Source organism: Ascaphus truei, chromosome 12, assembly GCF_040206685.1.
Source record: "Ascaphus truei isolate aAscTru1 chromosome 12, aAscTru1.hap1, whole genome shotgun sequence".
Classification (NCBI taxonomy): Eukaryota; Metazoa; Chordata; class Amphibia; order Anura; family Ascaphidae; genus Ascaphus; species Ascaphus truei.
The window spans coordinates 43832314-43976492 of record NC_134494.1 but is presented as its reverse complement, the minus strand read 5'-3'; positions in this window follow the sequence as shown (position 1 = coordinate 43976492).

Here is a 144179-nt window from a genome sequence, read left to right as displayed (position 1 = left end):
ACAGTTTTGTGAAGTGTTAATGTACCTTATCCTGCAGAGTATGACTTAACAGCAAGCTCGGCTGGATTCTCTGCAGATATGTAAATGCACATTAGCAGCTGAATATCAGATTATGGAAATGCTTAGAAGAAAATAAAGGCTTGGGGGAAAAAAAAGAGACTCTTGTCGCTAAATCAGTTTTGCTTTGCAGCTATCACTTCTTGACAACCGGTTGAGTGTAAAAATATAAATTAAATCTGAAAAGTTGGACAAGATGTAATTATTGAAATGATTTGTGTCGGGATAAGGGGATTTAGAAGCCATATTCCAAAGAGAGAGCCCATGTTCTGGTTTACCGAAAGGTGTCAGAGCGGGTCAGACTTGAGTCGGAAATGTTTTATGTATGAGTCCCACTGTCTGGCCACAATATATATATAGTAATATTTTATTCTAACAAGTGACCTTCATGGTTCCTTTGTCCCCCGACCACATAACTGATTATGAAATACTCCCAACGCTCTGGCATGTTGTCCCACATTTAAAGACACATAGCAAAATAGAGACAGATCCCAGAAAAGCAACTAGGATACCAGGAGGAGAAGCATCCAAGTAAAGACTGAGGGACCTCAGCACTCTGAAAGAGAGATGGGTGGGGTTGGGGGGGGGGGGGGCATGATGGAGGGCTTCACATACCAGAAGGGTATACACAAGATATAAGGGGAAGTATTACCCAGCCCTAGTACAATTGGTCACCCGATGACTGCAGAGGGGAAGAGGAAAGTGAGGACTTAGTCCTCACAATCAATAAAAGGAATATGCGAGGAGGCGCATGCGCGATGGTGAGGGGAATAGCTGCCTAATCTAGTAGCTCCTACCCCCGCCAAAGCAAAATTCAAATAACGGCAATACAAACACACAGTGCATACTTCAATTTCGCTGATACCGACGTCGGAACCCACAGAGATGGCCCCGCCATCCACAAAAAAGAAGAATACGGGGGATCTCAGGCGATATCTAAGCCGATCCACATCCAGAGACGGGAGAGCAGAAATGGCGCCCGGCTCAGCACCAGGATCGGGGTCGGACCATGAGGAGGACCGGGAGGAGACGCCGGAACAGCGGCCCGTACGGCGCTGTGACTTTGACCGGCTATACAACGACATGAAGTCGTTGTTTAGAGCCGAGATACAAGAACTCCGGCAGGAGGTACAGGGCCTGGGAACAAGAACTGGGGCCCTGGAGGACAAAATGGTGGCGGTCTCCTCAGCGGCCAAAAAATCTGAAAAGCGATCCTCCCATTTGCAACACCAAATTACAGAGCTGGCCGAGCGCCAGGAGGACGCAGAGAATCGGGACCGACGGAGTAACATCCGTGTCCGCGGCATACCCGAGGACATAGGGGAAATAGAAGAGTTCCTCACAAGATGGATGGCGACGCTGCTCCCCGACACCCCAGTTTCTGAACTAATGATGGATAGATGCCACAGAGCTTTAAGGAGCAAGCCGCTGGCAAATGCACAACCGAGGGATGTGATTGCTCGGCTGCATTACTTCCGCACCAGGCAGGCAATTTTCACAAAAGCCCGTGGGGAAGAAGCCTGTAAGTTTGAGGGGGTCTCCCTACAACTCTTTCAAGACCTGTCCCCTCTGACCCTGGCCAGACGCCTGAAACTACAACCGATCACCCGCCTCCTCAGAGACAGAGCGATCCGATATAGGTGGACCTTTCCGTTTGGACTGCTAGTCATCAGGAACGGAAAGGCCACCTCAATGAAAAACCCAGAGGAGGGGGATGAATTCCTACGCAGGCTGGGAGTAACAGCGGGAGAAGCCAGGAGCCCACGGAAAGAGGCAGAACCGGACAATGAGTGGCAACAGGCCGGCACATCCCGAAAGACCCGAGCTACCACAGAACAGGAGAAGGAGTGAATAAAGTGCTGTCAAAATGAACTGTATACTAGGAATCTGTTTGTTTGCCTACAAGTTATGGCACGAAGTTTGGTTTAACAAGGCCGCTAGCACCTAGGAGCACCGAGCAGCAGACGGGGACTTCCTAATGCCACAGCACCACCTACTCAATAGAGGACATGTACCCGCTGCCCCAAGGTTTCAAACCAAGCCTGGGGGAAAAAAAAACAAAAAAAAAAACAAGAAACCTACCTGATACTGGCTGCCCCGCAACCCGGAAGAGGCGCGTGGCACGCACAAAAGGAAGATGGCGGCATCGTAACTCATGGCGGGAGGAAATCTGCATGGCCGGAAGAAGAAGAGCCCAGCGCGGGAAGACGTCCGCTCCCATCGACATCCGGCGGCTAAAGACCAAAGACCGGAAGGACGTCACCGGATATGGCCGCGCAGCCATCTTGGTAGAGGCGACCGGTTGGGGAAATGAAGAGCCACGTCACACAGAAGCGCCAAAACCGCAGCAAGACCCGGAAAAGCTGTTATCCTGGACAAATTGCAGGGTCACAAGACCCACACATAGCCCGGGTAGGCAGCAACAGCACACCAGGGGAGGTAGGGAGAGGGAGAATACCCAGCGATGGTAGGGCAGGCAAGGTAGGCCCCAATAGTCCCACACAGAGGCCACAGAGCAGCCACAGGGGTGCATGATCACAGGGACACACACACCAGAAGGAAGAGTCCCAGCAATAGAACGCGTAGAGGGAGGGGAGTACACTACCCACTGGCCCATGTAGGTAACAAGTAATAGAGAGACCCCACAGAGGGCTGGAACATAGAAGTAGGAAGAGGGCCCCATACAGATAAGTTACACTCTCAACAACGCTGCCTGCGGTCCTAGGGATGCTGAACGGTAGTATTGGCTACAAAGATTTGCCATTAACTATGTTTTAAAAACGGCGGGGGGGGGGGTGAATGCCCCTTTGCCGTCGGCATGAGTCTCCTCATGGATACTTGGGGGTTAGACCCCAAGGGATCCATGAAAGACCCCGGTGGGCCGGTGATAATGGGTCAAGCTCAGCCTGACATGGTCAGAGGTGGGCCCACCCGAACCGGAACCCCACGAGGGGCAGTTCAGGCGCCCAGGGGGACTCGGTCCCCTGATGTCGCCGAAAGTTATCTAGGTTTATTTGTTGTCTCCCCCATGTCCCCAATGTGTGTACCCCAATGTTTCTCCCCTATGCAGACGAGCAATATACAAAGCAGTCCACTGAACCATACGTTGAAGCACAACATGACCCGGATAGAAAGAGGTAACGCAGCATTCCACACTGAAAACATCAATGGGTAAGGATTTCACCATCTTATCGCACAACATAAAAGGTTTTAATAGCCCCTTAAAAAGGAAAATAGCATTTACTGACTACCGACGCCAAGACCCCGACATAATACTACTCCAAGAGACCCACTTCTCAAAGACTAGTTCCCCTAAATATCTGGACACCAGATATAGAACATGGCTTTCTGCTTCAGCCAATGTAAAAAAGAGAGGGGTTGCAACCTTGTTACACAACCGCCTGGCGTTTAACATAACTCTAACAAAAAAAGACAAGAACGGGCGTTTCTTAATAATAGTAGGCGAGGTGGGTGGACAACCCCTCACAATAGCCAATGTCTACGCTCCCAACGAAGGGGCCGATACCTTCTTTACAAAATTCTTTACAACTCTACAAAGAGTGGCACAAGGCGGGGTAATACTAGGTGGGGATTTCAACCTCACTCTAGATCCGAAAGCCGACAGGTGCACGCCCAGAATACCGAAACACACACACAGCAGAGCAATCTGGACCCAAGGTCTCAAGTCAAACAGACTGGTAGATATCTGGCGGGAACAACACCCGGGAGAGAAGGAGTACACATTCTATTCACATCCACATGACAGATACAGCAGGATAGACTACCTCTTTGTGTCCAACAGAATGGTCTCGCAGATCTCCCACACGGGCATCCATGATATTTCATGGTCAGATCATGCACCCATCGAGCTGCGGTGCACAGATTTCAGATTAGACAGACCAGGAGCGACATGGAAGCTAAACGAATCTCTGCTAAAAATCCCCGAAATTGAAACGGCAATAAGAGATAAAATCAGGGTCTATTTTGAGGAGAATGTCGGTAGTGTGACATCTCAATCCATCCTATGGGAGGCCCATAAGGCGACCCTCCGCGGAGAGCTCATAGGGATAGCAAGTAGGCGGAAAAAAGCAAGGGAAAATAAAATTAAGATCCTTCAATCAGAGTTAACAGCCCTCTCTGCCCTACACAAAAATAACAAACAAGCGCAGACCTTACAAGCCTGGCGCGACACTAAAACAAAACTAAATTTATTGATGTCCTCCCGAGCGGAGAAAGAGCTGACCTGGTCTAGGCGACGATACTATGAGAAAGCGAACAAGCCAGATACCCCACTTGCCAATAAACTCAAAAATTGTAACCGTAATTTCCATATTCAAGCCATTCGAACCAAGAAAGGTGACCTTACTTCTGATCCCAAACAAATTGTAGAGGCATTTAAAAATTACTATGAGACCCTATATGATGGGGCGAAGGTCTCCCATTGTGAGAACACTCATAGGCAGCTGAGGACATTTCTAACTGAGGCAAAACTACCCAGCCTGAGCAGATTGGAAAGGGAGGCATTACAGGTAGACTTCTCAGGTGAGGAAATATCAGAGGTAATAAAAGCACTAAAGCCGTCCAAGGCCCCAGGCCCGGATGGCTTCTCTAACCTGTACTATAAAAAATTTAGGAAAACATTAGTACCTCACCTGGCCCGACTATTCAACTCATTCTTAGATGGTGCCCCTATCCCTGGCCAAATGCTCCAAGCGTCTATAACAGTGATCCCCAAACCAGGAAAGGACCCAGCGGATTGCAAAAGCTACCGGCCTATATCTCTCATCAATTCAGACACCAAAATCTTCTCCAAATTGTTAGCTAACCGTCTGAATTTAGTCATGCCGAAGCTGGTCCACCCAGATCAAGTAGGGTTCATATGCGGGAGGCAAGCTACAGACAATACCAGACGGATAATAGATTTAATTGATTTGGCACATAGAAAACACATCCCGTCTATGGCATTGAGTCTGGATGCTGAAAAGGCCTTCGACCGCATTGATTGGCCCTATCTCACAGAGACGCTGGGGATGTTCGGCATAGGGGGGAGAATATTGGGAGCTATTCTGGCTCTCTACAGGGAACCGACGGCGAAGGTCAGACACCAGGGCTTCCCGTCGGATGACTTTCCTATAAAGAGCGGCACCAGGCAGGGATGCCCCCTGTCCCCACTCATTTTTGCACTATGCATAGAACCCCTAGCGGCACACATCCGCAACTCCCCCGATATAACAGGTATACAGATTAATGATCAGTCACACAAAGTGGCCCTGTATGCAGATGACATTATACTAATGTTATCCAAACCCCTTACCTCTCTGCCAAATGTCTTCAGTTTGCTAGATAATTTTAATAAGATTTCGGGATTCAAAATCAATCAGACAAAATCAGAAGCACTAAATATCAACCTGCCAAAGGTCACAGAAAAATTGATTGAACTGAATTTTAATTTCAAATGGCAAGCCTCCTCCATAAAATATCTAGGTATCTATATAACCAAAAACTACGACGCCCTTTACAAAGCCAACTACCCCAGGCTAATTAGGACTCTGAAGGAGGATCTACGGATCTGGTCAGGCCACACAATTTCGTGGATCGGCAGGATCCAATGCCTTAAGATGAATCTCCTCCCTCGAATCTTGTATTTGTTTCAGACCCTTCCGATACAAGTGATCAGAGACGACATCCTCCGTTTACAGTCCTCTATGGTGAAATTCGTCTGGGGTAATAAAAAACCACGTATAAAAAATAGCATCCTTACAAGGCCAACAGTTAGAGGAGGGTTGGGGGTACCTTGCTTGATATCGTACTTCAAAGCGGCACAATTATCCCAAATTACGCAGTGGCACATGCAACCTAGCCTACGGAGATGGGTCGAGTTGGAAAAGGCTTGCTGTGACCCCGTAGAGATACAGGATCTAATTTGGCTACCCAAAAAAATGCAACAGTCCTTAAGTGAACCGCTGGCCGCAGTGAAATGCTCTTTGGCTATTTGGGAGAACACCAAACACAAGTGTGCCCTGACAACCCAGAACACACTTATGACCCCGATTACGGGGAACCCTGATTTCGCTCCGGGTATGTTACGCAAGAACCTTGCGGTCTGGAAAGCAAAAGGTATTACTAGGCTACTACACCTGGAGAGACACCAAGCCATCAAAACATTTGAACAAATCCGATCAGAAACAGAGATGCCCAATTCCGAATTTTTTAGATACCTCCAGGTGCGAGCATTTTATATGAAAATTCCCAAACGCCCCAAGCGCACAAATTTTGAGCAGCTGTGTTCCAGAGGCACGGACACATCGGGACTCACTTCTCGGTTATACAGAGAGGTGGTCTGCCCTGGACAGGACGTTGACACTAAACTGAACTATAGAATTAAGTGGGAAACAGACTTAGGGGAGACGCTAGAAGACAAAGACTGGTCCACAATAGTACTGGCAGCAGCGAAAAGCTCTATATGCACCACCTTAAAGGAGAATGCATATAAAGTCCTAATGAGGTGGTATCTCACCCCAACACGATTAGCAAAGTTCGTCAAAGGCTACCCACAATTGTGCCCAAAACAATGTGGGGAACAGGCGGACTTGCTTCACATGCTGTGGAGTTGCCCAAAAGTGGCTCCTCTATGGGAGGAAATCCAGGATTGGCTAACGAGTATTCTCGAACGACCGGTCCCCCTGGACCCTTGGCTGTTCCTGCTGGGCAGGCGCACTCGGGGAATAGGCAGACCGGCGCAAAAACTGATTGCACACTTTGCAACAGCCATGAGGTGCGAACTCGCAGCTTTGTGGAAGCTCCCAGACTTACCCACAATTTCAAAAATTCGGAACAGAATATGGTATATTTGCCGGATGGAACAGTTGACGAGTCTGGTCAACGACACCGGCATAAATTTCTTGAAAATTTGGACCAAGTGGCTGGACCACTCGGACATCCCGGGGGTAGATGCCACCACCATCATGCCATAATATAAATAGATGCATTCTCCTATGAGGAACCAGTACAGACGGCGCGTAAAAGGGGAACAGGTAGGGCAGACGATAAGTGGAACGCCCACGGGTACAAGCTGCTCCTCTGAGTATAGCCAAGAATAGATTCGGTGAACACAGAGAAGACAATGAGCTTGCCCCCTCACCCCCTCCCCCCCCCCTTTCTGTGTCCGTCTGGTTTGTCAGGTTCGTGAGTGAGTCTACCCAGTATGTCTATGTTAAAACGGAGGACGGCGGAAAAAAGAAAAATTGGGTTATGGTACAATAAAGAAAGATAGCGGGTTGGTAGACACTGTATGCAATGTACTGTAATCCAATAATAAAAACCTTTTTGTGGAAAAAAAAAAGGAATATGCATGGAACCCCAACCCGTACCCCCTGCCCGAGGTCCCTATCCTCCAATTACCCAAATCACAGAGATTTAGGGATTCTGGACCAGAAAATTAAATGTTCATGGAAAAGAGCTGATCTTTTATCAGCGAGACGCAATTGAAATCTAAGGGGGATATTGTAGCTGTGAGTTTGTCCTTGAGAAACCGCGCAGATTGACAAGGTCATAAATCGCACATTTTTTTTTACAACTAGCCATATTCTGTAACAGAAATCGCGCCTCTTACATTGGGTCTATTACATGGCGTCTCTTACATGGCGCCTCTTACATGGCGTCTCTTACATCGCGCCTCTTACAAGGCGTCTCTTACATGGCGCCTCTTACATGGCGTCTCTTACATGGCGCCTCTTACATGGCGCCTCTTACATGGCGCCTCTTACATGGCGCCTCTTACATGGCGCCTCTTACATGGCGCCTCTTACATGGCGCCTCTTACACCGCGCCTCTTACACCGCGCCTCTTACACCGCGCCTCTTACACCGCGCCTCCTACACGGCGCCTCCTACACGGCGCCTCTTACACGGCGCCTCTTAGACGGCGCCTCTTAGACGGCGCCTCTTAGACGGCGCCTCTTACACGGCGTCTCTTACACGGCGTCTCTTACACGGCGCCTCTTACACGGCGCCTCTTACACGGCGCCTCTTACACGGCGCCTCTTACACGGCGTCTATTACACGGCGTCTCTTACACCGCGCCTCCTACACGGCGCCTCCTACACGGCGCCTCTTACACGGCGCCTCTTAGACGGCGCCTCTTAGACGGCGCCTCTTAGACGGCGCCTCTTACACGGCGTCTCTTACACGGCGTCTCTTACACGGCGCCTCTTACACGGCGCCTCTTACACGGCGCCTCTTACACGGCGCCTCTTACACGGCGTCTATTACACGGCGTCTCTTACACGGCGTCTCTTACACGGCGTCTCTTACATGGCGCCGCCTCTTACAAGGCGTCTCTTATATGGCGTCTCTTACATGGCGCCTCTTACATGGCGTCTCTTACATGGCGTCTCTTACATGGTGCATCTCTTACACGGCGCCTCTTACACGGCGTCTCTTACAAGGCGTCTCTTACATTGCGCCTCTTACACGGCGTCTATTACACGGCGTCTCTTACATGGCGGCGCCTCTTACATGGCGTCTCTTACATGGCGTCTCTTACATGGCGTCTCTTACACGGCGTCTCTTACACGGCGCCTCTTACACGGCGTCTCTTACACGGCGTCTCTTACACGGCGCCTCTTACAGGGCGCCTCTTACACGGCGCCTCTTACACGGCGCCTCTTACACGGCGCCTCTTACACGGCGCCTCTTACACGGCGTCTCTTACACGGCGCCTCTTACACGGCGCCTCTTACACGGCGCCTCTTACACGGCGCCTCTTACACGGCGTCTCTTACACGGCGTCTCTTACACGGCGTCTCTTACACGGCGCCTCTTACACGGCGCCTCTTACACGGCGCCTCTTACACGGCGTCTCTTACACGGCGTCTCTTACAATTTACACTGTAAGCGTTTAAATAGCCATTCCGCGCAAATTAACAGCAGTGCAACCAACAGCACCAACAAGGGGGAGAAACAAAATTATACATTTCAACATTTGGAAAAAAATGCTTTCAAGAAGTAGCAGGTGTCTCCATGTTCCTGTGCAGGACAGGTCTATTAAGGCCATTCTCCATCCACTGCAGAGGTAACTGAGAATTTTCACATATACTGGTCGTGCCGTGACGTGGCTGCATACTGGTCATGCCGTGACGTGGCTGCATACTGGTCATGCCGTGACGTGGCTGCATACTGGTCATGCCGTGACGTGGCTGCATACTGGTCGTGACGTGACTGCATACTGGTCATGCCGTGACGTGGCTGCATACTGGTCATGCCATGATGTGGCTGCAGGCTTATAACGCTTTGGCCAAAGGGTTTCACTAAATGACCCCTATTCGTGAGAATACTGACATTGAAGTGTTTAACTATGTATTTTGTCACATTGGATGTAGAATTGGGTATCTTTGTCTTTTCAATAAATATTGCCTACAAGAATTGGAGTTTTTATTCCATTTCTCTAAACACGTGTTTAACAATAATTCTCCTAAAATAACATTCATATTGAGTCCTAAATTCTGTCAAAAAAATCAACATGACAATCAAACGGAAATAGATCATTTAAGTCAGCGGTGCACAAACTCCCCGCCCTTGCGCCCCCCTACCTGCTCCCTCCTCAGTCGCGCCCCCCTCGCGTCTAATGATGCGTCAAATTATGCTGCGGGGTCATGTGACGTCACATCATGTGACCCGCAGCGTCATCTGACGTCATATCTCCATGGCATCGGGCGCCATTTGATGCCACGTTGTCATAGAGACGCGTGACCAGAGTCGGGTAATTAAGTTTACAGGGGCCTCCCACTCTCAGTGCGGGGCCTTTGTAAATTCTGTGCCCCCCAGAAAAGTCTCGGGGCCCCACTGGGGAGCGCGCCCCCCAGTTTGCGCACAGCTGATTTAAGTAATCAGTTATTTCCAACCCTATGGCCCCAAAATAGGACATTACATTTAAAAAACAACCGCTTCCATCACCAATAACATTAAAGAATAACTTGTTAACAATATGAACGGAAATAGCAATACAGTATATTTTTTGTTTAAGTTTAAACTGAGCCTGCAACCTGCTAATGATGTCCAAAGGTGCAAAGGTGGGCTTTAGCTTCGCCTCGCTAATCTTCTACCTGCAACATATACAGGAATAACACATATTTACAGTATATATATATACTGTATATATATTTACTATATATATATACACACATACATTTTAAGTTATGGTGGGTGAAAAAGGTGACAAAAAACCTCCACCGTGCCGCCTTTTTCACCCATGCTCAATATTTGGACAAATATTGTAGGTAAATATGTTTTGAAAACATACTAAAAACTACATTATGTATTTCCCAAAAAAGCAAAAAAAAAATCAGCAAAGTACATGATGAGTTATCCAGTAGAGTAGAAGGGCAGACATTAGAATAAAATAGTTAATTAGCCTTATTAATTAAGTAAATGCATGTGTATTGATGCAATCCCGCATCTATTGCGGCGATCTCTCTAACCTTGAGCTGGCGAGAAAATGTCTGTGAGTTAGTTGAAGCGGTTTTGCCTTTTTCAGTTAACGGAGCTGCTAGAATTCCAGCGGCTTTGCAAACATTGCAAGTTTGAGACTTTTTTGTCACATCGCTCCGATTTAGAGAATTGGAATTATACCGCTTCTGGCACGGTTTGGTCATGCGAGAAGCTCTTTCAGAATGCGGGAGCCTGCATATCCGCGGGGAAAGGGCTCTCGCGGATATCTCCTTCTCACAGCTGCTAGTGAAACTGACCCCAAATCTGTGGGGTTCAGAGAAAACAACAAAAGACAGGGGAGCCCAATGCTACATCCAATTGACAAAACATACGTTAATAAGTATAAAGTTAAATACTTCAATAATAATATTTTCTTGGTTATTTAGTTAAACATTTTGGCCAAAGCGTCATAAGCCTGCATACCACGGCAAGCTATAACCAAATATGCAGGTCCTAACACTACACTGTGAACCCTTCCCGTTACCTCTGTATGAGGGGGGACAACCATAGTAGGTCCTGTCCATACAGCAAAATGAGAGAACCTCCCAAGTTAAAGAGAAAACCAGTGATACAGTAACTGACATTATAACTGACTGAGCTTTAATACATTGAAGGGTGCCAATAGCTGTATGGGTCAAAGAAAAAGTAAAATACTTCAGAGGTTATAATACCTTTTAATCGAATGTTTCACCTGATGAAGGGACCTCTGCAGTCTTAAAAGCTTAGGCACAAGAAAAACTTGTACGATTATTGTGTGTCCCCATTAACAGGCATCGCAGGCCAGAAAGTATCTTACTAAAAATAAAAACAAGGATTTTCATGGACCTAAAAAAAAATTGTGATTATTTCCTCAGAAACGCTTAATAATTCATTAATGCGTGTCACGGAGCATTCTCTGCCACCTAGGCATTAGGATCTGCTGGAATCAATATAGACATGTAAATTCTACAATATTCGCCTCAAGGATAAATCTGGAAGGCTGCTAATTATAGCTGGTTCAGGAGATGTTAAGAGGGTGAGTGCTTCCAAAGTAGGGTCTACAGCTCGCAGCACTATTCCACTTGTTTAAAGCCGTGTATATTGGGAGTGGGTAATTCAAACTGATCTAATTCAGTGGGCTTTCAAACTACTGAGGTTAAAGTGTCATTATATCCCCTTTGATGTCACTATACACGAGTTTTTTTGCATGAATTCTGTCCCAGATGCATTCGCTTACAAATTCTGAAGGACAAATTCTGAAATAACCAAAGAGCTTCTAGCTATTACCTAACTTCTACCCCTGTGTTACCAGCACTTGGAAGAAATATACAATGCAGTCACAATGCCTGGCTGCTACTTTATAATGATACAAAATAACCGCTATATACATGTACTTGACAAGTTCAATTTGTTTGTATTTTACGCTCATGCTTTGTAAGTTCACTGTATACTTTGTCCACGGCTGACCATTTCACAAGCACTGTATCTTATAACTAAAAATAATCTGCACATAAAAACATGTCTTTATTAAGGTAGTCGCCTTTTTATGAGCCCGGTATTTATTTATTTATTATCCAACAGAGTCACAGAAAAAGAGGCTTACAGCAGATACTAATTATAATACATTGCTAACTTTTTTAACAATATATTCATTATGTGGTAGAATCCCAATAAATAACTATGTATTATGAGGCAGTATATACATTCCTGTAAATTATATACATACCGTGCACATCTCATAGCAACTGTAAAGGTCAGCTAGTTATGAAGGGGCCTTTTTCATTTTACGCAATCGTATAAAATACTAATTTATTTTTGCCTTAGTTTGTAGTCAATTTGATTTCCGTGATTTTTTTTTGTGGTTGTAAACAGCAGTGTTACGTACGTGGCTACTTTTGGATAGATATTAGCAGGGTAGGGATTCTACAGACTGGTGAGCAGGCCACGCTGCTGGTTTGCTTGATATATAACGCCAAAAAAAGAGAAAAATAGTTAACCAAAGCGATAAAAATATTTAGTTGCAAAAATGTATCATACAATCAGACAATCATATAAATAACAAATAATACAAATAACACATAAAGGGAAGAATTACTTCAGACATAAAAGTAGCATTTAGGAAAAGGAGTCCCCGCTCAGAAAAGCTCACAATCTAATTGGTAGGTAGAAAGAACATACAGAGATGGTAGGGGGGTGTAATGGTAAGTGCGTCTACAAGGGGCCATGGTTTACGTATGAGGTGTATAGTATATATATATATATGCATAAATCTTTAAAGCGATCTATGTGCATGGAAATCACATGCTTTTACATTAGTGACAAAACTTCCTCAAACTTTCCCTATATTGTCTAAATCAGGGGCGGCCAACTCCAGTCCTCAAGAGCCACCAACAGGTCAGGTTTTAAGGAAATCCCAGCTTCAGCACAGGTTGCTCAATCAGTGGCGTCATCTTTGGCTGAATCCTCTGTGCTGAAGCCAGGATATTTTTAAAACCTGACGTGTTGGTGGCCCTTGAGGACTGGAGTTTGCCACTCCTGGTCTGAATGCTGTCACCTGACCTCTGTGCCCACCCCCCCCCTTTCCTGAGACATAACTTGTTTCTCCTCTGAGTAAAGATACTTGCCCAGTGGCCCCCACATTCCTGCTGGGGCCAGGCTCACTCCGGCGGCCTCTACAGCTACATCATCATCGGGAAATAAGGAGGCGACTATCTATTGGTGACCCTTGGATATATTTGTAGGTTTTTTCTGGAACAAAAAAAACCTAGAAATATCTCAGGAGCTGGGGGTCCCCGGAGGTTAGAGGTTTGCAGACTCCCCTGGTTCAAGTACTGTACTTAAATAAATAAATAAAAATTCAGTTTGGTTTAGATCAGAGGTTTAAAACCTAAAGGACGCCTAACAGTGCGGGGTTTAAGGCTATCCTTGAGACGTGGTCTGCCTTGGAGGGGCTCAAGGGCTTACAACACTTTGGCCAAATAGTTAAACTAAAAGACCATTTTATTCGAAAGATATCTATATATATATATATATATATATATTTAGGCACTGTACTGTGTATTTGTGTCTTTGGATGTAGCACAGGGCTCTGTCTGTGTTTCATGTTCTGTCTCTGGTTTTAAATATCCTCTCATTAGCACAGCACCACCTCGTTGCTCCTTAAGGACTGGACTTGGGAACATCTGGTTTAGATGACATCAAATACATGTTTCCCACCAGCCCAAGTTGTGTTAATGCCCTCCTTCCCCCCGCCCCCCCACCATTGAATGGGCTAACATAGAAGAAAAGAGCTGGGGGTTTTGAGTCCTTTGTGGCAGGGTTGCAATGTGTCACCATGCCCTGCGCATGCGCAAAACACGATTCCGTCCCTTTACATTAATCATTGTAACACACTGAGGGAAAAAAACAACCAAAAAAAAAAATACGTTTTTGTGTTAAACACAGTTCAACAGTCTGTGTTTAGCCCTCTCGAGGAATAAAGTCAGAGATGGAAAAAAAAACCCCAGAAGAAAGGAAATGACAAATGTTCAAATTATGCAGAATTTGCCTTTTGGAAATCCCGTTCCCCATTGCGCTTGGTGGAATTTTATAGAGGTATAAATCACAAAGAAATAAGAAGCCAGTAATGAGATAGAAGTATATTTGAAATATGGATGCAAATCCTTACCACCTGCGGATCAGAAATAGTCTGCAGAGAGTGTCCTGGGAGCTGGGCTGCCATTAACATCTTGTAAGCACTAAATCTGCGGGGAGAGAGCAGTGGAATTATATGTATGTGAAATGCCAAAGCCCTCCCCGATTTATCCCCCAGCAGAATGTCCTGGCCACATCTACATAAATATTTTAACAGGGATTTAATTTTCATTTTCGTCCTCTTGTAAATCTTTCCCGGCTGGAAACCACGCGGTGATGTTCAGCCCGCTGCCATTTTTTCGGGGGGATTTGCACGAATTCCTTACCTGGCCGTGTGATTCGTGCTCAGAAACGGAGCAGCCTGCGGCCCTGGGTTCAGCTGGCGGCCTTATCATCTTGTAGCACTTGAATTAATGAATATTCTGTCCTTCAGCCTCTCAGAGAACTGTTAAACACTGGATGGCTGCTAATGGTGAAGGGCTTTTATGAATAAACCTGGAATTCATTTATTTGCACTAAAATTTTCAGAGCCCTGCAACTTGTCTGTAGAGAACAGTCACCCAGTGCATACAACTTCCCAGGATGGTTTGTTTGCTTTGCTCTTATCATTTGTGATGTACACTTTACCTTGACTACGCTGTATGTAAATTCTAATCAGAACTTACACAACGAAAATCTAATAAGAATTGACACAATTATAGCCGCTTTGGTTTTACTCTTTCATATATGATTTGTATATCCAATATATTGCAATAAAATGTTGTTTTTCTTGAATGTTATGCTACGGCTGATTAAGCTTAATTTAACATGTTATTAAGATTTATTCGTACATTTTTTTTATATGTATGTGATTAATATTATTATATTAATTTTTGGAATAAGCCAGGACATTTTCCAAAACGACAGAAAGTTACAATTTATATACCAACAAAGCCTGAGGTAGAAAGAACCCAGATCCTTCATGTCAACCTGTCTTTAGGTTTAACTTTTTGTTTACGGTTCATATTGAAGTTGATTAATAAGAGTATTTATAAAATAGTAATAAAAATGTTGACATTAAAAACAAAAGAAGCTGCAGAGTCCTGCGAGTTTGACCGGATATTTTTTTTTTTTTTTTTTTTTTATAACTTGTATTTTATTATACATAAATGCATGATATACATAAAAAAAAAGACATCAGGTGCATATTTAGCATATCATATACAATAACAAAAGCATAATAAACTCACGTAGTTTTTCGAGCCCTACTTAACCACGTGAGTGGGAATCGTCATGTGTAAGGTACTGGGGTAAATAATAATACAGTATATAAACAAAACAAAAAAAAAAGAGGGGGGGGGGAGGAGGTAAAGGAGGGGGTGGGGGGGAAGGTGTATCTAAGGACAAGAATATATCTGGGGAACACCAGGACAGCGTGAGGATTATGTATCAACTAGTGAGGCCTTTCTGTATAATAAGTGATTGGGCGTAAGAAGTATGAGGTTCTAGGTGTGGGGTTGGTTCTCATGCCCCCAAAGGAGAACGTATTTATTACTATTATAGCCAAATTGTGTTACGCTCTACCCCAGGGATGTCTGTTTGGGCAAGCCAGGGGGCCCAAACTTTTAGATATTTTAGCAAATGCATCAGTCGTTTATATAACACATCTCTCTTCCGTTTCATAATTGTACGCAGCCAGCGCCGAGCACGCAGCCAGCGCCGAGCACGCAGCCAGCGCCGAGCAGGCAGCCAGTGCCGAGCACACAGCTCTGGGTGTCAGTGACACCTGTGCATTCCAAACCCAGCTCAGTGGTTCCTACAGACTTAACACAAGGCTGTTGCTAAGCAACCCAAACCCAGCTTCCAATAATAACAGAAACATTATCATCATCTGATGTTCCCCCACAACCCAAACAAGGGAGCAACAACGTGTTAACATGTAATATACTCTTTGTCCCCCAGACTGGAGCCCCTCACATGTAATACTCTCTGTCCCCCAGACTGGAGCCCCACACATGTAATACTCTCTGTCCCCCAGACTGGAGTCCCTCACATGTAATACTCTCTGTCCCCCAGACTGGAGCCCCTCACATGTAATACTCTCTGTCCCCCAGACTGGAGCCCCTCACATGTAATACTCTCTGTCCCCCAGACTGGAGCCCCTCACATGTAATACTCTCTGTCCCCCAGACTGGAGCCCCTCACATGTAATATTCTCTGTCCCCCAGACTGGAGCCCCTCACATGTAATACTCTCTGTCCCCACAGACTGGGGCCCCTCACCTGTAATACTCTCTGTCCCCACAGACTGGAGCCCCTCACATGTAATACTCTCTGTCCCCCAGACTGGAGCCCCTCACATGTAATATTCTCTGTCCCCCCAGGCTGGGGCCCCTCACATGTAATACTCTCTGTCCCCACAGACTGGGGCCCCTCACATGTATTACTCTCTGTTCCCCAGACTGGAGCCCCTCACATGTAATACTCTCTGTCCCCCAGACTGGAGCCCCTCACATGTAATATTCTCTGTCCCCCCAGGCTGGGGCCCCTCACATGTAATACTCTCTGTCCCCACAGACTGGGGCCCCTCACATGTAATACTCTCTGTTCCCCAGACTGGAGCCCCTCACATGTAATACTCTCTGTCCCCCAGACTGGAGCCCCTCACATGTAATACTCTCTGTCCCCACAGACTGGAGCCCCTCACATGTAATACTCTCTGTCCCCCAGACTGGAGCCCCTCACATGTAATATTCTCTGTCCCCCCAGGCTGGGGCCCCTCACATGTAATACTCTCTGTCCCCACAGACTGGGGCCCCTCACATGTAATACTCTCTGTCCCCACAGACTGGGGCCCCTCACATGTAATACTCTCTGTCCCCACAGACTGGGGCCCCTCACATGTAATACTCTCTGTCCCCACAGACTGGGGCCCCTCACATGTAATACTCTCTGTCCCCACAGACTGGGGCCCCTCACATGTAATACTCTCTGTCCCCCCAGACTGGGGCCCCTCACATGTAATATTCTCTGTCCCCACAGACTGGGGCCCCTCACATGTAATACTCTCTGTCCCCACAGACTGGGGCCCCTCACATGTAATACTCTCTGTCCCCACAGACTGGGGCCCCTCACATGTAATACTCTCTGTCCCCACAGACTGGGGCCCCTCACATGTAATACTCTCTGTCCCCCCAGACTGGGGCCCCTCACATGTAATACTCTCTGTCCCCACAGACTGGGGCCCCTCACATGTAATATTCTCTGTCCCCACAGACTGGGGCCCCTCACATGTAATACTCTCTGTCCCCACAGACTGGGGCCCCTCACATGTAATACTCTCTGTCCCCACAAACTGGGGCCCCTCACATGTAATACTCTCTGTCCCCCCAGACTGGGGCCCCTCACATGTAATACTCTCTGTCCCCCCAGACTGGGGCCCCTCACATGTAATACTCTCTGTCCCCACAGACTGGGGCCCCTCACATGTAATATTATCTGTCCCCACAGACTGGGGCCCCTCACATGTAATACTCTCTGTCCCCACAGACTGGGGCCCCTCACATGTAATGCTCTCTGTCCCCCCAGACTGAAGTTCTTCACATGTAATACTCTCTGCCCCCCCCCCCCCAGACTGGAGTCCCTCACATGTAATACTCTCTGCCCCCCCCCCAGACTGAAGCCCCTCACATGTAATACACTATGTCCCGCAGACTGAAGCCCCTCACATGTAATACTCTCTGCCCCCCCCCCAGACTGAAGCCCCTCACATGTAATACACTCTGTCCCGTAGACTAAAGCCCCTCACATGTAATACTCTCTGTGCCCCCAGACTGGAGTCCCTCACATGTAATACTCCCTGTCCCCCAGACTGAAGCCCCTCACCTGTAATACTCTCTGTCCCCACAGACTGGGGCCCCTCACATGTAATACTCTCTGTTCCCCCAGACTGGGGCCCCTCACAAGTAATACTCTCTGTCCACCCAGACTGGAGCCCCTCACATGTAATACTCTCTGTCCCCCCAGACTGGAGCCCCTCACATGTAATACTCTCTGTCCCCCCAGACTGGAGTCCCTCACATGTAATACTCTCTGTCCCCCCTGACTGGAGCCCCTCACATGTAATACACTCTGTCCCCCCAGTCTGGAGTCCCTCACCTGTAATACTCTCTGTCCCCACAGACTGGAGCCCCTCACATGTAATACTCTCTGTCCCCACAGACTGGAGCAACTCACCTGTAATACTCTCTGTCCGCCCAGACTGGAGTCCCTCACCTGTAATACTCTCTGTCCCCACAGACTGGAGCCCCTCACCTGTAATACTCTCTATCCCCCCAGACTGGAGTCCCTCACATGTAATACTCTCTGTCCCCACAGACTGGAGCAACTCACCTGTAATACTCTCTGTCCCCCCTGACTGGAGCCCCTCACCTGTAATACACTCTGTCCCCCCAGTCTGGAGTCCCTCACTTGTAATACTCTCTGTCCCCCCTGACTGGAGTCCCTCACCTGTAATACTCTCTGTCCCCACAGACTGGAGCAACTCACCTGTAATACTCTCTGTCCGCCCAGACTGGAGTCCCTCACCTGTAATACTCTCTGTCCCCACAGACTGGAGTCCCTCACATGTAATACTCTCTGTCTCCTGAGGCTGAAGCCCCTCACATGTATTACTCTCTGCCCCCCTTGACTGGAGCCCCTCACCTGTAATACTCTCTGTCCCCACAGACTGGAGCCACTCACCTGTAATACTCTCTGTCCCCCCAGACTGGAGTCCCTCACCTGTAATACTCTCTGTCCCCACAGACTGGAGCCCCTCACCTGTAATACTCTCTGTCCCCCCAGACTGGAGTCCTTCACTTGTAATACTCTCTGTCTCCCCAGGCTGAAGCCCCTCACATGTATTACTCTCTGCCCCCCTTGACTGGAGCCCCTCACCTGTAATACTCTCTGTCCCCACAGACTGGAGCCCCTCACCTGTAATACTCTCTGTCCCCCCAGACTGGAGACCCTCACATGTAATACTCTCTGTCCCCCCAGACTAGAGCCCCTCACATGTAATACTCTCTGCCCCCCCCCCCCCCCAGACTGGAGTCCCTCACATGTAATACTCTCTGTGCCCCCAGACTGGAGTCCCTCACATGTAATACTCTCTGTGCCCCCAGACTGAAGCCCCTCACATGTAATACTCTCTGTCTCCCCAGACAGGAGTCCCTCACCTGTAATACTCTCTGTCCCCCCAGAGTGGAGCCCCTCACATGTAATACTCTCTGTCCCCCCAGACTAGAGCCCCTCACATGTAATACTCTCTGTCCCCCCTGACAGGAGCCCCTCACCTGTAATACACTCTGTCCCCCCAGTCTGGAGTCCCTCACCTGTAATACTCTCTGTCCCCACAGACTGGAGCCACTCACCTGTAATACTCTCTGTCCCCCCAGACTGGAGCCCCTCACATGTAATACTCTCTGTCCCCCCAGACTGGAGCCCCTCACATGTAATACTCTCTGTCCCCACAGACTGGAGTCCCTCACATGTAATACTCTCTGTCCCCCCAGTCTGGAGTCCCTCACCTGTAATACTCTCTGTCCCCACAGACTGGAGCCACTCACTTGTAATACTCTCTGTCCCCCCTGACTGGAGTCCCTCGCCTGTAATACTCTCTGTCCCCACAGACTGGAGCCACTCACCTGTAATACTCTCTGTCCGCCCAGACTGGAGTCCCTCACCTGTAATACTCTCTGTCTCCCCAGGCTGAAGCCCCTCACATGTATTACTCTCTGTCCCCCCAGACTGGAGTCCCTCACCTGTAATACTCTCTGTCTCCCCAGGCTGAAGCCCCTCACATGTATTACTCTCTGTCCCCCCTTGACTGGAGCCCCTCACCTGTAATACTCTCTGTCCCCACAGACTGGAGCCACTCACCTGTAATACTCTCTGTCCCCCCAGACTGGAGTCCCTCACCTGTAATACTCTCTGTCCCCACAGACTGGAGCCCCTCACCTGTAATACTCTCTGTCCCCCCAGACTGGAGTCCCTCACCTGTAATACTCTCTGTCTCCCCAGGCTGAAGCCCCTCACATGTATTACTCTCTGCCCCCCTTGACTGGAGCCCCTCACCTGTAATACTCTCTGTCCCCACAGACTGGAGCCCCTCACCTGTAATACTCTCTGTCCCCACAGACTGGGGCCCCTCACATGTAATACTCTCTGTCCCCCCAGACTGGAGTCCCTCACATGTAATACTCTCTGTCCCCCCAGACTGGAGACCCTCACATGTTATACTCTCTGCCCCCCCCCCCCCCCCAGACTGGAGTCCCTCACATGTAATACTCTCTGTCTCCCCAGACTGGAGTCCCTCACTTGTAATACTCTCTGTACCCCCAGACTGGAGTCCCTCACCTGTAATACTCTCTGTCCCCACAGACTGGAGCCCCTCACCTGTAATACTCTCTGTCCCCCCAGACTGGAGTCCCTCACTTGTAATACTCTCTGTCTCCCCAGGCTGAAGCCCCTCACATGTATTACTCTCTGCCCCCTTTGACTGGAGCCCCTCACCTGTAATACTCTCTGTCCCCACAGACTGGAGCCCCTCACCTGTAATACTCTCTGTCCCCCCAGACTGGAGACCCTCACATGTTATACTCTCTGCCCCCCCCCCCCAGACTGGAGTCCCTCACATGTAATACTCTCTGTCTCCCCAGACTGGAGTCCCTCACTTGTAATACTCTCTGTGCCCCCAGACTGGAGTCCCTCACCTGTAATACTCTCTGTGCCCCCAGACTGGAGTCCCTCACATGTAATACTCTCTGTGCTCCCAGACTGAAGCCCCTCACATGTAATACTCTCTGTCCCCACAGACTGGAGCCACTCACCTGTAATACTCTCTGTCCCCCCAGACTGGAGCCCCTCACATGTAATACTCTCTGTCCCCCCAGACTGGAGCCCCTCACATGTAATACTCTCTGTCCACCCAGACTGGAGCCCCTCACATGTAATACTCTCTGTCCCCCCAGACTGGAGTCCCTCACATGTAATACTCTCTGTCCCCCCTGACTGGAGCCCCTCACCTGTAATACACTCTGTCCCCCCAGTCTGGAGTCCCTCACCTGTAATACTCTCTGTCCCCACAGACTGGAGCCACTCACTTATAATACTCTCTGTCCCCCCTGACTGGAGTCCCTCACCTGTAATACTCTCTGTCCCCCCAGACTGGAGTCCCTCACATGTAATACTCTCTGTCCCCACAGACTGGAGTCCCTCACCTGTAATACTCTCTGTCCCCACAGACTGGAGCCCCTCACCTGTAATACTCTCTGTCCCCCCAGACTGGAGTCCCTCACCTGTAATACTCTCTGTCTCCCCAGGCTGAAGCCCCTCACATGTATTACTCTCTGCCCCCCTTGACTGGAGCCCCTCACCTGTAATACTCTCTGTCCCCACAGACTGGAGCCACTCACCAGTAATACTCTCTGTCCCCCAGACTGGAGTCCCTCACCTGTAATACTCTCTGTCCCCACAGACTGGAGCCCCTCACCTGTAATACTCTCTGTCCCCCCAGACTGGAGTCCCTCACCTGTAATACTCTCTGTCTCCCCAGGCTGAAGCCCCTCACATGTATTACTCTCTGCCCCCCTTGACTGGAGCCCCTCACCTGTAATACTCTCTGTCCCCACAGACTGGAGCCACTCACCTGTAATACTCTCTGTCCCCCAGACTGGAGCCCCTCACCTGTAATACTCTCTGTCCCCACAGACTGGAGCCCCTCACCTGTAATACTCTCTGTCCCCACAGACTGGGGCCCCTCACATGTAATACTCTCTGTCCCCCCAGACTGGAGTCCCTCACATGTAATACTCTCTGTCCCCCCAGACTGGAGACCCTCACATGTTATACTCTCTGCCCCCCCCCCCCAGACTGGAGTCCCTCACATGTAATACTCTCTGTCTCCCCAGACTGGAGTCCCTCACTTGTAATACTCTCTGTGCCCCCAGACTGGAGTCCCTCACCTGTAATACTCTCTGTGCCCCCAGACTGGAGTCCCTCACATGTAATACTCTCTGTCCCCACAGACTGAAGCCCCTCACATGTAATACTCTCTGTCTCCCCAGACTGGAGTCCCTCACCTGTAATACTCTCTGTCCCCCCAGAGTGGAGCCCCTCACATGTAATACTCTCTGTCCCCCCTGACAGGAGCCCCTCACCTGTAATACACTCTGTCCCCCCAGTCTGGAGTCCCTCACCTGTAATACTCTCTGTCCCCACAGACTGGAGCCACTCACCTGTAATACTCTCTGTCCCCCCTGACCTGAGTCCCTCACATGTAATACTCTCTGTCCCCACAGACTGGAGCCCCTCACCTGTAATACTCTCTGTCCCCACAGACTGGAGCCCCTCACCTGTAATGCTCTCTGTCCCCCCAGACTGGAGTCCCTCACCTGTAATACTCTCTGTCCCCACAGACTGGAGCCCCTCACCTGTAATACTCTCTGTCCCCCCAGACTGGATTCCCTCACCTGTAATACTCTCTGTCCCCACAGACTGGAGCCCCTCACCTGTAATACTCTCTGTCCCCACAGACTGGAGTCCCTCACCTGTAATACTCTCTGTCTCCCCAGGCTGAAGCCCCTCACATGTATTACTCTCTGCCCCCCTTGACTGGAGCCCCTCACCTGTAATACTCTCTGTCCCCTCAGACTGGGACCCCTCACCTGTAATACTCTCTGTCCCCTCAGACTGGGACCCCTCACCTGTAATACTCTCTGTCCCCTCAGACTGGGGCCCCTCACCTGTAATACTCCGCAGGCAGAGTGAGGGCGGACAGAATGTTTTCCATTGAAAAATTAATCAAAATATTTAATTGTGCCAGTGCTATCTGTCCTAAAAAAAGCAGCAGTCAGGCCACGAAACACTGGGGTATCCTTCCCTCAGCAGTCAGGCCACGAAACACTGGGATATCCTTCCCTCAGCAGTCAGGCCACAAAACACTGGGATATCTTTCCCTCAGCAGTCAGGCCACGAAACACTGGGATACCCTTCCCTCAGCAGTCAGGCCACGAAACACTGGGGACATCTTTCCCTCAGCAGTCAGGCCACGAAACACTGGGATATCCTTCCCTCAGCAGTCAGGCCACGAAACACTGGGATATCTTTCCCTCAGCAGTCAGGCCACGAAACACTGGGATATCCTTCCCTCAGCAGTCAGGCCACGAAACACTGGGGACATCTTTCCCTCAGCAGTCAGGCCACGAAACACTGGGAAACACTTCCCTCAGCAGTCAGGCCACTAAACACTGAGATATCCTTCCCTCAGCAGTCAGGCCACGAAATACTGGGATATCCTTCCCTCAGAAGTCAGGCCACGAAACACAGGGCTATCTTTCCCTCAGCAGTCAGGCCACGAAACACTGGGATATCCTTCCCTCAGCAGTCAGGCCACGAAACACTGGGATATCTTTCCCTCAGCAGTCAGGCCACGAAACACTGGGATATCCTTCCCTCAGCAATCAGGCCACGAAACACTGGGGTATCCTTCCCTCAGCAGTCAGGCCACGAAACACTGGGCTATCCTTCCCTCAGCAGCCAGGCTATGAAACACTGGGATATCCTTCCCTCAGCAGTCAGGCCACGAAACACTGGGATATCCTTCCCTCAGCAGTCAGGCCACGAAACACTGGGGTATCCTTCCCTCAGCAGTCAGGCCACGAAACACTGGGATATCCTTCCCTCAGCAGCCAGGCCATGAAACACTGGGATATCCTTCCCTCAGCAGTCAGGCCACGAAACACTGGGGTATCCTTCCCTCAGCATTCCGGCCACGAAACACTGGGATATCCTTCCCTCAGCAGTCCGGCCACGAAACACTGGGATATCCTTCCCTCAGCAGCAAGGCCACGAAAAACTGGGATATCATTCCCTCAGCAGTCAGGCCACGAAACACTGGGACATCCTTCCCTCAGCAGTCAGGCCACGAAACACTGGGATATCCTTCCCTCAGCAGTCAGGCCACGAAACACTGGGATATCCTTCCCTCAGCAGCAAGGCCACGAAAAACTGGGATATCTTTCCCTCAGCAGTTAGGCCACGAAACACTGGGATATCCTTCCCTCAGCAGTCAGGCCACGAAACACTGGGATATCCTTCCTTCAGCAGTCAGGCCATGAAACACTGGGATATCCTTCCCTCAGCAGTCAGGCCACGAAACACTGGGATATCCTTCCCTCAGCAGTCAGGCCACGAAACACTGGGGTATCCTTCCCTCAGCAGTCAGGCCACGAAACACTGGGATATCCTTCCCTCAGCAGTCAGGCCACGAAACACTGGGATATCCTTCCCTCAGAAGTCAGGCCACGAAACACTGGGATATCCTTTTCTCAGCAGCAAGGCCACGAAAAACTGGGATATCATTCCCTCAGCAGTCAGGCCACGAAACACTGGGACATCATTCCCTCAGCAGTCAGGCCATGAAAAACTGGGAAATCCTTCCCTCAGCAGCCAGGCCACGAAACACTGGGACATCCTCCCGTCAGCAGTCAGGCCACGAAACACTGAGATATCTTTCCCTCAGCAGTCAGGCCACGAAACACTGGGACATCCTTCCCTCAGCAGTCAGGCCACGAAACACTGGGATATCCTTCCCTCAGCAGTCGGGCCACGAAACACTGGGACATCCTTCCCTCAGCAGTCAGGCCACGAAACACTGGGATATCTTTCCCTCAGCAGTCAGGCCACGCAACACTGAGATATCCTTCCCTCCGCAGTCACGCCACGAAACACTGGGATATCTTTCCCTCAGCAGCCAGACCACGAAACACTGAGATATCCTTCCCTCAGCAGTCAGGCCACGAAACACAGGGATATCCTCCCCTCAGCAGTCAGGCCACGAAACACAGGGACATCCTTCCCTCAGCAGTCAGGCCACGAAAAACAGGGACATCCTTCCCTCAGCAGTCAGGCCACGAAAAACAGGGATATCCTTCCCTCAGGAGTCAGGCCACGAAACGCTGGGACATCCTGCCCTCAGCAGTCAGGCCACGAAACACTGGAGTATCCTTCCCTCAGCAGTCAGGCCACGAAACACTGGGATATCCTCCCCTCAGCAGTCAGGCCACGAAACACTGGGATATCCTTCCCTCAGCAGTCAGGCCACGAAACACTGGGATATCCTTCCCTCAGCAGTCAGGCCATGAAACACTGAGATATCCTTCCCTCAGCAGTCAGGCCACGAAACACTGGGACATCCTTCCCTCAGCAGTCAGGCCATGAAACACTGAGATATCCTTCCCTCAGCAGTCAGGCCGCGAAACACTGGGACATCTTTCCCTCAGCAGTCAGGCCACGAAACACTGGGATATCTTTCCCTCAGCAGTCAGGCCACGAAACACTGAGATATCCTTCCCTCAGCATTCAGGCAACAAAACACTGAGATATCCTTCCTCCGCAGTCACGCCACGAAACACTGGGATATCTTTCCCTCAGCAGCCAGGCCACGAAACACTGGGATATCCTTCCCTCAGCAGTCAGGCCACGAAACACTGGGATATCATTCCATCAGCAGTCAGGCCACGAAACACTGAGATATCCTTCCCTCCGCAGTCACGCCACGAAACACTGGGATATCTTTCCCTCAGCAGCCAGGCCACGAAACACTGAGATATCCTTCCCTCAGCAGGCAGGCCACGAAACACAGGGATATCCTCCCCTCAGCAGTCAGGCCACAAAACACAGGGACATCCTTCCCTCAGCAGTCAGGCCACGAAACACAGGGATATCCTTCCCTCAGCAGTCAGGCCACGAAACCTTGGGACATCCTGCCCTCAGCAGTCAGGCCACGAAACACTGGAGTATCCTTCCCTCAGCAGTCAGGCCACGAATCACTGGGATATACTCCCCTCAGCAGTCAGGCCACGAAACACTGGGATATCCTTCCCTCAGCAGTCAGGCCACTAAACACTGGGATATCATTCCCTCAGCAGTCAGGCCACGAAACACTAGGATATCCTTCCCTCAGCAGTCAGGCCACGAAACACTGGGATATCCTTCCTTCAGCAGTCAGGCCACGAAACACTGGGAAATCCTTCCCTCAGCAGTCAGGCCGCGAAAGACTGGGATATCCTTCCCTCAGCAGTCAGGCCACGAAACACTGGGATATCCTTCCCTCAGCAGTCAGGCCACGAAACACTGGGATATCTTTCCCTCAGCAGTCAGGCCACGAAACACTGGGATATCCTCCCCTCAGCAGTCAGGCCACGAAACACTGGGATATCCTTCCCTCAGCAGCCAGGCCACAAAACACTGGGATATCCTTCACTCAGCAGTCAGGCCATGAAACACTGAGATATCCTTCCCTCAGCAGTCAGGCCGCGAAACACTGGGATATCTTTCCCTCAGCAGTCAGGCCACGAAACACTGAGTTATCCTTCCCTCCGCAGTCACGCCACGAAACACTGGGATATCTTTCCCTCAGCAGCCAGGCCACGAAACACTGGGATATCCTTCCCTCAGCAGTCAGGCCACGAAACACTGGGATATCTTTCCATCAGCAGTCAGGCCACGAAACACTGAGATATCCTTCCCTCCGCAGTCACGCCACGAAACACTGGGATATCCTTTCCTCAGCAGTCAGGCAACGATACACTGAGATATCCTTCCCTCAGCAGTCAGGCCACGAAACACTGAGATATCCTTCCCTCAGCAGTCAGGCAACGAAACACTGAGATATCCTTCCCTTAGCAGTCAGGCCACGAAACGCTGGGACATCCTGCCCTCAGCAGTCAGGCCACGAAACACTGGAGTATCCTTCCCTCAGCAGTCAGGCCACGTAACACTGGGATATCCTTCCCTCAGCAGTCAGGCCACGAAACACTGGGATATCTTTACCTCAGCAGTCAGGCCTCGAAACACTGAGATATCCTTCCCTCCGCAGTCACGCCACGAAACACTGGGATATCTTTCCCTCAGCAGCCAGGCCACGAAACACTGAGATATCCTTCCCTCAGCAGTCAGGCCACGAAACACAGGGATATCCTCCCCTCAGCAGTCAGGCCACAAAACACAGGGACATCCTTCCCTCAGCAGTCAGGCCACGAAACACAGGGACATCCTGCCCTCAGCAGTCAGGCCACGAAACACTGGAGTATCCTTCCCTCAGCAGTCAGGCCACGTAACACTGGGATATCCTTCCCTCAGCAGTCAGGCCACGAAACACTGGGATATCTTTCCCTCAGCAGTCAGGCCTCGAAACACTGAGATATCCTTCCCTCCGCAGTCACGCCACGAAACACTGGGATATCTTTCCCTCAGCAGCCAGGCCACGAAACACTGAGATATCCTTCCCTCAGCAGTCAGGCCACGAAACACAGGGATATCCTCCCCTCAGCAGTCAGGCCACAATACACAGGGACATCCTTCCCTCAGCAGTCAGGCCACGAAACACAGGGATATCCTTCCCTCAGCAGTCAGGCCACGAAACGCTGGGACATCCTGCCCTCAGCAGTCAGGCCACGAAACACTGGAGTATCCTTCCCTCAGCAGTCAGGCCACGAAACACTGGGATATCCTCCCCTCAGCAGTCAGGCCACGAAACACTGGGATATCCTTCCCTCAGCAGTCAGGCCACTAAACACTGGGATATCCTTCCCTCAGCAGTCAGGCCACTAAACACTGGGATATCCTTCCCTCAGTAGTCAGGCCACGAAACACTGGGATATCCTTCCCTCAGCAGTCAGGCCACGAAAAACTGGGATATCCTTCCTTCAGCAGTCAGGCCACGAAACACTGGGAAATCCTTCCCTCAGCAGTCAGGCCGCGAAACACTGGGATATCCTTCCCTCAGCAGTCAGGCCACGAAACACTGGGATATCCTTCCCTCAGCAGTCAGGCCACGAAACACTGGGATATCTTTCCCTCAGCAGTCAGGCCACTAAACACTGGGATATCCTTCCCTCAGCAGTCAGGCCACGAAACACTGGGATATCTTTCCCTCAGCAGCCAGGCCACGAAACACTGAGATATCCTTCCCTCAACAGTCAGGCCACGAAACACTGGGATATTCTTCCCTCAGCAGTCAGGCCACGAAACACTGGGGACATCTTTCCCTCAGCAGTCAGGCCACGAAACACTGGGATATCCTACCCTCAGCAGCCAGGCCACGAAACACTGGGGTATCCTTCCCTCAGCAGTCAGGCCACGAAACACTGGGAAATACTTCCCTCAGCAGTCAGGCCACGAAACACTGGGATATCCTTCCCTCAGTAGTCAGGCCACAAAACACTGGGATATGCTTCCCTCAGCAGTCAGGCCATGAAACACAGTGATAACCTTCCCTCAGCAGTCAGGCCACGAAACACTGGGATATATTTCCCTCAGCAGTCAGGCCACGAAACACTTGGATATCCTTCCCTCAGCAGTCAGGCCACGAAACACTGGGATATCCTTCCCTCAGCAGTCAGGCCACGAAACACTGGGATATCCTTCCCTCAGCAGTCAGGCCACGAAATACTGGGATATCTTTCCCTCAGCAGTCAGGCCACGAAACACTGGGATATCCTTCCCTCAGCAGCCAGGCCACGAAACACTTGGGTATACTTCCCTCAGCAGTCAGGCCACAAAACACTGGGATATCCTTCCCTCAGCAGTCAGGCCACGAAACACAGGGATATCCTTCCCTCAGCAGTCAGGCCACTAAACACTGAGATATGCTTCCCTCAGCAGTCAGGCCACGAAACACTGGGATATATTTCCCTCAGCAGTCAGGCCACGAAACACTGGGATATCCTTCCCTCAGCAGTCAGGCCATGAAACACTGGGATATCCTTCCCTCGGCAGTCAGGCCACGAAACACTGGGATATCATTCCCTCTGCAGTCAGGCCACGAAACACTGGGACATCATTCCCTCAGCAGTCAGGCCACGAAACACTGGGAAACCTTCCCTCAGCAGCCAGGACACGAAACACTGGGACATACTCCCATCAGCAGTCAGGCCACGAAACACTGAGATATCTTTCCCTCAGCAGTCAGGCCACGAAACACTGGGATATTCTTCCCTCAGCAGCCAGGCCACGAAACACTGGGGTATCCTTCCCTCAGCAGTCAGGCCACGAAACACTGGGACATCATTCCCTCAGCAGCCAGGCCACGAAACACTGGGAAATCCTTCCCTCAGCAGCCAGGCCATGAAACACTGAGATATCCTTCCCTCAGCAGTCAGGCCACGAAACACTGGGATATCTTTCCCTCAGGAGTCAGGCCACGAAACACTGGGAAATACTTCCCTCAGCAGTCAGGCCACGAAACACTGGGATATCCTTCCCTCAGCAGTCAGGCCACGAAACACTGGTATATCTTTCCCTCAGCAGTCAGGTCACGAAACACTGGGATATCCTTCCCTCAGCAGTCAGTCCACTAAACACTGAGGTATCCTTTCCTCAGCAGCAAAGCCACGAAAAACTGGGATATCATTCCCTCAGCAGTCAGGCCACGAAACACTGGGACATCATTCCCTCAGCAGTCAGGCCACGAAACACTGGAAAATCCTTCCCTCAGCAGCCAGGCCACGAAACACTGGGACATCCTCCTGTCAGCAGTCAGGCCACGAAACACTGAGATATCCTTCCCTCAGCAGCAAAGCCACGAAACTCTGGGATATCATTCCCTCAGCAGTCATGCCACGAAACACTGGGACATCATTCCCTCAGCAGTCACGCCACGAAACACTGGGAAATACTTCCCTCAGCAGCCAGGCCACGAAACACTGAGATATCCTTCCCTCAGCAGTCAGGCCACGAAACACAGGGATATCCTCCCCTCAGCAGTCAGGCCACAAAACACAGGGACATCCTTCCCTCAGCTGTCAGGCCACGAAACACAGGGATATCCTTCTCTCAGCAGTCAGGCCATGAAACGCTGGGACATCCTGCCCTCAGCAGTCAGGCCACGAAACACTGGAGTATCCTACCCTCAGCAGTCAGGCCACGAAACACTGGGATATCCTCCCCTCAGCAGTCAGGCCACGAAACACTGGGATATCCTTCCCTCAGCAGTGAGGCCACAAAACACTGGGATATCCTTCCCCAGCAGTCAGGCCACGAAACACTGGGATATCCTTCCCTCAGCAGTCAGGCCACGAAACACTGGGATATCCTTCCCTCAGCAGTCAGGCCACGAAACACTGGGATATTTTTCCCTCAGCAGTCAGGCCACGAAACACTGGGATATCTTTCCCTCAGCAGTCAGGCCACGAAACACTGGGATATCTTTCCCTCAGCAGCCAGGCCACGAAACACTGAGATATCCTTCCCTCAACAGTCAGGCCACGAAACACTGGGATATTCTTCCCTCAGCAGTCAGGCCACGAAACACTAGGGACATCTTTCCCTCAGCAGTCAGGCCACGAAACACTGGGATATCCTACCCTCAGCAGCCAGGCCACGAAACACTGGGGTATCCTTCCCTCAGCAGTCAGGCCACGAAACACTGGGAAATACTTCCCTCAGCAGTCAGGCCACGAAACACTGGGATATCCTTCCCTCAGTAGTCAGGCCACGAAACACTGGGATAGGCTTCCCTCAGCAGTCAGGCCACGAAACACAGGGATATCCTTCCCTCAGCAGTCAGGCCACTAAACACTGAGATATCCTTCCCTCAGCAGTCAGGCCACGAAACACTGGGATATATTTCCCTCAGCAGTCAGGCCACGAAACACTGGGATATCCTTCCCTCAGCAGTCAGGCCACGAAACACTGGGATATCTTTCCCTCAGCAGTCAGGCCACGAAACACTGGGATATCCTTCCCTCAGCAGCCAGGCCACGAAACACTTGGGTATACTTCCCTCAGCAGTCAGGCCACGAAACACTGGGATATCCTTCCCTCAGCAGTCAGGCCACGAAACACAGGGATATCCTTCCCTCAGCAGTCAGGCCACTAAACACTGAGATATGCTTCCCTCAGCAGTCAGGCCACGAAACACTGGGATATATTTCCCTCAGCAGTCAGGCCACGAAACACTGGGATATCCTTCCCTCAGCAGTCAGGCCATGAAACACTGGGATATCTTTCCCTCAGCAGTCAGGCCACGAAACACTGGGATATCTTTCCCTCAGCAGTCAGGTCACGAAACACTGGGATATCCTTCTCTCAGCAGTCAGGCCATGAAACACTGGGATATCCTTCCCTCAGCAGTCAGGCCACGAAACACTGGGATATCATTCCCTCTGCAGTCAGGCCACGAAACACTGGGACATCATTCCCTCAGCAGTCAGGCCACGAAACACTGGGAAACCTTCCCTCAGCAGCCAGGACACGAAACACTGGGACATACTCCCATCAGCAGTCAGGCCACGAAACACTGAGATATCTTTCCCTCAGCAGTCAGGCCACGAAACACTGGGATATCCTTCCCTCAGCAGCCAGGTCACGAAACACTGGGGTATCCTTCCCTCAGCAGTCAGGCCACGAAACACTGGGACATCATTCCCTCAGCAGTCAGGCCACGAAACACTGGGAAATCCTTCCCTCAGCAGCCAGGCCACGAAACACTGAGATATCCTTCCCTCCGTAGTCACGCCACGAAACACTGGGAAATACTTCCCTCAGCAGTCAGGCCTCGAAACACTGGGATATCCTTCCCTCAGCAGCCAGGCCACGAAACACTGGGACATCATTCCCTCAGCAGTCAGGCCACGAAACACTGGGACATCATTCCCTCAGCAGTCAGGCCACGAAACACTGGGATATCCTTCCCTCAGCAGTCAGGCCACGAAACACTGGGATATCCTTCCCTCAGCAGTCAGGCCACGAAAAACTGGGGACATCTTTCCCTCAGCAGTCAGGCCACTAAACACTGAGATATGCTTCCCTGAGCAGCCAGGCCACGAAACACTGAGGTATACTTCCCTCAGCAGTCAGGCCACGAAAACACTGGGATATCCTTCCCTCAGCAGTCAGGCCACGAAACACAGGGATATCCTTCCCTCAGCTGTCAGGCCACGAAACACTGGGATATCTTTCCCTCAGCAGTCAGGCCACGAAACACTGGGATATCTTTCCCTCAGCAGTCAGGTCACGAAACACTGAGATGTCCTTCCCTCAGCAGTCAGGCCACGAAACACTGGGATATCCTTCCCTCAGCAGTCAGGCCACGAAACACCAGGAAATACTTCCCTCAGCAGTAAGGCCACGAAACACTGGGATATCCTTCCCTCAGCAGTCAGGCCACGAAACACTGGGATATCCTTCCCTCAGCAGTCAGGCCACGAAACACTGGGATATCCTTCCCTCAGCAGTCAGGCCACGAAACACTGGGATATCCTTCCCTCAGCAGTCAGGCCACGAAACACTGGGGACATCTTTCCCTCAGCAGTCAGGCCACTAAACACTGAGATATGCTTCCCTGAGCAGCCAGGCCACGAAACACTGAGGTATACTTCCCTCAGCAGTCAGGCCACGAAAACACTGGGATATCCTTCCCTCAGCAGTCAGGCCACGAAACACAGGGATATCCTTCCCTCAGCTGTCAGGCCACGAAACACTGGGATATCTTTCCCTCAGCAGTCAGGCCACGAAACACTGGGATATCTTTCCCTCAGCAGTCAGGTCACGAAACACTGGGATGTCCTTCCCTCAGCAGTCAGGCCACGAAACACTGGGATATCCTTCCCTCAGCAGTCAGGCCACGAAACACTGGGATATTATTCGCTCAGCAGTAAGGCCACGAAACACTGGGACATCATACCCTCAGCAGTCAGGCCACGAAACACTGGGAAACCTTCCCTCAGCAGCCAGGCCACGAAACACTGGGACATACTCTCGTCTGCAGTCAGGCCACGATACACTGAGATATCTTTCCCTCAGCAGTCAGGCCACGAAACACTGGGATATCCTTCCCTCAGCAGCCAGGCCACGAAACACTGGGGTATCCTTCCCTCAGCAGTCAGGCCACGAAACACTGGGACATCATTCCATCAGCAGTCAGGCCACGAAACACTGGGAAATCCTTCCCTCAGCAGCCAGGCCACGAAACACTGGGATATCCTTCCCTCAGCAGTCAGGCCACGAAACACTGGGGTATCCTTCCCTCAGCAGTCAGGCCACGAAACACTGGGACATCATTCCATCAGCAGTCAGGCCACGAAACACTGGGAAATCCTTCCCTCAGCAGCCAGGCCACGAAACACTGGGACATCCTCCCGTCAGCAGTCAGGCCACGAAACACTGAGATATATTTACCTCAGCAGTCAGGCCACGAAACACTGGGATATCCTTCCCTCAGCAGCCAGGCCACGAAACACTGGGGTATCCTTCCCTCAGCAGTCAGGCCACGAAACACTGGGAAATACTTCCCTCAGCAGTTAGGCAACGAAACACTGAGATATCCTTCCCTACGCAGTCACGCCACGAAACACTGGGGACATCTTTCCCTCAGCAGCCAGGCCACGAAACACTGAGATATCCTTCCCTCAGCAGCCAGGCCACGAAACACTGGGATATCTTTCACTCAGCAGTCGGGACACGAAACACTGGGAAATACTTCCCTCAGCAGTCAGGCCACGAAACACTGGGATATCCTTCCCTCAGCAGTCAGGCCACGAAACACTGGGATATTTTTCCCTCAGCAGTCAGGTCACGAAACACTGGGATATCCTTCCCTCAGCAGTCAGGCCACGAAACACTGGGACATCATTCCCTCAGCAGTCAGGCCACGAAACACTGGGATATCTTTCCCTCAGCAGTCAGGCCACGAGACACTGGGATATCTTTCCCTCAGCAGTCAGGTCACGAAACACTGGGATATCCTTCCCTCAGCAGTCAGGCCACGAAACACTGGGATATCCTTCCCTCAGCAGTCAGGCCACGAAACACAGGGATATCATTCGCTCAGCAGTCAGGCCACGAAACACTGGGACATCATACCCTCAGCAGTCAGGCCACGAAACACTGGGAAACCTTGCCTCAGCAGCCAGGCCACGAAACACTGGGACATACTCCCGTCTGCAGTCAGGCCACGAAACACTGAGATATCTTTCCCTCAGCAGTCAGGCCACGAAACACTGGGATATCCTTCCCTCAGCAGCCAGGCCACGAAACACTGGGGTATCCTTCCCTCAGCAGTCAGGCCACGAAACACTGGGACATCATTCCATCAGCAGTCAGGCCACGAAACACTGGGAAATCCTTCCATCAGCAGTCAGGCCACGAAACACTGGGAAATCCTTCCCTCAGCAGCCAGGCCACGAAACACTGGGATATCCTTCCCTCAGCAGTCAGGCCACGAAACACTGGGGTATCCTTCCCTCAGCAGTCAGGCCACGAAACACTGGGACATCATTCCATCAGCAGTCAGGCCACGAAACACTGGGAAATCCTTCCCTCAGCAGCCAGGCCACGAAACACTGGGACATCCTCCCGTCAGCATTCAGGCCACGAAACACTGAGATATATTTACCTCAGCAGTCAGGCCACGAAACACTGGGATATCCTTCCCTCAGCAGCCAGGCCACGAAACACTGGGGTATCCTTCCCTCAGCAGTCAGGCCACGAAACACTGGGAAATACTTCCCTCAGCAGTTAGGCAACGAAACACTGAGATATCCTTCCCTCCGCAGTCACGCCACGAAACACTGGGGACATCTTTCCCTCAGCAGCCAGGCCACGAAACACTGAGATATCCTTCCCTCAGCAGCCAGGCCACGAAACACTGGGATATCTTTCACTCAGCAGTCGGGACACGAAACACTGGGAAATACTTCCCTCAGCAGTCAGGCCACGAAACACTGGGATATCCTTCCCTCAGCAGTCAGGCCACGAAACAATGGGATATTTTTCCCTCAGCAGTCAGGTCACGAAACACTGGGATATCCTTCCCTCAGCAGTCAGGCCACTAAACACTGGGACATCATTCCCTCAGCAGTCAGGCCACGAAACACTGGGAAATCCTTCCCTCAGCAGCCAGGCCACGAAACACTAGGACATCCTCCCGTCAGCAGTCAGGCCACGAAACACTGAGATATCTTTCCCTCCGCAGTCACGCCACGAAACAATGGGATATCCTTCCCTCAGTAGTCAGGCCATGAAACACTGGGACATCCTTTCCTCAGCAGTCAGGCCACGAAACACCGGGATATCCTTCCCTCAGCAGTCAGGCCATGAAACACTGGTATATCCTTCCCTTAGCAGTCAGGCCACGAAACACTGGGATATCCTTCCCTCAGCAGTCAGGCCACGAAACACTGGGGTATCCTTCCCTCAGCAGTCAGGCCACGAAACACCGGGATATCCTTCCCTCAGCAGTCAGGCCATGAAACACTGGGATATCCTTCCCTTAGCAGTCAGGCCACGAAACACTGGGATATCCTTCCCTCAGCAGTCAGGCCATGAAACACTGGGGTATCCTTCCCTCAGCAGTCAGGCCACGAAACACTGGGATATCCTTCCCTCAGCAACCAGGCCACGAAACACTGGGATATCCTTCCCTCAGCAGTCAGGCCACGAAACACTGGGATATCCTTCCCTCAGTAGTCAGGCCACGAAACACTGGGATATCCTTCCCTCAGCAGCAAGGCCACGAAAAACTGGGATATCATTCCCTCAGCAGTCAGGCCACGAAACACTGGGACATCATTCCCTCAGCAGTCAGGCCACGAAACACTGGGAAATCCTTTCCTCAGCAGCCAGGCCACGAAACACTGGGACATCCTCCCGTCAACAGTCAGGCCACGAAACACTGAGATATCTTTCCCTCAGCAGTCAGGGAACGAAACACTGGGACATCCTTCCCTCAGCAGTCAGGCCATGAAACACTGGGATATCCTTCCCTCAGCAGTCGGGCCACGAAACACTGGGACATCCTTCCCTCAGCAGTCAGGCAACGAAACACTGGGATATCTTTCCCTCAGCAGTCAGGCCACGAAACACTGAGATATCCTTCCCTCCGCAGTCATGCCACGAAACACTGGGATATCTTTCCCTCAGCAGCCAGGCCACGAAACACTGAGATATCCTTCCCTCAGCAGCCAGGCCACGAAACACAGGGATATCCTCCCCTCAGCAGTCAGGCCACGAAACACAGGGACATCCTTCCCTCAGCAGTCAGGCCATGAAAAACAGGGATATCCTTACCTCAGCAGTCAGGCCACGAAACGCTGGGACATCCTGCCCTCAGCAGTCAGGCCACGAAACACTGGAGTATCCTTCCCTCAGCAGTCAGGCCACGAAACACTGGGATATCCTCCCCTCAGCAGTCAGGCCACGAAAAACTGGGATATCCTTCCCTCAGCAGTCAGGCCACGAAACACTGGGATATCCTTTTCTCAGCAGTCAGGCCATGAAACACTGAGATATCCTTCCCTCAGCAGTCAGGCCACGAAACACTGGGGACATCTTTCCCTCAGCAGTCAGGCCACTAAACACTGAGATATGCTTCCCTCAGCAGTCAGGCCAAGAAACACTGGGACATCATTCCATCAGCAGTCAGGCCACGAAACACTGGGAAATCCTTCCATCAGCAGTCAGGCCACGAAACACTGGGAAATCCTTCCCTCAGCAGCCAGGCCACGAAACACTGGGATATCCTTCCCTCAGCAGTCAGGCCACGAAACACTGGGGTATCCTTCCCTCAGCAGTCAGGCCACGAAACACTGGGACATCATTCCATCAGCAGTCAGGCCACGAAACACTGGGAAATCCTTCCCTCAGCAGCCAGGCCACGAAACACTGGGACATCCTCCCGTCAGCAGTCAGGCCACGAAACACTGAGATATATTTACCTCAGCAGTCAGGCCACGAAACACTGGGATATCCTTCCCTCAGCAGCCAGGCCACGAAACACTGGGGTATCCTTCCCTCAGCAGTCAGGCCACGAAACACTGGGATATCCTTCCCTCAGCAGCCAGGCCACGAAACACTGGGATATCTTTCACTCAGCAGTCGGGACACGAAACACTGGGAAATACTTCCCTCAGCAGTCAGGCCACGAAACACTGGGATATCCTTCCCTCAGCAGTCAGGCCACGAAACAATGGGATATTTTTCCCTCAGCAGTCAGGTCACGAAACACTGAGATATCTTTCCCTCCGCAGTCACGCCACGAAACAATGGGATATCCTTCCCTCAGTAGTCAGGCCATGAAACACTGGGACATCCTTTCCTCAGCAGTCAGGCCACGAAACACCGGTATATCCTTCCCTCAGCAGTCAGGCCATGAAACACTGGGATATCCTTCCCTTAGCAGTCAGGCCACGAAACACTGGGATATCCTTCCCTCAGCAGTCAGGCCACGAAACACTGGGGTATCCTTCCCTCAGCAGTCAGGCCACGAAACACCAGGATATCCTTCCCTTAGCAGTCAGGCCACGAAACACTGGGATATCCTTCCCTCAGCAGTCAGGCCACGAAACACTGGGGTATCCTTCCCTCAGCAGTCAGGCCACGAAACACTGGGATATCCTTCCCTCAGCAACCAGGCCACGAAACACTGGGATATCCTTCCCTCAGCAGTCAGGCCACGAAACACTGGGATATCCTTCCCTCAGTAGTCAGGCCACTAAACACTGGGACATCATTCCCTCAGCAACCAGGCCACGAAACACTGGGATATCCTTCCCTCAGCAGTCAGGCCACGAAACACTGGGACATCATTCCCTCAGCAGTCAGGCCACGAAACACTGGGAAATCCTTTCCTCAGCAGCCAGGCCACGAAACACTGGGATATCCTTCCCTCAGCAGCAAGGCCACGAAAAACTGGGATATCATTCCCTCAGCAGTCAGGCCACGAAACACTGGGACATCATTCCCTCAGCAGTCAGGCCACGAAACACTGGGAAATCCTTTCCTCAGCAGCCAGGCCACGAAACACTGGGACATCCTCCCGTCAACAGTCAGGCCACGAAACACTGAGATATCTTTCCCTCAGCAGTCAGGGAACGAAACACTGGGACATCCTTCCCTCAGCAGTCAGGCCATGAAACACTGGGATATCCTTCCCTCAGCAGTCGGGCCACGAAACACTGGGACATCCTTCCCTCAGCAGTCAGGCAACGAAACACTGGGATATCTTTCCCTCAGCAGTCAGGCCACGAAACACTGAGATATCCTTCCCTCCGCAGTCATGCCACGAAACACTGGGATATCTTTCCCTCAGCAGCCAGGCCACGAAACACTGAGATATCCTTCCCTCAGCAGCCAGGCCACGAAACACAGGGATATCCTCCCCTCAGCAGTCAGGCCACGAAACACAGGGACATCCTTCCCTCAGCAGTCAGGCCATGAAAAACAGGGATATCCTTACCTCAGCAGTCAGGCCACGAAACGCTGGGACATCCTGCCCTCAGCAGTCAGGCCACGAAACACTGGAGTATCCTTCCCTCAGCAGTCAGGCCACGAAACACTGGGATATCCTCCCCTCAGCAGTCAGGCCACGAAAAACTGGGATATCCTTCCCTCAGCAGTCAGGCCACGAAACACTGGGATATCCTTTTCTCAGCAGTCAGGCCATGAAACACTGAGATATCCTTCCCTCAGCAGTCAGGCCACGAAACACTGGGGACATCTTTCCCTCAGCAGTCAGGCCACTAAACACTGAGATATGCTTCCCTCAGCAGTCAGGCCAAGAAACACTGGGACATCATTCCATCAGCAGTCAGGCCACGAAACACTGGGAAATCCTTCCATCAGCAGTCAGGCCACGAAACACTGGGAAATCCTTCCCTCAGCAGCCAGGCCACGAAACACTGGGATATCCTTCCCTCAGCAGTCAGGCCACGAAACACTGGGGTATCCTTCCCTCAGCAGTCAGGCCACGAAACACTGGGACATCATTCCATCAGCAGTCAGGCCACGAAACACTGGGAAATCCTTCCCTCAGCAGCCAGGCCACGAAACACTGGGACATCCTCCCGTCAGCAGTCAGGCCACGAAACACTGAGATATATTTACCTCAGCAGTCAGGCCACGAAACACTGGGATATCCTTCCCTCAGCAGCCAGGCCACGAAACACTGGGGTATCCTTCCCTCAGCAGTCAGGCCACGAAACACTGGGATATCCTTCCCTCAGCAGCCAGGCCACGAAACACTGGGATATCTTTCACTCAGCAGTCGGGACACGAAACACTGGGAAATACTTCCCTCAGCAGTCAGGCCACGAAACACTGGGATATCCTTCCCTCAGCAGTCAGGCCACGAAACAATGGGATATTTTTCCCTCAGCAGTCAGGTCACGAAACACTGAGATATCTTTCCCTCCGCAGTCACGCCACGAAACAATGGGATATCCTTCCCTCAGTAGTCAGGCCATGAAACACTGGGACATCCTTTCCTCAGCAGTCAGGCCACGAAACACCGGTATATCCTTCCCTCAGCAGTCAGGCCATGAAACACTGGGATATCCTTCCCTTAGCAGTCAGGCCACGAAACACTGGGATATCCTTCCCTCAGCAGTCAGGCCACGAAACACTGGGGTATCCTTCCCTCAGCAGTCAGGCCACGAAACACCAGGATATCCTTCCCTTAGCAGTCAGGCCACGAAACACTGGGATATCCTTCCCTCAGCAGTCAGGCCACGAAACACTGGGGTATCCTTCCCTCAGCAGTCAGGCCACGAAACACTGGGATATCCTTCCCTCAGCAACCAGGCCACGAAACACTGGGATATCCTTCCCTCAGCAGTCAGGCCACGAAACACTGGGATATCCTTCCCTCAGTAGTCAGGCCACTAAACACTGGGACATCATTCCCTCAGCAACCAGGCCACGAAACACTGGGATATCCTTCCCTCAGCAGTCAGGCCACGAAACACTGGGACATCATTCCCTCAGCAGTCAGGCCACGAAACACTGGGAAATCCTTTCCTCAGCAGCCAGGCCACGAAACACTGGGACATCCTCCCGTCAGCAGTCAGGCCACGAAACACTGAGATATCTTTCCCTCAGCAGTCAGGGCACGAAACACTGGGACATCCTTCCCTCAGCAGTCAGGCCATGAAACACTGGGATATCCTTCCCTCAGCAGTCGGGCCACGAAACACTGGGACATCCTTCCCTCAGCAGTCAGGCAACGAAACACTGGGATATCTTTCCCTCAGCAGTCAGGCCACGAAACACTGAGATATCCTTCCCTCCGCAGTCATGCCACGAAACACTGGGATATCTTTCCCTCAGCAGCCAGGCCACGAAACACTGAGATATCCTTCCCTCAGCAGCCAGGCCACGAAACACAGGGATATCCTCCCCTCAGCAGTCAGGCCACGAAACACAGGGACATCCTTCCCTCAGCAGTCAGGCCACGAAAAACAGGGATATCCTTACCTCAGCAGTCAGGCCACGAAACGCTGGGACATCCTGCCCTCAGCAGTCAGGCCACGAAACACTGGAGTATCCTTCCCTCAGCAGTCAGGCCACGAAACACTGGGATATCCTCCCCTCAGCAGTCAGGCCACGAAAAACTGGGATATCCTTCCCTCAGCAGTCAGGCCACGAAACACTGGGATATCCTTTTCTCAGCAGTCAGGCCATGAAACACTGAGATATCCTTCCCTCAGCAGTCAGGCCACGAAACACTGGGATATCCTTCCCTCAGCAGCCAGGCCACAAAACACTGGGGTATTCTTCCCTCAGCAGTCAGGCAACGAAACACTGGGATATCCTTCCCTCAGCAGTCAGGCCACGAAACACTGGGACATCCATCCCTCAGCAGTCAGGCCACGAAACACAGGGATATCCTTCCCTCAGCAGTCAGGCCACTAAACACTGAGATATGCTTCCCTCAGCAGTCAGGCCACGAAACACTGGGATATATATCCCTCAGCAGTCAGGCCACGAAACACTGGGATATCCTTCCCTCAGCAGTCAGGCCACAAAACACTGGGATATCTTTCCCTCAAAAGTCAGGACACGAAACACTGGGATATCTTTCCCTCAGCAGTCAGGTCACGAAACACTGGGATATCCTTCCCTCAGCAGTCAGGCCACGAAACACTGGGATATCCTTCCCTCAGCAGTCAGACCACGAAACACTGGGATATCATTCCCTCAGCAGTCAGGCCACGAAACACTGGGAAACATTCCCTCAGCAGCCAGGCCACGAAACACTGGGACATACTCCCGTCAGCAGTCAGGCCACAAAACACTGAGATATCTTTCCAGCAAACAGGCCACAAAACACTGGGATATCCTTCCCTCAGCAGCCAGGCCACGAAACACTGGGGTATCCTTCCCTCAGCAGTCAGGCCACGAAACACTGGGAAATCCGTCCCTCAGCAGCCAGGCCACGAAACACTGGGACATCCTCCCGTCAGCAGTCAGGCCACGAAACACTGAGATATCTTTCCCTCAGCAGTCAGGCCACGAAACACTGGGATATCCTTCCCTCAGCAGCCAGGCCACGAAACACTTGGGTATCCTTCCCTCAGCAGTCAGGCCACGAAACACTGGGAAATACTTCCCTCAGCAGTCAGGCAACGAAACACTGAGATATCCTTCCCTCCGCAGTCACGCCACAAAACACTGGGAAATACTTCCCTCAGCAGTCAGGCCACGAAACACTGGGATATCCTTCCCTCAGCAGTGAGGCCACGAAACACTGGGATATCTTTCCCTCAGCAGTCAGGCCACGAAACACTGGGATATCCTTCCCTCAGCAGCCAGGCCACGAAACACTTGGGTATCCTTCCCTCAGCAGTCAGGCCACGAAACACTGGGAAATACTTCCCTCAGCAGTCAGGCAACGAAACACTTAGATATCCTTCCCTCCGCAGTCACGCCACGAAACACTGGGAAATACTTCCCTCAGCAGTCAGGCCACGAAACACTGGGATATCCTTCCCTCAGCAGTCAGGCCACGAAACACTGGTATATCTTTCCCTCAGCAGTCAGGCCACGAAACACTGGGAAATACTTCCCTCAGCAGTCAGGCCACGAAACACTGGGATATCTTTCCCTCAGCAGTCAGGCCACGAAACACTGAGATATCTTTCCCTCAGCAGTCAGGCCACGAAACACTGGGAAATACTTCCCTCAGCAGTCAGGCCACGAAACACTGGGATATCTTTCCCTCAGCAGTCAGGTCACGAAACACTGGGATATCCTTCACTCAGCAGTCAGGCCACTAAACACTGAGATATCCTTCCCTCAGCAGCAAAGCCACGAAAAACTGGGATATCATTCCCTCAGCAGTCAGGCCACGAAACACTGGGATATCCTTCCCTCAGCAGTCAGGCCACGAAACACTGGGATATCTTTCCCTCAGCAGTCAGGTCACGAAACACTGGGATATCCTTCCCTCAGCAGTCAGGCCACTAAACACTGAGATATCCTTCCCTCAGTAGTCAGGCCACTAAACACTGGGACATCATTCCCTCAGCAACCAGGCCACGAAACACTGGGATATCCTTCCCTCAGCAGTCAGGCCACGAAACACTGGGACATCATTCCCTCAGCAGTCAGGCCACGAAACACTGGGAAATCCTTTCCTCAGCAGCCAGGCCACGAAACACTGGGACATCCTCCCGTCAGCAGTCAGGCCACGAAACACTGAGATATCTTTCCCTCAGCAGTCAGGGCACGAAACACTGGGACATCCTTCCCTCAGCAGTCAGGCCATGAAACACTGGGATATCCTTCCCTCAGCAGTCGGGCCACGAAACACTGGGACATCCTTCCCTCAGCAGTCAGGCAACGAAACACTGGGATATCTTTCCCTCAGCAGTCAGGCCACAAAACACTGAGATATCCTTCCCTCCGCAGTCATGCCACGAAACACTGGGATATCTTTCCCTCAGCAGCCAGGCCACGAAACACTGAGATATCCTTCCCTCAGCAGCCAGGCCACGAAACACAGGGATATCCTCCCCTCAGCAGTCAGGCCACGAAACACAGGGACATCCTTCCCTCAGCAGTCAGGCCACGAAAAACAGGGATATCCTTACCTCAGCAGTCAGGCCACGAAACGCTGGGACATCCTGCCCTCAGCAGTCAGGCCACGAAACACTGGAGTATCCTTCCCTCAGCAGTCAGGCCACGAAACACTGGGATATCCTCCCCTCAGCAGTCAGGCCACGAAAAACTGGGATATCCTTCCCTCAGCAGTCAGGCCACGAAACACTGGGATATCCTTTTCTCAGCAGTCAGGCCATGAAACACTGAGATATCCTTCCCTCAGCAGTCAGGCCACGAAACACTGGGATATCCTTCCCTCAGCAGCCAGGCCACAAAACACTGGGGTATTCTTCCCTCAGCAGTCAGGCAACGAAACACTGGGATATCCTTCCCTCAGCAGTCAGGCCACGAAACACTGAGATATCTTTCCCTCAGCAGTCAGGCCACGAAACGCTGGGATATCCTTCCCTCAGCAGCCAGGCCACGAAACACTTGGGTATCCTTCCCTCAGCAGTCAGGCCACGAAACACTGGGAAATACTTCCCTCAGCAGTCAGGCAACGAAACACTGAGATATCCTTCCCTCCGCAGTCACGCCACGAAACACTGGGAAATACTTCCCTCAGCAGTCAGGCCACGAAACACTGGGATATCCTTCCCTCAGCAGTGAGGCCACGAAACACTGGGATATCTTTCCCTCAGCAGTCAGGCCACGAAACACTGGGATATCCTTCCCTCAGCAGCCAGGCCACGAAACACTTGGGTATCCTTCCCTCAGCAGTCATGCCACGAAACACTGGGAAATACTTCCCTCAGCAGTCAGGCAACGAAACACTGAGATATCCTTCCCTCCGCAGTCACGCCACGAAACACTGGGAAATACTTCCCTCAGCAGTCAGGCCACGAAACACTGGGATATCCTTCCCTCAGCAGTCAGGCCACGAAACACTGGTATATCTTTCCCTCAGCAGTCAGGCCACGAAACACTGGGAAATACTTCCCTCAGCAGTCAGGCCACGAAACACTGGGATATCTTTCCCTCAGCAGTCAGGCCACGAAACACTGAGATATCTTTCCCTCAGCAGTCAGGCCACGAAACACTGGGACATACTCCCGTCAGCAGTCAGGCCACAAAACACTGAGATATCTTTCCAGCAAACAGGCCACAAAACACTGGGATATCCTTCCCTCAGCAGCCAGGCCACGAAACACTGGGGTATCCTTCCCTCAGCAGTCAGGCCACGAAACACTGGGAAATCCGTCCCTCAGCAGCCAGGCCACGAAACACTGGGACATCCTCCCGTCAGCAGTCAGGCCACGAAACACTGAGATATCTTTCCCTCAGCAGTCAGGCCACGAAACGCTGGGATATCCTTCCCTCAGCAGCCAGGCCACGAAACACTTGGGTATCCTTCCCTCAGCAGTCAGGCCACGAAACACTGGGAAATACTTCCCTCAGCAGTCAGGCAACGAAACACTGAGATATCCTTCCCTCCGCAGTCACGCCACGAAACACTGGGATATCCTTTTCTCAGCAGTCAGGCCATGAAACACTGAGATATCCTTCCCTCAGCAGTCAGGCCACGAAACACTGGGATATCCTTCCCTCAGCAGCCAGGCCACAAAACACTGGGGTATTCTTCCCTCAGCAGTCAGGCAACGAAACACTGGGATATCCTTCCCTCAGCAGTCAGGCCACGAAACACTGGGACATCCATCCCTCAGCAGTCAGGCCACGAAACACAGGGATATCCTTTCCTCAGCAGTCAGGCCACTAAACACTGAGATATGCTTCCCTCAGCAGTCAGGCCACGAAACACTGGGATATATATCCCTCAGCAGTCAGGCCACGAAACACTGGGATATCCTTCCCTCAGCAGTCAGGCCACAAAACACTGGGATATCTTTCCCTCAAAAGTCAGGACACGAAACACTGGGATATCTTTCCCTCAGCAGTCAGGTCACGAAACACTGGGATATCCTTCCCTCAGCAGTCAGGCCACGAAACACTGGGATATCCTTCCCTCAGCAGTCAGACCACGAAACACTGGGATATCATTCCCTCAGCAGTTAGGCCACGAAACACTGGGAAACATTCCCTCAGCAGCCAGGCCACGAAACACTGGGACATACTCCCGTCAGCAGTCAGGCCACAAAACACTGAGATATCTTTCCAGCAAACAGGCCACAAAACACTGGGATATCCTTCCCTCAGCAGCCAGGCCACGAAACACTGGGGTATCCTTCCCTCAGCAGTCAGGCCACGAAACACTGGGAAATCCGTCCCTCAGCAGCCAGGCCACGAAACACTGGGACATCCTCCCGTCAGCAGTCAGGCCACGAAACACTGAGATATCTTTCCCTCAGCAGTCAGGCCACGAAACGCTGGGATATCCTTCCCTCAGCAGCCAGGCCACGAAACACTTGGGTATCCTTCCCTCAGCAGTCAGGCCACGAAACACTGGGAAATACTTCCCTCAGCAGTCAGGCAACGAAACACTGAGATATCCTTCCCTCCGCAGTCACGCCACGAAACACTGGGAAATACTTCCCTCAGCAGTCAGGCCACGAAACACTGGGATATCCTTCCCTCAGCAGTGAGGCCACGAAACACTGGGATATCTTTCCCTCAGCAGTCAGGCCACGAAACACTGGGATATCCTTCCCTCAGCAGCCAGGCCACGAAACACTTGGGTATCCTTCCCTCAGCAGTCAGGCCACGAAACACTGGGAAATACTTCCCTCAGCAGTCAGGCAACGAAACACTGAGATATCCTTCCCTCCGCAGTCACGCCACGAAACACTGGGAAATACTTCCCTCAGCAGTCAGGCCACGAAACACTGGGATATCCTTCCCTCAGCAGTCAGGCCACGAAACACTGGTATATCTTTCCCTCAGCAGTCAGGCCACGAAACACTGGGAAATACTTCCCTCAGCAGTCAGGCCACGAAACACTGGGATATCTTTCCCTCAGCAGTCAGGCCACGAAACACTGAGATATCTTTCCCTCAGCAGTCAGGCCACGAAACACTGGGACATACTCCCGTCAGCAGTCAGGCCACAAAACACTGAGATATCTTTCCAGCAAACAGGCCACAAAACACTGGGATATCCTTCCCTCAGCAGCCAGGCCACGAAACACTGGGGTATCCTTCCCTCAGCAGTCAGGCCACGAAACACTGGGAAATCCGTCCCTCAGCAGCCAGGCCACGAAACACTGGGACATCCTCCCGTCAGCAGTCAGGCCACGAAACACTGAGATATCTTTCCCTCAGCAGTCAGGCCACGAAACGCTGGGATATCCTTCCCTCAGCAGCCAGGCCACGAAACACTTGGGTATCCTTCCCTCAGCAGTCAGGCCACGAAACACTGGGAAATACTTCCCTCAGCAGTCAGGCAACGAAACACTGAGATATCCTTCCCTCCGCAGTCACGCCACGAAACACTGGGAAATACTTCCCTCAGCAGTCAGGCCACGAAACACTGGGATATCCTTCCCTCAGCAGTGAGGCCACGAAACACTGGGATATCTTTCCCTCAGCAGTCAGGCCACGAAACACTGGGATATCCTTCCCTCAGCAGCCAGGCCACGAAACACTTGGGTATCCTTCCCTCAGCAGTCAGGCCACGAAACACTGGGAAATACTTCCCTCAGCAGTCAGGCAACGAAACACTGAGATATCCTTCCCTCCGCAGTCACGCCACGAAACACTGGGAAATACTTCCCTCAGCAGTCAGGCCACGAAACACTGGGATATCCTTCCCTCAGCAGTCAGGCCACGAAACACTGGTATATCTTTCCCTCAGCAGTCAGGCCACGAAACACTGGGAAATACTTCCCTCAGCAGTCAGGCCACGAAACACTGGGATATCTTTCCCTCAGCAGTCAGGCCACGAAACACTGAGATATCTTTCCCTCAGCAGTCAGGCCACGAAACACTGGGAAATACTTCCCTCAGCAGTCAGGCCACGAAACACTGGGATATCTTTCCCTCAGCAGTCAGGTCACGAAACACTGGGATATCCTTCACTCAGCAGTCAGGCCACTAAACACTGAGATATCCTTCCCTCAGCAGCAAAGCCACGAAAAACTGGGATATCATTCCCTCAGCAGTCAGGCCACGAAACACTGGGATATCCTTCCCTCAGCAGTCAGGCCACGAAACACTGGGATATCTTTCCCTCAGCAGTCAGGTCACGAAACACTGGGATATCCTTCCCTCAGCAGTCAGGCCACTAAACACTGAGATATCATTCCCTCAGCAGTCAGGCCACGAAACACTGGGATATCCTTCCCTCAGCAGTCAGGCCACGAAACACCGGGAAATACTTCCCTCAGCAGTCAGGCCACGAAACACTGGGACATCATTCCCTCATCAGTCAGGCCACGAAACACTGGGAAATCCTTCCCTCAGCAGCCAGGCCACGAAACACTGGGACATCATCCCGTCAGCAGTCAGGCCACGAAACACTGAGATATACTTCCCTCAGCAGTCAGGCCACAAAACACTGGGATATCCTTCCCTCAGCAGTCATGCCACGAAACACTGGGACATCATTCCTTCAGCAGTCAGGCCACGAAACACTGGGATATCCTTCCCTCAGCAGTCAGGCCACGAAACACTGGGATATCCTTCACTCAGCAGTCAGGCCACGAAACACTGGGGACATCTTTCCCTCAGCAGTCAGGCCACAAAACACTGGGACATCATTCCCTCAGCAGTCAGGCCACGAAACACTGGGATATCCTTCCCTCAGCAGTCAGGCCACGAAACACTGGGATATCCTTCCCTCAGCAGTCAGGCCACGAAACACTGGGGACATCTTTCCCTCAGCAGTCAGGCCACTAAACACTGAGATATGCTTCCCTCAGCAGCCAGGCCACGAAACACTGGGGTATACTTCCCTCAGCAGTCAGGCCACGAAACACTGGGATATCCTTCCCTCAGCAGTCAGGCCACGAAACACAGGGATATCCTTCCCTCAGCAGTCAGGCCACGAAACACTGGGATATCTTTCCCTCAGCAGTCAGGCCACGAATCACTGGGATATCTTTCCCTCAGCAGTCAGGTCACGAAACACTGGGATATCCTTCCCTCAGCAGTCAGGCCACGAAACACTGGGATATCCTTCCCTCAGCAGTCAGGCCACGAAACACTGGGATATCATTCCCTCAGCAGTCAGGCCACGAAACACTGGGACATCATACCCTCAGCAGTCAGGCCACGAAACACTGGGAAACCTTCCCTCAGCAGCCAGGCCACGAAACACTGGGACATACTCCTGTCTGCAGTCAGGCCACGAAACACTGAGATATCTTTCCCTCAGCAGTCAGGCCACGAAACACTGGGATATCCTTCCCTCAGCAGCCAGGCCACGAAACACTGGGAAATACTTCCCTCAGCAGTCAGGCCACGAAACACTGGGAAATACTTCCCTCAGCAGTCAGGCCACGAAACACTGGGAAATACTTCCCTCAGCAGTCAGGCCACGAAACACTGGGACATCCTTCCCTCAGCAGTCAGGCCACAAAACACTGGGATATCTTTCCCTCAAAAGTCAGGACACGAAACACTGGGATATCTTTCCCTCAGCAGTCAGGTCACGAAACACTGGGATATCCTTCCCTCAGCAGTCAGGCCACGAAACACTGGGATATCCTTCCCTCAGCAGTCAGACCACGAAACACTGGGATATCATTCCCTCAGCAGTCAGGCCACGAAACACTGGGAAACATTCCCTCAGCAGCCAGGCCACGAAACACTGGGACATACTCCCGTCAGCAGTCAGGCAACAAAACACTGAGATATCTTTCCAGCAAACAGGCCACAAAACACTGGGATATCCTTCCCTCAGCAGCCAGGCCACGAAACACTGGGGTATCCTTCCCTCAGCAGTCAGGCCACGAAACACTGGGAAATCCGTCCCTCAGCAGCCAGGCCACGAAACACTGGGACATCCTCCCGTCAGCAGTCAGGCCACGAAACACTGAGATATCTTTCCCTCAGCAGTCAGGCCACGAAACACTGGGATATCCTTCCCTCAGCAGCCAGGCCACGAAACACTTGGGTATCCTTCCCTCAGCAGTCAGGCCACGAAACACTGGGAAATACTTCCCTCAGCAGTCAGGCAACGAAACACTGAGATATCCTTCCCTCCGCAGTCACGCCACAAAACACTGGGAAATACTTCCCTCAGCAGTCAGGCCACGAAACACTGGGATATCCTTCCCTCAGCAGTGAGGCCACGAAACACTGGGATATCTTTCCCTCAGCAGTCAGGCCACGAAACACTGGGATATCCTTCCCTCAGCAGCCAGGCCACGAAACACTTGGGTATCCTTCCCTCAGCAGTCAGGCCACGAAACACTGGGAAATACTTCCCTCAGCAGTCAGGCAACGAAACACTTAGATATCCTTCCCTCCGCAGTCACGCCACGAAACACTGGGAAATACTTCCCTCAGCAGTCAGGCCACGAAACACTGGGATATCCTTCCCTCAGCAGTCAGGCCACGAAACACTGGTATATCTTTCCCTCAGCAGTCAGGCCACGAAACACTGGGAAATACTTCCCTCAGCAGTCAGGCCACGAAACACTGGGATATCTTTCCCTCAGCAGTCAGGCCACGAAACACTGAGATATCTTTCCCTCAGCAGTCAGGCCACGAAACACTGGGAAATACTTCCCTCAGCAGTCAGGCCACGAAACACTGGGATATCTTTCCCTCAGCAGTCAGGTCACGAAACACTGGGATATCCTTCACTCAGCAGTCAGGCCACTAAACACTGAGATATCCTTCCCTCAGCAGCAAAGCCACGAAAAACTGGGATATCATTCCCTCAGCAGTCAGGCCACGAAACACTGGGATATCCTTCCCTCAGCAGTCAGGCCACGAAACACTGGGATATCCTTCCCTCAGCAACCAGGCCACGAAACACTGGGATATCCTTCCCTCAGCAGTCAGGCCACGAAACACTGGGATATCCTTCCCTCAGTAGTCAGGCCACTAAACACTGGGACATCATTCCCTCAGCAACCAGGCCACGAAACACTGGGATATCCTTCCCTCAGCAGTCAGGCCACGAAACACTGGGACATCATTCCCTCAGCAGTCAGGCCACGAAACACTGGGAAATCCTTTCCTCAGCAGCCAGGCCACGAAACACTGGGACATCCTCCCGTCAGCAGTCAGGCCACGAAACACTGAGATATCTTTCCCTCAGCAGTCAGGGCACGAAACACTGGGACATCCTTCCCTCAGCAGTCAGGCCATGAAACACTGGGATATCCTTCCCTCAGCAGTCGGGCCACGAAACACTGGGACATCCTTCCCTCAGCAGTCAGGCAACGAAACACTGGGATATCTTTCCCTCAGCAGTCAGGCCACGAAACACTGAGATATCCTTCCCTCCGCAGTCATGCCACGAAACACTGGGATATCTTTCCCTCAGCAGCCAGGCCACGAAACACTGAGATATCCTTCCCTCAGCAGCCAGGCCACGAAACACAGGGATATCCTCCCCTCAGCAGTCAGGCCACGAAACACAGGGACATCCTTCCCTCAGCAGTCAGGCCACGAAAAACAGGGATATCCTTACCTCAGCAGTCAGGCCACGAAACGCTGGGACATCCTGCCCTCAGCAGTCAGGCCACGAAACACTGGAGTATCCTTCCCTCAGCAGTCAGGCCACGAAACACTGGGATATCCTCCCCTCAGCAGTCAGGCCACGAAAAACTGGGATATCCTTCCCTCAGCAGTCAGGCCACGAAACACTGGGATATCCTTTTCTCAGCAGTCAGGCCATGAAACACTGAGATATCCTTCCCTCAGCAGTCAGGCCACGAAACACTGGGATATCCTTCCCTCAGCAGCCAGGCCACAAAACACTGGGGTATTCTTCCCTCAGCAGTCAGGCAACGAAACACTGGGATATCCTTCCCTCAGCAGTCAGGCCACGAAACACTGGGACATCCATCCCTCAGCAGTCAGGCCACGAAACACAGGGATATCCTTTCTTCAGCAGTCAGGCCACTAAACACTGAGATATGCTTCCCTCAGCAGTCAGGCCACGAAACACTGGGATATATATCCCTCAGCAGTCAGGCCACGAAACACTGGGATATCCTTCCCTCAGCAGTCAGGCCACAAAACACTGGGATATCTTTCCCTCAAAAGTCAGGACACGAAACACTGGGATATCTTTCCTTCAGCAGTCAGGTCACGAAACACTGGGATATCCTTCCCTCAGCAGTCAGGCCACGAAACACTGGGATATCCTTCCCTCAGCAGTCAGACCACGAAACACTGGGATATCATTCCCTCAGCAGTCAGGCCACGAAACACTGGGAAACATTCCCTCAGCAGCCAGGCCACGAAACACTGGGACATACTCCCGTCAGCAGTCAGGCCACAAAACACTGAGATATCTTTCCAGCAAACAGGCCACAAAACACTGGGATATCCTTCCCTCAGCAGCCAGGCCACGAAACACTGGGGTATCCTTCCCTCAGCAGTCAGGCCACGAAACACTGGGAAATCCGTCCCTCAGCAGCCAGGCCACGAAACACTGGGACATCCTCCCGTCAGCAGTCAGGCCACGAAACACTGAGATATCTTTCCCTCAGCAGTCAGGCCACGAAACACTGGGATATCCTTCCCTCAGCAGCCAGGCCACGAAACACTTGGGTATCCTTCCCTCAGCAGTCAGGCCACGAAACACTGGGAAATACTTCCCTCAGCAGTCAGGCAACGAAACACTGAGATATCCTTCCCTCCGCAGTCACGCCACAAAACACTGGGAAATACTTCCCTCAGCAGTCAGGCCACGAAACACTGGGATATCCTTCCCTCAGCAGTGAGGCCACGAAACACTGGGATATCTTTCCCTCAGCAGTCAGGCCACGAAACACTGGGATATCCTTCCCTCAGCAGCCAGGCCACGAAACACTTGGGTATCCTTCCCTCAGCAGTCAGGCCACGAAACACTGGGAAATACTTCCCTCAGCAGTCAGGCAACGAAACACTTAGATATCCTTCCCTCCGCAGTCACGCCACGAAACACTGGGAAATACTTCCCTCAGCAGTCAGGCCACGAAACACTGGGATATCCTTCCCTCAGCAGTCAGGCCACGAAACACTGGTATATCTTTCCCTCAGCAGTCAGGCCACGAAACACTGGGAAATACTTCCCTCAGCAGTCAGGCCACGAAACACTGGGATATCTTTCCCTCAGCAGTCAGGCCACGAAACACTGAGATATCTTTCCCTCAGCAGTCAGGCCACGAAACACTGGGAAATACTTCCCTCAGCAGTCAGGCCACGAAACACTGGGATATCTTTCCCTCAGCAGTCAGGTCACGAAACACTGGGATATCCTTCACTCAGCAGTCAGGCCACTAAACACTGAGATATCCTTCCCTCAGCAGCAAAGCCACGAAAAACTGGGATATCATTCCCTCAGCAGTCAGGCCACGAAACACTGGGATATCCTTCCCTCAGCAGTCAGGCCACGAAACACTGGGATATCTTTCCCTCAGCAGTCAGGTCACGAAACACTGGGATATCCTTCCCTCAGCAGTCAGGCCACTAAACACTGAGATATCCTTCCCTCAGTAGTCAGGCCACTAAACACTGGGACATCATTCCCTCAGCAACCAGGCCACGAAACACTGGGATATCCTTCCCTCAGCAGTCAGGCCACGAAACACTGGGACATCATTCCCTCAGCAGTCAGGCCACGAAACACTGGGAAATCCTTTCCTCAGCAGCCAGGCCACGAAACACTGGGACATCCTCCCGTCAGCAGTCAGGCCACGAAACACTGAGATATCTTTCCCTCAGCAGTCAGGGCACGAAACACTGGGACATCCTTCCCTCAGCAGTCAGGCCATGAAACACTGGGATATCCTTCCCTCAGCAGTCGGGCCACGAAACACTGGGACATCCTTCCCTCAGCAGTCAGGCAACGAAACACTGGGATATCTTTCCCTCAGCAGTCAGGCCACAAAACACTGAGATATCCTTCCCTCCGCAGTCATGCCACGAAACACTGGGATATCTTTCCCTCAGCAGCCAGGCCACGAAACACTGAGATATCCTTCCCTCAGCAGCCAGGCCACGAAACACAGGGATATCCTCCCCTCAGCAGTCAGGCCACGAAACACAGGGACATCCTTCCCTCAGCAGTCAGGCCACGAAAAACAGGGATATCCTTACCTCAGCAGTCAGGCCACGAAACGCTGGGACATCCTGCCCTCAGCAGTCAGGCCACGAAACACTGGAGTATCCTTCCCTCAGCAGTCAGGCCACGAAACACTGGGATATCCTCCCCTCAGCAGTCAGGCCACGAAAAACTGGGATATCCTTCCCTCAGCAGTCAGGCCACGAAACACTGGGATATCCTTTTCTCAGCAGTCAGGCCATGAAACACTGAGATATCCTTCCCTCAGCAGTCAGGCCACGAAACACTGGGATATCCTTCCCTCAGCAGCCAGGCCACAAAACACTGGGGTATTCTTCCCTCAGCAGTCAGGCAACGAAACACTGGGATATCCTTCCCTCAGCAGTCAGGCCACGAAACACTGGGACATCCATCCCTCAGCAGTCAGGCCACGAAACACAGGGATATCCTTTCCTCAGCAGTCAGGCCACTAAACACTGAGATATGCTTCCCTCAGCAGTCAGGCCACGAAACACTGGGATATATATCCCTCAGCAGTCAGGCCACGAAACACTGGGATATCCTTCCCTCAGCAGTCAGGCCACAAAACACTGGGATATCTTTCCCTCAAAAGTCAGGACACGAAACACTGGGATATCTTTCCCTCAGCAGTCAGGTCACGAAACACTGGGATATCCTTCCCTCAGCAGTCAGGCCACGAAACACTGGGATATCCTTCCCTCAGCAGTCAGACCACGAAACACTGGGATATCATTCCCTCAGCAGTCAGGCCACGAAACACTGGGAAACATTCCCTCAGCAGCCAGGCCACGAAACACTGGGACATACTCCCGTCAGCAGTCAGGCCACAAAACACTGAGATATCTTTCCAGCAAACAGGCCACAAAACACTGGGATATCCTTCCCTCAGCAGCCAGGCCACGAAACACTGGGGTATCCTTCCCTCAGCAGTCAGGCCACGAAACACTGGGAAATCCGTCCCTCAGCAGCCAGGCCACGAAACACTGGGACATCCTCCCGTCAGCAGTCAGGCCACGAAACACTGAGATATCTTTCCCTCAGCAGTCAGGCCACGAAACGCTGGGATATCCTTCCCTCAGCAGCCAGGCCACGAAACACTTGGGTATCCTTCCCTCAGCAGTCAGGCCACGAAACACTGGGAAATACTTCCCTCAGCAGTCAGGCAACGAAACACTGAGATATCCTTCCCTCCGCAGTCACGCCACGAAACACTGGGAAATACTTCCCTCAGCAGTCAGGCCACGAAACACTGGGATATCCTTCCCTCAGCAGTGAGGCCACGAAACACTGGGATATCTTTCCCTCAGCAGTCAGGCCACGAAACACTGGGATATCCTTCCCTCAGCAGCCAGGCCACGAAACACTTGGGTATCCTTCCCTCAGCAGTCAGGCCACGAAACACTGGGAAATACTTCCCTCAGCAGTCAGGCAACGAAACACTGAGATATCCTTCCCTCCGCAGTCACGCCACGAAACACTGGGAAATACTTCCCTCAGCAGTCAGGCCACGAAACACTGGGATATCCTTCCCTCAGCAGTCAGGCCACGAAACACTGGTATATCTTTCCCTCAGCAGTCAGGCCACGAAACACTGGGAAATACTTCCCTCAGCAGTCAGGCCACGAAACACTGGGATATCTTTCCCTCAGCAGTCAGGCCACGAAACACTGAGATATCTTTCCCTCAGCAGTCAGGCCACGAAACACTGGGAAATACTTCCCTCAGCAGTCAGGCCACGAAACACTGGGATATCTTTCCCTCAGCAGTCAGGTCACGAAACACTGGGATATCCTTCACTCAGCAGTCAGGCCACTAAACACTGAGATATCCTTCCCTCAGCAGCAAAGCCACGAAAAACTGGGATATCATTCCCTCAGCAGTCAGGCCACGAAACACTGGGATATCCTTCCCTCAGCAGTCAGGCCACGAAACACTGGGATATCTTTCCCTCAGCAGTCAGGTCACGAAACACTGGGATATCCTTCCCTCAGCAGTCAGGCCACTAAACACTGAGATATCATTCCCTCAGCAGTCAGGCCACGAAACACTGGGATATCCTTCCCTCAGCAGTCAGGCCACGAAACACCGGGAAATACTTCCCTCAGCAGTCAGGCCACGAAACACTGGGACATCATTCCCTCATCAGTCAGGCCACGAAACACTGGGAAATCCTTCCCTCAGCAGCCAGGCCACGAAACACTGGGACATCATCCCGTCAGCAGTCAGGCCACGAAACACTGAGATATACTTCCCTCAGCAGTCAGGCCACAAAACACTGGGATATCCTTCCCTCAGCAGTCATGCCACGAAACACTGGGACATCATTCCTTCAGCAGTCAGGCCACGAAACACTGGGATATCCTTCCCTCAGCAGTCAGGCCACGAAACACTGGGATATCCTTCACTCAGCAGTCAGGCCACGAAACACTGGGGACATCTTTCCCTCAGCAGTCAGGCCACAAAACACTGGGACATCATTCCCTCAGCAGTCAGGCCACGAAACACTGGGATATCCTTCCCTCAGCAGTCAGGCCACGAAACACTGGGATATCCTTCCCTCAGCAGTCAGGCCACGAAACACTGGGGACATCTTTCCCTCAGCAGTCAGGCCACTAAACACTGAGATATGCTTCCCTCAGCAGCCAGGCCACGAAACACTGGGGTATACTTCCCTCAGCAGTCAGGCCACGAAACACTGGGATATCCTTCCCTCAGCAGCCAGGCCACGAAACACTTGGGTATCCTTCCCTCAGCAGTCAGGCCACGAAACACTGGGAAATACTTCCCTCAGCAGTCAGGCAACGAAACACTGAGATATCCTTCCCTCCGCAGTCACGCCACGAAACACTGGGAAATACTTCCCTCAGCAGTCAGGCCACGAAACACTGGGATATCCTTCCCTCAGCAGTGAGGCCACGAAACACTGGGATATCTTTCCCTCAGCAGTCAGGCCACGAAACACTGGGATATCCTTCCCTCAGCAGCCAGGCCACGAAACACTTGGGTATCCTTCCCTCAGCAGTCAGGCCACGAAACACTGGGAAATACTTCCCTCAGCAGTCAGGCAACGAAACACTGAGATATCCTTCCCTCCGCAGTCACGCCACGAAACACTGGGAAATACTTCCCTCAGCAGTCAGGCCACGAAACACTGGGATATCCTTCCCTCAGCAGTCAGGCCACGAAACACTGGTATATCTTTCCCTCAGCAGTCAGGCCACGAAACACTGGGAAATACTTCCCTCAGCAGTCAGGCCACGAAACACTGGGATATCTTTCCCTCAGCAGTCAGGCCACGAAACACTGAGATATCTTTCCCTCAGCAGTCAGGCCACGAAACACTGGGAAATACTTCCCTCAGCAGTCAGGCCACGAAACACTGGGATATCTTTCCCTCAGCAGTCAGGTCACGAAACACTGGGATATCCTTCACTCAGCAGTCAGGCCACTAAACACTGAGATATCCTTCCCTCAGCAGCAAAGCCACGAAAAACTGGGATATCATTCCCTCAGCAGTCAGGCCACGAAACACTGGGATATCCTTCCCTCAGCAGTCAGGCCACGAAACACTGGGATATCTTTCCCTCAGCAGTCAGGTCACGAAACACTGGGATATCCTTCCCTCAGCAGTCAGGCCACTAAACACTGAGATATCATTCCCTCAGCAGTCAGGCCACGAAACACTGGGATATCCTTCCCTCAGCAGTCAGGCCACGAAACACCGGGAAATACTTCCCTCAGCAGTCAGGCCACGAAACACTGGGACATCATTCCCTCATCAGTCAGGCCACGAAACACTGGGAAATCCTTCCCTCAGCAGCCAGGCCACGAAACACTGGGACATCATCCCGTCAGCAGTCAGGCCACGAAACACTGAGATATACTTCCCTCAGCAGTCAGGCCACAAAACACTGGGATATCCTTCCCTCAGCAGTCATGCCACGAAACACTGGGACATCATTCCTTCAGCAGTCAGGCCACGAAACACTGGGATATCCTTCCCTCAGCAGTCAGGCCACGAAACACTGGGATATCCTTCACTCAGCAGTCAGGCCACGAAACACTGGGGACATCTTTCCCTCAGCAGTCAGGCCACAAAACACTGGGACATCATTCCCTCAGCAGTCAGGCCACGAAACACTGGGATATCCTTCCCTCAGCAGTCAGGCCACGAAACACTGGGATATCCTTCCCTCAGCAGCCAGGCCACGAAACACTTGGGTATCCTTCCCTCAGCAGTCAGGCCACGAAACACTGGGAAATACTTCCCTCAGCAGTCAGGCAACGAAACACTGAGATATCCTTCCCTCCGCAGTCACGCCACGAAACACTGGGAAATACTTCCCTCAGCAGTCAGGCCACGAAACACTGGGATATCCTTCCCTCAGCAGTCAGGCCACGAAACACTGGTATATCTTTCCCTCAGCAGTCAGGCCACGAAACACTGGGAAATACTTCCCTCAGCAGTCAGGCCACGAAACACTGGGATATCTTTCCCTCAGCAGTCAGGCCACGAAACACTGAGATATCTTTCCCTCAGCAGTCAGGCCACGAAACACTGGGAAATACTTCCCTCAGCAGTCAGGCCACGAAACACTGGGATATCTTTCCCTCAGCAGTCAGGTCACGAAACACTGGGATATCCTTCACTCAGCAGTCAGGCCACTAAACACTGAGATATCCTTCCCTCAGCAGCAAAGCCACGAAAAACTGGGATATCATTCCCTCAGCAGTCAGGCCACGAAACACTGGGATATCCTTCCCTCAGCAGTCAGGCCACGAAACACTGGGATATCTTTCCCTCAGCAGTCAGGTCACGAAACACTGGGATATCCTTCCCTCAGCAGTCAGGCCACTAAACACTGAGATATCATTCCCTCAGCAGTCAGGCCACGAAACACTGGGATATCCTTCCCTCAGCAGTCAGGCCACGAAACACCGGGAAATACTTCCCTCAGCAGTCAGGCCACGAAACACTGGGACATCATTCCCTCATCAGTCAGGCCACGAAACACTGGGAAATCCTTCCCTCAGCAGCCAGGCCACGAAACACTGGGACATCATCCCGTCAGCAGTCAGGCCACGAAACACTGAGATATACTTCCCTCAGCAGTCAGGCCACAAAACACTGGGATATCCTTCCCTCAGCAGTCATGCCACGAAACACTGGGACATCATTCCTTCAGCAGTCAGGCCACGAAACACTGGGATATCCTTCCCTCAGCAGTCAGGCCACGAAACACTGGGATATCCTTCACTCAGCAGTCAGGCCACGAAACACTGGGGACATCTTTCCCTCAGCAGTCAGGCCACAAAACACTGGGACATCATTCCCTCAGCAGTCAGGCCACGAAACACTGGGATATCCTTCCCTCAGCAGTCAGGCCACGAAACACTGGGGACATCTTTCCCTCAGCAGTCAGGCCACTAAACACTGAGATATGCTTCCCTCAGCAGCCAGGCCACGAAACACTGGGGTATACTTCCCTCAGCAGTCAGGCCACGAAACACTGGGATATCCTTCCCTCAGCAGTCAGGCCACGAAACACAGGGATATCCTTCCCTCAGCAGTCAGGCCACGAAACACTGGGATATCTTTCCCTCAGCAGTCAGGCCACGAATCACTGGGATATCTTTCCCTCAGCAGTCAGGTCACGAAACACTGGGATATCCTTCCCTCAGCAGTCAGGCCACGAAACACTGGGATATCCTTCCCTCAGCAGTCAGGCCACGAAACACTGGGATATCATTCCCTCAGCAGTCAGGCCACGAAACACTGGGACATCATACCCTCAGCAGTCAGGCCACGAAACACTGGGAAACCTTCCCTCAGCAGCCAGGCCACGAAACACTGGGACATACTCCTGTCTGCAGTCAGGCCACGAAACACTGAGATATCTTTCCCTCAGCAGTCAGGCCACGAAACACTGGGATATCCTTCCCTCAGCAGCCAGGCCACGAAACACTGGGAAATACTTCCCTCAGCAGTCAGGCCACGAAACACTGGGAAATACTTCCCTCAGCAGTCAGGCCACGAAACACTGGGACATCCTTCCCTCAGCAGTCAGGCCACGAAACACTGGGATATCTTTCCCTCAGCAGTCAGGCCACGAAACACTGGGAAATACTTCCCTCAGCAGTCAGGCCACGAAACACTGGGATATCTTTCCCTCAGCAGTCAGGCCACGAAACACTGAGATATCTTTCCCTCAGCAGTCAGGCCACGAAACACTGGGAAATACTTCCCTCAGCAGTCAGGCCACGAAACAATGGGATATCTTTCCCTCAGCAGTCAGGTCACGAAACACTGGGATATCCTTCCCTCAGCAGTCAGGCCACTAAACACTGAGATATCCTTCCCTCAGCAGCAAAGCCACGAAAAACTGGGATATCATTCCCTCAGCAGTCAGGCCACGAAACACTGGGATATCCTTCCCTCAGCAGTCAGGCCACGAAACACTGGGATATCTTTCCCTCAGCAGTCAGGTCACGAAACACTGGGATATCCTTCCCTCAGCAGTCAGGCCACTAAACACTGAGATATCATTCCCTCAGCAGTCAGGCCACGAAACACTGGGATATCCTTCCCTCAGCAGTCAGGCCACGAAACACCGGGAAATACTTCCCTCAGCAGTCAGGCCACGAAACACTGGGACATCATTCCCTCATCAGTCAGGCCACGAAACACTGGGAAATCCTTCCCTCAGCAGCCAGGCTACGAAACACTGGGACATCATCCCGTCAGCAGTCAGGCCACGAAACACTGAGATATCCTTCCCTCAGCAGTCAGGCCACAAAACACTGGGATATCCTTCCCTCAGCAGTCATGCCACGAAACACTGGGACATCATTCCCTCAGCAGTCAGGCCACGAAACACTGGGATATCCTTCCCTCAGCAGTCAGGCCACGAAACACTGGGATATCCTTCACTCAGCAGTCAGGCCACGAAACACTGGGGACATCTTTCCCTCAGCAGTCAGGCCACAAAACACTGGGACATCATTCCCTCAGCAGTCAGGCCACGAAACACTGGGATATCCTTCCCTCAGCAGTCAGGCCACGAAACACTGGGATATCCTTCCCTCAGCAGTCAGGCCACGAAACACTGGGGACATCTTTCCCTCAGCAGTCAGGCCACTAAACACTGAGATATGCTTCCCTCAGCAGCCAGGCCACGAAACACTGGGGTATACTTCCCTCAGCAGTCAGGCCACGAAACACTGGGATATCCTTCCCTCAGCAGTCAGGCCACGAAACACAGGGATATCCTTCCCTCAGCAGTCAGGCCACGAAACACTGGGATATCTTTCCCTCAGCAGTCAGGCCACGAATCACTGGGATATCTTTCCCTCAGCAGTCAGGCCACGAAACACTGGGATATCATTCCCTCAGCAGTCAGGCCACGAAACACTGGGACATCATACCCTCAGCAGTCAGGCCACGAAACACTGGGAAACCTTCCCTCAGCAGCCAGGCCACGAAACACTGGGACATACTCCCGTCTGCAGTCAGGCCACGAAACTCTGAGATATCTTTCCCTCAGCAGTCAGGCCACGAAACACTGGGATATCCTTCCCTCAGCAGCCAGGCCACGAAACACTGGGGTATCCTTCCCTCAGCAGTCAGGCCACGAAACACTGGGACATCATTCCCTCAGCAGTCAGGCCACGAAACACTGGGATATTTTTCCCTCAGCAGTCAGGTCACGAAACACTGGGATATCCTTCCCTCAGCAGTCAGGCCACTAAACACTGAGATATCCTTCCCTCTGCAGCAAAGCCACGAAAAACTGGGATATCATTTCCTCAGCAGTCAGGCCACGAAACACTGGGACATCATTCCCTCAGCAGTCAGGCCACGAAACACTGGGAAATCCTTCCCTCAGCATCCAGGCCACGAAACACTAGGACATCCTCCTGTCAGCAGTCAGGCCACGAAACACTGAGATATCTTTCCCTCCGCAGTCACGCCACGAAACAATGGGATATCCTTCCCTCAGCAGTCAGGCCATGAAACACTGGGACATCCTTTCCTCAGCAGTCAGGCCACGAAACACTGGGATATCCTTCCCTCAGCAGTCAGGCCACGAAACACTGGGATATCTTTCCCTCAGCAGCCAGGCCCCGAAACACTGAGATATCCTTCCCTCAGCAGTCAGGCCACGAAACACTGGGACATCCTTCCCTCAGCAGTCAGGCCACGAAACACTGGGATATCTTTCCCTCAGCAGTCAGGCCACGAAACACTGGGATATCCTTCCCTCAGCAGTCAGGCCACGAAACACCGGGAAATACTTCCCTCAGCAGTCAGGCCACGAAACACTGGGATATCCTTCCCTCAGCAGTCAGGCCACGAAACACTGGGATATCCTTCCCTCAGCAGTCAGGCCACGAAACACTGGGACAACCTTCCCTCAGCAGTCAGGCCACGAAACACTGGGACATCTTTCCCTCAGCAGTCAGGCCACGAAACACTGGGATATCCTTCCTTCAGCAGTCAGGCCACGAAACACTGGGATATCCTTCCCTCAGCAGTCAAGCCACGAAACACTAGGAAATACTTCCCTCAGCAGTCAGGCCACGAAACACTGGGATATCCTTCCCTCAGCAGTCAGGCCACAAAACACTGGGATATCCTTCCCTCAGCAGCCAGGCCACAAAACACTGGGATATCCTTCCCTCAGCAGTCAGGCCACAAAACACTGGGATATCCTTCCCTCAGCAGCCAGGCCGCGAAACACTGGGATATCCTTCCCTCAGCAGTCAGGCCACGAAACACTGGGATATCCTTCCCTCAGCAGTCAGGCCACGAAACACTGGGACATCCTTCCCTCAGCAGTCAGGCCACGAAACACTGGGATATCCTTCCCTCAGCAGCCAGGCCGCGAAACACTGGGATATCCTTCCCTCAGCAGTCAGGCCACGAAACACTGGGATATCTTTCCCTCAGCAGTCAAGCCACGAAACACTAGCAAATACTTCCCTCAGCCGTCAGGCCACGAAACACTGGGATATCCTTCCCTCAGCAGTCAGGCCACAAAACACTGGGATATCCTTCCCTCAGCAGTCAGGCCACAAAACACTGGGATATCCTTCCCTCAGCAGTCAGGCCACTAAACACTGAGATATCCTTCCCTCAGCAGTCAGGCCACAAAACACTGGGACATCCTTCCCTCAGCAGTCAGGCCACAGCAGTCAGGCCACGAAACACTGGGATATCCTTCCCTCAGCAGCCAGGCCGCGAAACACTGGGATATCCTTCCCTCAGCAGTCAGGCCACGAAACACTGGGATATCCTTCCCTCAGCAGTCAGGCCACGAAACACTGGGACATCCTTCCCTCAGCAGTCAGGCCACGAAACACTGGGACATCCTTCCCTCAGCAGCCAGGCCGCGAAACACTGGGACATCCTTCCCTCAGTAGTCAGGCCACGAAACACTGGGACATCCTTCCCTCAGCAGTCAGGCCACAAAACACTGGGATATCTTTCACTCGGCAGTCAGGCCACGAAACACTGGGGTATCCTTCCCTCAGCAGTCAGGCCACGAAACACTGGGACAACCTTCCCTCAGCAGTCAGGCTACGAAACACTGGGATATCTTTCCCTCAGCAGTCAGGCCACGAAACACTGGGACATCCTTCCCTCAGCAGTCAGGCCACGAAACACTGGGATATCCGTCCCTCAGAAGTCAGGCCACGAAACACTGGGATATCCTTCCCTCAGCAGTCAGGCCACGAAACACTGGGAAATACTTCCCTCAGCAGTCAGGCCACGAAACACTGGGAAATACTTCCCTCAGCAGTCAGGCCACGAAACACTGGGACATCCTTCCCTCAGCAGTCAGGCCACGAAACACTGGGAAATCCTTCCCTCAGCAGTCAGGCCACGAAACACTGGGAAATACTTCCCTCAGCAGTCAGGCCACGAAACACTGGGACATCCTTCCCTCAGCAGTCAGGCCACAAAACACTGGGAAATCCTTCCCTCAGCAGTCAGGCCACGAATGAGACTAGTAGATAAATGTAAGATTCACTCACCTTGAGATTAACCTTACCTGGTTCTCATACTGATGACCCTCTGACCCTCTGACCCTCTGACCCTCCCGTATGCTGCTATGCAGCTTGTCTATAAAAGCGTGCATCTCCTGACCCAGCGTCTTCCTCTCTGTTACACTAGCAGTGCACGCTCTTAGTATAAGAAATAGTTGTCACATGCACTCACTTTGTGTGATTTTGTGCAAATTACTTAATTTCACTTAGCTCCATTTGGAAGACAGTCTCACTCACTGGAGAGCAGTTTTTCTCGCTCATTTGGAAGACAGCAGCACTCACTGGAGAGCAGTCTGTCTCGCTAATTTGGAAGACAGTCTCACTCACTAGAGAGCAGTCTGTCTCGCTCATTTGGAAGATAGTCTCACTCTCTGGAGAGCAGTCTGTCCTCCTCATTTGGAAGACAGTCTCACTCTCCGGAGAGCAGTCTGTCTCGCTCATTTGGAAGACAGTCTCACTCTCCGGAGAGCAGTCTGTCTCACTCATTTGGAAGACAGTCTCACTCTCTGGAAAGCAGTCTGTCTCACTCATTTGGAAGACAGTCTCACTCTCTGGAGAGCATTCTGTCACTCATTTGGAAGACAGTCTCACTCTCTGGAGAGCAGTCTGTCTCACTCATTTGGAAGACAGTCTCACTCTCCGGAGAGCAGTCTGTCACTCATTTGGAAGACAGTCTCACTTACTGAACTTTAGTCTGTCTCACTCATTTGGAGCACAGTTTCTCTCATATGAAAGGTGGTCTCATTACTCACCTCTGTAGCCCCAGAAACGTTAGATTCCCGCTTTGTGAAACCTAAAATAATTATTTTTAACATAATTTGTGGTTCTCAATGGGTTAAGCTATCAGACATTCTGCGAATCTTACATCAGAGGCTTGAGTGCTGAAACCACAGAACTTCCATTAAACAGCTTTGGTTTTATCACTTTGCTTAATGCGGTCGCTGTCACCTGCAAAACGCCCAGCCTGCTCCTTATAAACGGTTTCCAGAGCAGACGCATAGTCCCAGTAATATTCCTCCTGTTCACTGGCCCTTCCAACAGTGGGCTCTCAATGATCTGAGAGTCGGACTCAAGTGACATTGTTTTTATGGCGTTGTCTCACAATGAAATCATTAAGTGCTTTGTATTTCCCTTGTACACGATACATTGAGGTTATATCATTTACTGTAGTTTGCACTGAAACTTTGTAACCAATAAGAAAACAGATGGCTTGTCTATTCCTATGCTTAGACTAATGACACTGACCTCATTTTATTGCTACCATAAAGAGACTTTCACCTGTATAACAAAAAGAACATTAACTTGACTCTAGAGAGTGTCCTAGTTAATCTCAGAAAGATCTGAACAGGTTTGCATTGTTATGGCAATAAACCACGTACACAGCTCTATATGGACACACCGGTAGTAAACAGATTACATGAGAGGAGATGGCTGCAGATACAGGATGGGAAGCATAAGAGAAAAGAAACCCTTCCTAAACATCATCAAGTGACCACCTGAAATATGTGTTACTCTCTCCCAGGGATGAGCTGGGGGGATTGTTATGCATATTTGTGGATGCGGGCGTTTCACACTTCTTGATTCCTGCCTACCCTGACTCCAGTTTGTCTGTAGTGTCCCCAGTGATGTCACCCAAGCACCTAACCCAGGGGTTCTGAACTCCAGTCCTCAAGACTTCCCAACAGGTGTCTGGTTTTCAGGATATCCCTGCTTCAGCACAGGCGGTTCAATCAGTGGCTCAGTCGAAGAGCCTGCTTCAGCACAGGTGGCTCATCAACTCAATTACTGGTTGTGACACCTGTGCTGAAGCAGGGATATCCAGAAAACCTAAAACTGTTGGGGGTGAGGGATGTCTTGAGGACTGGAGTTGAGAATCCCCTGGCCTAACCGCATCTCTGCACCGGGACCCTCAGGCAACGGTGCGAGCAAGAGCATGGCTGAACAGCAGAGGAGTGAAGGGGAGGCTCATGTACTTTTGGACCAGCTTTAACTATCAATGCTCATGAATGAGGCACACTTGTGAGTACGTTACCTTCTATTGTTGCTTAATAAAATAGTTTTTGATGTCTTCCCTATGGAGGCCTACAGAGCATATCATTACATTCAATAGAAGTTGTCACTTTATTCCACCTCTGATCATTTTCACACATAATCCCTAACATGAGTTCCTAATGTAACAGTGCTTCTCCTCTGGGAGATTTGGCCATTACTGGTCATGTGGTGCATGATACCTGGTGGTAACAGGAGGGCTGAGCCGTCCGCCGGTGGTAGTGGGGGCACAGGATCAGGTTTTTGGGGTACATTACCCACATGGTTCTCTAGGAGTGCAGCGCCTCCATCTGCCGCAGGCTCCAGATAGATGAAAATGATCTCCTACAGTAGAAGTATCACCTCTCCCCCCCCAGTAAGATCACACACTAGGAGGGAGTATCTGGCCACTGCCGTCTCTGGGATGGTCAATGTGACCATGCCTTCCTCTGCTGCCGCAGCCATCGCCATTCTCCTCCCCCTGGAGCTCCACCACGGCCATCCCCGCCATGTTCTACTGCCGCCCGCCATCTCCTCCTCCCGACAATCAGGGACATTCCAGCATCCCGACAACAGTTTCCGGGACAATGGGACAAGGTGCTCATAAAAAGGGCCAGTCCCATATATATGGGACACTTGGCAACCCTAATCTACTATGTAACTATGTAACATAATCACCTCTTTCCTAATTCTTAGCTTAAAAGAGGACATTTGTTTTTAGGCCCCAAAAAGGAAATCTCCGGACAGTACAGAGGAGTATAAAAGGAGTACAGGAAAGAGTGAGGATCCCTGCCTGGCCATGTGTATAGGACTCTGTGTTAATACCGGTGTCTGTGCAATAACTATTTTGTAGTGCTGAGCTGTGTAGATAAATTTGAGCATGAATTTGTTTTTATGTTTCGGTGTAGCTCACTTCACATGCATAATCCAACTCTGCTGCTTTATCACCCTGCCCATTATAATATCTCCATAATAAGAATGATTTACTCCCGAGCAAATGGCTGATAAGTGAGATGTGAAAAAGGAAAATTGAAATGCTTGAGACTTGTTAGGGCGGGCAGATATTTAACGCGTTCCACGGCCTAATACTCTGCAAATGTCGCAGGGAAGCAAAGCTCCTTTTGCACATCCCTCCCAGTAATACAATAACACCTCCTAATTGTTAGGTAGGAAACGGATTATTTACGTGCGTGACAGGGTTAAGTCTGGTACTGATAATTATGCCTAGGAAACATACATCTGAGTCCTCCATCCAGCAGTCAGAAGGTTAACCCAGTCAGAATTACCTGGGCAATCAGGAGGTAAGCTGATACAGCTGACAGGCAGCATGACAATGAGGCTACTGCTTGTGTAGGTGGCTGATTCAGACTACAGAGCTGTCCTGTCACCTATCTAGAAGGATTTCCTGAACTCTCTATAGGAACAGAGCTTCCCAAAAACAAATACTGTAAGGATTTTAATATTGTCCCCTAAATATTGTGGTATAGGTTTAGGGTTTGGGAACTGGAAAAGCCAGGCAGCACGATAGATAGGGAGATCTTACTAAACATCCCAGGCCCTATGTGGAGTAGGCTTTCTTTTTATGAGTTGTGTTTTGCCTTAAAGGGACAGTGTTCCTAAATGTTTATTTGAGTGTGGCAAATAAACCACTAAAGTTAAAGCCTTACCCACTGTTTGGGACTCTTACTGACCTCACCCAAAGGCCATCCTGCCACAACGTGACCGTGGAACCTGCAGCTGATCTATGGAATCAGGAAAAAAAGTTCTGAGTGCTGCAGCATAGAAGAAAGGACAGCATCGCTGCAGACACTCGTAGAAAAAGATTACTGAAAGGGGATAGTAACCAAAAACTGTATTTTCTTAGAATGGAGTATCATGGATTACAGCTGAGAATACAAAGGGAGCAGATATTCCCCTGTCCAAATATATACGGATTAAACTGATCAAAAAACAAACAAACAAAAAAACCAGCGCATCTGGTAACATCAGTAATAGTGATAATAATGAGGATAATCATAATAACATTATTTTTGTAGTGGTTGTCAAGCACTGGGATTCTGGATTTCCCAGTTTAAAGGCAGAATGAATTAATTCAGTTAGTTTTTAGTTTCAAACTGTATTTTACGCCCCACCTGGTTGTAAAAATATATGTTTATCAAAATACAGTAATGGATAATGAATGGATTAGTGCAGGGGCCATCATACTCTTAGTCCAAAAGAGCCAAATATGAGTAGCACAACGATTCAGAATTTTTCAAAGAGCCATAAATATATCATCATCTTACACCCTTCCCTTCCCCCTCTCCCCATCAAATCAGGCTGGCCCTCCCATCACATCAGGCTGGCCCCCCCCATCATTATTCCCCCTCATCACATCAGTCTGCCCCCCCATCATTATCCCCCCCATCACATCAGGCTGGCCCCCCCATTATTATTCCCCCCCATCACATCAGGCTGCCCCCCATCACATCAGGCTGCCCCCCCATCATTATCCCCCCCATCACATCAGGCTGCCCCCCCATCATTATTCCCCCTGTCACATCAGGCTGCCCCCCCATCACATCAGGCTTCCCCCCATCACATCAGGCTTCCCCCCATCACATCAGGCTTGCCCCCCCCATTATTCCCCCCCATCACATCAGGCTGCCCCTCCATCACATCAGGCTGGCCCCCCATTATTATTCCCCCACATCACATCAGGCTGCCCCCCCCCATCACATCAGGCTGGCCCCCCCATCACATCAGGCTGCCCCCCCATCATTATCCTCCCCATCACATCAGGCTGCCCCCCATCATTATCCCCCCATCACATCAGGCTGCCCCCCCCCCATCATTATTCCCCCCATCACATCAGGCTGCCCCCCCCCATCATTATTCCCCCCATCACATCAGGCTGCCCCCCCATCACATCATTATTCCCACCATCACATCAGGCTGACTGGCCCCCATCATAATCCCTCCCCCCCATCAACTCATCTCCACTGGCCCCCGATCATCATCTTATTCCCCCCCCCCCCAAGGCCACAAATACTGTCCTTACCTTATTTGGCAGGATGCAGACTTCTGTCTCTGCCGGGGTGTGTGGGCGGGGTGTGTGGGCGGGGTGTGTGGGCGGGGTGTGTGGGCAGGGTATGTGGGCGGGGTGTGTGGGCAGGGTATGTGGGCGGGGTGTGTGGGCGGGGTGTGTGGGCGGGGTGTGTGGGCGGGGTGTGTGGGCGGGGTGTGTGGGCAGGGTATGTGGGCGGGGTGTGTGGGCGGGGTGTGTGGGCGGGGTGTGTGGGCAGGGTGTGTGGGCAGGGTGTGTGGGCGGGGTGTGTGGGTGGGGTGTGTGGGCGGGGTGTGTGGGCGGGGTGTGTGGGCGGGGTGTGTGGGCAGGGTATGTGGGCGGGGTGTGTGGGCAGGGTATGTGGGCGGGGTGTGTGGGCGGGGTGTGTGTGTGGGGTGTGTGGGCGGGGTGTGTGGGCGGGGTGTGTGGGCGGGGTGTGTGGGCGGGGTGTGTGGGCGGGGTGTGTGGGCGGGGTGTGTGGGCGGGGTGTGTGGGCGGGGTGTGTGGGCTCCGCTCCCGCTCTCCTCTCCATTGGACCTGCCCGGCCACCGCCCAGTCTCCAAATGCCGTTGGCATGCTTGCGGTCGCCGCCCCCCCCACGCGCTTGCTTCCGCATCATGTGCCCCCCACGCGCTTGCTTCCGCATCTTCCGCCTGCCGCCGCAAATCCTTAAGAGAGCCGCACGGACATGCCGCAAGAGCCGCAAGTGGCTCGCGAGCCGCGGTTTGACGACCCCTGGATTAGTGTAAACGCAGAAAATTGGACAATGACCCCACTGCATATTTTGCATTTTCCGCTTGCGAGGCGAGAGGTGACCATGAGATTTATAACATCTGACGCACGTCCCACTGGCGAGGGAAGTCTGCAAAGCCGCAGACCTGGGAGAAGGGAAGTGATGTACATTTTGATACATGACATTATCAAATGTATCTTTGCTCAATTCCTCCTCCCTAATGTCTTCTATCAACACTTCCCACTGGCAGACTGAAAGCACTGATACTGATGCATGGACCCTGGGGCTCTTATTCTATATATATTTATTTGTTTATTTATAAAAATGTTTTCCGAGGAAGTAATACATTGAGAGTTATCTCTCGTTTTCATGTATGTCCTGGGCATAGAGTTATAATAGATACATGGTTACAAATACATGGTTACATTAAGTGAGCAGGTTATACATTTTATACAAGACATTGCATGCACAGTAAGTGATTATATATATTATAGGCGTATGTAACAGTTACAGACCAGATTGAAATGTGAGACAGCTTTAGTTATGAAAGAACTTAGACTGGTGGCGGCTGTGAGAGTCTCCGGTAGGTTGTTCCAGTTGTGAGGTGCATGGTAAGAGAAGGAGGAGCGGCTGGATACTTTGTTGGACCTTGGGACCATGAACAGTCTTTTGGAGTCAGATCTCAGGTGATACGTGCTGCGTGTGGTATGGGTGAGGAGCTTGTTCAGATAGATTTGTATCCACCGAAGCCGCTGTTTTCCACCATAATTCCCTTGACGCCCATTCTGGTGGATATAGAATAAACCCCTAAGAGACACTGATTGAAAATTCCTTGGCATCCATGAAAGTGTGATAGCCATTGTTGCTTTCTCTGGAATGATCATGGTTATCACACATTTGTGAATATTGTCAAACTTCCCCACATTGTAAAGCTTGATGAAGTCTACACTTTAGACAAATTGAATCCCGGTTGAAAAGGTAGCTAATGTATGTTAATTAAATGCCGCTTGATTGAGAGAAAACATCCTCATTGACATGTCGCCGTTATGAAAGTGATACATCAAGTTGCCATGTAATTAACTCAAAATTATGTAAGCTGCTAATGTCTGATTACTCTCGTTTTACAGTCAGTTATATCTTCCACTTCTCCAAAAACAGAACGCAGTAAAAAAAAAAACCTCACTAAGTTCATGCAGGTTTTTTATTTTTAAACGTAATGCCTTCTAGGGAAGTGAATTGGTATGAGGCATGTTCATACAAACAGAATAATAACAATACCAAACACCAATATGGACATCTCCCATATTAACCCCATTGTTTCTAAAGTGGCGTGAAAAATGTTTCCCCTACTCCCCCATCTTGCCTCCTGCCTCCCAATCCCCCTGCTTGCCTGCCTCTCCTCCTACCTCCAGCTCCCTCTCCTTCCCGTCCCTCTGCTTGCCTCCCCCACCCTCGATGCTTGACTGTTTGGACGAGGTTCTTCTGTTTGAACGTCATGTTTAGTTTTCTCCAAACATAATGTTTCTCTTTCAGCCCAAAAAGTTAAACCTTTGACTCATCTGTCCAGAGAACATTGTTCCAGAAGACGTGTGGATCATGTATGTGCTCTTTGGCAAACTTCAGACAAGCAGCAATATTCTTTTTAGAGAGCAGTGGTTTCCTCCTGGCTATCCTTCCATGAACACCATTCTTGTTCAGTCTATTTCTGATAGTTGAGTCATGAACACTCACATGAGCCAAGGCGAGAGTGGCCTGCAGATCCTTGGATGTTACTCTGGGGTTCTTTATGACTTCCTGGGTGATTTCAAAAGACATGGGATGGTTAATATAAACCCTTTTGGATATTTAAGAAAAGACTGGTTTTGATTGAAGAAAGTTATCATGGATAAACTATAGAATTTCCATAATTATCATTGGGGTTCACAAACTTTTCTCACCACTGTATGTCTGCTTCAACACATGTAAAAGCATTGGTACGTCTCTGGGCTGCTTCAAAATGTGTGAAAGCAGTATTTCTCTTCTGTGGTGGACCTGGACGTGGAGGGGTTAATCATGATCATTTTTTTTAAACATCTGAGCTATGATTCTCGTGCTACCTCCATTTTTCCTTGCATGGGGCGTGGGTACCATTGCTCGTGCGTATCGCCCCGTATTTCCATTGACTTTTGTCACCTGGGTGCAGAGGCTGGTGTGCAAAGAGCACTCGCTGGGATTAGCCAGGGAACCAAAGCAGAGCCTTTGTTTGCACCGTCTCGTTGGTGCCACAGCATCTGACCTCGTGGAAGTCTGGAGCTGCTAGACTCGGCTGGGCTGGGGCTCTGTAGGCGCATCTCTGATTGGTCAGTTTGAAGTTCCTGCCCGCTCTGACATCATGCATTTGCAACTGTCCGGGAGCTGTAGCCAGGCTCCCGCCGGTGATTGGTCAGTCTATCTGCCCACCTCTCTCCTGATTGGTTGAGTGTTTGAAAAGACTCCCCTGATTGGCTTAGAATTGAACGAGAGCGGCAAAAATACTTATGGCAGTTCCAGAGAGTCCATGGTTAGTCTCAGTGCTAGAGAGACTAGCTGGAAATACGAGCCAACAGTGATCTTACAGCACAGGAAAGGCAGGGACAGCCTATATCATGGAGGACATCCTGGGTAAGTTATCAAAGCTAGCGCCCAGCACCTAGTGAGTCAGAATCCACATGCAACCTCTCAAATTTCCTGAGTAAGCTATCCAAGCTAGCGCACAGCACCTGGGGAGTTACCCAGAAAACCCTCTTAGTTCTGGTAAACGCTCTGCCAAAATAACCCCCTCTTCCCTGTTTATTTAACTGTCTTGCTCTGTCTGGTGCTTGCGATCCCTGTGAAAAGCATCTGGTCTTCCGTGGCAGTCATTAGCAAGAATATGCACGGATATATAACTTCGATGCCCCACTGCTTCATTAAGTGTGACTCAAGTATGTCGAACACACACAATCAGCACACAGTCCAAACTCCTTCAGATGAAGAGAAAGAGCAGCACTCCAGGGGAACTGGTGCAAAATTAGAAAACGTATTCAAGGAGAATTGACGTTTCGCTCTGTTACTTGGACCTTTGCCATCTTGATATGAATACAGCTCTCAGCATCACCAGATCCTGGGGCCTCACAGCAGCCATGCTAACCAAATAAAATAGAGGTGATTTCATTTATTTTGCTTTCCCTTTCCATCCCGATGACACATTGTAAAATGTTCCAGCACATCTCTGTTTTGGAGAATGAGAGAGGAGGAGGAGTGCAAGAGAATGAGAGAGGAGGGGGAGCGCAAGAGAATGAGAGAGGAGGAGGAGTGCAAGAGAATGAGAGAGGAGGGGGAGCGCAAGAGAATGAGAGAGGAGGGGGAGCGCAAGAGAATGAGAGAGGAGGGGGAGCGCAAGAGAATGAGAGAGGAGGGGGAGCGCAAGAGAATGAGAGAGGAGGGGGAGCGCAAGAGAATGAGAGAGGAGGGGGAGCGCAAGAGAATGAGAGAGGAGGAGCAGCGTGAGAGAATGAGAGAGGAGGGGGAGCGCAAGAGAATGAGAGAGGAGGAGGAGTGCAAGAGAATGAGAGAGGAGGGGGAGCGCAAGAGAATGAGAGAGGAGGGGGAGCGCAAGAGAATGAGAGAGGAGGGGGAGTGCAAGAGAATGAGAGAGGAGGGGGAGCGCAAGAGAATGAGAGAGGAGGGGGAGCGCAAGAGAGTGAGAGAGGAGGGGGAGCGCAAGAGAATGAGAGAGGAGGGGGAGCGCAAGAGAATGAGAGAGGAGGGGGATCGCAAGAGAGTGAGAGAGGAGGGGGAGCGCAAGAGAATGAGAGAGGAGGGGGAGCGCAAGAGAATGAGAGAGGAGGAGCAGCGTGAGAGAATGAGAGAGGAGGGGGAGCGCAAGAGAATGAGAGAGGAGGAGGAGTGCAAGAGAATGAGAGAGGAGGGGGAGCGCAAGAGAATGAGAGAGGAGGGGGAGCGCAAGAGAATGAGAGAGGAGGGGGAGCGCAAGAGAGTGAGAGAGGAGGGGGAGCGCAAGAGAATGAGAGAGGAGGGGGAGTGCAAGAGAATGAGAGAGGAGGGGGAGCGCAAGAGAATGAGAGAGGAGGAGGAGTGCAAGAGAATGAGAGAGGAGGGGGAGCGCAAGAGAATGAGAGAGGAGGGGGAGCGCAAGAGAGTGAGAGAGGAGGGGGAGCGCAAGAGAATGAGAGAGGAGGGGGAGCGCAAGAGAATGAGAGAGGAGGGGGATCGCAAGAGAGTGAGAGAGGAGGGGGAGCGCAAGAGAATGAGAGAGGAGGGGGAGCGCAAGAGAATGAGAGAGGAGGAGCAGCGTGAGAGAATGAGAGAGGAGGGGGAGCGCAAGAGAATGAGAGAGGAGGAGGAGTGCAAGAGAATGAGAGAGGAGGGGGAGCGCAAGAGAATGAGAGAGGAGGGGGAGCGCAAGAGAGTGAGAGAGGAGGGGGAGCGCAAGAGAATGAGAGAGGAGGGGGAGCGCAAGAGAATGAGAGAGGAGGGGGAGCGCAAGAGAATGAGAGAGGAGGAGGAGTGCAAGAGAATGAGAGAGGAGGGGGAGTGAGAGAATGAGAGATAAGGAGCAGCGTGAGAGAATGAGAGAGGAGGGGGAGCGCAAGAGAATGAGAGAGGAGGGGGAGCGCAAGAGAATGAGAGAGGAGGGGGGAAAGAAGAGGGGGCAACTGGAAAATGAGAGAGGGGGGGGCTAAGAGAAACAGGAGGTATCGCATTGCTAGTCTCTGATAGGAAGCGAACCCGCAGAGCTGAGATAGGGGTATATGATCACCAACCAGAGCCAGGGGACAGAGTCCTGTTGAGACAAGGGGGCGGAACAGAGAAGCAGCCTCTGCGGGGGCAGGGATAGGCTGAGATGTGCTGGAGACAGGTGAGGGAGATATTAGAGTTGACGCGCAGCTGGGGAACGGTGCACGCGCGTCACTTGTCCATGCCGTGCGGGGCGGCCGCGGGGCACAAGCGAAGGGGCGGAGCCAAGCTCCGTGGGAACCTTGAAAACCCTCCGTGGGCGCGCGGGCTCTGTAAAGTGCGCGGGAGACTGTACAGCAGAGGGCAAGGAGAAAGCACACTGCGGGGGACACGCTCTTTGATCACCTGCAGCGGGATGCTGTGCAGCAGGAGGTAAGGAGGGAACACGCCGCAGGGGACATGTTCCCCGATTCCTTAAAGCTCCCACATCCAAGACAAGTTCAGTGCTCACGGATTCCCTTGCTTCTGCATTGATGCATTCCGATACCCAACTGTCACAGATAAGTTGCTATGTGTAACTGGACTAGACCTTGACAAAAGTATTGTATCTGCTCCTTTCATTGGGCCCCCAGTCTCTGTCCATGCTGTCCTGTGACCGAATTCAACATGTGGCAGAAAATTCTCATTAACTTTTACATGCTGATCAGAGTAATATAATTATTCCACCAGAAATTTTGGCTTATGATTCCGACCAACCGTCTGTGCTTCTTACTCCGTACTCTGGAACTACTACGGAGCAATTCACATCAGTCTTTCGGACTTCCGACAGCTTACACAACCCGAGTCTCCAGCTTTGCTACCACCATGCATATCCAAGTATTCAGGCTCTCATCATGAACTGGTATCTATATATATGCAATCGCTGAGCAGCAAACCTTGGCCTTTGTGTTGACGATGCCTGTGATATTACACGAGATTTCCTATGATGCATTCTGTATATCAAGACCCGCAGTACCACTGCGGTCTGTCTCAGAAGTGGTAGTCACAAAGGAATGGTCTTGCCTCAAGTCTGCAACCTGTCCGAGACGGTCTTATTCCAGGTTGCCAATATCTCTGATCAAGCCAGGTTCTGATTTCCCAGAGGTCTTTCCTGAAGGGGGGGATAGTGTAAGGGTTCCAGTCCTGGGTTTTGCTGAAACTTGCCCTCACATGGCCATTGCAGCCAACTTTGATCAGGGCAAACCTCTTCCTTGACTTGGTAATTGGCTGCCCCTGTTCCAGGGCTTTAAATAGCAGTCAGCTACTCCCAGCCTCGAGCATGGTATTCTATCCCTTATGTTCCTGGACCCCATGAGTTCTTGTTCCTGTATACTAGCCGTGTTTCTGTGGATTCCCTTTTGCCGACCCCATCCTGTGAGCCCAACCTTGCACCTCTGCCACCTGCCGTGACCTCTGCCTGCATCCCAACTACGACTACTCCAACAGGACTCTGTCCCCTGGCTCTGGTTGAAGATCATATACCCCTATCTCAGCTCTGCGGGTTCGCTTCCTATCGGAGACGAGCAACGCTATACCTCCTGTTTCTCTTACCCCCCCTCTCATTTTCCAGTTGCCCCTTCTTCTTTCTGTTGGCCCCCCTCCGCTCTCATTTTTTCACCCCTCCTCTCTCATTCTCTTGCTCCCCCTCTTCTCTCATTCTCTAGCACTCCCCTTCCACTTTCATTCTCTTGCGCTGCTCCTCCTCTCTCATTCTCTCACCCCCCTCCGCTCTCATTCTCTCATCCCCCTTCCTCTCTCATTCTCTCACACTACTTCTCCTCTCTCATTCTCTCACCCCCCCTCCTCCCTCTCTCACGCCGCTCCTCCACTCTCATTCTCTCACCCCCCTCCTCTCTCATTCTCTCACCCCCACTCCTCTCTCTCTCACGCCGCTCCTCCTCTCTCTCTCACCCCCCTCCTCTCTCATTCTCTCACCCCCCTCCTCTCTCTCTCACGCCGCTCCTCCTCTCTCATTCTCTCACCCACCCTCCTCTCTCACGCCGCTCCTCCTCTCTCATTATCTCACCCCCCTCCTCTCTCATTCTCTCACCCCCCCCTCCTCTCTCTCTCACGCCGCTCCTCTCTCATTAACTCACCCCCATCTCTATTATTCTCTCACCCCCCCTCATCTCTCATGCTGCTTCTCCTCTCTCATTCTCTCACACCCCCCCTCCTCTCTCTCATTCTCTGACGGCGCTCCTCCTCTCTCATTCTGCCGCCCACCAAATGTTGACGCTCTAGGCGACCGCCTAGCTTTCCTCGTGATTAAACCGGCCCTGCGTGTAAATGAGGAACGGATACATGAGATATAAAGAGCAGAGGTTCCTGTGACATTCTTCACCGGTGCCTCTGATCCAAAAAAAAGGTTGGGAACCACCGATCTAATCAAACCGGTATCAGTGAGGTGGTAACATTTTGTCACATTATAACCGGTGATGTTCCGGCAATATTTTCTTTTTTATGTTGCCATCATTAGCGCAGATTTAATTAGCGACTCATATGGTATAATTATGACTTTGTAAATCATAAAAAGTTATTACAATCAGTTTAATTGTAATGAATACCAAATGAGATTGTCAAGGTGCTTGTAATTGAATTAAACGCGGCTGATGTAGCTGTTTATTTCGATGGATTAATTGCGCGGTTGGGCTGAGTTTGTGTTCTTGCTATGAAAGGTTTGCTTGCAGAAAGGGGTGTGAATTTTCCCACTGACGCACGATGAATAAAATTACCCTCACGCTGCTCGGCAAAGCGACCAGCAGAACTCTGCTGACCCACAAGGACCTGCTCTGAAGAACAATGCTGCATATAGTCAGCACACGGAACTTCTTTGTTGCTAGATGTTTTAACCCCTTCCATGACAGGTTCCTCTAGCAATGAAGTTGTTACAACGAAGCAGGACACACACTCCCCACTATGCTTCCCCATTCCCTGCTCCTGTCCAGAAAGCCAGTGTGGATAGGGTTAACACCATTAGGAAAAGACAGACACCCCTTCAAAGACCTGGAGTTCATCAGCACCTCCCCCTGCATCTCCTGGGTGTTTGTTCCCTGTGCCACTGAAAACACGTTACCTCAGGCTCTCTTGGAGATGATACCACCCCAGTCACAGCCGAAGGGTGTCAGCTGTTTGCTGATGTTACAGCTGCTCAGTACAATCTGAAACACACCATTATTATCCCCCCATACCTGATGTTTCCCCTCTCCTTTCCTTATAGAGTGTAAGCTCCTTTGGGGGCAGGACCCTCCTTGCCTACTGTAACAATGTATGCCAAAATGTGTTACCTTATTGTTTTTCAGCCTCCAACCTCCTATTGAACTGCGCCACGGAATATGTTGGTACTGTAAATAATTGATAATAAAAATAGATAATAATACAACACCTTGGGGTCCATCTAAACAAGCCGGCCAGCTGCAAAAATGGAGCAACAACAGGAACAGCAAAACAGCAGCATGTTTGTGAAAGATCCGGAGCCCCAAGGAAAGTGACACATCTGGCACAGTGGTTTTGAAGTTGCTAAACGGATCTCTGTATGTAGCATTTCTCGTGTCTGTTTTATAATGGTCTAAGCACTTGTCCAGGTTTAGGACCAAAACCCATTATAAACACATAATTTGATGGCAGATAAGAACCCCGTGCCACCCCCCCCCTGTTTTCCTATCTGCCGTTAAACCTCACACTATTTCATACTTGGCTTTCTTTCAAATTTGGGCTCCATTTTTGTCTATCCCAAGCAGGGTCCAAAGATGGTCCACATTGGGACCGAAACGTTAGTCTTTTTTTGTATTCTCTCATGTATAATACACCTTATTGAACATCTGTTAGCACTGCCCTGGGTTAGCTTCACATAACCTGGTGTTAAGTCTGTCTTACCCCAAGGTGCGTTACTCCCATCAGGTCCCTGAATACAGGTCGGTGTTTAGTTAAAGTAAAAAAAAAAAAAAGAGAAGACAGGAGAGGAAAGGAACCCTTTAAATAACATTATAATAAGTAAATCAGACCTAACTGGGGTCTTACGCTTACCCAGCCCCTGTAACAGACCCGTCTCAGGGTGTGGGTGTGAGTAACGCCACCTTTATCTCTGACCTAACTAGCGTAACATTAAATCCCTGCAGGAACAATACTGGAGCTCTGGGGATCGGCGCTGTTACAGGAAATGCCTCTTTGCAAAGCATTAGCACTAACGTCCGTTATAGGAACGCAAGGGCTTGTTACGGCGGAAAACAGCACTTAGCGCATCGTTAGTGAGCTCTGAAGATCCCCGTTAGCACTTAACGATCCTTTAACTTAAGTTATTGCATCGTTTAGTCAATAACAGAGCTCTTTGGATCTGCCCCTAAGGCCTAGGACATAGTGAAATCAGCGTCGCTGAGGCGGGCTGAGGCGGGCTGAACAGATGCACAAAGCCCCTGCATCTGTAATCAGCGCGGCTATAGTTTCTCCCTCCACATGCGTGCTGATGTGTGCGGAGGCTGAGAAAATCAGAAGAGACAGGCAAGTTTGAAATGTTGCCGCTTGGGGGAGCGGAGGAGCGGTCACAGAGTAGAGGCAGCACAGAGGTGTGTGTGTGTGTCACTGTGTGTGTGTGTCACTGTGTGTGTGTGTGTGTGTGTGTGTCACTGTGTGTGTCACTGTGTGTGTGTGTCACTGTGTGTGTGTGTGTCACTGTGTGTGTGTGTGTGTCACTGTGTGTGTGTGTGTCACTGTGTGTGTATGTGTATAGTGGTAAAGTGAAATAAGGCGCAAACAAATAAAAAGTGAACACATAATAAGTGACTAATCAAAATCTTAAATAGGTGATAATGTGCTAAAATTTAAATGAATACAGCTTCACCCCCTGCTCTGGAACCCACTTGGAAGGGGTAGTCTTCACTCTTCCCCCACAGTAACAGCAAAACACACAAAATCCACGGGGAGCATGGGGAGGAAACAAAAATAAATTTAAGTGCAGCAAAAAAAGGAAAAGTGGAAAAAAGCCTTCAAATGACTTGGCTCTAATGAATTGACTACTTACAAGATGGAGGAGTCAAATAGGCAGGGTTGACTCAAACAGTCACAGGTAAGTGGATGATGCAGTTGTCATCAGAGTGGATCGGGTCCCCAGGATCACGTACCCCAATGTTGAGAGAAAAACTGGCATAGCACAGATCACTCGAGATAAAATAGCTTTATAACAATAAAATATTATACTCACATTCTAACAATAAAATACGGGCATATCACACTGCATTAGTGTAGGAAGATTTTAGCCAGCTGGCTCACCGTCCTGCAACGTTCCCCTACTTCGCCTCAGCCCCCGGTCAGCTGTTATACTGCTCCGACTGGCGTCTGACGTCACTTCTGGGTTCGTCGCGCCGTGAGTGCTGGATCTTCCTGCAACTTCTCTGCTGTATGCTCCGGTCTGAATGAAAACTCCCACTCTACGCGTTTCAAAAGCAACTGCTTTCTTCCTGAGGAAGCTGGCTAAAATCTTCCTACACTAATGCAGTGTGATATGCCCGTATTTTATTGTTAGAATGTGAGTATAATATTTTATTGTTATAAAGCTATTTTATCTCGAGTGATCTGTGCTATGCCAGTTTTTCTCTCAACATTGGAGTACGTGATCCTGGGGACCCGATCCACTCTGATGACAACTGCATCATCCACTTACCTGTGACTGTTTGAGTCAACCCTGCCTATTTGATTCTTACATCTTGTAAGTAGTCAATTCATTAGAGCCAAGTCATTTGAAGGCTTTTTTCCACATTGCCTTTTTTTGCTGCACTTAAATTTATTTTTGTTTCCTCCCCATGCTCCCCGTGGATTTTGTGTGTTTTGTGTGTGTATGTGTGTCACTGTGTGTGTGTGTCACTGTGTGGGTGTGTCACTGTGTGTGTGTGTCACTGTGTGTGTGTGTCACTGTGTGTGTGTGTGTCACTGTGTGTGTGTCACTGTGTGTGTGTCACTGTGTGTGTCACTGTGTGTGTCACTGTGTGTGTGTGTGTGTCACTGTGTGTGTGTGTGTGTGTCACTGTGTTTGTGTCACTGTGTGTGTGTGTCACTGTGTGTGTGTGTGTGTGTGTCACTGTGTGTGTGTATGTCACTGTATGTGTGTGTGTGTCACTGTGTGTGTGTCACTGTGTGTGTGATTTATGTATGTGTGTGTGTGTGTGTTTGTGTGTGTGTATGTGTGTGAATATATTTATCAAAGTTGCACAATGTTAATAAATAATTTATTCTCACAACATGTCTTTTTTTTTTTAATTTTAAAAATATTATATAATATACAAACACACACACACACACATATACACACACACAGGTTCCCCAGTGACACACAGACCACTTCAAAGTGACACACACAGTTTCCCAATGACACACACACACACTGACAGCTACCAAGTGACACACACACACAGTGATACCCGCCTCCCAAGCGCGCTTGCTGTCTCCTCTGCCAGGACAGCAAAAAGCTCCTGGTAGAGCGAGCGGCAGCAAGCAACAGCGAGCAGCACCACCAAATTCTTTACTATGTCCCAGGCCTAAGAGTTGTCCCTGTAACGGACGTGCTCGCCACAAACCAGCACCGGACCGCAGGGTCGAGGTGGGGATATGGAACATCGACCGGGAGCCGCGATCTGGATTGCAGATTCCGTAGTCATGGGTAGCCGGGTCATGGTTGAAAAGAGCAGCGTAGTCGATATCCAGGCTGGGGTCACGGCAGACGGCACAGGAGCGATGGTCGGGGTCACAGGCCGAGGTCGGTACCAGGGAAATCCTCAGCAAATAGTGAAGTCAGAGTAGGCTTTACCACAGGGAAGGCCTGAGGAAATGAGAAGGCTTCAGCACAGGGGCTTTACCACAGGGAAGGCCTCAGGAAACAAGAAGGCTTCATCTCAGGGGCTTTAGCACAGGGAAGGTCACAGGAACTGAGAAGGCTTCAGCACAGGGAAGGCTAGGTCAAGCCAACTGCTTGTGACTAGCACAGGTTACTTCAGGATTGTGGTCAGCCCCTTCCTGGTGGAAGAGGCGGACCCTAAATAGCATGGAGAGTCATTAGGTGCAGGGCTGCACAGAAGGCAGTGGAGTGCTGCTTCCCACCCTCTCTCCGCTCTGGGAGATCTGCCCTTGCTATCGGTGTGTTGTGCATAGTACCTGTTGTTGGTTTTCAGGAGAGCTGAGGGTCTGCGATGATGTGAGGACAACCAGACAGGCTTTTGTGGTGGGATGCTTAGTGCTTTCTCTGCAGTGCTAGCGCCTCCATCCACCGCAGGATCCAGGAATCCACATGACAGTACCAGTGCATACTCCCCTTGATTGACTGCAAACTCAGGCCAGGAGTATATTGAACAGTGGTCTCTTTATTTGGCACACCAGGTCATACAGCGAATAATCTTCTGATCCCAGTCCTCTGGATGGTCTCTGCATCAGATCTAGCTTTGGACCTTCTCACAGGCCCCTAGTGGGACTGATCTGCGTAATATGGCTGGCATATAGGGGTCCGTGGTAAAAGGGAGAAGAAGCAAAAAGTGACAAAGTGCGAGTGATCATTTGCATGTCATTACCCAGAATCCCTGGCTGCAGTGGATGCTAAGAAATAATGGGGAAAGGCAGTGGTATTTTTCTTTGCAGATAATTGAGCAAAAACAATAGGTTTAGGTCTAATTTACAAGTAACTACAGCAGGTGAGCTCAGCGATTTTGGTTATACCCAATTAAAACAAGACACTGTCTTTAGGTCATGTTGGTCGTTCATAGAACTGACCTTTTAACCCATTAAACAAATCACTGTCATTAGGTCACTTTGGTTCTTCATGGGACTGGCCTTTAATCTATTACACATGTCACTGTCATTGGATCACTTTGACTCTTCCCGGGACTAACCATTTAACCTATTAAACATGGGAGAGGGAGCGGCTCAGTGAGTAAAGACACTGACTGGCACTGAGTTTGGAGCAGGGGAACTTTATCTCCCTGTGCCACAGGCACCAAAAACATAGATTGTAAGCTCCACGGGGCAGGGACTGTGCCTGCAAAATGTCTCTGTAAAGCGCTACGTAAAACTAGCAGCGCTAAACAGGAACATGCTATTATTATTATTATTATTAGGTCACTGTCATTGGGTCACATTGGTCTTACACTGGACTCACACTTTAACCCATCAAACAGCCTCCCTGCTCATCTTTACATGGAGGGTGTGGGAGAGGGGGTGCAGACCAAGCAGGAGAAAGGCCAATCATGAACAAATGGGACCCCATCTTGCTGTAGACCACCTTTGCCCGTATATTGGTTACAAGGCAACCACAAGTTAAAACTCCAGTCTTTGGGATATTCTTTTCATAACAATGCTCGCTGCCAGCTTAGTGTTTTGTGCCAGCTTCCAGCTTTATCACTCCACGCAGCAACGCTTTGAACTGATTCTTTCCCGCAAGGGTTACATTCATTCCCCGGCACCAGGAACATTCTCTCAGCGTGAACGTATCTGCAGCTCTGGTATCACACTGCACCCCAGGGCTGTCTGCCCTCACTTTCAAGTTCACAATACTTTATACTCCTGACAATCTGCACATTTCTTTTATACCCGTGCGTTCCTCTGCTCCCTAATATGAATCCGTTTTTATTTGAAGCCATCACAGGACGTCCTTGCCATGTCCCCTCTATTACCTGTCAATGCCGAATTATTATGTAACACTTTTCGCGCCTAACATGTGTTACTGTGTCATGTTCTCTGTGTATTACCACTGACTGTAATATGCATAACACTGATTTCAAAATATCATCCGCTGAAAATATAACCAAATTGGAACAAATAACAAGATCTCGGCCCATTATTTGCAGGACAAACAGACACGTGTCCACCTGGCACTTATTAACAGCCCTCACTTTCCAGCTGCGGCCTGGAGGCATAAAGCCGCATGTGGCGGTGTGCGCCCCGTCCTCCAGAAGTCTCTCCCGGATACAGGCTACCCGTAAACACATCTGACAAGCAAGTCAGTTAATGTGTTTAGGTCTAATTCAGAGCCAGTCTTCTTCCCACTTCTAAGGGGAAGCCCCTTCTGTGTCAGCGCCGCTTATCTGCCACAGGGCACACGTTCTGACAGAGTTTAGTCAGTAATATTTTATTCAGGGAAAAAAGAAAAAAAAAATCCTTCTGGGTGTTTAATATTTCATTCTGTGTTAACGAGAAGGCCAGCATGTTCTCCCTGTCTTGTGCGTTTACTGAGAATCAGCCCAGGCAGATAATAGCGGGGTGAGGGAGTGCAGTGCTGTGTATAGTCTGTAATCTGTGCTAAGTTTAGCCGCCACTGTGCTGGAGGGGTATGTAACGTGCAGGGATGGAGGCGCAGAGGCCTTATACACAGTATTCAGTCAATGGGCCACACATCTAGAAGACACAGTGCAGGAGTCATTTGCCTATTAACCTGCTATGAAACAAGGATATGTTTGAACTCCTTATCGCCCAAGGTTAACTCATTGGAAGCCGGAAATGCAATACTAACAAACTGGTTTTAAACACAGACAAAACTGTAATGATGGTATTTGAGACTAAGGCTAAATTTATAAAGCTACCAACGACAGAGCTACAGATCAGAACCCACACGAACACCATTTTAGCCCCTGTCACTAGTTTTGAAAATCTGGGCATATGGTTTGACTCCCATTTAACATGTGGGTTGTATATTTATACTCTGACATCGAAAACCTATGCTAAACTAGGTGTGCATTAGGGGAATAATCCTCCCTAAGCCCGCTGGTCAGAAAGAACATTGCACAGCAGATGTTAATGCCATGTATAGACGATGGGGACATAGTACTGTATATGGTACAGCACCCCAAACTCACCGTAGCAAATTCGACACTCTCTAGAACTCAATATGTCGCTTTGTTCTCCAATGTAACTACAACACACATCACTGCGAAATGCTCAAAGAACTAGATTGGCCATCACAAGGTGCAAAGTAATTGTGTCCTGTCTTGCCTTCAAATACTTTCTGGGCAAGCTACCCGTCTACCTGAACAAGCTCCTCACCCCTACCACATGCAGCACTTATCATCTGAAATCTGACTTCAAAAGACTGTTCATGGTCCCAAGTCTCAACAAAGTATCCGGCTCCTCCTCCTTCTCTTACCGTGCACCCCAAAACTGGAACAACCTACCGGAGACTCTCACATCCACCACCAGGCTAAGTTCTTTCAAACTAAAGCTGTCACACATTTTAATCTAGTCTGTAACTGTTACATACGCCTGTAATATATATTATGTCTAACGGTGCATGCAATGTCTTTATATATAATGTATAACCCTGCTCACTATGTAACCATGTATTATTTGTCATCATAACTCTGTGCACAGGACATACATGAAAACGAGAGGTTACTTCCTGGTAAATACAAACCTCTTCCGAGATATATTTGTTTACATTATTCTTCCATATTGGAAGGATTTTTACTGCACTAAAAACGTATTTAACACTTTTAGTTGTTGGAAAGTCTAACACTGTAACCCACGTTTTTGCCTGTGAGACCAATTTTCTCTGCTGTACAAATATCACCAGGTTTACCACACCCTGCTGCTAATACCTCTCCCTATACACCCCACATACCGCTGCTAATACCTCTCCCTATACACCCCACATACCGCTGCTAATACCCCTCCCTATACACCCTAACACCCTGTTGCTAATACCTCTCCCTATACACCCTAACATCCCGCTGCTAATACCTCTCCCTATACACCCTAACATCCCGCTGCTAATACCTCTCCCTATACACCCTAACATCCCGCTGCTAATACCTCTCCCTATACACCCTAACATCCCGCTGCTAATACCTTTCCCTATAACCCTAACATCCCGCTGCTAATACTTCTCCCTATACACCCTAACATCCCACTGCTAATACCTCTCCCTATACACCCTAACACCGCGCTGCTAATACCCCTCCCTATACACCCTAACATCCCGCTGCTAATACCTCTCCCTATACACCCTAACATCCCGCTGCTAATACCTCTCCCTATACACCCTTACATCCTGCTGCTAATACCTCTCCCTATACACCCTAACACCCTGCTGCTAATACCTCTCCCTATACACCCCACATACCGCTGATAAAACCTCTCCCTATACACCCTAACACCCTGCTGCTAATACCTCTCCCTATACACCCCAACACCCTGCTACTAATACCTCTCCCTATACACCCTAACATTCTGCTGCTAATACCTCTCCCTATACACCCTAACACCCTGCTGCTAATACCTCTCCCTATACACCCTAACACCGCGCTGCTAATACCCCTCCCTATACACCCTAACATCCCGCTGCTAATACCTCTCCCTATACACCCTAACATCCCGCTACTAATACCTCTCCCTATACACCCTAACATCCCGCTGCTAATACATCTCCCTATACACCCTAACACCCTGCTGCTAATACCTCTCCCTATACACCCTAACATCCCGCTGCTAATACCTCTCCCTATACACCCTAACATCCCGCTGCTAATACCTCTCCCTATACACCTTTACATCCTGCTGCTAATACCTCTCCCTATACACCCTAACACCCTGCTGCTAATACCTCTCCCTATACACCCCACATACCGCTGATAATACCTCTCCCTATACACCCTAACATCCTGCTGCTAATACCTCTCCCTATACACCCCACATACCGCTAATAATACCTCTCCCTATACACCCTAACACCCTGCTGCTAATACCTCTCCCTATACACCCCAACACCCTGCTACTAATACCTCTCCCTATACACCCTAACATTCTGCTGCTAATACCTCTCCCTATACACCCTAACACCCTGCTGCTAATACCTCTCCCTATACACCCTAACATCCCACTGCTAATACCTCTCCCTATACACCCTAATATCCCGCTGCTAATACCTCTGCCTATACACCCTAACATCCTGCTGCTAATACCTCTCCCTATACACCCTAACATCCTGCTGCTAATACCTCTCCCTATACACCCCACATACCGCTGATAATACCTCTCCCTATACACCCTAACACCCCGCTGCTAATACCTCTCCCTATACACCCTAACACCCTGCTACTAATACCTCTCCCTATACACCCCAACACCCTGCTACTAATACCTCTCCCTATATACCCTAACATTCTGCTGCTAATACCTCTCCCTATACACCCTAACACCCTGCTGCTAATACCTCTCCCTATACACCCTAACACCCTGCTGCTAATACCTCTCCCTATACACCCTAACACCCTGCTGCTAATACCTCTCCCTAGGATCAGCTCTTGCCGGCAACACATGTGCAATCAGCACTTAGTGGCTGTATATTTGCGATCGGCGTGGACCATTCACGTACGTGTGGTCGGAAAGACCATTCGCACATGCTGACGGTGTGGGCTGTTCACGCATGCGTGGTCGGTGCGGGCCTTTCGCTACAAGTGCAAAACCTGTCCCGGTTTTTAACTGGGAAAAAATGTTCACCCTACCCCTATAAGCGTACGCCCGACGTATTACACAGTTTGTTCAACACAGCCCGAGTCAATGAAGTGCAGAGCCAGTAACCCTGCTCATACAAAGCTATTTCAACTTGTTTTGATCTCATCAGTGTGCTTGGTTATACTGGCTCTGCAACATGAAGCTGGAAGAGGTTTAAACCCCACGTTACATCTTCCTGATTTTATAACTACTACTCTTTGTTCATCTGGATGTGCCCACTGCTGTGGTGGTATAACCTTTGCAATCATTATTTTAGTTTTGAAACATTAGGTTCCCACACTGGGTTGTATTTGGGTCACCCAGAGCATTCCCTTAGTTACTTTTTGGTTTCACATGAGCTCTGTTGGGAACAAACCTGTCAGTAGTATCTACTGTATGTCCCAATTCATTTAATTTTTGATAAACTAAGTTCTCTGCTGACAGCTCTGACATTTGGGCATTTTTTCCCCTCTCACTTAAGCAGTTTCTTCTCAACCTCTGTCATCCATATCTTTAGTAACGAAGCACATTCTCTTAGCTTTCAATACAGGTAATATCAAAGTCCAGGGGACATAGGTTCGGGATCACTGGATGAAATTTCCAACATCTAATAACGTGTTTTTTTTCCCATGTGAATTCAACATGAGTTGAAGGGAAGTGGTGAGTTTATTATAAAGTGTCACCGCTGCTGTGTGTGCTGGACATGGATGTGTGAGCTACTGGGCATGGATCTGTGAGCTACTGGGCATGGATCTGTGAGCTACTGGGCATGGATCTGTGAGCTACTGGGCATTGATCTGTGAGCTACTTGGCATGGATCTGTGAGCTACTGGGCATGGATCTGTGAGCTACTGGGCATGGATCTGTGAGCTACTGGGCATGGATGTGTGAGCTACTGGGCATGGATCTGTGAGCTACTGGGCATGGATCTGTGAGCTACTTGGCATGGATCTGTGAGCTACTGGGCATGGATCTGTGAGCTACTGGGCATGGATCTGTGAGCTACTGGGCATGGATCTGTGATCTACTGGGCATGGATCTGTGAGCTACTGGGCATGGATCTGTGAGCTACTGGGCATGGATCTGTGAGCTACTGGGCATGGATCTGTGAGCTACTGGGCATGGATCTGTGAGCTACTGGGCATGGATCTGTGAGCTACTGGGCATGGATCTGTGAGCTACTGGGCATGGATCTGAAACTAGGACAGGATCTGAAACGAAACTTTAGTATCCCATCAGCTGCAGATCCTGCCATGTTGGCTCTCTTTACTGGGGGATAAAAGGGCTTGTTCTGTGTTTTTGTTACTTATTGGTGAAGCTGCATGAGAAAGTATTACGCAGCACATTGTTAAGAGACGGCAGAGATTCTGGGCTACACTATTATACTACAGATCTTTTTCAAAATCAAAAGAGATTGGTGATTTGTATGAAAGAGACATGGCCCACACAGAGACATCTCGATGGTGCTGCACAGCAGACCAACATGTACTGTATAATGCTGCTAATAGTTCTACAAACTGAACGGGGTTAAATATCTATACTTTATACATGCATATATACTGACATGATAAAATAATAATAAAAAGCAATGTTCACCACTATTGAAGTCAAATAAGCTCCTATTTATTTGGCCATATAAGGGACCCTTCCTATCTAATGTTAGTGCCTAATGGTGTACCTGCACGTGTACAGAATAAATATGTATATGGCACAAGGAGTAGATAACCCTCAAAGCAAACTATATTGCGTTTGTTTAAGGTAGATAGTATATAATACAAGTATTAGGGCTCACCCTGGTTGTACTACAGTGATAGCACATAGACTGGTGCAATGCTAAATGTTATCATTGCGAGTGCATATTGTATCACGCGCTGCTGGTGCAGACACCCTCAGTCCCAGTGTCTTCTTGGTCTCTTATTTGCCCCTTTTCATGTTTAGTTTCAAAGTTTAGCGGGCAAATTACTAACCACGAAAAGAATGAAGGAATCGTGTTTCTAGCGCCTATTATAATACCAGTGCCATGTATGATGTATGACGCTGTGTTGTCATTTCTGCGCCAAACATGCGCCGTGTCTCGCCGCTATGGGTGGGTGATGTAACACAATGGCCTCGTATTTTTCGCTCGCCAAGCTGCGCGTTTGTTTGATGCCCTATCTCGGTGAATGTATATCTCAGATGCAATCAGTGTATACCGACTTGAATCAGTTATTTTGTATCCTTTGAAGGTGTGTAAATAGCGAGGTACTTTATTGATAAATTAATATATCTATTGCAATAAACCTTTTTCTTCAGCATTGTGTTTTTCTATAGCACATGGAGTAGTTTTGTCTCCTCTAATCACTACGAGAGCCGAATCAGTTATTTTGTATCCTTTGAAGGTAGCAGACCTAGCAAGGTCCCTGTTGGTAAATTAGTATCTATTGCAATAAACCATTTTCTTAACCATTGTGTTTTTCTTAGAATTTATAGTAGAACTAACATATCTAGTCACTGCTAGGGCTGAACAAATTGTTAAGTCAATATTGTTTCTTTCCTTTGCACACAAATTAACGTTATTTCATGTCTAGTGACGAGTACAGCTGAAACGTTTGTTTTCTTTTCAGCCTGTGTTCGCCGGGTGAATGGAGCCGGGTGATCACCCGGTCACATGTTGCTTTATTCCATTCCCGATCACACACTCACTTGACCAGGTGTGTATACACTTAGACTGTTCCGTGTTAGGCTTGTAATATAGTAGGTGCTGGTGCGCGTGCGGGCGCGCGCCCGGCGTCGCGCATGTACGTGGTGCGCGGGTTTCGTTTATATGTTGTAAGCAGTGGCGTGCGTGGCTAGGGGGCGTGGCTATACACATCACAGCAATAGCCACGCTGTGATTGGCTTGGCAGCATCACGCTCACTGTCGTGCGCGTGCGCGGCTGAAGTATTGAACGCCAGGCCTGGACACAGCCAATTCTGATTAACACGCGCGGATGGTAGCGCACGCACGCACTATATTACACGCCTTATACTGTGGGGTACTAACTACTGAGTCCTGTAATGATTCGTGGAGGCGAGCAGTTTGTATAGAGCTGTATGTATATACAGCCTGATCCACACAGTTAAACGCTGCTGTGTGATCGCTCGTACCTGCACCGTGTAGAGAGCAGCTAAGCCTAAACACACTGTGCTCAGCTTTATGATTGTGGAGTAATTGGCCCTTGTATCTTAGTGATGTTGATACAGTAATTGGTATTAAATGGATATATACATATCAGACACAGAAAATACTGCTACTGACACTCAGGTGGAAGGCACTTTTACTCTGCTACTATTCTTGACAATATATAATGACCCGAGTGGTCTGTTTGTATAGTCACTGGGTGACTCAGATCAGCGCACACTTTAAAGACTTGATGAGCAGTTAGAACTTCATTTGGTTCAATATTGCTTTTTTCAAACATGTATGCGTGTGTGTGTGTGTACAAATCTGTATTAACAGTGGCAGTGCACAGTAGCCAGCTTCACAAAGCATCTAAACGGTTGCCAGGACAACCGCACACTATAAAGGGGTTGATCTAGACTCACTCATGCAAACCGCGGAAGAAGTCGTCTGTTTAAAACGACGAAACGTACGTTGGGTTAGCCGGCTATTATTGTGCTACTGTAGCAATGTTAAGGAACCAAATGAAGTTTTAACTGCTCATTGAGTCTTTAAAGTGCGCGCTGATATGAGTCCCAATGGTTAAGAAAACGGTTTATTGCAATAGATATTCATTTACCAACAGGGACCTTGCTACAGTAGGTCTGCTACCTTCAAAGGATAAAAAATAAATGATTCGGCTCTCGTAGTGATTAGAGGAGACAAAACAACTCCATGTGCTATAGAAAAACACAATGCTGAAGAAAAAGGTTTATTGCAATAGATATATTAATTTATCAATAAAGTACCTCACTATTTACACACCTTCAAAGGATACAAAATAACTGATTCAAGTCGGTATACACTGATTGCATCTGAGATATACATCCCCCGAGATAGGGCATCAAACAAACGCGCAGCTTGGCGAGAGTAAAATACGAGGCCATTGTGTTACATCAACCACCCATAGCGGCGATACACGGCGCATGTTTGTCGCAGAAATGACAACACAGCGTTATACATCATACATGGCACTGGTATTATAATAGGCGCTAGAAACACGATTCATTCATTCATTTCGTGGTTAGTAATTTGCCTGCAAAGCTTTGAAACTAAACATGAAAAGGGGCAAATAAGAGACCAAGAAGACACTGGGACTGAGGGTGTCTGCACCAGCAGCGCGTGATACAAACTGCACTCGCAATGATAACATTTAGCATTGCACCAGTCTATGTGCTATCACTGTAGTACAACCAGGGTGAGCCCTAAGACTTGTATTATATACTATCTACCTTAAACAAATGCAACATAGTTTACTTTGAGGGTTATCTACTCCTTGTGCCATATACTAGTGTATTCTGTACACGTGCAGGTACACCATTAGGCACTAACATTAGATAGGAAGGGTCCCTTATATCAGGGGGGCGCAAACTTTTTTCCCTGCGCCCCCCTGCCGGCTGTCCCCTCACTCCCGCGCCCCCCCCAACCCCAACTTACCCTCGCTCCGGCGTAATGACGTCACGTTGCCATAGCAACGTGACGTCACATGACCGCGCAGCGTCATTTTGACGCCGCGTTGCCATGGCGACGCCGGGAGGAAGCCGCCGGAGCCACGGGTAAGTATGGTTTACAGAGGCCCTGCAGCTCCCCCGGCACTTAAATTAAGTGCCTTCGGGAAGCGCGCGGGGCCTCTGTAAACCCCGCGCCCCCCGTCGGCAGTCTCGCGCCCCCCCCTGGGGGTCGCGCCCCACAGTTTGCGCACCGCTGCCTTATATGACCAAATAAATAGGAGCTTATTTGACTTCAATAGCGGTGAACATTGCTTTTTTGTTATTATTTTATCATGTCAGTATATATGTATTAATAAAGTATAGATATTTAACCCCGATCAGTTTCTAGAACTATTAGCAGCGTTATACATGTTGGTCTGTTGTTCACCACCATAGGGATGTCTCTGTGTGGGCCTTGTCTCTTTGATACAACTCCCCAATCTCTTTTGATTAGTCTACCTACCTCCCTGGCAGCACACAGTACTGCACTCACTGTACGCAAACTTTAGTTCGTGCGAGGTCCCCCCTATCTATCCAGACGCTTTAAAAACATTAATATTTCCTTTATATAAAGAAGTGGAAGTTTGAGTTTTTAAATGAATAGCAGAGATACTCAGCACCACTTGGCGCCATCACCCTGCAGTCACTGGATTCCCTTTTCTGCTCATCTCCAATCTAAGACGCTCCTGCACCGATTCATTGTATCTTTGTAACAAGTAAACCTCTCGGTAAAAGATACAAACTAATCTAGTTTGTTTTCCTGCTAAAATAATATAGTGCGTGCCCAGTTAGGTCCTGTATAGGGGAAAAGACCCCGTCAGAACATGACACGTTACATTAAGGGAGCTTAATACAGTCTTGTATACGAGTGACCTTTTAGAGAATTGTAGTTATTACCTAACAATTCCAACTCATCTATTACCTGCCTCACTGTTGAATTCAAATGTCCTTAAGAAGCAGAAATATAGATGCCTGGCTCAGAAATCGAGATCTCTGATTTAACTAGTATAAGGGCCTTAGGCAGTCAAACCTAATTCAATTTTTTTTTTCTCATTACGCGGGTGATTTTTAAGATGACGGCTGTGACCAGATGAGGCAGCTCGGCCAAGGAACCAGAATGAGTGTATATCTTGTAGCCAAACTAGCTGTAAAAGTGTATTTCCATCAGGCGTTGCAATAGTTCATTAATATGACGCTTCGAGCCTTGGGCAGGACAACATAGAAAGTCGTCATTCTGGAAGCTCCTCGGTGATAGATTTTTGGTAGATATGGATTTCCAACAATTTCACTGCAATACAAAACAGGTCAAATAAAAAGAAGAAAATTGAACCTCGATTTACTGATTTCTCAATCTTATTTCAAGGCCTTGTTGACATCTTCTACCTTCACAGAGAGATGAAAGGCTGGAGGCTCATCCGTTTTAAACCTCTTTCGAAATTTTATTCTCCACGTCTTGTGTATTCCTGAAGCTGCGCAGTCTGAGAATCCCGTGTGCCTTGTGCAAAATGTGCTGAAGGTTATTTGTGCTTTTCATACAGAGCCTAAGTAATGGTATAATTAGTGTAAGTGTGTAATTATTATGCTGTATGGTGTCAACAGAGTCCAATTGTTAATATTCAGACTCTTAAAAATAACAGCAGAGTCGCAGCAAATTTTACACCAGAGCAGTACGAGAGTAGCAGTTAAATCCAGAACATGAGCTACCAAAGGGAGTCAGCTACTTGCTGCTGGTGTCTCATGTTCTGGATTTAACTGCTACTCTCGTACTGGTCTGGTGTACAATATTATAATAAGAGAGATTTATAATGAAGTCTCTCCACCTTCACACGTTACCTGCTCTCACCTCTCTCTCTCTGAACATTACCTGCTCTCACCTCTATCTCTGCACATTACCTGCTCTCACCTCTCTATGTCTGCACATTACCTGCTCTCACCTCTCTATCTCTGCACTTTTCCTGCTCTCACCTCTATCTCTGCACATTACCTGCTCTCACCTCTCTATCTCTGCACTTTTCCTGCTCTCACCTCTATCTCTGCACATTACCTGCTCTCACCTCTCTCTCTCTGCACATTACCTGCTCTCACCTCTATCTCTGCACATTACCTGCTCTCACCTCTCTATCTCTGCACATTACCTGCTCTCACCTCTATCTCTGCACATTACCTGCTCTCACCTCTCTATCTCTGCACATTACCTGCTCTCACCTCTACAGTATCTCTGCACATTACCTGCTCTCACCTCTCTATCTCTGCACATTACCCGCTCTCACCTCTATCTCTGCACATTACCTGCTCTCACCTCTCTCTCTGCACATTACCTGCTCTCACCTCTCTCTCTGCACATTACCCACTCTCACCTCTCTATCTCTGCACATTACCCGCTCTCACCTGTATCTCTGCACATTACCTGCTCTCACCTCTCTATCTCTGCACATTACCTGCTCTCACCTGTATCTCTGCACATTACCTGCTCTCACCTCTCTCTATCTCTGCACATTACCTGCTCTCACCTCTCTCTCTCTACACATTACCTGCTCTCACCTCTCTATCTCTGCACATTACCCGCTCTCACCTCTCTATCTCTGCACATTACCTGCTCTCACCTCTCTATCTCTGCACATTACCTGCTCTCACCTCTCTCTATCTCTGCACATTACCTGCTCTCACCTGTATCTCTGCACATTACCTGCTCTCACCTCTCTCTATCTCTGCACATTACCTGCTCTCACCTCTCTCTCTCTACACATTACCTGCTCTCACCTCTCTATCTCTGCACATTACCCGCTCTCACCTCTCTATCTCTGCACATTACCTGCTCTCACCTCTCTATCTCTGCACATTACCTGCTCTCACCTCTCTCTATCTCTGCACATTACCTGCTCTCACCTCTCTCTCTCTACACATTACCTGCTCTCACCTCTCTATCTCTGCACATTACCCGCTCTCACCTCTCTATCTCTGCACATTACTTATTTTCCTAACTCTTCCAAATAAGAAGCAGCTCACACAAACACAGCAATCTCCTTCTCCTCCTGTAACGCATGTTTCCACTCTCCCTTCATTATAGATTGTCAGCTCTTTGGAGCATGACCCTACTTACCTACTCTACCACTGTATGTTAATTTTGATATTGTAATAATATCTTCTTCTGACCTCATTGCATCGCCCCGCATAATATTTTGGCGCACTATAAATAAGTGATAATTAATAACTAATTCTACAACTATAAAGGGGCGGAGGGGGGGGGGGATTTATCAAGGTCTCTGAGATAACCAAGTGTGTAGCAATAATGCACAAAAGATATCTGATTTATCACAAAAAAGAAGTCACATGTTTTCATCAGGTTTTGTCTGAGTGATTATTTCACAGATTTTGCAGCTTGGCGACCTTGGTACAGCACATGACCCCTAAATAAGCTCCAAGAATCCCCAAGGGGCAGGGAGAAGACCAAAAAGGAACTCTCCTAGGCTGAGACTACTCTTTAATTCTCCTCAGGGATAATGTATTAATCAAGGTCATATCTACTAGATGAATGTGAGCAGGATAATTTGTTGAAGACCACATTTATCAAGGTGTTTTCAATTAAAAGTTAACATCTGCAGCAGGGGTTCTCCGCTCCAGTCATCAAGACCCCTCAACAGGTCAGGTTTTCATGGTTTCCCTGCTTCAGCACAGGTGCTGAAGCTGGGGTATCTTGAAAACCTGACCTGCTTTTTTTTGGGGGGGGGGGGGGGGGGCTTGAAGACTGGAGTTGAGAACCCCTGATCTAGAGTATTTGGGTAGGGTTTCTGAGCAGTCTCAATGCTGATTTTTGGCTAAACTGGTCAGTGCTTTTGAAATAATCAACATGCCTCAGTTTCTAATAAACATTTTCTTTTTAAACTCTGTTTATTCGTTTAAATCTTTTTTTTTTTTTTTTAAAGCGGTGGGGAGGGCACGGAAAGAAGAGGAGAGGAAACGGAAAGAAATAACACAATTAGTAGCTTAACGTACATTGATATATACTGTATTATACAGCAGAGTTAGGTTTATTAACATTAAATGAAATATAGAGAAAGTACAAGTTCCACACTCTATTGCATTTATTGTGGGATTTATATTCTAAACTCAATACTTTCCCCATTATATTGGCCCCAGAGATCTTTTTTGTTATAAGTGGAAGAGACGGCTATTGCTCATTTAGTGGCATTTAGAGTGTGCGTTGTTATCTGATACCTGTATCTTTGTCCCTCTCAGGAATAGCTTTATGAAGTACAAGACCCCAGAGTCCCAGGATAAGTAGGGGCATGGTTAACGAGGGGGCGGATCTTTTTCCACAAGGATTGAAGACCACCACACATGAAATATGTTTGCGCACAGCTTCTCCAACACGGTGGTACAGTATGTTGTGGAAATAACATATGTCGCCGTTCAAGTGGAAGATATCTATTAAACATTTTATTCAATGAGACTTGTTTTGATGATGATGGCAGAGGTCAGTTAAAGACAATAGTTTTAGTGCAATATTTAACACAGACAAAGGGGCTTATTTGGTATCTATGGAAGCGTCCGAGCAGGCCGTTTTCAGCCGAAATTCCCTATTGTATAAAACAAGAAACAAAGAAGTCCAGCGCAACATCCAATGTGACAAAAATACACAGTGAAATACCTATATATCTCTTGAAAAAGGGTCATTTAGTTAACCCTTTGGCCAAAGCGTATAAGCCTGCGAACCACTTTCAAGGCATAATATTGCAGGTCCTAACACTAACTGATTAAAATTCTTATTTACCTCTATAATTAGGGGAAGGATGGTCCTGGCATTGAACCTGTCGCAACCAGCTGCATGAAAAGAAAACGTGCTTACTTGGACAGTGGGGAGGGGCGAGCTTTAAACCCTGGGTGGGAGGAGCCACTAACCTCCAAAACAGCTGAGACCAGCTGGACAAAGTTAATAAACACACAGATACCCAGCAAGCAATGTCTCTAATGATCCACGCTTTTTCATTTTGTTCTGCTTTTATACTTAAGTAAAGATAAAATGCAGCCCTTACCCCCAAATATATCCCTAAACGTCCCCTATGTTCTGCACACAACATCCACCTCTCTTCCTGCCTTATTACCTCCTCTCACTCCCACCTACAAGACTTTTCCCGCTGCCCCCTCTCTTTGGAATTGCCCACCATGCACCCTCAGACTCTCCCCCAGCTTTCAGACTTTTAAACACTCCCTGATAACTCACATTTTCAAGTAGGCCAATCTGACACCCCCCTAACATCGAAACCTTCATGGGATTAGCTGGGCGGCTGGACTTTACCCCATCCTGGGGCATACGCCATCCCACAATGAGTAGCCACTTTACCTTCTTGTTTCAACATTGCCCCTTATCCCCTCTAGAGTGTAAGCTCACGGGATCAGGGCTCTCATTACCTTATGTGTCTGTCTGTGCATGTTTGTGCTTATTTGTATGTAACTGTTTATGTAATTATCAAATATCTGTACCCCTTTGTAACGTGCTGCGGCATATGTTAGTGCATTACAATTAAACGAAAATAATAATTTTTTAAAAAATACACTGAAGTTTTACTTTATGTCTCACAAAAGGTGCGCTGATCCTTTTCTCGTCCGTCAGATATTGGCGATCGTATATAGATTAAATTAAATACGTCAAGAAATATTTGTCACGTGTAAGAAACCTCCTGCAGCAGTCAAGTTTGTCTGATGAGTGACATAGTTCGAGCCTATCACACTGTATAGAATAAAGCCCACAGAATGGAAAAGCCGCAGAGTAAATGAGACGTTAACCCCCCGAATATATATACATACTAGCTGAGAGACCCGGCGTTGCCCGGGATGTAAATGCGTAATAGGTAGTATTATTTATAAATGGTGGAACAATAGGTTGAGTATTTGTTGTAAAGGTTGGATAATAATATTGAAAAGAAATATGGAAGAAAATGTAATACGATGTTGTATAAAAATGGTTTATTGTAAACATACCACAGTACAATGTATATTTTGGTGCCATAAGTGATGTAAAAATGTGAGGCGTGTGTCCTGCTAGGGTGTGAGGCGGCAGGTGGCGCGTGGGTTGTGAGTGCTGTCTGCGAGTGGGGGTCCTGCTAGGGTGTGAGGCGGCGGGTGATGCGTGGGTTGTGAGTGCTGTCTGTGAGTGTGGGTCCTGCTAGGGTGTGAGGCGGCGGGTGGCGCGTGGGTTGTGAGTGCTGTCTGTGAGTGGGGGTCCTGCTAGGGTGTGAGGCGGTGGGTGGTGCGTGGGTTGTGAGTGCTGTCTGTGAGTGGGGTCCTGCTAGGGTGTGAGGCGGCAGGTGGCGCGTGGGTTGTGAGTGCTGTCTGTGAGTGGGGGTCCTGCTAGGGTGTGAGGCGGCGGGTGGCGCGTGGGTTGTGAGTGCTGTCTGTGAGTGGGGGTCCTGCTAGGGTGTGAGGCGGCGGGTGGCGCGTGGGTTGTGAGTGCTGTCTGTGAGTGGGGGTCCTGCTAGGGTGTGAGGCGGCGGGTGGCGCATGGGTTGTGAGTGCTGTCTGTGAGTGGGGGTCCTGCTAGGGTGTGAGGCAGTGGGTCAGTGATGTCGGTGCGTAGGGGCGGGAGGCAGCAGGTGTGTGTGGCGGCAGGTATGTGTCGAGTGTGGCGGGTGTCTGCTGAGTGCATGCAGCGGCTGTGAGGCGGTGGGTGAAAGGCAGAGGCGGCCGGAGTAAGGGCGGGTGAAAGGCAGAGGCGGGGGTGGGGAGGCGGTAAGGCGGGCAGGAAGGCGAAGGGCGGCGGGAAGGGGCGGAAGGGGTGGTGGAGGGGGGCAAGGGGTGGAGGAGGGGGGCAAGGGGTGGAGGAGGGGGGCAAGGGGTGGAGGAGGGGGGAAGGGTTAGAGGAGGGGGGAAGGGTTAGAGGAGGGGGGGAAGGGTTAGAGGAGGGGGGGAAGGGGTGGAAGTGTGGGAGGGGAAAGGGGTGGAGGGGAAAAGGGGTGGAGGGGAGGGGGGTGGAGGGGAGGGGAGCGGAGGGGGGGGGGGAAGGGGAGCAGAAGGGGGGGGAAGGGGAGGAGGGGGGGGAGGAGGGGGGGGAAGGGGAGCGGGGGGGGGGGGAGGGAAGGGGAGCGGGGGGGGGGGGAAGGGGAGCGGGGGGGAAGGGGAGCGGGGGGGGAAGGGGAGAAGTGGAGTGAGGGGAGGGGAAAGGGGGTGAGGGGAGGTGAACGGGGGTGAGGGGAGGTGAAGGCCGCTCACTCACCCGTCCGGCAGGTCCCACGTGGATCTGAGGCGGGAGGCAGATTGTTGTGGCCACTAACCCCGCTGTGTCCCGGGCGGTCGCTCGCTCCCCCGCTGACTGTAGCGGCGCCGGGGGGGGGGGGGGTATCGTGGAGACACTGACACTGGAGGGGAGGGGGGGTGGAGGGGAGGTGAAGGGGGGGATGGAGGGAAGGTGAAGGGGGGGATGGAGGGGAGGTGAAGGGGGGGTGGAGGGGAGGTGAAGGGGGGTGGAAGGGAGGTGAAGGCCGCTCACTCACCCGCTGTGTCCCGGGCGCCGCCATCTTGGGTACTCGGTGCCGCGAGGCAGGCTGCCTGGCCACTGGCTGTTCTCCCGCCGGGGAGGGGGTGAGTTGTAGCGCCGGGGAGGGGGGGGGCATGTATATGTGTGTGGGGGGAGAGGTGGGAGATATAGGGGGGGGTCTCGCACGGTCGCTGACACTGGGTGGGGGGGACGCTGAAGGGGTAATAATAGTGTGTGTCCCCCGCTGGCTGTAGCGGCGCCGGGGGAGGGGGGGGGGGCGGGGTGAAAGCGCAGGAGACACGGGGAGAGGAGGAGGTGCGCGTGAGCCCCGCTAATGTATGTAACACGCCCCCCTACTCGTGTGTGTGTGTGTGTGTGTGTGTGTGTGTGTGTGTGTGTGTGTGTGTGTGTGTGTGTGTGTGTGTGTGTGTGTGTGTGTGTGTGTGGTCACTCCGCCTCAGGCCAATGAGAGGTGCGGGGGCGGCCGGCCCAAGGGACCAATCAGATTTCCCCTAGGGACAGAGGCCATGCAGACATACAGTGGTTTCAGAAATATATAGTAGATATAGACCGCACAGTGATTAAACTGTGAGCAAAGAAAAGAGCAAAGTCGGAATAAAATACCCTTTCAGGTACAACCTTTAGATTTGTTTTTAAATTGCAAAATGACAACGTTAGTCATTATCTAAGATTTTGGAGGAAAAACGCCCAGAAAACGTAAAATGCCCTAAGACATATCCTGTCGCTTATAGGTCTGTGAGGAGTAGAGTAGCACACTTTGGGGCCTATTCAGCAGTGATAAAATCAGTGCATTGTCACCTGACTTTGCACTAAAACATGAGAGCAAAAATGGTATTCACTACGAATGAACGCCGACCAGTTTTTTTTATCAGCGCTATCGCGCTATAAATCCTAGTGAGCGGCAACTGATAGAAAAACATTGCAGCCCGGAAGAGCTGTTTGGAGACGCTGCGCATCCACACACGGCTCTTACAGGCGATCATACAGTTAAAATATTGATTTTGATAATAGTGTACGTCAGCAGGGGGTCTCCTGAGCTGAACCCCGTTGGTTTCAGCCCCGGGGACCCCCTACTTCCCGAGATACAGGCGCCGTTATGGGGTGCCGGTATCCCCTGTGCTTTTAAATCTCCCGCGTCACGTGACCGGGGGATTTAAATCCTGCAGGGGGATACCGGCACCCCATAACAGGGCCTGTATCTCGGGAAGTAGGGGGTCCCCAAGGATGAAATCAACGCGGTTCACCTCAGAAGACCCCCTGCTTCCCGAGTTACAGGCCCAGGTATGGGGTGCCGGTATCTCCTCTAGTATTTAAATCCCCCGGGCATGTGCCGCGGATGATTTAAAAATGGCGGCGATACCAGCACCCCATACCAGGGCCTGGAACTCGGGAAACAGGGGGTCCCTGAGGCAGAAATCAAAGCGGTTGAGGTCAGGAGACCCCTGCTCCCATACACTAGTATTAAAAATGACAAAGCAGCTTCATTACCTTAGCGGCTAGCCACTAAGGCAATGAAGGGGTTATGGCACAATAGCAGGTTTATTGGGGGTAGAGGGGGAGAGTGAAGGGGGTACTTGGCCCATGGTGGGTGATTAGGCCTACCTGTAAGGTTGCGGGAGGAGTTAACCCGTTCATTACCATAGACCCCGCGACCCACCCGGTAGACCTAACCACCCTCCCTGGGCCAAATAACCCCTGCACTCATCCCCTCTACCCTCAATAAATATTACAATACCTTCTACCCACCAATACACAAAACACCCACCCACCCCCTGTACTCCCAACCCCTCCCCCCCTAACAAGGAGACATCCACGGCGACCACCTGGAGGACCTCAGACTCCCGTGGGGACCACCCCGAGGCCCCTGGACACCTGTGGGGCTCCCAGACACTCGCATGGACCACACGGAGGCCCCTGGACACCCCGGGGACCACCCGACGACCCCCAGACACATGTGGGTCCCCCAAACACCTGTGGGGACCAACCGGGGGCCCCCGGACACCCATGGGGACCACCCAAGGACCCCTGAACACCCGCAGGGACCCCCGGAGGCCCCAACGGCCTCAGGTACCAATACTGTGCAGAAAAAAAAATATTTTATGCATCTCTCAATATTTTTAGCATCAGCCTTTAGCTGGTTTGAGAGAGTTTGTAGGTCGATAAACTTATCACTGCTTTGTGAATAGCTATTACTGGCAAAGAAAGTGATTTGGGCCTTTTTTGGCCTATTGGATGATTTTTTTGCCTTTGGCTGTTAATAGGCGTTAAAAAGCCATTATAGCACGATGCTGCACTGTTATCACTGCTTTGTGAATAGCAGCGCTGGCAGTATCGCGCTATAAGGGCGCTTATCGCCCATTAAACCACTTATCACTGCTTTTTGAATAGACCCCTTAGATCTAGCGGGGCACAAACTTTTTTCCCTTCGCTCCCCTGCCGGAGGTCACCTCACCTCTGTGCCCCCTCCTCCCCCCAATGGCGTCGTCTCCAGCGTCACGGCGTCACATGACCTCGCTAAGTCATTTGACGCCGCGTTGCCATGGCAACGCGTGTGGAGCCAAGGTAAGTAAAGGTTTACAGAGGCCCTGAGGGAAGCGCGCGGGGCCTCTGTAAACCACGTGCCCCCCCCTGCAGGCAGTCTCGCGCCCCCCCTGGAGGTCGCGCCACACAGTTTGCGCACCGCTGTCTTAGAGAATAGAAAGACAAAAAGAAAAAGATGACTAGTTGCTGTCTATATCTCCTCACTCATACTGCCCCCTAAAACCAAACCGCAGGTGTGAAAGGGAACAATCTCATATCGGCTGTTTTTGGAAGATTGTAGTGTAGAGAAACTGCACGTAATTAACTTGATAATCATATGTTTTCTCAATGCCAAATATTTATGGCTGCAAAACGTGTGCAAAAAAAGCAGCACCATATTTATCAAACAAAAATAAAACCACACTGAAATAAAACATTATTTTCTAGGATAAAGGCAATGTGCATTGTTTTGCAATCGGAAACTTTGATAAAAAGTGATTTGTCCAAAGTCACGAGAAGCTGACAATGACATTCAAACAGGGATTATCTGGCAGATACTACCTCCCAGCGAGCTTGGAAATACTTTGGGCCTTATTCTACATATGATAAACTGGGCGTTTTGAGCTGAATATCCCCAAAGACTTCAATAAAACGGAATAGCTGCTTCCGAATATATGGAACTAGCTGAGAGACCCGGCGTTGCCCGGGATGTAAATGCGTAATAGGTAGTATTATTTATAAATTGTGGAACAATAGGTGACTGTTTGTTGTAATGGTTGGATAATAATATTGAAAAGAAAGATGGAATAAAATGTAATACGATGTTGTTTAAAAATGGTTTATTGTAAACACACCACAGTACAATGTATATTTTGGTGACATAACAGATGTAAAAATGTGAGGCGGCGGGTGGCACATGGGTTGTGAGTGCTGTCTGTGAGTGGGGGTCCTGCTAGGGTGTGAGGCGGCGGGTGGCACATGGGTTGTGAGTGCTGTCTGTGAGTGGGGGTCCTGCTAGGGTGTGAGGCGGCAAGTGGCGCGTGGGTTGTGAGTGCTGTCTGTGAGTGGGGGTCCTGCTAGGGTGTGAGGCGGCGGGTGGCACATGGGTTGTGAGTGCTGTCTGTGAGTGGGGGTCCTGCTAGGGTGTGAGGCGGCAGGTGGCGCGTGGGTTGTGAGTGCTGTCTGTGAGTGGGGGTCCTGCTAGGGTGTGAGGCGGCGGGTGGCACGTGGGTTGTGAATGCTGTCTGTGAGTGGGGGTCCTGCTAGGGTGTGAGTCGGCAGGTGGCACGTGGGTTGTGAGTGCTGTCTGTGAGTGGGGGTCCTGCTAGGGTGTGAGGCGGCAGGTGGCGCGTGGGTTGTGAGTGCTGTCTGTGAGTGGGGGTCCTGCTAGGGTGTGAGGCGGCAGGTGGCGCGTGGGTTGTGAGTGCTGTCTGTGAGGGGGGGTCCTGCTAGGGTGTGAGGCGGCGGGTGGTGCGTGGGTTGTGAGTGCTGTCTGTGAGTGGGGGTCCTGCTAGGGTGGGAGGCGGCGGGTGGCGCGTGGGTTGTGAGTGCTGTCTGTGAGTGTGGGTCCTGCTAGGGTGTGAGGCGGCGGGTGGCACATGGGTTGTGAGTGCTGTCTGTGAGTGGGGGTCCTGCTAGGGTGTGAGGCGGCGGGTGGTGCGTGGGTTGTGAGTGCTGTCTGTGAGTGTGGGTCCTGCTAGGGTGAGGCGGCGGGTGGTGCGTGGGTTGTGAGTGCTGTCTGTGAGTGTGGGTCCTGCTAGGGTGTGAGGCGGCGGGTGGCGCATGGGTTGTGAGTGCTGTCTGTGAGTGGGGGTCCTGCTAGGGTGTGAGGCGGCAGGTGGCGCGTGGGTTGTGGGTGCTCTCTGTGAGTCGGGGGCCTGCTAGGGTGTGAGGCGGTGGGTCAGTGATGTCGGTGCGTAGGGGCGGGAGGCAGCAGGTGTGTGTGGCGGCAGGTATGTGTCGAGTGTGGCGGGTGTCTGTTGAGTGCATGCAGCGGCTGTGAGGCGGTGGGTGAAAGGGGGGGAGGGAAAGGGGAGGAGGGGGGAGGGAAAGGGGAGGAGGGGGGAGGGAAAGGGGAGGAGGGGGAGGGAAAGGGGAGGAGGGGGAGGGAAAGGGGAGGAGGGGGGAGGGAAAGGGGAGCGGGGGGGGAAAGGGGAGTGGGGGGGAGAAAAGGGGAGTGGGGGGGGGAGAAAAGGGGAGTGGGGGGGGGGGAGAAAAGGGGAGTGGGGGGGGGGAGAAAAGGGGAGTGGGGGGGGGGAGAAAAGGGGAGTGGGGGGGGGAGAAAAGGGGAGTGGGGGGGAGAAAAGGGGAGTGGGGGGGGAGAAAAGGGGAGTGGGGGGGGGGGGAAAGGGGAGTGGGGGGGGGAAAGGGGAGGGGGGGGGAAAAGGGGAGGGGGGGAAAGGGGAGTGGGGGGGGGGAAAGGGGAGTGGGGGGGGGGGGGAAAGGGGAGAGGGGGGGAGAAGGGGAGTGGGGGGGGAGAAGGGGAGTGGGGGGGAGAAGGGGAGTTGGGGGGGGAGAAGGGGAGTTGGGGGGGGGAGTGGGGGGGGGAGAAGGGGAGTGGGGGGGGAGAAGGGGAGTGGGGGGGGAGAAGGGGAGTGGGGAGAAGGAGAGTGGGGGGGGAGAAGGGGAGTGGGGGGGGGAGAAGGGGAGTGGGGGGGGGGAAGGGGAGTGGGGGGGGGGGAGAAGGGGAGTGGGGGGGGGGAGAAGGGGAGTGGGGGGGGAGAAGGGGAGTGGGGGGGGGAGAAGGGGAGTGGGGGGGGGAGAAGGGGAGTGGGGGGGGGGAGAAGGGGAGTGGGGGGGGAGAAGGGGAGTGGGGGGGAGAGAAGGGGAGTGGGGGGAGAGAAGGGGAGTGGGGGGGGAGAAGGGGAGTGGGGGGGGAGAAGGGGAGTGGGGGGGAGAAGGGAGTGGGGTGGGAGAAGGGAGAAGGGGAGTGGGGGGAGAGAAGGGGAGTGGGGGGGGGAGAAGGGGAGTGGGGGGGGAGAAGGGGAGTGGGGGGGGAGAAGGGGAGTGGGGGGGGGGGGGGAGAAGGGGAGTGGGGGGGGGAGAGGGGGAGTGGGGGGGGGAGAAGGGGAGTGGGGGGGGAGAAGGGGAGTGGGGGGGGGAGAAGGGGAGTGGGGGGGGGAGAAGGGGAGTGGGGGGGAGAAGGGGAGTGGGGGGGGAGAAGGGGAGGGGGGGGTAGAAGGGGAGTGGGGGGGGGAGAAGGGGAGTGGGGGGGGGAGAAGGGGAGTGGGGGGGGGGGAGAAGGGGAGTGGGGGGGGAAGAAGGGGTGTGGGGGGGATGGGGAGTGTGGGACTGGGTGGAGAGCAGTGGGCATATGTATTGTCATAATTAATGTATGTGCATGCCCCCCCCCCTTCGTGACTCCCCCCCCCCGTTCCCTGTGACTCTTGGCTCGCCCCCCCCCCCCCCGTTCCCAGTGACTCACGCTCCCCCCCCCCCCCCGGCGCCCGCTTGGTCCCCCGATGTGCCGTCCGGCTGAGTGAGGCGCGTGCAGGCGGCGGCAGGTAGCTCCCTGTGTGGGCCTGAGGCGCGAGGCTGCGCGGGAGGGCCTGAGGCGCGAGGCTACGCGGGTGGGCCTGAGGCGCAAGGCTGCGTGGGTGACTTACCTGAGCGGGAGGTAGCGCCGGGGAGGTAAGGGAGCAGCTGGGGTAGGAGGGCCGCGCTTCCCGTCCGGAGCCGGTGCAGGGCGGCGCACGTGATGGGGTGGGGGGGGTGGGGGGGGGGTGAGGAGGGGGGTGAGGAGGGGTTGGTGAGGGGCTCCGGAGCAGCATCGTGCGGTGGATGTTCGGGTGAGTTGAGGGGCTCCGGAGCAGCATCGTGAGGTGGATGTTCAGCATCGTGCTTTGGATGGTGGGGGGTGAGGGGCTCCGGAGCAGCATCGTGAGGTGGCATCGTGCGTTGGATTGTGGGGGGGGGGGGGGGGCTATGGGCTCCGGAGCAGCATTGTGCGTTGGATGTATGGGTGAGGGGGGTGGGGTGGTTTAGGGTGTGCTCCGGGGATGTTCGGGTGAGTGGGGGGGGGGGGGTGAGGGGCTCCGGAGCAGCATCGTGCGGTGGATGGTGGGGGGGGGGGGGGTGAGGGGCTCCGGAGGAGCATCGTGCGGTGGATGTATGGGTGAGGGGGGTGGGGTAGTTTTGGGTGTGCTCCGGGGATGTTCGGGTGAGGGGAGGGGGGGGGTGATGGAGCATCGTGCGTTGTATGTTCAGCAGCGTGCGTTTGCTGTTCGTGTGAGGGGGGGGGGGTGATGGAGCATCGTGCGTTATATGTTTGGGTGAGGGGGGTTGGTGATGGGCTGCAGTAGCGGGAGAGCTGTGGCGTGCGTTCGTAGTGTGCATGAGGTTGGGGGGGGGGTGGAGGGGGGTGCATGAGGTTGAGGGGGGTGGTGGTGGAGGGGGGTGCATGAGGTTGGGGGGGGGGGTGGAGGGGGGTGTTTGTAAGATGCAGTGTTGCGCTGCTTGTTCGTGCGGTGTGTGGAGGTGAATGTTGATATAGAGATTCTGTACCTGATCTGTGGTAGCAGGCGGTGAGGGTTTTGTGGGTTGAGAGGTCGCCCCAGAGCAGTGAGGATTGTCAGTGAGGGGTGGGACAGTGGGGTGAGGGGTGGGACAGTGTGGCAGTGGTGTTGGCCGAAGGCCAATGAGAGTCAGTGAGGGGTGGGACAGTGTGGTGAGGGGTGGGACAGTGTTGAGGTGGAGTGACAGGCCAAAGGTGCAATGCGATTGGCCCTAGGGACACAGGGCATGCAGACAAACATACAGACATTTCAGAAATATATAGTAGATAAAAAGTTCTATTTTCTCTAGAAAGACATTTGCAGCGTTTAGAGCAGGGGGTAGTCATCTCCAGTCCTCAGTGGCCACCTGGGCTGAAGCTGTGATATCCTTAAAACCAGACCTGTTTGGGGGGGGGTCTTGAGAACTGGAGTTGAGAACCCCTGAGCTAAGCATATGTTGGCTTTTGTTACTGTTTTGTTGTTTAGGTATTATGCGCCAGACATTGCCACACTCCTGGATAGTTGAGTTATGAAGAAGGCGTATGGGAAGTAGTATTATGAATTTAAAAGGATTTTCAAGTCCCGAGGCCAGAAATTCGCATCTTCTGTCTTCCGTCTGCTCAATATAAATAGTATTATAGAGAAATTGAATTGAACTTTCCTGAAGGTCTTTATAAAAAATTATGACCCTGACGTTTCATTTTTAACAGTTTTAACAGATTTCCCAGCAGATATGTTACCGCTTTGATTGCAACAAAGGGATTATGAACAAAAAGAGAACATTTGAGTGAGCTGTTACAGCTGTACGAATTATTATAATGGTATCTGTAATCGTCGTGTATGGAATGATAAGTAAACGCGTATAAACTGTCAGAGGGCTATCAAACTATATTGAATACTAGTTGTCACAGGAGACCAGGACACTTCATACCGGGATTGTGGACACCAGACAAGGCAAGAGGTTACAATAAAACAAGTTTATTTAGACCGAAGCCAACATACACAGCACTACCCACAGTGGGGCACAAACTCACCCAAAACAGAGAGTACGGGGGGAATCCTAACTCCACTAGGTGCCTGGAGCCGCATATAAGGCTTACCCGGGCAGTTTCCAATCTCCACCTGCCTTTGGTACCGCAGCAGTCCTGCGCTGCTATTTGCATAATAGCACGTTCAAATCGCCCGCTCGCTTCCACTATGAGCCTCGCTTTGGTGTCTCTGGAAAAACCCACGGATGACACCTACTACAGTACACTATGACCAGAATAGTCTCAGGAGCTGAAATCGGCAGATAGGCTCCCCGCCTACGTAGGAAGACATGAAAGGCAGGGTGCCAACCAATTAGTGTGCAGATCCCGCAAAAGACCAATCACTGAGTGTAGGCTTATCTGTGATCGGCCAATCCAGGATGTGGGAAGCGACCATGCCTCAAGCCAGCCCACAGTGGTGGGCTTGCAGAGGAGTGGGACATTTAAGCCGGCCAATAGGAATCGTGCCTACGGGGCTCATTTAGCAAAACGGGGACAGGTCAGCTAAACCAGGTCAAGTCAAGTGTTAGTACCTCCATAGGGTGTTAAGATGAGGGCAGCTAGGGAAGCAGAAAATAATAGTACAAGTAATGCAACAACGTGAAGTAACCTGCTAACATAATGAATGAGAAGAACCTTATTAATGGATGTTAACAAAGGCTCATTGTTTGCACTACAAAAGTTCCTGGCATCCATCATTATTCTACCCGCACACACGCCCAGCCTGTGCGCATCCAGCCCCCTGATAAGGTAACAGAGACTGGCACAGCCATGTAAATACCTAGCACATGTTAACTCCTTCAGTGCCAGGAGGGTAACATCTATAATAATGTGACTGATATGTAAAGAGTTCCATACAGGTAATGTGAGTACCTGTTACCTGGGTGAGTGTACGTGTGTACACGGGATACTCTCTGGGGTGAGTGTGCGTGTGTACATGGGATACTCTCTGGGGTGAGTGTACGTGTGTACACGGGATACTCTCTGGGGTGAGTGTACGTGTGTACACGGGATACTCTCTGGGGTGAGTGTACGTGTGTACACGGGATACTCTCTGGGTGAGTGTACGTGTGTACATGGGATACTCTCTGGGGTGAGTGTACGTGTGTACACAGGATACTCTCTGGGGTGAGTGTACGTTTGTGGCATGGGATACTCTCTGGGGTGGGTGTACGTGTGTACATGGGATACTCTCTGGGGTGAGTGTGCGTGTGTACATGGGATACTCTCTGGGGTGAGTGTGCGTGTGTACACGGGATACTCTCTGGGGTGAGTGTATGTGTGTACACAGGATACTCTCTGGGGTGAGTGTACGTGTATACACGGGATACTCTCTGGGGTGGAGTTTCCTTTTGATGCTCGCACCTGTTCCTGCTTGCGGATACGTTAAACAAAACAAGGGAGTCTGCACCTTACCCTGTATGTAGCAAACTAAACAATCCTATCGCTTCCAGTGGGGCAGTTTTCTTTGACACATACAAGCAGATTTCGCCCCAGATTGGCTCCACTTTTGCCTCGATCAGTAAACCCCATTGTTTTTACGTAAGTTTCTTCCTTTTGACACAGGTTATTAACCAGTGGGGTTCCTGGAGAAAGCTTGGATGCAGAAGAAGGGAAGAACACGTTTTCAGTGTGTTTCCTTTCTATAATTTTAGTCTCTTATCTCACAAAGGCTGCTCCTTCCCAGGTTTCACTTCTCCACATGAGAAGCTTATTAACCAAGATGCTTACATAATACACAAATCATTCACCAGATTCATGTCACCCCAGACCAGGCAGGTTTTTTTGGACGTTGAAATAAAGAAACATACTGTTTTGGCCCGAATATAGCACGGCCTCGCACCTAATACAACCCTAAAGTTTTGAAGGTGTTCTACATGAAAAATAAAAGGCGTCAGGCTGCGCATATAATACGAGTACAGTTTTCGGAAGGACATTTTTATGGAAACAGCATAGCACTATATTTGGCCCAATTCGGTATATTGAGGCCATGTGAAAGGAGATGCTTCAAATTTGCCTTTTTAGAGATAGTCCTGTGAGAATTATATCCCATTTGCCCCTTCTTAGTTTTTCTGGGGTTTTGAACCTAAAGAAACTCTCAAAGTTCTATTCAGAATTCCGGTCAGGATTCACATTGACAATTGGTAACTCTGTGGTTCATTTGGCTTTCCTGTCTCCCACAGTTAGGGGTTCTGGTTTTGGCAACTAAAAGCTGGGGAACTCGGGTGTGAAAGGGTTAAGGAAGACGGTGCTAAATGGGTTGCTTGCGCGGCCACGGGTTGGACATTTTGTCCTAAGGCTTTTGAACGCTGTCATTTCACTAGCCACGACAGGTACGTGAGTAATGCGTCTTCCTAACTGAGCAGCCTATGGGATAGCAATACCTTATTTATAACCATTAGGCAGTTTGCCTGGGGGTGAAAACTCTTCTCCTTGTGAGGAACTGGCAGCAGAATTATTGTTTGAAATGTGAAGAAACAAATACGCAGTGCCTGTTCCAGGACTGCAGGGTACCGGCGCATAGCAGGGGCCGGCTCTCTGTGTGGCTCATTCATTCTCCCAAGAGGCAAGTCAAGCTTCCCCATGTAATGTGGAATTTCTTCATTCTGCAGTGGCTGGAGGCAAAATGAATACATAGAAGCAGCAGCTATTTCCTGTATAGTAAGCAGTGAATTCCATATTCAAGATGGTAAAAACTGTTCTGGTTAAAAAAACAAAAAATGCCACCTACCACACACACAATTCTCTCTCCCCACCCATCCTAAACACACAGCAACCTCCCCTCCCCTACATAAACACTAACAATCCTCCCCCTACATATAGGGTTTGCCAGGTGGCTTCTCCAAAAATACTGGACTCAATGGTGAAAGGTGCGTCAGGTCACTGTGTCCAGGGAGGAAAATAGTGGACACATACATGTCCAGTATTACAGTACCTTTCATTTTTTACTGGACAGAGTATCCAAATACAGGACAGTCCAGTTCAATACCGGACACCTGACAACCCTACCTACACACATACACAATCTCCAAACACGCACACAGCTCCCCAGGTATACACACAGCCTAACAAATGAACAACGCTCCAAACACACAAACACAGCTGTGCAACCATTCAACACATTGCTCTGATAGACACAAGAGTACTCAACGTCTGGGATTCAGGGGGTGTATAAATCGATCCAGAAGGCTGAGGCCATGGACAAGATTGGTGGACCAAATGGTCGTTTCAACCTTTCTGTAAAACATTCAATATTTTATTATTGGATTTTTTTTTCTGAACGACAGTACATCTCAGCATATTCCCCCAAAATGAATCAGTCAAATTTCCCCCAAAACTCTGTTTCTGTTAGCGTGAGCAGAAATCTACACTGACATAAACATACTGGCTCAATATCTGATTTTCCAGCATATTCTAATCTAGTTAGTTCATGTACAGAAATACATTTCCTGTTAGCTTAAAGGGCCTAACCACGTTTGCATAATTGTCACTTCAAGCATGTATCCAGTTAATGTACCTCACATTAAAACTCATTACTGGTTTCTTTGGCTGTCACTGAAATGATGTACAAGGGTTTAAACTTTTAAAACACGTCAGGGCGACCAAATTAGCTCCTCTTTGCAGGTTTCTGTGATCCTGGTGAGCTGGGAGGACTGCACAGACTCATTTAATGGGAACTGATCTTGTAGCTTCCTAATGACATATTTTGATTTGCAGACTTGAACTTTGACACCGGAGCCTTTCATGGAATTACATTTAGAATGTATCACAAGAACACCTGAATTATCTTTAATTGCTTCAACCCTTTACCGGGGCATGTTCGTCTATCTCAGTGTCACTCAGACTTCTCCATTCGCTTGCATTTACACCGAACGAGGTCTCGCCCGTTGCCGGCAGAGAAAATATACATTTATTTTCTTACTGATGTTTCTAATGATTTTGTTTTCAGGATGTGTTAGCTGCCACCGGAGAGACTCAGTAAGTAAAGCCACCGAAAACAAAAACGCCAGCCCCGATAGCAGAGAAGGCTGCTTTATATCCCAGTAATCAGCTCCTTGTGACCTTGGCAAAATCACTTTGCCTCAGGCACCGAATGTAGATTTTAAACTCATTGGAGTAGGGACTGTGCCTGCAAATTCTATGTAAAGTGCTGTGCTTTATGCCCTATATTGCAATTGTGAAACACTCTCCATCCCATTGGGAGAATGCTTTGTGAAATTAAGTTGTTATTATAATTGGATAGCTGACGCCTCTGCATATACATTGAATATGTGCACGATCCATTGCATCTACTGTATGTATTAAATCTGTTAAATAAAGATATCCGTGTTAAAAGATGCGTTACCACTGCTTCAATTTAACCAGGTACTGTACCAAAACAGCGTGTTGCTGGCAACAATTAGGTAAAACATATTAAATAGTACTTCTACTACTATTAGCAAATAAATACAACTAAAATGAGAACACTGCCGTAGGCAAATAATTTGCCATCCCCAAGCAGGAGTTTTGCTTGTAAAACACATCACACCTGCTTTGCATGCCTGCCGCCTGCCGCCTGCTTCTTTCCAGCTTCTTTCTGTCTGTTTAGGTGTTTTTTTGAAGACATTTGTTAATTAAAAACTGATTACAAAATGTTAACTATCGGAATTTGCTTTGCGATTGGAGGCTAGTGTGTGTGTTTGTGTGTGTGTGTGTCTCAGGGCCCTCACATATTGCCCTTCATGCTTCCCAAACACTGGATTCCCGTGGCTGTATTTGCTCCACTGTCCCAAAGATATAAGGAGAAGCCGCCATGAGAAATGCCTGTTATAGAGGGGCAGAGTCCTACAGCACAACTCAGGCCTACTCTAAAAGGGACTTGGATCAAAGCCTCACTGTTGCTTCCTGTGAGAGGAAATTACATCACAACTTCAAGATGGCTGCCTCCTTCACTGCTCTACTTTGTCTTGTGAAGTTCTTGCATAACCTGTTATTCTTAAGCTACTGTTGATACTTTTTGTATATCAGTGTATACACCCCCAACTGTACCTATTTCGCATGTACTATACCTGTTTTTTAAATGCCCTGTACCTATTACATTCAGCTTTACCTTTAGTGCCTATTTCTACCAGTGGTTAAAGCTTGGAACCTTTGGCCAATTGAAGCCCCTTTGGGGCTGGTATAAGGGGTTAACAGCCTTAATCGGTTAACTATGTGGGATCACTCAGGTTACCCCCCTTCCCCTCAAGTGATGTAGAATGACAATGCAAAAAAAGATAGCCACTCCTTTGTATGTCTCAGGACCCGTGATGTCACTATAGGGAGATAGAAGGGTATAGATAACTCTGCTCGATGTTCTAGAAACAAGTTCCTCAGAGTTCAGACAGAAGCCTCATAGTGAGTCATGTAAATAGGTTTGTGTGTATAGCTATGGGCATTGAGGATGTCCTGTCACCATTTATTGTTTTCAATTAAGGTACGTGCCCTATATAGTTAATGCCCATAGTAATGGCCCGAGATTGTTCTGATTCGGGAAGAGGAGTAAGCATGTGCTTAATAGGAGTTCCCATAGTAGAAGCTCCAGAGCTTTATCCGATCGGCCCCACTGGAAGGTCCTAAGTAAATTTGCATGGTCGAGGCAAGCAGTACGCAGAGAGATACTGATCCCAGAGGACAGAGTGAATTCTCACCATAGACCCACTTGAGATAGGTGAGAACTATTGACACAATGCAGGAGATTGCCAATCTAACCTTTACGAAGGGAAACAAACCTAAGTTCCTCTCCAGTGTAGGAGTGAGAGCTACCGGGGGAAGAAGCACAGAGTAACCATATTATTTGCCACCGGTTAAATGTCTGAAGACTGTTTGTATGGCAAACCTTATCAATGGCTGTGAATAAAGCTCTTGTTTGTACTATAAAAATTCCTGGTGCCCATCCTTATTCTATCTGTATATCCCCACCCGGCCTGCACTGACCCAGCTCCCTGAGGAGATATGAGAGACTAAGCAATGCCATATATATATATATATATATATATATATATATATATATATATATATATATATATATATATATATATATATCCAACTCCATGTAAACTCCTTTAGAGCCGGGCATGGAGGGTTACAGGTATATACAAAAGTCCAAAAATACACCTTTTATTGATAATAGGCTCTATGCATGTAGTAAATGGCATGTATTCTGATGTTTCTTTACGAGGTGTCACTTGCTTGGAAATGCCTCAATGACGTACTAACATAGCAAATAAAGTGAACCTACTACCTATCAAGACTTACTGGCTCTCGCGCCACAGACGAACAACCAAAGGTTCGCGGCGCTGAGTACAGCGTTTGCTGCGATTAAGCTGTGAGGGGTCCATACTTCTCGATGGGACCTCCCTCAGCGCTAATCCTCCGGTTGCCGTGACCGTGTGCAGCAGACGCACCGGAGACACGTAGGCTCGCTACATTGGTATTTTCTTGTTGCAAATGTTGTAGTTTCAGTCCATGTCCATATTTAATAATGATCAGCCTGCCGAGGTGTACAATTGATCTATAATAGCCTCTTCTTTGTATTTCCTTCTGCTATTGAAGCAATCAGTTGCTTATTTTCATGCATTAAATGTAAGAACATTCCTGGCTTCAGGGCTTTTTTTTATTCATGAATTTGAATAGATCATGTCAGGCTCAGAGGATTCAGTTTTTTGAAGCCTCTAAGTGATGCAGAGCTGACATTGAGTGGACCTTCAAATCATTAGGAGGTAGAACAATAGTCTTCATTATTTCAATATATATTTTTTTTCATGTGGAAAAATTATTTGTTCTTTGCACTCAAAGTTTATCACTTTCTGAAGTCACTCTACTTTCCACTCTAATTAGTATTGCATTGAGCTCCTTCCATGGGAGTGTAAAGTGCTCAACGTTAATTGTTTCTTCTCCTTAGCACAGTTGGGACAATGAGGTGCTTTCACAGCCAGGCTAATTGGTATTTTGGGCCAGTGTGAACAGTGGCATTTGACAGTGCTAGTGGAGGAATGTAGGTCAGAAGGTGGAGAGACGACAAGAAGCAACTTGCAGGATAAAACAGCTAAGGATGCATAAGGATATCTAAGTACTGTAAATGTGGTATCATTTCACTCTGACTGTTCGGTGGACAGATGTGCAGGAGTCTGGACCAGTGAACCTGACTCGTTGTAGTCTGATAATTGGTGTGTTGTTGTTTTTCTTACGCTTGATCTTATGGGAACTGGGTCATGCTTTATACAGGGGCTTTTAGGATTTTCAAAGATCCTCCTAAATATTTGCTGAGAAAATTATGTTTACTTGATATATGAGAAATGTATAGAACATGCTCATCTCCATCTCGCAAAATATGAAAAATACACAATCAATTAACCTTGGCAGAAGGTTATTAGACAATGCAAAGAGGTGTGGACATTTATTTGTAAGGCATTATCCCAACACAATGGGGATACAAGAGTGAGTGACCATAGCATACAGCAGTAACACACACAACGTTACCAAAAAGTAAGGAATGTGTCCATTTTCCATTTAGTTTAATAAATGTTTCCATGTATCATCACTTCCTATTCCTTATGTAGCCCTCACTGTAGGGACAACAATTTAAGTTAAGGGGTTAAAGGCCTTAATGGGGTACAGTGTGGGATCACTCAGGTTTCTTCCCCCCCATATCATGTTATGCAGGATGACTATGCAGAAGATATTGCCCCTCCCTTGTATGTCTCGCGACAGTGGTGTCACCATAGGAAGGTAGAGGCTATATATAGCTCCATGGTGGGCTGGCCTTAGCAAGGCGGCTGCCTGGGCTTTGCGCCTTCAGGGGCCCCGCACTTCCTCCTCTCCCCCCTGTTGGCGCCGAGATCCAACTTTCACCCGACCGGAGGGTGGACATGGAGGAGGGAGTGCGGGACCCCCCCCCCCTCCTCTTCCAGCTCCCCTCTCTGGTCGGAAATTGGACAGGAGGATGAAGAGCAGGAAGAACGGGGGCCCCCGGACCGGCTGAGAGGTAGGTGTGGTGTGTGTTCGCTCTTACCTTCTCCGCAGCGGGCCGCCTCCTGCTGCGCCGCGTTACGTCACACCGTCATATGACGTCACGTTGCCATTTACAGATCTTTAGTGAACGCCGGCTTAAGGAAAAATGTGCTGATGGTTTACCCGCTTCAGTGCTGGAGGTTTTAACTGGAGGTAGCACAAAGTATCTAAATTCAGCCGCAGCTTCCCTCACTGGTACTCTCGGTACCATTAAGTATTACGTTTACTTGAATGGAGAGTTTTATTGCTTTTCTTTCGTAGAGAATAGCAGCTGTCAACCAGCATATGTTCCAGCCGGAATAAATCTGCTCTCCAAGTCTCCATCCAGGTTCAGGATAATGTTATCAAAATGGTTAAGTCGCCATCATTTAGTTGTCATGTACGGACGCAGCTTTTGATTTTTGCTCTTGTACTCGCTGCTGCATTAGGCAGCAAACTGCCTTGAAAGGAAACTAAATATCCCGCGCCCTATTCGCAGATTAATGCACCCTTATATGCAGGTACTCTATTATAATACCAGGTGCAAACCTGCAGGTAGACATCGTTTAGATTGTCTTTCTTCTCCTGGCCTCACCTACCTTTTCTGCTCCCACATACGTCAGTTGTCGGAATGGGACATTTTGGTTGCGCCGTTTCACTCCTACCCAATGACCACCGGCGTTCGGCTGCAGACAGACCCTCCGTCGCAGCTGACCCGCAGCTGTAAATACCCGCCACCGACTGCTTCGAAGGTACGTTTTACTGGTTAGGGTAGAGGGTTAATTTAAGGGTTTTTAACAGTTAGGGTAAGGGGTTAATTTAAGGAATTTTAGTGGTTAGGGTTGGGGGTTTTTAGGGTTAGGGGCTTAGGGCAGGGTGTTTAGGCACTTACCTTAATGGTGAAGTCACCAGCGGTGACAGGTCCCAGCAGCAAGGGAGACGTGGCAAAGCGCTGGCGGTCATTTGGTCACGGTGAAACATCCCCAAACCAAATGTTCTAGACCAGTGGTTTGCAACCTTTTTCTTGGTTAAGAAACCCTAAGTGAAATTCTGAGGAACCCCATTGTAAGGAACCCCAACCCTCTCTAATAGCGCGTCTGAGATCAGATGCATTGTAAGGAACCCCAACCCTCTCTAATAGTGCGTCTGAGATAAGATGTAATGTAAGGAATCCCGACCTTATCTAATAGCGCGTCTGAGATCAGATGCATTGTAAGGAACCCCAACCCTCTCTAATAGCGCGTCTGAGATCAGATGCATTGTAAGGAACCCCAACCCTCTCTAATAGCGCGTCTGAGATCAGATGCATTGTAAGGAACCCCAACCCTCTCTAATAGCGCGTCTGAGATCAGATGCATTGTAAGGAACCCCAACCCTCTCTAATAGCGCGTCTGAGATCAGATGCATTGTAAATTCTTCTGTATTTTATACAATTTTCAAATGACCTGAAAATTCCAGGGAACCCTGGCTGAAAAATACTGTCCTAGACCATCAGTTGTACAAGAAACAACAAGATGAACGTGAGATCCTGTGCCACAGGAATAAAGCTCAAACCTTAAAAAAACTCTATAACAATGTGTTGGTGAATAAATACCTTCAAATAATATCCTCATGCAGGGGAAATGCAGCTTATTTTAGGGAATGTTTCTCAACATCTCATAGGTAGACGTCACAAAACTTCAAAGCGCAAGAACTCCCTGCAATCATAGGAAAAAGAGACAGATACACATAGTGCAAACGTGCAAAATTAAAAAATGTGGTGATTAGTGAAATCCTTAAATGCCCACTCACATGGTGGTGGAATAAATCCGGCGTTTATCAGATACAATCTGGTGTAAATCTGCTTGGGTTTTGTACCACTGGAACTCACGTGCTCCAAAGTAATAAACAGCAGTTTGACCACTCTGGGTCTGAAGTAAACGGCGTCCCAATCGTGCATGCAGCCGGTCCCAGTCTCGAACTTCCGGATTCCCCGGTGTATGACGCGCACATCAGCTGGAGGAGACCTCTGATGACGGCTTCCAAGCTGTAGAGTATGCGCTCTCTCTGCTCCAATCTCGCACTTCCAGTTTCCCCGGTCTTTGATGCAGCGATCAGCTTGATTTCGAGCGGTGTCTCAGAGGTAGAGAGATGCAAGGTTACTTCCACACACACATACAGAAACCTACATGCTCTAGACCCCTCCAATTTTCAACATTTCTACAACCACTCCTCTCTCCCATCTCTACCACAACATAGAAACCTCTCTATACAACAGTACACTCTTATCAACCTTAGGCAAGAATGCTCCTGTCAACATACTTCATCCCTGACAATCCAAGCCACAACCATGGCACACACTTCCAAAATGCTCACACACTGCGGAGTGGTCCGGGAGCAAATCCTTCTCTAAAGTAGACTTTCTCTACTATAAATTCATGCTCTGCTCCTATAACACTGCCCCGCTCTCTTGCAAAGCAAACCAACTTTTCTCTACTCCATTGGTCTCAATGAGGCAGCCTTCTCCTGGTTCACATTCTGCCTTTCTAACGGCTCCTCCAGTGTTTCCTTCTTTCCTTCTCTGGTGGCTCCTCATCTTCACTCCCTCTTTTTGTTGGGGTCCCACAAGGCTCTGTCTTTAGCCCTCTGTACTTCTCACTCTACACCTCTTCTCTTGGTGAACTAATACAATCTTTTGTATTTTTTTCCTCCCCTGTCCTGTCCCCCTCTTTCCTGTGCCATTTGTCCAACTGTCTCTCTGTAATCTCCTCCTGGATGTCTCACCGCAACCTGAAGCTAACATGTCCAAAAAAAGAACTAATACACTTTCCCCTTTCCACTACCACAGCTATACCAACACTTTCCCTCACTGTCATTAGCACAACAGTCTCAACATCTCAAGCCCGCTGTCTAGGGGTCATCATTGACTCTGATCTCCTTCATTCCTCACCTTCAGTGCCTCACGAAGTCTTGCCATCTTGTGGGCTAATGTAAGGAGCTTTGCCCTGGCTGGGAGCTGGCGGGTTAACAAAGTAAGGTGTGGGTGCGTGTGTCATACTTAAGGTAGGGGGAGGGATCCTACCTTCCTGTATAAATAATGGTGAAATGTATGGGCACAGACATAGGTGGAGGGGAGGAGAGATGAAGAAATGTGGATAGGAGGCGAGTGGGGAAGTTGGAGAGAACAGAAACGTTTACAAAGGAGTGAGGAGACATTAAACAGAATTAACATTAAACATTATCCCGACGTGCAGGCTTGGACATGGTTTCAGTCATTCTGCAGATAGTTTTTTTTGTTATTTTATTTTATATCCTTCCCTGTCCTGATCATTTCTCCTGAGCAATTCCTGAATCTGTCGCCTTTTCTCTCCTGGCAACAGTACAGAATGATTTAAATGGATACATATTTGTCACATTAAAAATACAGTGGGAAAGAGCTGCAGATGTATGAAAATTTGACATTGATAAATTGGCTAAAATGTAACTCAAATGGAGAGCGTGGTAAGAGTGCTCTAGTACCAGGCATACATAACTGTATAATTAAACCCAGGTTATTGGAGATATGGGTGAATCCATAATCATATATGCAATGGAATGAGTATATTCATAGGGCGCTTTGAAATGACAGGTAGTCCCTGAAAACAGGAGGCAGGTGAAGAATCATAAACCCTCTATTTCATTGGGAATGTCCAATTAAAATGGAAAATAATGTTCTCACAATCACACACTTCCTAGACTGGAGAAGACGCGCAGCTGCTGATGTGAAGTCCAGAGTGGAGAAGTAAGGAGTAGTGCACAGCCAAACTCCAATTTTAACTCCTTGATAAAGTACTTATAGTACGAAATGCGTAGGAGGCTTTTCCTCTATGCTTTTGTCATTCCAATAAATTATTTTATGCATTATATGGATCCTCTCCGTGCTCTTTTTGGCTGTGTACTGTTCCTTCCTTCTCAACTCTAAAATGTAACGCAAGACTAATTTCTGTGTTGCTTTGTTTGGCATATTCTATATACAACAAAGTACAAAAAGAACCCAGTGTTATCCAATATTATTATTATTATTATTATATTACAAAGTATATAGTTAAATACTTATCTGTCTTCTTCTGATAAGTAAGGGTCACTTAGTTAAATTGTTGGCCAAAGCATTTGAAGCCTGTAACCACGCCAAGTTTATACCCTTTTTGCGGGTCCTGACATTACCTCTTAACCTCTCTAATAGAAGGAGAAATATCTTAATAGACAGGTCAATCACACGTGTACAACAAGGCCTGCTATTTAAAAGTTGGAGGAGTGATCTTCAAACCAGGGAGGAGTCACACACCAGGGAGGAGGAGTCACACACCAGGGAGGAGGAGTCACACACCAGGGAGGAGGAGTCACACACCAGGGAGGAGGAGTCACACACCAGGGAGGAGGAGTCACAAACCTCCAAACAATTGTTTACCAATAGACATTTACAAACACACACAACTCCGGCAAGCTCAGATCCCAAACCCACCACACCATATATATTCATGTCAAAAGAAAGGACATATTTACAAAAGCACCATTCCCCTGTGTTTGAACGCTCGCTTTGCAAGTACGGACACTTATTCAGCTCTACAGACCGCCGCAGTTGTATGACGCGCTTATTACCCTCGCCCAATTAAAAAATGGCAGCTCGGGAATGTGCCTGTGAGTAGGACACAGGCACGTCCTGAACAGCAATACCGGCTCCCTAAAAAGGTAGTGCTTCACTTTAGGTACATTTTTGCTTTACATATATGCTCTGGACCTGTTGCGTACGTTAATGCGGGGTATGCCTGCACACTTTAACTGGTGAACAATAGAGATGGGTGAATATTCGGGCGGATTTGGATGCGCAGAGGATCGGGCGGTTCCTTGGGTCCGCGAATTTCACCGGATCATTCTCAAAAAGGGAGATTTGCGTTTGCGGATTTTTAATTATTATTATTACAAATACCCTATGCAGATCCCGCGTCCCGTGGGAGGATTTGAAGAATCCAACCCGCGGATTCAGCAATCTATTCGCGGATTCTTAAGAATGAATGAATTGATGAATACGCGGATTGGAATCTATAAATCCGTCCACGGGTTGTATCTAATGGCGGATTTTGATGAATCCACGAGGATTGAAACCGCCCAAATCCATTTGGGGAATTTACACCATGAGACTGATTTTGGGGGTAGCATCAGCGAAAATCCCGGACACGGATTTGGGTGGATTCGCCGATCTCTAGTGAATAACCATGTTTATGCGCTTTCTTTCTTCCCTGGGTAATCTTTACTCTCTCAGGCGTGTGTTTAGGCTTCTTTCTGTTATTGTCATCTTAAATGGCCAATGCGTAGTGTCCGTAACTCTTTATATCAATTGGGCCCTATCTTAGGCTAACCGCTAAGGTAATGAAGGGGTTAAACACCAGTACCCAGGCCCCAGAATGGGGTGCTGGTATTTCCTGCAAGTTTAAATGTCCCGGTCACGGGGACCATGTCGCGAAAGGCCTCTACCTCAGGAAGTAGGGGCCTCCCGGACCTGAAATGAATACGGTTCATCTCCGGAGACCCCCTGCTTCAATCCTACAGTATGTATTCGCTCCAAGTGCCAAGGAGTGTGAACTTGGACCGTGGCCCATCTATAACTTCTAGCACCTTCAGTCTCACAATATATACCCTGAAGGTGACATCACTGGTCAACATGCATACAGTGGGAGTGGCTTCTTTCCTGCTAAGTCACACTATGCCATGTGAGGGGAGAGGGGTGTTACTCTGTGCGAGCCCACACAGTTAACCTCTTAAGGCCCTGAACCCTTTAATTGACACAGTAGTCCCTGGGGGGGACTACACCGGTCTGACTCCGTAATACTAGGTCATCCTTCTTAACTAAAGATTTCCGAAATGCCCCAGCTGTAAAATCATATGCTTCAGAATCTGAATCGATAGCCCATCCATTGCTGTAGGCTCTTGGAGGAGGGCTCTTTCCATTTGTTTTGCTCTCCTTTTTCCTCATTCACCAGGCTGACGATCTAGAGTCTATCTCCGAGTCTCAGTTCACTATTTTTGATGACACGTGTGAATAGCCAGCTATGGGCTTGTCGTCGGAGGTGGACACTTCCGATACCTTTTGTGTCCCTTGAAAAGGTGCAGAGCTTTTTGCCAGCTATTGGCCTCTGCTAATTTTTCCCCAGGAAATGTTGCCTTTCTGACTCCAAATGGATCCAAAGCTCCTTTTTTTTCTTAAGTATTTTCTTTTCTTTAACCGACTTCCCTCTTTTCTAGAGCAGGATGTCGTCCTCCAAGTCAGAAGATGAAGTGGAGCTTAAGAGTCTCCTCAGCTCCGTCCTCTGATGTTTATATGATATTTCCCCCCGGATACTGAAGAATCGGAGGAAAATAAAGATTTGTACCACTTTTTACTCATATTAACAGAGGAGAAGGAGGGATTTCTTTGCAAAAATGTCAAGGAACAGAAACGGCGTCCTCCATCCTCTCTGCTCGGAAAAAATCTAAACCGCTAGGGGACGTGATCGGCAAACATTTGCTATGCAGATATTCTTCAGTAGCCTAACTGTCCCACCAGCTGTGGCTAGGTGGCAAGCCTACTGAAGAACAAAATCTATGGGGACGCTGATAGGCTAGCCATGTAGTGACACCACAAGGACAGCCTATCACCGCCGCAGAAGATTCTGATTGGCCCTTTTTATCGCAGTGAAGGGCCGTGCAGCTGCGGACCAAAAGGTACAGAGGGGGTAAAACTGGTACAAACCTGTACACTGCTCATATGCCGGAACAGCAAGGTTCCAAAACAGTGCTGTACTGGCCAAACCAAAGTTGGAGGGAGTGGGATTTATGCAGACTATAAAGCCTCGTCCCCACTGCTCGCGGCTGCGTGCGACGTGAACAAGATGCGTCCCTCTATGGGGCCGGCCCCAGTTACTACCTGCGTGCGCCTGCAGAAAGTGCGATGCGCGAACACCTTTCCCAAAAAACAAGAATTTTGTCTTTTGGCACGGCGCCCGAGTGATGGCCACGTCACGGCGGTGGTTTAGCAAATGGGGGCGAACCAGCCACGTGACGTCATGGTCACGCCCCGCTACGCTCCCCCCCCCCTGTCGCGATCTCCTGCTCTTCTCTGGAGACGCGTCCCACACCACAGATCGTGGCTGAAACGGGTGCACGCGCCGCCAGGTGCCCCGACACGCGCGTGCACGCAGTGAATGGGGCCACAGCCTAAGGCTAGGTCCCCGGTGATGACGGCGGCGTGCATGCCACACACCAGTCACTAACCTCAATAAGGCAGACTCCAGTGCCTGCTCGCGTGTTGGCTCTCGCAGTGCGGTGGCGCATCAGCCAGCAGGGGAGACAACACGATTGGGTTCCCGTGCGGCGACGCGGTCACGGGGTGTGCTGGGAGCCAATAGCAGGGCAGATAGCTTGGACCAATGGGAGCACTTTGAGCTGTTGGGCTGTGCTTTGTGTTGTGTGTGATGTCATGGCCGCACCCCCCCCCCCCATTTTGGCCACGACCCCCGCAGCTCCCATCGCTTCCTACGGACCGCAGATCGCGGTTTTAAGCTGCGCACGCACCGCCAGGACACCAGGCGCGCGTGCGGCAGCCACCATTGGGACTTATCCTAAGACTGCAGAGGTGAAAACTCCAAATGTTAAAAGAAAGAGGCGTCAAAAGGATCCCTTTCCTGAAATATAATACAATCTAAGGGGTCTATTCAATATCCAGTTAAAGAACGTTTACATCCACTCATTTGAATGGCTGAACTTAGATTATTATCAATGCATCAACAGCTCCAATGCTTGTCGACTAGGTCCTTGAGGCTCTCAGATCTCTGGGTATGGGTTATATTACAATAAGATCCTGTTTTTAGTTCTATCACCATAATGCCTTCGTTAAACTTCCCTTAAGACTTAATTATAGCTGCTGATAAATGTGGAAATTCATGGCGTAAAACCCAGTTTAATTAGCTTTTCAGTAAACCATAAGCTTTAATGTGTAGAAACAAGAAACATATCTAATTGGATGCTGAAATCCTGTACTGCACTTAATTAAAACATACAGGTGTATGGATCTGAGCATGGTATTTGAAATTATGCGAGTCGTTTCCCATTTCAGATTAATTACTACACCTCACACACGTACAGCTGATCAAATAAAAACTTAATTTACTTAAAGGTAGGAAACAGCAAGTGATTTGAAAAAAAAAAGCTTTCCTTTTCTGTCAGTATACAAAGAACAATGATGAATAGTACAATATATACATATAAAAATATATATCTATCTATACTGTATATATATAAATATATATATATACAGTGTTCGACAAACCTATACATTTGCTCGCCCCGGGCGAGTGGATTTAACCCCCGGGCGAGTAAATATTGGCCCAAGCAGCACACGTTTGGTACTAGGTGGCGAGTAGATTTTTTTGTGTGGCGAGTAGATTTATAGATATATATATATATATGCAGAAAAGAGAGAAGAGAGAAGAGAGAGCGCACGCCCCATAGTATAAAACCGTAAATTTATTGAGGGGAAGGGGGGGGGGGTAAAAAATGCACTCACAAGGGTACAAGTTTTAAAAGCATATCCGTCATCACGTCGACGCACGGACATTACGTCATCACGGAGCGCAGCAGGAATTGACTCGAGCACCGGATACCACAGAGACTTGCAAGCAAGGCTGCTTTCCCCTGGGATCTTTGGAAATCGTTTCCTCAACATCCAACTGCCCAGGAAATCTTGCCAACAGCGTGGTTTATGCAATCTCGGGACCGAGGGTCTTCCACAGCAACAGTTGAAGTTACCGGATGGTGGTGATTATAATCACAATATACGTTTAAAACTTGTACCCTTGTGAGTGCATTTTTTACCCTCCCCTTACCCTTCCCCTCAATAAATTTACGGTTTTATACTATGGGGCGTGCGCTCTCTCTTCTCTCTTTTCTGCAGATTCCATTCGGATGTGGTTAATCCTCTGAGAGCAGCCGGAGACCCCCAACACCTATTTTTATTTTTCATCATTGGACATTCATTTTGAGGACTGGTTTTTACCCTCTTTTTATGTTTTTTATTTTTCATTATCTTCTTATTATCTTTCTATTAATCATTTCTATATTGCATTTATTGTATTATATTGTTTTGTGTCACATATCACTATATTATATATATATATTCTTTACACTACACATATGATAAACACTTGCTTTATATTAGGATAGGCACTTAGTAACACTATATTTTTATTACACAATATTAATTGTATATAACACACTTACCCAGTCACATCCCAACTAGGCGCTGCTTTTTTGTTCTGTTTGTATATATATATATATATACACATATATGTAGCAGGGTCCCCTCCTTATCTCCTATGAAGGGGGAAATTGCTCTGTTACTCAGGAGGATTGGGTTGAAGTTGCGTCGGTCATGTTGAGGTTGGCACAGCTATGCAAGGCAATGGGACTACTGTATGCGGATCACGGCGGCCATCTTAGGGTTGGCGCCGCCGGAAAAGGAAGTCTTGCAGCCAGGAAATTCTCTGCGGATTAGGAGCCAGCGTGTCAGTCCTGAGGGAGCCAGCAGAGAGGACAGATGTGTCCAGGGAGCTAGTAAGCCCCTGGACTAGGCCAGACTTTGCCCTTAGGCCCCGATCACTACTGAGCTATGTATTGTAGGGAAGGCCCTAGATAGGAACCCTCCCAAATAGAGCTGAGAACCCACACCACTGTACAGTCGAACGGACATTCGCATCGCGACCAACGGCCTTCGAACGGCACCACACGTGGCAGCCCAGATGTGAGGCGTGAGGGGAGTTTTGCAGACCCCGCTTCGAAGGATCACTGATATGACTCTGATAATGGAGGATTCCCCTAATTCCCTGGTCATAGCTAGGAAGTTACCCACAGAGCACCACCACACTTCAGGGAGGGTAGCACTACCTTCACACACTTTGGGGTGGGAATTGTTCTGTGGACACCGGGGTTCTAGGTGCCCGGGGCACCCTCAGTACTTGGGGGTGGGGGGACCACTAGGGTTATTGTATTATTGTATGTGTTTATTGTTATAGTGGCCTACTGTGGAAATCACAATAAAGAAGTTATATTATACCAGATTGTACAGTGTATATTGCTTAGTATTGGTTCCTATGAGGAGTCATCCCACCTACGCTGGGATCCTGGTAGGTGGAGGCACCTCACCGCGAGATATAGCAACCCAGGCTCCCCAGAAGCGGAGGCTCTGGCCTCCTGTGAGCCTCACAGGTAACAGCAGCACGCGTAATCGCCAGCGGTTTCCCTTAGACATAGGGAAAGGGGGTTACATACTGCTGTGGCCAGCTTGACTCTAACATGTGCCTGTAATTGTCCGGGGCTTTTTTCGGCTGGCGCCGGACTTGGCCGCGCACCAGCCGCATCTTCCCCGCATCTTCCCCTCCCCGCGTGCGCATCTTCATAGCGGTTTCCTTCCCCTTGCGACCCCCTGGCTGCTCCTCTGCTTCGCGCAGCTTCGCACATCTTCCCCTTACCCCTGCCTATCCCTTCAGCCTTCGGGGATGCCGGGGAACCCTGGCACGTGTGACCGGCGCCACAGTGATGCGCGGCACGCGTCAGGAAAAAAAAAACTGCCGCGTCTGCCCGCACATTGCGGTGGCGGCCGCAGGAGAATGAAGGCGGCCGCCACTGTATATACTGTATACACACAGTATTTATAAATTGTACATAATTCTTATAAAATAACTTCTTATACATTGGTATCGTTCCCTACTGGTTGTGTACGACTAATTCACAGATATTTCAGAGTTGGATTTGAGTTTTTCTTCATACAATTCTTAAAGGCCATGCAGTGTTACCCTATAGAACAAGAAAAGCTCAAAGGGAGATCTTTACAGTGTAGCAAATGGCTAAAGAAATATAATAATCTGCCCCCAACATCGCACTTCATGGCGCATTTTGTGTGTCTGATGTCACAGCTACAGAGGTGTCCAGGATCCAGTGGCGAGCCTCTCAATCCATATGCATTTCATCAATTGATAAAACTCCTTGACAAAGGCCCCCGGGCTGAAACGCGTCAGAGGATCCGCCAGACTCTTTTATCCTGATGTGTAAATAAACGTTTTTTCTACACCACCACGACCTGCTGCGGGTTTTCATTCGGCTGCGATTCATTGACCTGTGATTAGGTCTTTTAGATATTGTAACACACAGTTTGTGATCTATTATATTTGGTATAAGTGTTCTAAGGGATACATTGGAAGAACAATAAGACCCCTGAGATACAGAATAATGGAGCATATCAGGTTTATTAGAATAAAAGACAAATAACATCTGGTGTCAAGACACTTTGTAGAATGTCCTCAAGGTGGTCTTACAAATGTAAAATTTTTGGCAATTGAGCACATTGAGATTTTGAAACGAGGGGGTGACAGACTGAACATTCTGAACAAAAGAGAAATGTTCTGGGAGGGAATCATGGGTATTTAAATGCGCGATCGGTTGTTTGTACTTTTTCTTTGATAAAGCGTGGGTTGCCACGTGAAACGCGTCAGAGTGATCCTTTGCTGTTTTTAATGTGCCTTTAATACATTTTTTGCACCTAGTACTTTGCAGTTTTTGGTCTACAATTTTTCTTCATCAGCAGCAGATGCACCGCCGTCCTTTCCACTTTATCTAAAAATAAAGAAATGCAAATGAAAAGAATATACTGTACTTATAAAAAGGCTGATTAATATATATTATATATATTATATATACTGTATATATAACTTAACTAATGTGTGGTATAAATATAGTAAAATAGATGGTTAATAAGAGACTCTTCGATTCTACAAAAGAACTGTAATTCACAAGGAATCTTTTAGTCCCAGATTAAGGCAGGAAACGTAGTATTTCTCCATATGGGGTATTTACAGGGATAAATAACACACTAGGCGGATCCAATGCGCACTCACATCCAGGTAATATGAACTAAAAAGAGGGAGGATACAATAGTGTTAATTCTGGGTGTATTCGGTATAGATAAAGATGGTAATGCACTCGCATTTGGTAGGATAAAGCAGGCATCTCGGTTAATCAGTTTAACCAAATTATTTGGAGAACGTCTGATGTCAGGACACTTCTTGTGGTATATATGGTCTCTGACGGCAGGATACTCCCGATATCTCCCAGACTCACAGGCGGCTGGAATATAATGGGGATATAGAGCAGAATGAATACACACATAGTGTTGTACTGTATACGCAGATATAATCTATAACTCTATAGTATATCCACTCACATTGTGTGTACTAATAGTACGCTTTCAGGTTGTTGAAGTAACCAACTTATGATGTCTTCTGGAATCCCAGGAAATTCCAAGGCAAAAAAGGAAAGGATGCAGGAAAAGGTAGAATAAACTTAATAAATGAATAAAATAAAATGAGCACTTACAGAGCTGTATACATAAACAGCCTAAGGCAGTCCAAAACACATGCACCCCTACTCTCAGTAAAACCCAGTGATGGCCATAACACTGGGGGATACGGCACTGAGGGGGTACAGAGCTTCAGGCAGCTCCTCAGAGTCTATATAAATCAGCAACTGGCTCCAACAATGCCTCAACGCGTTTTGTCCGAATAGACTTCTTCAAGGGGCTTCAGAAAGGATCCGTGAACTATCGGGTTGAAGTGATGACATCAGTACAGATTCTCTCCCCTGTATGAACAAGCTAACATCTTGTAAGTGGGGTTTCTATGTCCATTGTTCTGGTTAGGGGCAAGAGCTGTTGCATACAGCTCAATTGGTGTTTCTTTTCTGTCTCTACAGAATCACTGTGGACATCGTTAAGGAACTTATCACCTACCTGGAACTTTGTCTACATTACATCTACCAATTCTAAGAAGCCCCCATCTGAGACTATTTCATTTGGATTACGGTATCTTGGACATTAATTCTAGCGCTGGGAACTCTTATTTTGTATTTGCACTTTTCTTCTTTATACTTTATACTGTACGACCGTCGTCACATTATAGCTATTTGCAGTTTAAACTGTTCCTGTAGCACACACGCGAAGTAATTGTATGATGGTACAGGGGATTTTCAGGGGACGGGGGCAAATCATTCTAGAAGTGTGAAGAACAGTCAGGAACATTACTGAACCCGGTGACAGTCACGTGAATAATATTAGGTGGGACGTTTTGGATTGTGTAGAAGTAAATAAGCAATCAATGAAGTAAATAAATTGATTATGAAAGTTTATTTATTTATTTATAAAGATTGAAAGAGGTACACATTCTGTACACGTGTAAAAACACTGAGTATTGTGGCACCATTAAAGGATAAAGTGATACATACAGTATACAAGTACAAAGTATGTGTACTCTGGAGGTGCTATTTATAGTGTAGTACTATTTATAATGTAGCTTTCATTGGCATTAACATTTGCTGAACCTGCTTCTTCCCATCTGTTTCAGATTTCTGGCCTGTACTGTACGTTAAACCTCCCGCCCCTAGATCATCAAGCTCTCCCGCACGATAGATGCTGGGCAGTCATTATATCCATCTTTCAAATCCGTCTATTGCAGCAAAAGAAAATTGTCTGGACGAGATCTTGGACCCTGTTGGTTCACCTAAAATGTCTCGAAGTGAAGAAAAAGGGGGTTTCTTTTTGCTGATGTTCTATTCCAGGTGTACCATTTCAGCCCAGATAGCAGCGTTGGAACGGAGCGTGTCACAAGAGGGAGATCTTGCCATTCCACTGTTTGTGCAAGAGAAGCCTCTGCTGCTCATTCAAGCCACACACCCAGGACACAGTACTATTCATGCACTGAAATCAATAACACATCAACTTTTGACCCGAGTGATGAAAACTCACTACGTGCTCTTGTTTGAGTGCCTCTTTTTATGAAGGAACCGAGTGAAGCCGGAACAATCTCATGGTTTCAAGTATCATTATTTTTGGTTATTGCAGCAAAGCAGTATTTAAAAAAATAAGAAGACTGGGACTAGACTAGGATTCTGAGATGCTGGATATACCCGGCGAGGCTAAAGCTGTTAATTGGCGTTACTGTTGAATACATATAGTTTGTTATGTCCTTAAAAAAACTAAAAATGCTCTATTGTTTGTGTCCCACACTGTACAGCAGAGACTGCGACTATTCTAACACAAACCAGTGGCAATCGCCAAAAAGACCCAGGTACATGCTGGATACATGCCTTAAACTTGCCTTAAACTAGACCCAGCATTTCTGCATTGATTAATGGCCCATCAGATTAACAGCGGGGGACCCTGGCTGTCCCATTCAAACTGAATGGGACTGCCAGGGACCCCTGCTTTGTTAATCCTATGGGTCATTAGTCAATGCAGAAATGCCTTAAACTTGCCTTAAACTAGCCAGGTTACACCCACCACATACCCAGAACGTAACCGGGCTAGTTTAAGGCAAGCTTTAGAATAGTCGTGGTCTCGTCTGTATATATATATATATATATATACATACATACACACACATATATACATATATAAACTTACAGATATAGCCTTTTCCTCAGTCACAGAGTTGGACGTGTCGCTGCTGATCTCCTCTTCTCCCTCTACCACTTGCCCTCTTGACCCAATTCCCTCCCATCTCCTAAAACCTGTCGCTCCTTCTCTAATTCCTACACTCACACATATTTTCAACGCCTCCCTCTACTGTGGTACCTTTCCCGTCTCCTTCAAACATGCAGCAGTTATACCATTTGTTAAATAAGTTTCACTTTTCCTTTATTCCAATATGTCAGAAGATTGTTGCTCAGCAGATAAAGTTATGGTTTATTCCTATAGCATTACTGACAGATGAAAGTTAAAACAATGATGATAACATGTGATCAGATGGACCAACCGAGGGCCCACAGACACCCGCAGAGACCACCTGAGCACCCCTGTGGCCTCTGGTGTCAATGTGGGGGTGGAGGAGGTGGGTATTGTATGTATTGTATGTCTTTATTTATATAGCGTCATTAATGTACATAGTGCTTCACAGCAGTAATACGCGACAATCATATAAATAACAAATAATATAAATAACAGGTCATCGGAATAAGTGCTTCAGACATAAAAGTAACATTTAGGAAGGAGTCCCTGCTCCGAGGAGCTTACAATCTAATTGGTAGGTAGGAAGAAGGTACAGAGACAGTGGGAGGGCGTTCTGGTAAGTGTTTATTGTGGGTAGCTGGGGTGAGTGAAGGGGGTATTTGGACCTTGGGGGGTTGCGGGAGGGGTAACCCCTTCATTGCCTTTTCGGTTAGCCACTAAGGTAATGAAGTTGACTGTAAATACATTTTGTATTTCATGGGATTCATGACGGGGGTCTCCGGTGCTGATATTAATGGATATCTGCTTTTCAAAGTCCTGTATCTCCACCTCTCAGCAGCTTCTCACCAACTTTTCTTAGCGTGAGGGTTTTGGGAGAAACTCGCCATTCTAGAGCCGCAATAGGCCTCGATAACCTAATTGCTGCTACTAGAATTGCACGCATTTCAGAACTTTCCGATAAGTGGCCTATCGCCACTCACCCGGCAATTTTTTTTATGACGGCTGCATTTTTTGGCGATTCATGCCTTTATCACCCACTTATCGAGGCTTACTGAATAGCAGTAGGCATTTTGACTGATAAGTGCTGGATAAGTGGCTTATCGATGCTTATGTCATAGGCCTATGTCTGAGGCTATCAGACTATTATCTGATTCACAGTCTTATCTGGTACTTCCAAATGATCTGACTATTGTGTTTCAGTCTGAATTGTGTTCCCTGCTCAGGGAAGCTCTAATAATTGGTATTCTTACTAAAGATGAACTCAAGTATTTATACATCTCGAATCCACATATACCAGTCTTTTATCACCTCCCCAAGGTACATAAGAGCCTTAACAATCCACCAGGGAGGCCTATTATATCAGGAGTGGAGTCGATGACGTCGAGTGTGTCCAGATATGTTGATCATTTTCTCCAACCTTATGTGGTCAAGTTGCGGTCATATCTTCAAGACACGCTCCACGTCATCGACTCCCTCTCCTCTGTTCGATGGAAGCCCACATTTTTGTGGGCTACTTGTGACATACAGTCACTCTATACTTGCATCGAACATGCAAAAGGACTGGTAGCAATTGACCATTTCATGAGCTGGGACGACAATCTTCTAGGCACACAATGTAGATTCCTAATCACGATTACTAAATACACCTTAAATAATAACTATTTTCTGTTCGAGGACATCTTCTATTTCCAGACTTGTGGCACGGCCATGGGTACCAGGTTCGCTCCCAGCTATGCTAACCTCTTTATGGGGTTCTGGGAAGAGAAATATCTATGGACCAATGCACGGCTGGGGGCGCACCTGGTATACTTTGGCTGCTACATAGATGATCTGTTGATCATCTGGGACGGGGATAGAGGTGTCCTCGAGCAGATTCTAACTGGGTTCAATGACAATGACTTGGGACTAAAGTTTACACATCATATTAGTTCTGATAAAATCATGTTCCTGAACTTATTGCTCACAATTGACGATGATTGTCTAATTCAAATGAGGGTCCACTTCAAAGATGTGGCAGTCAATGGGTATATCCATGCTGTGAGCAGCCATCACCCAAAGTGCAACAGAATATCCCTCTTAGCCAGTTTAACAGGCTTAGACGCAATTGTTTGTCTGATATTGTATTTGATTAACAATTCCAACAGCTCATGAGCAATTGTGCCCAAAAGGGATATGATTTGGTTCTCATCCTTAAGTCTTATCATCAAGTTATATCAATAGAACGAGCAGCACTATTAGAGAAATCTAAAACTAAACATCTTACAGATAAAAAAATACACCATAACGTCATTAACGCCACCAATAAAGTATCAACAGGTGGTGCCAAACTTATTACCAGATATAGCTGCCAATCCAATAAAGTGGTTCAAATTTTGAACAAATATTAGGATGTGCTATCCTGTGATCCACATTTAAAGAGTCAGTTGACTAAATCAGCTCCGGTAATTTTCATAAAGGTAAAAATACACTGGCCCCGAGCAGATTGAGACAACTGGATACCCTTAGGTTAAATCACATCTTGCCCAATGGCAACTCTAACTGTGGAAGAATGAGATGCCTCATGTGTAGGCATATTGTGGTGGGTAATTCTTTTGCCTCCCACACTAATGGTTCTACACACCACATCAAAAGTTCGATAGACTGCCTCACTACGCATGTACAGTAGTATATGCAATATCATGCCCCTGTCATATCCAATAGATTGGATGAACAAAGCGACCTCTCAATGTTAGTGTCAGGGCGTGCTCACCACAAACGAGACGGGACCGCAGTGCTGAGGTGGGATAGGATATAACGCCACCCACAGCCACGAGGGCACGTCTTGAGAGTAGAGTGGTCTGGAAGTCCGGATCGGGGCAGGAGAGGTACGGATGGTAGAGGGTGCTGTTTGCCAAGTCTGGGGTTAGAGAGAGGGACGTTGTCGTTTACCGTTTGCCGAGATCGGGATGCCAGAGGTGCGGAGAGTCGTGTTGCCGTATGCCGAGTTCGGGATGCCAGAGGTGCGGGTAGACGTAGCGGAAGCCGGTTCGGTACACGAGGAAGACTGCAAAACAAGATAGGACAAGACAGGACTAGGGAGGCAGAGAGTGATGAGAACAACTGGTTCTATGCTCAGCTGATGAGTTAATGAAGCTGCAGGGTATATATAGGCAAGAGGGCCCAATGGCAGAGTAGCAAGGTGGGGGTGTGTGAATGGGCCAGGCTGACACAGGGATAGGTCAAGATGAGTTCCTGGAGGAGGAGCTACAGATCCTAGAAGAATTGGTGTATTGAATTGCAGCATTGGAAAAGGGTACTGTGCCTTTAAGAGGCTGGTGCGCCTCTGTGTGGCCGCGCCTCCGTGTGGCTGCGCCTGTGGATGCGTGCGCGGGCACACGCCCTGAACCGAGGGCAGAAGAAGGGAACTGACGTGCGCGCGCGCGCACAGGGGAAACGGAGCTCGGCGTCTTAGAGGAGGAATCCGTGTTAGCCGCGGGAGACCCTGGCACGGCTGCAGGTGAGTGAGGAGCACGCCGCGAGCGGCGTGACTCCTGAATCCTTACTGTTAGATTCCTCGAACACCGTCGTGAAATCTTCAAAGGTGTTCTTACACACAGTGTTCCACGACACTTTTCCATGGCCCACTCCAAGGATCCCACTGTGCTTGGGGTCATGGGTTTACAATCTATATCTGCCTCTAAATTAGGAGGAGATAGATTCAGAGCACTATGGGCCTCATGCAGTAAGCGACGATTATGTGAAATCGGCAAGCTTATCGATTAGTCATGTTATTGGCGTTTTTCCCTCTCCGTATGCAGTAAGTGCCGAATACATTCAAAATCAACCAGAAAACAAATCCGCCCACTCTCACGATGATGAGCCGATCACACACAGGTGTATCGGCGTGCGTGGCGGGGTGCTGTTAGGTTGCACAATCACAAATCTTGCTGAATCAGGCGAAACAAGCATGTTTTTGATTGCGCGCCATATTTAAAGGCAACGTGTACTGCTAATCATTCTCTGTGTTGTTGGGAGTGAGAGAGAGAGAGACGCACAGAGCTGGACGATTGAACATTTGCATATTGACTGAGAGACTTGTTGTGTATTGGGTGAGCTTTGTCCTTTGTTGTTTTGTTTACATCTTTGTCTTGTTTTATATGTGGAAGTGGGTCGTGTGATTGCCTGTACATTTCTTGTCTGTTTTTTGTGAGTGCTGGAAGTATGCCCGCAAAGCGTGGGAAGAGTGATGCTGGTGGGAGTGGGAGTGCTACTCGTGCGAGTACGCGTCGGAGTGAACGTTCTGTTCAGGGGAGTGATGTTGCTGGTGCACCGAGTGGTGTTGCTGGGAGTGGGAGTGCTGTTGTTGGGAGTGGGAGTGCTGGTGCTGCGAGTGGTGTTGCTGGGAGTGGGAGTGCTGTTGTTGGGAGTGGGAGTGCTGTTGTTGGGAGTGGGAGTGCTGTTGCTGTGAGTGGGAGTGCTGGTGCTGGGAGTGGGAGTGCTGTTGCTGTGAGTGGGAGTGCTGGTGCTGGGAGTGCTGGTGCTAGGAGTGTGAGTGCTGGTGCTAGGAGTGTGAGTGCTGGTGCTAGGAGTGGGAGTGCTGGTGCTAGGAGTGGGAGTGCTGGTGCTGGGAGTGCTGCTGGTGGCGCAGTTGCTGATGGGGTGTCTGGTGGTGGCGTGCTTGCTGGTGGCCAGCTTTTGGAGGCTCTTCCATTGGAAGAAGGAGAGTCCAGTCAGCACCAGCCAAGCTCTGACCCTAAACCTGCTCGGAAAAAACGTGTGGAGAAGCCACGTAATCCTCGCTTCAATGACCAGGAAAATAGGGCTCTTGTCACTGGCATTCTGGAGCACTATGACAGTCTCTATGGACATTTAGTAGGTAAGTGTAACTTTACATTTATTATTCAAATACATGTGATCCTAGGTCATCTGAGTTTTGTTCATATGCAAATATGGGTACACAATATCTTTCTATGTTCATTAGTGTGGAAACACAGCTTTTTATCATGCCTTACAAGGACAAATAAACACAGGCGGTCAATTTGCCAGAACTGCATACAATATGAATGCAACCTTGCTTACATGTATAGGTTTAGTAGTCAATGCTCATGTGCTGCACATATTACACATAAAACAGCATGTTTGCTATCTCTTGGAACAGCTAGCAGTGTAGGAAACTGGTGCTTATATTATTATTAATTTACCTCATATCTTTTATATGTTTTTCAAGGGCGGACAAGTGCAGCAAGCAAAAAAGAAATGTGGGACACAATAGTCATTGGTGTCAATGCCTGTGGGAATAGTGTCAGGGACAAGTATCATTGTCGGAAAAGATTTGATGATATTAGGTCCAAATTGAAAAAGAAAATACAAGACCAACGCGTGCATGCTACTGGCACTGGAGGTGGGCCCACACCACAACGTCTCATATTGACTCCATTGGAGGAGCTGCTTCGGCCAAAATTACTTACCGTCGTCGTGGAAGGCTTGGCTGGTGACCGTGACATTGGAATTTATCCGTCACAATTTCCAGCAGGTGATAAATATTACTGTACTAGGCGTGTCGTTGCTTACAGTTATTTTGCATATTTACACTGCTTTTTATACTGTCTTCACAATATAAGCATACCTGCATCTATATATGTATATGTCTGATTCTGTATATATATATCTCAAAATAGACATATATGTAGTAGTCCTACTAAAAGCAGTAACTAATATAGCACGTGCCATTGCGTGCTCATTTACATGTGAATTCCCAAAATGCATAGCTGCAGTGGAAGCAATTGATGGTGGGCGAAGATGGGGAACAACAGGGTAGTACACATGTGTAACACATGTTCATGAGAAATTATTAGTAGCTACAGGTACAGAACAGAAATATGTATCATATTATTGTGTATTTTATTGATTTTACTCCGACAAACATGACATTACTGCCTATTTTAAGCATGCATCAAAGAAATTGCATGTAACGGCCTACAAACATCACTGGCACTAACACATCTATAGTTGCTTATGAAAAGGTCCATTTTTGCTTTATGTCATATACAGACAGCATAATGAGGCACACGTATCATATGTTATGTCATTGTTTTCATAACTTAAACACTGCAGATGACTACTTAGCTCATCTACCATTGTGTTAAAGCAGCTGCAATTAATATCTCATCACAGCATACACTTCAACAGAGGGGGTGGGGTTCAGCACACACACTAATTACAGCCTCATTTCACGGTCAACTTAGTTCACACCATTTGCACCTGTTTCAAGTCATTGAAAGGTGTGGCTGATTAGGCTTTTTGGGGAAGGGAATACCTTTCTTACAACCTGAATAGCACAACTGAAGTTAATCACACTCATTTGAAAGCTTAACTCTAGCTACTAAATGCCCCAACAACTCATTACTTATCAAAGCGTACGTCACACATTAGTTCACTCATATCTATAGTTGAACTACTATGAAAGACACATTATCACACACTGCATGTGTTGTCTTGTTGAGTCACAGCCACATTCAGGTGTGCCACATCTTCGATTAATGTACCACACATATCCTCTACCAAAAACAACACTTTTTGCAATATGACCACCTTCATGATAACCATTGTGAATGGTCATCTCATGATAGTTATGTACATTATGATACTGATATCACTACACAACATATGATTTTTATGTACTCATTTAATCTATTTATCCTCACGCATTACTGCAGAAACATAGTATGTTGTATGTTAGGGAACTCAAAAATTCTAAGTACACAGGCATGTACAGTGTTATTACAACTATTTATGTTCACTTTCACACACATTTTCGGTTAAGGAACTAATGTTGTTAGTTAATCATAAATACAGAACATACAATAAGTGTTTGTTCAATATTTACACATGTAAATGTAAAACTTATGTTATTGTTATATATAGTTGCCCCTGGAGGACATGTGTCACCTGAGATGGAACAAGTGTCTTCACCTGGGTCAGCCAGCTCAACACTACTAGAAGGTGAGTGTATCATTTGCTGGCCATATAATATGTGCTCTTCTATATGTTATGTTGTCATGTGCATTATTTGTTTTGCACATCTTCTTTAAATAGGATTACTTAGTGTCAGTGAAAATTAAGTGTAAGGCAACATGTATTGTGTTAGTGATGTTAATTATCATGTAGGACTTCTGAGTTTAGAGCAACTTTTCATTCATTCATATTTCATACTGAGTCCAAACATTATTCGTAAGTCAAGGTAGTTTTTAATGAGGTTATAAAACGTATGCTAACATGTTAGGTGTTACTTAGGACACAGTACAATTACATAGTAACACAGCATACATTAACATGCCATTTAATAATGTGTACATTTCTTTTTAGAACATCATGGTGATGAGGATGATGAGTATGATGAGGATGACGCCACAGAAGAGACTGAAATACAATCATGTGACCATGAAGAGGTGCCAATAGAAACTGTTGTACCGCCAAATCGTCCATCAACTTCCACATACGATGCAATTGTAGCTTCAGAGGGAAAAATAGTGGACGCAGAAAATCGTCGCCATTCAGACATGATGACAGTGCTGGAAAGGATGATTGGACTGCAGGAAGAAACAGTATCACAATTGGCACATCTCCACAGAGTCTTCATTGAAGTGCCTAAACAGTTGCAAAAAATCAACACCTCATTCGAAGCATTAGTTGTTCAGCAAACACAAGCTAATTACTGGAGAATGACTAATGTACCACAATTCAACACCTCCCAGCCAGGATCTGTTCATGCAGGTCAGTTTTCACCACATTCATCTGATATTCATTCACCAGGCCCAAATGTTACTGGTCAAGTAGCAGACATTGCTGTGCAGGTTCCTGATGACATCCTACCGCTGCCATCTGTACAAATTCAGCAGCAGACACCTACAAAGGAGGCGACAAAAACAAAACAAGACACACATGAAACAGACCAACCATCACTTGTGCAGTGTCTACCAACTTGCTCACATGTGTCACTGGGCACAAGCCCTGTCCGTGAACAGTCACTACCCAAAAGCCCTGTAGGTGAGTCGCTGCCCAAAAGCCCTGTAGGTGAATCGCTGCCCAAAAGCCCTGTAGGTGAGTCGCTGCCCAAAAGCCCTGTAGGTGAATCGCTGCCCAAAAGCCCTGTAGGTGAATCACTGCCCACAAGCCCTGTAGGTGAGTCACTGGCCACAAGCCCTGTAGGTGAGTCACTGGCCACAAGCCCCGTAGGTGAACAGTCACTGGCCACAAGCCCTGCCCGTGAAGTGCCAGAGGCCACTCAAAGTGGCTCTGTTGTGCCTAAAGTTGGTGGCAAAAGAAAAAGGAAAATTCAAGAGACAACAAGCAGGCCTGTTACTCGCTCGCAAAAGGAACAAAAAAAATAAATGTTATAATTCAGAAAATATGTCTTTGGCCTTGTTTTGTTGACTTCAGATTATCTAATTACTATTGTATGTATGCTGAAGACTGTGTTGTTTCCAAACTTTCAACTATGTTCTTGTACACGTGAAGTTTTGGAAATGTTAACACTCATAATTAATTGTGTTATAAATATTTATGTTGTAATCGTCTGTTCAGTAATGGTCCACCAGGAGCCAGTTGCTAAGTTTAGAGAAGCTGCCATTGACTTTGCAGCAAAACATTGCATTTGGGTGTGTTAATTGATGTAAGAATTGCATATGCATATTAGTCACATGCAATTATTAAAACACCTAAGTAAGTGCAAACATCTTTCTTGTACGTGTACAGCAGGATTATGTGTAAATTATTACTTACCTTTGCCTTGCTTGGCCATTGTAATTTTGTCCTTTAATCAGTTGTGTGTTCGTTTCTATAACATCTCAGAATGTATAATAATATAAATACACACACACACACACACACACACACACACACACACACACTGAGTGAGTGTGAGTGTGAGTGTTTGAGTGTGTATATATATATATGTATATATGTGTATATATATATGTATATATGTGTATATATATATGTATATATGTGTATATATATATGTATATATGTGTATATATATATGTATATATGTGTGTATATATATATATGTATATATGTGTGTATATATATATATGTATATATGTGTGTATATATATATATGTATATATGTGTGTATATATATATATGTATATATGTGTATATATATATATATATATATATATATATATATATATATATATATATATATATATATATATATATATATATATATATATATATATATATATATATATATATATATATATACTGGTATACACAAACTAATACACTTCATGCTTCCTTGTGAAAGCACACTATTTTAATAATACAGGCCTAATGTTTGAGAAATATCCTAAGTATGAGACTCTAACAGTATTGTGCTTAAACAAATGTTTATTACTTAATTCAATCATGTTTCTCACCATTTAAATAGGTTTCATACAAGGTATACTTAATGCCATCAATGTTGTGTGTACTCCTGCAATATAAAAAAAAATAAAATATTATATATAAATATATATATATTTTTATAAGAGATATATTTATATATATATATATATATATATATATATATATATATATATATATATATATATATATATATATATATACACACGTATTTAAACTCATGCAGACAGGGAGTTAACCAGACTTTCACATACACACAGAAATGTAAGCGGGGAAAAAACATTTCTTTTTGCAGGTGTGTTTTTACTGATATGCCTGGCTAAGAAATATTTTCACACACTGGTCTTTGTTAGTTTTCAAAAAAACACTATGTGAACGCATTCACAGTCTAGGGATGTTTTTCACAAACGAGATAAAAGAAGGAGAAATGTTTCTCCCACAGTCCCATATCACGAACCACAACTGTTAACCCAATTAGACAAACAAATCCAATTGGCGTTTGAAATAAGGAGTCAAAGTAGTTACTTTTGTTGACCTTGACAAGGAAAAACAGGAGTTTGTTAGCCATTCAGCACATTCATTTTGATGAGCAAATAACACAGACCTGCACACAGCTTTTGTGCTACTCAGACATGGCTGATGAATTCGTTAACAATATTAATCCCCTTTTAGGGTATAAGTACATGATCTGTGAAGCCATCTTGAACAGTCGCGGACAGAAAGCAAGCACACGCCAAATCGATGATTTCATTCGAGCAAAATATCCTTATTACCAAGACCGTAAGCATGCACGGAATTTTAATTCCTCAATAAGATTCACTTTATCAAGTAATGACTTTTTTGAACGTGACCAGGATAAGCTACAACACACCTATGGTTTCTGGAAGATTGCCCCGGAAAAACAATTTCTCCTGAAAGACGGCACTTATATTGTCGTGAAAGGCATATTTATTCCTAATGGCAATAGCAATGTATCCGCTACTACTGATCCCTTTGAATCGATACGTGCTGCAATATCTGCAGCCTCCATTCCTGAAACCCACATTGTACAAGAACAAAAGTACTATGATTATGTACCAAGCCTTTCAGCTGAAATTGCATTGGAATGGGAACCGGAAGAAATGAACCTACCTCCCGACCAATTATTTGAAGAAAGCAGTGGCGATTCCTATGAGCGCATCCTGGAGGAGATATGTGCCATACTGGATTCAGCGGTTGGGTTAAGCGTGGATGAAAATGGCTTGCATTTCTGGAGCGACCAGTTGCAGCCAGGCGAAGAGTTAATTCTAGAAGAATGGTAAATATAACAATCGTTATGCGTTGACTCTGCGTTTAAATTTTTTTTTTTTTTGTAACCACCATTTTCACTTTCAATGCGTGGATACAGCGTAACATTGCAGACTGCATAACATGTAGCGATCACAAACAAATTGTTTCCTAATACAATATAGTAGGACCTGAAAGAGTAGTACACATTGCTGACGGAATAAATATACGTACTTTCCTATCCCTTTAAACATATTAGCAACATTTTACCATTACTCTAACACATACCTGTTTTGTTATCATGCAACATCTACAACATTGAAAACCGGGTCCACCACGTATGACGTGGGACCCTTGTCATGGGCCAAGGCGTCCTTAAAAAGGATTAGTGATGTAAGTCCCGCCCCCAAGCGACGTGCGCGCCTCAAAGCCTATTGGCTGTCATGTTTTGTTATAGTAACGGTAACTGCAGTGTGTGATGCGTGCGGCTCAGTGTTTGTAGGCGTACCCTGGGCGTTAGCCGAATGTTAATTGAGTGGGAGGAGTGTTAGCGTGCGTTTCACGCTGGCTTAACATGACGTCACACGTATTGCATTTGCGCATTGTGTTATCGGCCGTGCTTTCTGTCCAAACACGTCTGTTTAAAAAGAATACAGATGTACTCGTTTAGAACGAATGTAGTTTCATATTCATTGTATTTGAAATAAAGATTTTATGTTTAATGGTATTTTCAAGATGTATTGAACGCACAACGTACGCTTTGTTTTGCGCATGCGCTAACAGTTAGTGCAGCCAAGCGTGAAGTGCGTGCGCACACTAAGATGTGCGCGCACATTTTTCAGTATACAGGCAACGTTCACATCATATACATAGTTATGCCTGCTACAAATTTAAAGAAACATTACATACTGATGTACACTTGTAGTTCTAACATATAAGTGAGTGACGTGTGTATGTACACAATCATATAGAGCTGTGTAATGCGTTGTCACGGATACATATATAGTAAGGTGCCATATTTGACCATCATATGTTTGCTGTATTTCAGAGATGTCGGGGAAGATACAATCGGATCAATGTATGATTTCAGAAGAGTCTACCTTTATATGAGATGATTGTGAGGAGGAGCCACCGACTACTATACTACATATGGAACTAATTTTATATTGCTTGCAGCGCTTATTAACAAACAATTAAAAATGTGATACCCTTATGCCTATATTGCATAAGCACTTAATTAACATAATGATGTTGCAAAAGAGTGCCTCATGAATTTTTATTGAGTGTTCTTTAATGACTACTAACATTTTATGACATGGTGTGTTTTATATATAACAACCATTCCCACTCTGCTAACACATTTGTGTATTCTAATATGTAATGGAACGTATGACTGTCGAAACTATGTAACAATAATAATAATAATATGAGCATGTTCATGTATAGGGCTGCTAGTTGTACGCAGCGATTTACAGACACATGTTTCAGCCTGAGGTCCCTGGCCCGTGGAACGTACAAATGTTTTTTTGCCGCATGAGGCACAGGGAGATAAAGTGACTTGGCCAAGGTCACAAGGAGCCCACACCGGGAATTGAACCAGACTCCCCTGCTTCAAACTATCAGTGCCAGTGTGTGTCTTTACTCAGTGAGCCACTCCTTCTCCCAATGTAAAGGACACTTACAACCAAGTAGCCATTTATTTTTAAAATCTCTTGTTACATGGGTATGTAGATAAAATGGTTTGGGACTGTAGCAAATAATGTTAGTGGCCAGATGTTATGGTCCCCTCCAATGCATAATGTTCTGAATATGACATCACCATCATGTTATGAAGTACGTTTCTGTGTATATTTCATTAACCTAACTAACTATAGTTTACTGTGTTTATTAATCGTTTAGAAATACATAGTATAGTCAATATGATGATATAAGCTACCATAATAAAGCTGGTGTTATCATTTGTCGGTGTTATACATGGATCCTACACCAATTGATAGAGACACAAACAGTTGTCTTAAAAAGTGTGTCTATGCTAGTGATGAATGTGCTCCCGTAAGTAAACAAATAAGTACAGTTATCCCCTTTTCTCCAACCACCTCTATATTACATTAATGGAAATTATAAGGAAACATACATAAAATGTGATGAAATGTGAGTAATCATTTTGTAATACAATGCACATGAAAGCTCAAGAGTAGCTAAATGCATATACATGATACAGAAAGTACATATATGTAACATTTGTGTTTAAACCAATATGTTGGGTTTTTAGTTCCAATAATTATAGGAAGATTGAGGTAGGCACATCTTATGAGAGATGTCAGCAAATATACATACCATGATCAGTCATACTGGAGATATACCTATAATGCAAAGGAACAATATATAAATTGCAAACATTGACATGCCATCTTCAGTACCGTAAACAACACAGCAAAGTGTGTATTTGGTGTTAAATGTACAACACCATGTATATTTCATGACATTCAAAATGTAAATCAGCCTGGTGTACACATCATATGGATGTACATGTTACACTGCACCAATAACATTGTATGTAAGCATACTAGAAGCATGAATGATTATGGGCATAATATGTGTTTTGTCTTAGCATAAGGAATAACACAATGCTACAATATTATTGCTTTGTTACCCAAGTTGTATTCACATACACACAACTAAAGTACAATTGAAGAGGGATTATATAACCTGTGCAACAATAACATACCGGTGCCACATCCCTTTGTGCACACAGCAGAGAAAAGAAAGGTGTGCAACCCATATTCATCTGTGTCCTAACAGAAGGTTATATAAAGAAACATTATTGTTAATATAACATAATTAAACTATAAAAGTAGTACTAGGAACATATGAGTTTGTACTTACAAGAAAAAAATGAATTGATGAGATTCTGTCGTGTCTGGCCACCACTGGCTGTTTGTTCATTTTCAGCAGCTACATGGGTGGGATGCTCGTCTACCAAAGCCTCAGCTAGGTCTGACTGTACATTGTGCCTGAGTGCAACATTGTGCAAAATGCAACAGGCAAGGATAATATCAGACACTTTTTGAGGCTTGTATAGAAGAGCCCCACCAGTTCTGTCCAGACACCTAAACCTGGTCTTGAGTAGGCCAAATGTCCTCTCTATAACAGATCTTGTAGATATATGGGCTGCATTGTACCTGTCCTCTGCTTCAGTTTGAGGGTTTAGCACCGGAGTCAAGAGCCACGGCCTAATTCCGTATCCTGAGTCACCTATAATGAATGGAGCACACATAAGCTGACATTAGTGATCAAATTGTACAATGCCAACATTCCTAAATCAACATGTGTTTTGTGTTAGAACATGTAAATATGTACTCACCCAGCAGCCAACCAGGTTCAAAATGTCCCTCTTCGAACGCATGGAAGACTGAAGAGTTCCTCAGGATAGAGGAATCGTGACTGGAACCAGGGAACTTGGGTACCACATGCATTATCCTCATCGTGGCATCACATACCACCTGTACATTGAGTGAATGGTAGTGCTTCCGATTGCGGTACACATGCTCACTCTGACTAGGTGCAATCAAAGCAACATGTGTGCAATCGATTGCACCCAGCACACATGGTATCCCTGCTATATTATAAAAGCCAGTCCTGACTTCCAGCCACTCTGTCGCCTCTGTAGGAAAATGAATATAATTCCTAGCGCGTCTATTGAGTGCATAGAGAAACTGGGTCAAGGCCCGCGAGAATGTAGATTGCGAGACCCCGCCCACTATGCCCACAGTTGTCTGGTATGACGCGGAAGCAAGATAATGTAATGAGCACAGCATTTTAACAAGCCCAGGGACTGCACGACCTCTGGCTGTGAAAAAATCTAAATCCCCCCTTATCTCCTCATAAAGAGATAAGATTGCTGCTGAACTCAAACGATAGCGACTTACAATCTCCTCCTCACTCATCCCATCTAACAGGGTTCTCTCCCTGTACAGACGCGGACGAGGCACAAGTTGTCTCCTCTGTCTTCTCCTCTGATCTCCTGTCCCTCTACCTGTCCCTCGGCCTGTCCCTCTCCCTGTCCCTGTCGTATCCGCGTCACTGTCACTGTCCCTCGGTGTGTCCCTACCTTGCCCTATATCATTCTCTTGATCAGCAAGCATGTCATAGAAAAGAATGTTCCTGCGTCTCCTAAACATTCGCAACATTTTGAAATGAGTAGCTGTGAATGAGCAGGTAATGTGCGTCCTTTAAATAGGTATGTGATGATGTCAGGTGACATAGTAAAATGCAAGGTGTTACATTAACATAATAAAGTACTTCTGTGGCAAGCTGTGTGCACTTGTTGTTCTAAGTATTTGTTGTGTGTATTCTGCAGGGAATGATGATATTTGGCAATGATGTGACGTGAAGCTTTGTACAAAGATTGCTTGCAAATAAATAGTTGCATGTGCAATGCATGTAACACTTGTGAACGCAAGAGTCAGTCATGTAATGAGACAAAAAGGCTGAGATTGACGTGGGAAAAGTTTTGTGTAACA